This window comes from Erithacus rubecula, assembly GCF_903797595.1.
Source record: "Erithacus rubecula genome assembly, chromosome: 26".
NCBI classification, from domain to species: Eukaryota; Metazoa; Chordata; class Aves; order Passeriformes; family Muscicapidae; genus Erithacus; species Erithacus rubecula.
In genome coordinates, this window is record NC_136678.1 from 6,205,997 (window position 1) to 6,344,175 (window position 138,179).

Consider the following 138,179-nt stretch of genomic DNA (forward strand, 5'->3'; position numbering starts at 1 on the left):
TACATGATGGGTATTGGGACATCACATCCAATACATGATGGGTATCAGGGACATCACATCCAACACATGATGGGTATTGGGACATCACATCCAACACATGATGGGTATCAGGGGCATCCCATCCAATACATGATGGGTATTGGGACATCACATCCAACACATGATGGGTATCAGGGGCATCACATCCAATACATGATGGGTATTGGGACATCACATCCAATACATGATGGGTATCAGGGGCATGGTTGCAGGAAAGTTCTCATGCTCCTGCTGCCAGCCTCAGCCAGAGGGAGCATTTGGGACCCTTTAGCTGGGAGTACACAAAACCCAGCTCAGGATTAGTCATCAGCTCCTCGTGCTCCTTCCAGTGTTGGGGGACTCTCACAGCCGTGTCTGACAACTGCCTGTGCTTCTGTCAGCTCCATTAAACAATCCTGTTTAATGCCACGAGGAGAGAGGGCGCTTCACACTCCATCCAAAAATCACGAAGTTCCAGCATGATCTCCTCTCCAGCTCCACAGCCCGTGTCCCCAGCAGCTTGCCAAGCAGCCCTGCCTTGGGGTCAGAGGGCCAGGATGAGCCAGCCCCAGTAAAGCTCTGTCCCCTGCCCCAGCGCCCACCCACACCCTCCTGCTGCACAGCCCTGCCTGCTCCTGCTCGCTGCACCACGCCATTAACATTCTCACAGTGACATCTCCAAAATACTTTGGGGATAAATTGGTTGCTGGCTGATTTGCAAAGCATTTAGGCAAAATTATTAGGAAGAAAGTTGGTGGGGAGCCAGGAGCTGGACCCCCAGGGAAGCTGCATGCTTGTGGGTCGCTGGGATGCTCATGCCATGGCCCTGGGGAGCTCAGGCTGGGCCCCACAGGCTGCCAGCCAGTAAACACCATATAACTCACCCTCATAAAGGGCTTAAGTGCCCTGGCGCTGTTGGATAAACAGGGCTGTGCTGAATGCACTCTGCAGCCTGGCACAGCCCTGAGGCACCTCAGCATCTCCACAGCACCCTGTGACTGCCAGGGCACCAAAGGGACCCAGAGCCATCCCACGCCTGCCCACTGCCCTGGGTCATGGATGGGGCTGCTGGGCAGGATTCCAACACCCAAGGGGAAACTGGTCAGAAAAAAAAACGGGCAAGAAAGCAAAAAGCCCTCACCAGGTTTTGTACAGCCACAACTCCACACAGCCCTGCCCTGCCCACAGACCAGCACCCATCAATCTCCTCCTGCCCACCCTGGCTGGAGGAGATGTGGAGTTCCAGACTGTCAGAGGGCTGGAAAGCTGTTGCTGAAAAACCTGAGATGGGAAGAGAAATGTCGCCCCAAATTTATTGTATTTACTTTCCCCAGTGTTTTCAGAATTTTTTAGTCTTCAATAGTTTATATTATACACATTTATCAGCTTTCCTTCAGGCTTTTAACCCCAGATTCACTGTCTCAGGTTATAGTGGAAAGTGATGAAATGGGCATTCCTGGAGCATCTGCTCAAGGGAAGGGTTGTGGCCAAATTCAATCAAATGGCCAAAACGAGCCCAGTGCAAGGCTGCAGCACAGTGAAACCTTCAGTGTCCCTGGCACTGTGGGCTTCCCGTGGACCTCCACAGCCCCACAGTTGCCAGAAGCACCCACCCATTTTATTACCAGCTCTATCCACATATTTCTTGTTCATCAGCGCTGGATTTTTAAAATTTTTTCAGTGGAGAAATAGGCAAACCCACGTTATCAAAAATATTTGGAACTAACATGGCCTTTTCTGCAGCAATCTTATTTTAAGAGCATTTTCAGCCCTCCAAGCGACACCAACCCCACCAGACCATGCCCTGCCCAAGTCCCAGCCGGCTGTGACCTGTTGAACACACAGCCCAGAAGTGACAATGGGGTCAGGGGGAATTTCCCCGCGTTGGGCGGGGGGCCCTGGGAGCTCAGGGGAAGGTGTCCCTGCCCTCAGCAGGGCCGGGAAGCAGGGGAGCTTTCAGTTCCCTTCCAAGGCAAATCGTGTGAAGATTTGGATGGTTTGGGCTCCTCTGTGTTCAGGCTGACCCCAGCACTCCAGGAGCAGGAGGCTGCAGCATGCAGCACCCTGTGTCACCAGCACCGTGTCACCAACACCTGTGTCACCAGCACCTGTGTCACCCTGTACCCTGAGGCACCCTGTACCCCGTGTCCCCATCCCTCCGTGTCCCCATCCCCCCGTGTCCCCAGCCCCGTGTCCCCATCCCCCCGTGTCCCCAGCCCCGTGTCCACAGCTCCCTGTGTCCCCAGCCCCGTGTCCCCAGCCCCCCGTGTCCCCAGCCCCGTGTCCCCAGCCCCTGTGTCCCCAGCCCCCTGTATCACCCTGTACCCCGTGTCCCCAGCCCCTGTGTCCCCATCCCCCTGTGTCCCCAGCCCCTGTGTCCCCAGCCCCCTGTATCACCCTGTACCCTGTGTCCCCAGCCCCCGTGTCCCCAGCCCCTGTGTCCCCACACCCCGTGTCCCCAGCCCCGTGTCCCCAGCCCCTGTGTCCCCATCCCCCCGTGTCCCCAGCCCCTGTGTCCCCATCCCCCCGTGTCCCCAGCCCCGTGTCCCCAGCCCCGTGTCCCCAGCCCCCCGTGTCCCCATCCCCCCGTGTCCCCAGCCCCCCGTGTCCCCAGCCCCGTGTCCCCAGCCCCGTGTCCCCAGCCCCTTGTGTCCCCAGCCCCCCGTGTCCCCAGCCCCTGTGTCCCCAGCCCTGTGTCCCCATCCCCCCGTGTCCCCATCCCCCCGTGTCCCCAGCCCCTGTGTCCCCAGCCCCGTGTCCCCAGCCCCGTGTCCCCAGCCCCCTCAGTCTCCCTGCAGCACGCTGCCATCACCTCCGCCCCACAGCCAGACCCGCCTGCACCCGGGTGCTGTCCCAGGTCCCCTGGCAGCAGAGACAGCCCGGGGCAGTGCAGGTGAGCTGGGTCCAGCCAGGGATGCTGCAGCCCCTGGGGGCCCAGAGCTGCCCCTCGGAGCACTGGCACAGGCACTGGGCAGGGGTCCCAGGACAGCCCCCACAGCACGGGCAGACAGCAGCTGGAGTTTGCACTGCCTGGGGTTAGAGCCCTGCTACCAACGGGGCTCCTTCAATACTCGTTAGTAACTCTGGATCAAACCTTCCATTTCCATGGAAACACAAACCTGCAGGTGTCCAACCTCAGGGTCTGTGCATTCCTCCAGAGGCTGGATGCTTCTCGAGCCATGCTCCTCTCCCAGCAGGATTAGCTGAATATCCAGGTCAGAAGCAGTGCCTGAATTCAGCTCAGCAAGAGGCCGCTCTCATTACATCCCTATTTCCTTGAAAGGTGGGTTTGCACCAGACCAGATATTTGTAAGGTACAGGGAAGCACCAAGCTAAACAGAAATGAACGTTTTCCAGGTTAACAATGATTTCCACCTGCTCCAGCCTGGAATCACCACAATAGCTCTTGACAGCAGCACACAGGTTATCAGAGCAAAGGCTGAAAGCACAGCTTGCTGCCCTGACTCCTTGCTGGATTTCTGAGAGACTGGCACTGAAAAGCTGATCCAATTTATCCACAGTTCATTATCCGACATAGCATGTAACTGGGACGCTTGCAGACATAATCCAGCTTCCTCCTGCCTTGCAAGATGTATTGACCAAAGGCAAGAAAGCAGAGCATTAATAGCTCTCTGCTGTGCAGCTGAATCTGGGCAGCAGCAATGAGATTCTTTGGGCTATTTCTATCCAATCTCACACAAGAGTAAATCAGAAGCTTCTACAGACTTTCATTAAATTTTTCCCCATTAATACCAGCATAGCAGAGATCAGAATTTGTCCTTTTTAATGTTTTTCTGGTATTTTAAAAAATGCTAAAACTCTTCAGCTTCTAGCTGAGCTTAAGATAAAAGTTAACCTCTGAACCAGAGCAGTATCTTTCATGTAAGGCACAATACAGAGAGGGTTTTTACAGCAGGTTTGGAGCAGTAATGGTGTTTCAGACTGCATGTTCCCCCATCCTCACCCAACTCTGGGAGCCTGGCTACAAGGAATCACTAAACTTCCAAGAAATTTCTGAAGGTGGCAAGAGGGACCAGGAGTGCCCATGGAATGAGGCTGGCCAGGACTGAGTACGAACCTTGCTCCATCCCTGGAATTCTTCTAAGCCAGCCTGGACATGCCATGGAGCACCCTGCTCTGGTGGGAAGGGTCCCTGCCCAGGGCACGGGGTCAGAACAGAATGATCTTTACTGTCCCTTCCAACCCAAACCACCCTGTGATTCCATGATCAATAAGAGGAGAAAGAGGCCCTGTTCTCTGCCCCCTGACCACCTGGACCACACTGGAGAGACACATTTTATGGCTCCCCAGGCTGAGCAGCCCTGGCTGCTGGCCTGGCAGGTGCCCCACGGCAGCCCGAGGGCTTTGTAATAAGCTGTTATCTGATCTGAGCTCTCTGGCCTTTCCTCTCCGGCAGACAGTCCTTCAGACCCATTCAGGGATGATGAGTCACTGAAGAAGCACTTAAAATCCATCCTGGATGATAAGGTTAGAGCTGTGTGTGGTGCATTTCCTGCCCTAGTTTGGAGTTATGCTTGGGCTCTCTGCACTTCCCCACTTATTCCACCTTCTTTCTCCTTCCAAATTCCCTGCCATGCTAAGCTGCAAAACCTCAAGCAGTTCAGTGGAGATTCATCAGGACTCAGTGACCACACTGGACTTCAACAGGGAGCAGGCAGCAAGGATGGGTCAGATTTGGGGAGGCACAGCAATACCTGTAGGAGCTTTGCCCAGGAAAGCTGCAATGATGCACCAGCCCAGGAGCAGCTCCTCAGCTGAACAAAGCGAATCATCCCAACCACACCTTATATTGCTCCCTTGGACCTTTCTCCACGCTCATGTCCCTCATTTGGACACCCTCTAACAGCTCTGTAACTTCCTCATGCTGAGCTGCTCAAAGGTGCAGCCAGGATTTGAGGTGAGGCTGGGTGAGCACCGCGGGTCACCTGTGCCCAGGTGGGTCAGCTGCACCCAGGAGAAGGTGACCCCTGTGTCCAGGAGCTGAGCTCAGGGCAGCAGCAGGAAATCCTCGTCCCTGCCAGCCCCATCTGCCCCACTGCAGAGGTTTGGGTCTCAGGAAACCTTTACAAACCCCCACACAACATCCGTGGCTCTCAGCGTGCCCCTCGCTATCAGCAGCACAGGATAAGAAATTTGCCTTACATTAGTGAAATGATTACTCTCAATACTCAGACACTGAGTATTCCTGAGGAAAAGGAAACATAAATCCCTCCCTGCACTGACAGCAGCAGCCCTGGTCCCAGATAGGAGAGGCTAATTAAACCTGGCCATTCCAGCCAAGGCCCAGCGTGTTTGGACAAGCTTTGTGGTCAGAGCATGTGCAGGATTTGGCCCTATTTCCAAATTTTCATTAATCACAGGGAAAATTCTCCACTTAGAAACAATGCTAGAGATAAAACTGATAGGGATTTTTTTTCTCCCTTGGCCACTTCCCACTTGGCAACAGGGATGAAGTTCTGCCTTTGCAAAACATTTTGAAACCTGTTTCTGTTCCAATCCAGAATCACCCACCCCAAAGCTTTCCAGGTTATCTGTAAAATAAAACCTAGAGAAATGGATGGCTTGAAATGCTTCAAAATGATAAACTCAAAATACATTATTTCAACTGCAATTTTGGTTTGGGCTATAAAGCAGAATGAAAATGTTAAAATCCACAAAACAAATAACCATTGGAACTGGGTAATGTTTTGAAATTGAAGAAATAAAATGTTTTTGCCCTGGGGACCACCTTCCCTTTCCCCCAAAGCTTGACAGAGTTTCACGAAGAACTTCGAGTTTGATGTTCTGTGTTCTGGGGGGAGCTGGGCTGTTTCTGCTGGGGAGGGTGAGGAGAAACTCCAGGAGCAAAGAAAACCTCTGGAATCCAGACAAGGTGCACAGTGCCACAGCGGGAGCTGGGCTGCAGTGCTGGTTTAGGCTTGGCTTTGGTGGGCCTGAGCCCCGTTCCAGCTGCTCCAGAGCAGGCAGGGATGAGCAGCAGGCAGCCCCACTCCTGTAAAAACCCACCTGAAACCCTTCCCTGGTTATAAATAAAGCAGCCCTGGCCTGGGAGAGCAGTCAGTGTCTCTGTGGATGTCACCCCTGTTTGGCACAGCCTGGCCAGCGTGGGCTCTGCGCTGCAGCCGCAGCATTTGGGGTGGGGGATTTATGGGGCTCCTCCCGCTCACACAGAGCCTAGAGGCCTCTGCAGGACGATGGGAACTGGAGCTGCTGGGTGCACTCGGGGTGTTTTTGGTGTTATTGCACCATTCCTGGCCTTCAGTCACTTCTGTGACTAGCAGAGCTGGATTTGCAGCCTTCCCTCTGAACCTGGGCATGTTGAGCTGCTCCAAGAGAAGCCCGTGGGTCTGGTGGGCAAGAGAGGGAGGGATGGAGCCAGGTCCAAGCTGAGGCCATGGCATGGGATGGATCTCGTGATGGGAAACCAGCTCAGGAAGGCACAAAACCCAGGTCTGACATCAGGGTTTTAATTTCACTACTTGACCTTTACTCCTGCTTGCAGTGGAACCTGCAGCCTGATCCCCTTCCCACGTTTACCAGTCTCAGCTCCAGCTGGGAGGGGAGGATGTCCCCACAATGTCTGTACCAGGTAGCAAAGGGTTACACACACCACAGCGAGGCTCTGCATGTCTGCACAGCAACTCATCAATTAATCTGAGAAGGAACAAAGCAATTAACACTGGAAGCAGGGGACAGACTAACTAAGCACATGCTGTCACTCTGCTAACACGGCTGCCTTGTGCCTGTTTGTTTGGCTTCTGTTTCTATGGAGGTGGGGGCCATACTGGAGGGTCAATTCATTGCTCTGGTTATTTGCATCTATCCAAAATGCATTCTTAACCTCTCAGAGCCTGGGGAGATGGCCAGGGGCTAACTGGGGACTGCTCAGCTTTGGGAGCTGTGTTCTTCTGAGAGAAAAATAACTTTTGGGGGATAAAAGACCTTCCCTCTGCCTGTCCCTATGCCAGGCACAGCCCCAGTGCCTGTGCTGCACAATCAAAGGTGAAATCCCAAATCCAGTGTTCCAGGCACAGCCCCAGTGCCTGTGCTGCACAATCAAAGGTGAAATCCCAAATCCAGTGCTGCAGCAGGACAGACAGCTGCAGAGGGCAGGGCAGGTGAGATCACACTGCCTTCCTCTCCAGGCAGAGATGGGGAGATTTCTGCAGGGCAGAGCTGGATCTGGTGCCCACCCACAGCTTTCAAACCCTGTCTGAGGGTGCCTGGAGCACACTGCAGGTGGGTGCAGGCTGGATGCCACCCACAGAGCAGCTCTTTGGGGCAGGAAATGCCACAGACCAGTCTTGCCCATGCATTTACTCACCCTGTTCTCCTCCTTAGCTGTTGCACTGACCATGCACTGCCCCTCACCACCGCTCTGTGTGTGACACAGGGCCCTGCCCCTGCTCCCCAGCGTGGCCAGTCACCACCTTCAGCATCCAGAGCAAGTCTGTGGAATGACCGACCTGCTAAGAAAACAGCGAGCCTGTTCCTTTGAAGTTAATGAATTGTGAAAGCCTTTGAAAGCAGAGCCTTGTTTATTTACTCACCACTCATGTGGATGGAGCACCCAGACACCCTGAGCACTGCTAATCTGAATGGAGGATCAAACATGAGACTGTGCCCAGATGGAGGAATGAGACCTGCCCTGGCCTCTTCACTGCCCAGCTCAGGGAGAGCCTGGAGCAAGCCCAGGGCTGTCCGTGGGCTCTCAGCTGGGTTTTATGGGCAGGAGCATCAAATAAGACACCAGGCTGAGAGAGAAGTTCAGTATCCTGGATGCAAAGCTCTGACACCCAGCCTGAGCATTTCACTGCAGCACCAAAATCCAGCTGTGATCCCTCCTGCAGACACCATCCCCTGGCAGGGCTGGCACTGCTGCCTGAGCTGCTGCCCCTCACTCTCATCCTGAGCTTCATCCTGAGTCACAGGTCTCCTGCCCAACCCCACACCACATCCACATGAACATCGTGCTTGTCACCTCTTCCCTTCCCCTCCCCGTAAGAGCAGGATTCAGAGTGCTCAGGCTCCTGTCTTTGTGTAAAAACAACTCAGTCACAGAGAAAAGCCCACAAAATGGCCACAGCAGAGCCACCAGCATTCTGCCCACTGTGATGGGTCTTCTAAACAAATTCACAGCCTTCCACAGTCTATAAATATCAGCCTTTGCAGTGCCACCGCTTTGGGGATAAGCTGTAATGCAATATTCTGTGTGGGCTCCTGGACAAAAGGACAGCACCCCACCAGCACCAGCTTTCTGTCACTGCAGTTTTCTGAAGTATAATTGGATTATAACCATGTGTGAGCTTCTAGTCCCTGTTTCTGCCAGGCTGGGGAAGTTGCTCTCTGATCTGCACACCAGGAATAGGAAGGAAAGAGCAGAATGAGCTGAGCTGGCTGGAGGAGAGGGGGTGGCTGGGGGCTCTGGCTATGTGGAAAGGACTGTGGTGGATAATGGGGTTTACAATCCCAGTAATTAATCAGGTATATCATGAAAGTGCTGACAATGAGAGGTTAACAAGATGCCTGCTCACCTCCATGACGTAGAAGGACCAGCCAGGGACCGCATGGGGAAGAGGGAACTGCCAGGCAAGGCTGATCTTCGCCCGCTGTCAGTCACCGGTTTTAGGGATGAAGGAAGGAGAGCTGAGAGCCCAGGGCAGCTCATGCACCAGCTCCCCCTGTCCCAGAGCCACAGAGAGAAGGGAGAGCCCTCGCCAAGTGAGTGCGAAGGGCTGTGTCTGAGCTTGGGCACTGGTATCCCGTGGTGGCCATCGCCATCCCAGGGAGTGTGCTCCCATTTCGTCTCTGTCCCCCGGACCGCTGTCTGCAGGTCCCCGAGCCCCTGTGGGGTCTGCACCGCTTCTGCCCCATGGCCGGGACCCTCCCGGCCGGCCGATCCCGGCTCGCTGCCCGCTCCTGCCCGCACCGGGCGAGCGCAGCCGCCGGCGGGCGCCCGGAGCCCCCGGAGACCCCGAGCCCCCGGAGTCCCGGATCCCCGGAGTCCCCGGAGCCCCCGGAGCCCCCGAGCCCCCGGAGCCCCGGATCCCCGGAGTCCCCGGAGCCCCCGGAGCCCCCGGAGCCCCCGGAGCCCCCGAGCCCCCGGATCCCCGGAGCCCCCGGAACCCCCGGAGCCCCCGGAGCGCGGCTCGCCCTGCGCTTCTCACCCAGCACTGACACCTGGCGGGGACGAGCGCGGGCGGAGCCGGACCCAGTCCCTGCATCCCGCATCTGCACCCCGAAACCCAAATCCCGCATCCACATCCCGCATCCGCACCCTGCATCCCGCATCCGCATCCCGCATTCGCATCCCGCATTCTGAACCCCGCAACCCGCTGAGCCTCTGCTCCGGGCCGGGCCCGACGGGGCGGCCGCGAGCGGCAGCTCCACATCCCCGCGGGTGCGAGCGCGGCGGTGGGAGCGGCCCCGGTGCGGGGCGGCGGCGGGGACAGGAGCCCCGAGGGGGCAGCAGCGAGGAGGGGGCAGGAGTCCGCAGGGGGCAGGAGCTCGGAAGGGGCAGGAGCCCGAAGGAGGCAGGAGCCCGGAGGGGGCAGGAGCCCGGAGGGGGCAGGAACCCCGAAGGGACAAGAGCTCGGAGGGGGCAGCAGCCCGGGGGATCCAGGAGCCCGGAGGGGGCAGCAGCCCGCAGGGGGCTGTCCGACGTGCCCTCGGGGAGGCGGGGGTCGGTCCGGCCGGAGCGGCGGCTCCGCGTCTCTGACTCTGCCCAATGAGAGCCCGCAGCTCGCCGGGCGCCGGCAATATTTGGCCGCGGCCCCCGCGCTCCCATCCCCAGAGCGCGCTCGCCCTCCGCGCACGGACCTCGGTGGCCCGGCCCGGCCCCGCGCCGCTCGGGGGGTGCGGGTCCCGCTGAGCGCCCCGCAGCCCCCGGGGACCCCCTGCAGCAGCAGCAGCATGAGCCCGGGCGCGGGGGCCCAGGCGGGGCTCGCTCGGCAGCGCGGAGCCGGCGGACGCGCCGCGGGGCCGTGACGGGCAGTGCCCCGAGGGGAGCGCGGGCAGGACCCCCTTCCCCGGTCATTTCTCCGTCTGGACCCCGCCCCGGAGAGATATGCTCAGCCCAAACCGCCTGGAAGCGTCTCCTGGGATTGCCGTGGCCCCCGGGCGTGCGGAGTGCGGAGCCTTCCCTCGGACGGCGGGCGCGGCCCCCCGGCTTTGCCTTCCCCTCGTCCTCCTGCTGCTCGCCCTGACGCCCCGCGCCGACTCCTCGTGGTGGTGAGTGAGGGAGGGAGGGAGGGAGTGAGTGGTGGCGAGACTCCGGCCGGAGCTGCGCGGGGCGCGGTCCCGGGACGGGGAGATGGAGATGGGCACGGAGATAGAGATGAGAACGGGGACGGGTGGGGATGCGGATGGGGATGCGGACGGGAGAGGCCGAGTAGGGGTCGGGGCAGCGGCGGCAGGAGCGCAGCGAGCCCCGCAGTGCCGCAGCCGGCGCCCAGCGCCCGACGGGGAGCGGCCGGGACCGCACCGGCTCCACCTGCGCGGCTCCGGCGCCGTCCCGGGCTCCCAGGGCAGAGCGGCGGAGAGGACGCGCCCCGGGGCCGCTGCCGAGGCTTCCCTCGGTCACCGCGGCGGTCACCGGCACCCCGCGTCCCGAAAATCCGCCGCTCCTTCCCTGGGGATGGGACTTGCCGCGGGGAGCTCCGGCTCTGCCGGGGAGCAGAACCCCGTGCGCTGCGACACCTCCGACGGCAGCGCTCCCCGGGCACGGCGGGGATGAGCAGGATGAGCCCCTCGGTCCGGCTCGGACCGGGGGCTGCCTGCACTGTTACATTACTTTGCTCCTGGGAAGCGAAAAGATAATGTCCCCCTTCCTTTAGATAAGATGAGGCTTTGTAACAGACAGAAATTACTGTAACAAAAACCTCCTGGAAATTAGTGTCCTCCTGCCCCTGTTCGTGTAACAATGAAAATTCATCTAAGCAGAATGACAGTAAACAAGGATTGAGAAGTTTTCCAAGCGACCCTGTGCGGTATCAGTAGTTCAGCAACACTGGAGGAAAAAAAAATAGTTGGCTGCAGAAAAGTTCTCAGTGTCCCCCACCCTGTAAAAGTCTTCTCTAATCTTGTGGAAAACAGTGTTTTCCATGCCAATCTCATCATCATTAACAGACCGCGGCGGATGAGGCAAAACTCAATCAAGTTCAACCCATCTGCCACTGAAAGAAAACGGCAGTTTCTGGAAATTCTCAGCTACCGTGGAGCGCTCTGTAAGGACCCGGGAGCGCTTAAGAGTCGTGGCGATAGCACAAGTATTGGCGGAGTTTGAGAGCACGTCTGGGCTGGCATCCCCAGAAGGGCGAGCGCAGGGCGAGAAGGGCGGCTGGGAAACTGCGGGCGGGAGGAGCGGGGCCAGGGCACAGGCTGCGAGGGCAGCTGCTGGCAACCAAGAGCAAAAGCAGCTTCTTCAACAGACCACAAAATGCTCTGGGGGGCAAAAAGCAGAAAGAGCAACGCTGTTCACAGCCGTGCCCAGAGGAGCTTTCTCGAAGTCTGGTCAGCTGAGGGGAGCTGGAATCACTGGGAGAGAAATGAGTCAGTGCTCAGTGCTGGGGAGTCTCAGGTTGGTACAAGCACCGACCTGGCTTCCAGAGCCGGCTCTGCCCCAACCCTGCAGGGCAGGTGAAGGCAGGACGGCTTCTGAGGGCAAGGTGAGGTTGCTAAAATGCAAAAAGCTGAGGAAGGAAGGAAGGGACAGTGGAGGAGTAGGATTATTTCCATTATCGCGGAGGCTGGAGAAAGAGAGAATGGTTAGAGCTGAGGAGTGGGTTCATGGGATAACACGGCTGGGAAAAAGGAGGAATGGAACAGTCACAGCATCATCTGCTCAGAGGTGGGCAGTTCTGGTAACACACGTCGATGCTGCCTGAAGGGTGAAAATTCCTTCTTTAGGAGGAGTGCTAAAACCGCCTGTTTCCCCGCGGTCTGCCCTATTCCGAGTGCGTGTCGCTTCCCAGCAAGCGGGAGGAAAACCAGCCACGTTTTAAGCTTCGGTAGCTGTGGCTTGTTGGGAGGAAGCTGGATTTAGCTCCCACAGCAGTTTGTGCTCTCGGCTCGCAGGCCGGTCCCCGCTGGCAGCTCGAGGGAGAGGAGAGCAGGGCAGGGCAGCCCCACGGCCCCGGGGCAGCCGGCACCAAGCCTTGGGACATGTCTGCCGAGCAGCACTGGTCCCAACGACCTTAAATATGTTACTTTTAAAAAAACAAACAAACAAAAAATAGGAATGGAATGTATTAGACTCTTAAGATTCACACTTTCAATTGAACTTTCTCTTCTGGAAAGCAGAACATTCCTAAGGAAAGCCTAAATTGAACAGAGTGCTGTTGTGCTGGACGTGTCAGTCCTGATAAAATAGCGTGTTTAGATGAAATTGTGTTTTACTGAAAATGGTTTCAGCCAGCTGCGGTTTGGGAAAAAAGTCGTTCAGTGATTTGCATAGGTTTCCAAGCACATCTTTAGCACCACTGATATTACAGTAAATACATTTGGTGGTGCATCATCGTTCCTTATTTTAATTATTATTGCCAAATTCTTCTAGGGATTCACACACAATAAACTTGTGGAACTAGAGGAAATGCTTCTCATTTTCAGAGTCAACTTTTTAAGTAGTTTAATAGGAAAAACCGGGTCCCCTCTGATCACAGTACATGGAAAGGAAATATCAACCAAATGTTTCTTCTAAACAACTGCAAATTATTAATTTTCAGTGACGTCAGGCATGGCCCAACCGCCTCGCATAAAGGCCAGGAATTGGTGAACTTTGGCATCCGAAAGAGCGGCTCGGGTGGGAGTGTGTGCTCGGAGCAGGGGCAGGGGACAGGTTGGGGACGCTGGGCCGGGCTCCGCAGGGACCAACAGGGACAGCGGGGTGGCTGTGGGGAGCAGCACCCTCGCAGAAAGGCTTCCAGACTCCAAAGTGCTCCTTAGCAACAAAATACCAGCTGAAACACAGACAGAAATTAAGAAGGAATGCAACGGGAAAATCCCTAAATCCCGTTTACACTTGCGTGCGCTCGGCAGCGAGAGCAGCATCGCCGGGGGACGGCGGCTGGCAGGGCTGTGCCCCGCCCGGCCCCGAAAGCGGCCTCCGAAATTCCTCTGCAAAGATTCGGGAGATTAGACAAATGTTGCTTATAAACATAAACTGTGCAATAAACAAACTTGCTGTAAATAACTAAGTAGGGTTTAGCCGCTATTGAGAGCCCGGCGAGCTGTTCTGGTGTGGAAAGCCATTCTGAAATTAAAGGTTTGGCTAAGGGAAAACGCACACAAAGCCCTGTGTGCCCCCCTGCATCCCACCCTCACACACCCCACACTCCTGCGACCTACGCAGATGCCCCCCAGGTCCCCAGCTCACCAAATCCTTGTTAGCTAACTTATTTATTGCTAACCACAGCCCTTGGAAACTATAAATATTTTATTTCATCTGGCATTGGAACAGATGGGAGGCATCAGGCTCCCAAAGAGATAAAACAAATCTGTGGAAGAGAATCTCAAGTTTGGGTGTGGGTTGGAGAGGGTGTAGGAGCCTGGCAGCCACATGGGGCAGCCCGTGGTGCTGCCAGGATATGGGGGCTCCAGGAGAGCTGCTGTGTGTGATGCCCATGAGGGGATTTTGAGGGATGACCAGTCCAGAGCCAGGCAGACATCATGGTCCATCTCCCTGCTCGGCCAAGGAAGGAGGAGAGTGTTTATGGGCGTGGAAACCATACCCAGGGCAAATCATGAAGCAGGAGTGCCCACGGCTCCCTGTGTGCCAGAGCAACCCCTGGACACGGCGCCAGGCTCTGGCCAAGGGCTTGGCAAGGACACCCCCACTCAGATGGAGAAGGGCACATTCCCACCACCATGGGCTCCTGGCTGTGCTCCCACCAGTGCTCCTCTCCAGGATTTGCCATGTGTTTCCACTGTGACACCACGGAGGCCCAGGTACAGTGGATGGGCACAAGGAGTGATGGAAAAATGGAGCCACACGTGTGTGGATCTAGGGTATAGGATACAGGAGAGAGGGGCTCATTTAGGCAGGCATCATGCTAAGGTGTGTGGGAGGGGAAATAGCATAAATAGGAATGTTTGACATGAAGCCAAGGGTAGGAGAGCTGCACGGAGGAACTCCAGAGTAACCCTGGGGTGGGGGGCGCCGCTCCTCCCCTCCGTGCCAGTCTCAGCTGGGCAGACCCGCAGCAGCCCCCCCAGAGGAGGCCTTTGCCAGCAGAGGGTCTCTTAGGCTGCCTGGGGGCTCTGGGGTTGTGTCCCCATGGCTGTGATCCCATCCTGTGCCGTGGATGAGCCATGGCCTCTGCCACCAGCAGCATCACCCTTTGTGTCTCGGCACTGCTGCAGATACAGAACCACAGAACCACAGAACCACAGAACCACAGAACCACAGAACCACAGAACCACAGAGCCACAGAGCTACAGAGCCACAGAGCCACAGAACCACAGAACCACAGAACCACAGAGCCACAGAACCACAGAGCCACAGAACCACAGAACCACAGAAACACAGAACCACAGAGCCACAGAACCACAGAGCCACAGAGCCACAGAACCACAGAGCCACAAAGCCACAGAGCCACAGAACCACAGAGCCACAGAGCCACAGAGCCACAGTACCACAGAGCCACAGAACCACAGAGCCACAGAACCACAGAGCCACAGAGCCACAGAACCACAGAACCACAGAGCCACAGAGCCACAGAACCACAGAGCCACAGAGCCACAGAGCCACAGAACCACAGAACGGGTTGGGAGAGACCCTAAAGCAGCCAGTTGCAGCCCCCTGCCATGGGCAGGGCACAGAGCTCCAGGAGCAGAGTTGCCGTGTCCGAGGGGAGAGGACGTGCAGCGCTCGGGACACGGCGATCCCGCTGCTGTCAGAGCTGTGCAGAGCTGTGCAGAGCTGTGCAGAGCACTTTGCATGGCAATAAAAGCACGAGGTCAGTGACCAGGAAGTCTTTATCCCGAGGCGCCCCGCAGCTCTGGCTGTCCAGGCAGCCATGCTGTGAAAAATAAGTTTTAAAGTAACGTCAGGCTGATGGAGAATGAACCCCATGGCCTTTGCAGCAGCCCTGGTGTTCTTGGTTAGGGTGGATGGAACAGATGGGTTCTCTCAGTCACTCTGCGCCATTATAATAATCCTAACTGTGCTGCTCAGTCCATTTTTCATTAGGGTCACTTTCACCTATGGGAAATCTTTCTTAGAAAGAAATGCAGAAGCAAAAAATCTTTCTGTCCTTCCAAACTCATTAGCTTTTAGTATTACCAAAAGTGATTTCAGCAGTGCCATGAGGAGATCTGTGCTGGGCCAGAGTGGAAACACAGCTTTTTCTTGGACAGCTCACACCCAACACACAGGATGTGCCACAGAAAAGAGAATTGTACATCCAGCTTTATTACTAGAGGCTGTCTTACCTCCCACATTTGAGCAAAGGACTTTGAAATCTGGGGAGAAAAGAAATTGATTCCTGAGGGTAAAGCTATTGTCAAAATGGCGTATTTTTAATGAACCATTATTTTGTATTTATGCACCACCAACAATGCCCCTGAGGAACAGCTTTCACCCACTGCAGACCAAAGTTTTCAGACCTCAGTTTTCAGACTGCTGTTACAAAAAGCCTCCCACATCTGCCTGTGGGACAGCACATTACAGCACCCATCTGCTGCATCTGCCCAGACCACAGAGTTTGAGTCCTCCTCACAGAAACTCCACCCCAGTGACTGCACAGAGTGCAGGAAAACCAGAGAGGCGGCTCTGACCAGGATCTGAAGGCAGACAGCTTTAAAAGAGGGATGCACAAGAAAGAGAAAGATACCAGTGCAGAAAATGAAAAACATGTCCCTTGTGTGACACTGGTAGTGGCTCAGCATTATGATATTAAAAATTATTGAAGTGAGTCTAAGACTCTCAACAGACAGAGTAGTGGCTCTGAGTGAGGAAATTAGGACTATTAATCACTCAAAGGTGTTAACAATTCCAGCAGGCCAGGATGGCCCTGTTCCCAGTGGGGCTTAATAAAATACCCAGGGCTTGTAATACTAAAATAATATCTCAGATGTTTATAGCACCTTGCAACCCAAAGCGCTTGGCAGTTGGCTGTAAATCGTCTGCCACAGCAGGGAGAGCAGAGGAAGGAAGGTGCAGCATCCTTGGGAAGTATGCAAAGAACTCGAGGAGGTGAAGTGCTGCCAGGCATGATGGAATTTGCTCTTTAGCAGGCAAAGAGGCAGGGATGTTGGATTTGATCCGATCTGCACTAGCTGCCTCTGACAGCTGCCTGTGGCTTCCTAGCCAGATGGGCCCCAGGAGATGCAGTCCCGGGGCTCCGTGGGGATCAGGATGGGATCAGAGATGCAGTCTGGGGCTGTGGGGATCAGGATGGGATCAGGATGGGATCAGAGATGCAGTCCGGGGCTCCGTGGGCAGGATGGGATCAGGATGGGATCAGGAGATGCAGTCCGGGGCTCCGTGGGGATCAGGATGGGATCAAGATGGGATCAGGAGATGCAGTCCGGGGCTCCGTGGGCAGGATGAGCCCCAGGAGATGCAGTCCGGGGCTCCGTGGGGATCAGGATGGGATCAGGATGGGATCAGGATGGGATCAGAGATGCAGTCCGGGGCTGTGGGGATCAGGATGGGATCAGGAGATGCAGTCCCGGGGCTCTGTGGAGATCAGGATGGGATCAGGATGGGATCAGAGATGCAGTCCGGGGCTCCGTGGGCAGCACGGGAGCAGGACCCGTCCAGCACAGAGCCGAGCGGGGCGGCGAGCACAGCCTGCACGCTGCCAAGTCAATAGATGCGTCTGCCTCTGGTTTGCATGTTTATCTTAGAAGCAATTTAGGTTTCTCCTTGTTTACAAGAGCCAAAGTCAGCAGGCTCTCCACAAGAACAACAGCTTGGAAGGCAACGCGTGACGAGCGTCTCCTGCTCCCTCGAGCCTCCCTCCGGCTGCACCCTGCGGCTCCCAGGGATGGACAGGGCAGGGCTCGGCCCTCAGCTCCAGAACACCTGCCCGTGGAGCAGGCTCCGTGCTCTGCTCGGCTGCTGCCCGGAGCGGGCAGGGAGGGCGGGCGGGGGTCAGCCCCGCAGCCCCGCAGGGAACCCCCGCACACCCGCCGCTGGCAGCCGGCTCGGGGAAATGGGAAATGGGAAATGGGAAATGGGAAATGGGAAATGGGAAATGCCCCCGGCCTGGGACTGCACGCGGATCTGCAAGAGGCGACCCTGCAGGGCTCAGAGGGATGGTGCCAGCCCCTCACCCGAGCTGCACAAACAGCTCTGCCCTCGGCAAAGGGCGATGCCGGGGCTTTCTGCACCCTCGGCAGGCAGCAGCAGATGGAATCCCGCCGGACGGGGTGGGGGATTGCTATCCCCACATGCACTTAATTATCCACTCCCTTCTCCCTGCCTCCCAGCTCCTCCTCACTGCAGGCTCCCGCTGCTGCCTCTCTCCTCCCAGCCCTGAAGTCCGGGCCTGAGCAGCCTCCAGCATCAGAAGTTTTGTCTCACAGACTTTTCTGAACTCAGGGCTTGGGTTTTGTGGGGTTTTTTTTAAGCTGGAAAAATGCAGATTCCCCCAGAGCACAGCACTGCAGAAGTGTGCCACTTCCAGCATAACTTCATTTGTTTGAAACCTAAGTTCTGATAAGGCAGCTGGGGACTTCTCAGAACATCCATTGTCCTTCCCATTGCAATGTTTTTAAAATGTCACAGAATTTGGGAAATAAAATTAGAAGGGATGCTTTAATCTATCCAAAACAAATGTTTGGATTTTTTCCTTCCCAAAACTCAGTTTGGCAGAATTTTCTGATGTTTCTCGTCCTGCTCCATTTCAGAGTAACTGAACCCAACAGGAGCATTTCTCACCAAGTGGAAGCTTTAGTCTTTGCCGAGATCACCACAGCCTTTCCAGGACAGGGGGGGAATTTTCCCTTCAGTTGTGTTAGGTTTCAGTACATAAACTCTGACGGAATGCTGCAGGCACTGCTGTAAATCCGCTGCCCCAGGCAGAGGGAGATGCAGGCACTGACCCTGGCAGTTCTGGGTGCACATGGCGAGGTGCTGCTGCAGCACTTGGTGCCCTTCACTCCTTCCACTTTCTCCTGCTGATAATGTTTACTCTGATCTGGGTATTTGGCAGAAGAATTAAGGAGAAGTAATTAGCTTCCAGTGTGAAAAAGGGAGTGCCTAGTGTTTATCTTGTCTGGAGGGTTTCCCTTGATCTCGGTCTCCCAGGGGATGTGTTAGTGCTTTATCCATCACTCTCCAGCCCGGGAGGCAGCTCTGCTGCCAGCTGCTGTCCCAGCCTGCTGCACTGCACTGGACACCAGTGCCCCAGCCCCACAAGCTCCCTGCTGACGTGGCCCATCAGAGAGCATTTTCCATTTCCAGCTTCCCCAGCATCCCTTTTCTCCAGCAAAGAGGAGCTTTGGCTACTTCTGAAATCTCCATGCTGCAGCCTGCTGCCTCCCAGCATCTCGCCACTGCTCTTGCCTGCACAGGCAGGGATAACCCAGCCATCCCCATTCTTGCTGGGCAGAATGAATTTAGGGCTGGGGAGCTGACCGTGCTTCCCCACAGGAGCTGTGCAGTCTCACTGTGCCATCATCCAGCTGTGGGTGCCCTTCTGCCCTGCCCTGGCCCCGAGCCCCTCACAGCCTGGGGCAGCTCTCACAGCCTGGGACAGCTCTCACAGCCTGGGGCAGCTCTCTCTCACAGCCTGGGGCAGCTCTCACAGCCTGGGGCAGCTCTCTCTCACAGCCTGGGGCAGCTCTCACAGCCTGGGGCAGCTCTCTCTCACAGCCTGGGGCAGCTCTCACAGCCTGGGACAGCTCTCACAGCCTGGGGCAGCTCTCTCTCACAGCCTGGGGCAGCTCTCACAGCCTGGGGCAGCTCTCTCTCACAGCCTGGGGCAGCTCTCACAGCTTGGGGCAGCTCTCACAGCCTGGGGCAGCTCTCTCTCACAGCCTGGGGCAGCTCTCACAGCTTGGGGCAGCTCTCACAGCCTGGGGCAGCTCTCTCTCACAGCCTGGGGCAGCTCTCACAACCTGGGACAGCTCTCACAGCCTGGGGCAGCTCTCTCTCACAGCCTGGGGCAGCTCTCACAGCCTGGGGCAGCTCTCTCTCACAGCCTGGGGCAGCTCTCTCTCACAGCTTGGGGCAGTTCTCACAGCCTGGGGCAGCTCTCACAGCCTGGCACGAGAAAGGCAGTGAAACTTCCATGGTCAGCAGTGCTCCAGGAACTCCAGTTGGCTTTTCTTTCCCAAACAGCTTCTGCCACTTCTGTGCTTCTCTGCTTCAGGATGAAAGGCTGTGGAGCGTGCCTGTGACAATAATGCTCACTGTCCCTTGGTGTCTGGGCTTGCAAAGCCATGGGGAGCTGGGTTTATTATCCTCAGCTCCAGCCCCAGATGAACTTGTGTTTCTGCCAGCATTTAAACAAAATATTTTAAATGAGGGAACAGATCCCATTGCTTTCTGTGCTCGCAGGGCTTTCCTCAGCCTGGGAGCTCTCTCTGGGGTAGATAGAAGTGAGAGAACATGTCCAGAGAGAGAGAATGAAATATTGTCCAAGCCTATTGCTTTTTATTATTATTGAAGGAAGGTTTTTGCTTCCAGTTTGGAGGTTAGAAAAAAATCTGAATATCACCCAAACCTCATCCCTTCCAGCCAGAATCCCAGCTCCGCGCTCTGCAGCAATAGTCATGCTCGAGCACAAGCAGCCAGAGGGGTGAGCGGGTGGTGCAGGCGGGAGCTGACTGGGATGGAAAATTCCATGTTGCTGCCATTGTCCGGGATGGTGTGAGAGTGCGGGGCAGAGCTCGGGGCCCTCCCTCCCCCGAGGCTGTGGAACGCTGCCCATGGGCTCAGCCAGGCTCTGCTGAGCTGCTGCTGCCTTTCTGCTCCGAGTTCCAGCTCTCTCCCCGCTGCTGCAGGGAGGGGACCAGGATCCAGGCAGGATCCAGGCAAGAGAGGAGCCACAGCACGGTTCTATCGGTTATGGAGCTTCAGGGCGTGAGAATAAATGTTCAGGAGATGCACAGAGAGGAATGGACAGTGTGAGTGAGGAGCACAGCACCAAGAGGTGAAGCCTGCTCCTCTTCCTCCCTCACCAGCATGGCACAGGTGCCTGTGCCGGGGCGTTCCTGAGGAATGCAGGCAGGAGACAGGGCAGAGGCTGCCCGAGCCAGCCTGGCTCAGCTGGGCTCCATCCTGCTGCGCTCAGCAGCGCCGGGCGGCAGCGCGGGGCTGGGACTCGGGAAGAGGCTGCGAGGGAGGTTTTGCACATCAGCAAGTTTCTCTCTGCTGCCCCGGGAGTTGACACAGCCCAGGCTTATGGGAGGCATCCCGTGACTCACAGCACCCCGAGCTGGCTGTCTGCTGGGGGAGACAGGCTCCACAGACTGCCTGCTCCTTCTGCAGCCACGCACACACTGAGAACAGCTCTGCTTGCTCCTGGCTGCTGCACCTCGGGGTTATTACACCGAACAAAACCAGTGATGGCTCAGCTGTGCCCTGACCCTGCGCCCTGCCTGTGTGACCCACAGCCCCAGGCAGCCCCATGCCAAGGGGATGCTGCAGGGGGGCACATTGCTGTGTAGAGACACTGAGCAGAGCCTGCAGCAGCTCTGACACAGCTAGAAAGGAAAGAGGGAAAGCTAGACTTTAATAGAAGACCCACTAAGCAGGGTGAGGACCTAGAGTCACTTGGTTTGTTCAGCTGGAGAGGAGGGGACTGAAGTCAGACCTCCCTGGGGTCTGCAGCTTCCTCCTGAGGGGCAGTGGGGGGGCAGCTCTGACCTCTGCTCTCTGTGACCAGGGACAGGACCCAAGAGTGACCAAGACAGGACCCTGGAGTGCCGTCAGAGGAGGTTTAGGCTGGATGTTGGGAAAAGGTTCTCCTCACAGAAGGTGGTTGGGGCTCCCCAGTGCAGTGGTCACGGCCCCAAGGCTGCCAGAGTTCAAGAAGTGTTTAGACAATCCTGTGAGTCACAGGGTGGTATTTTGGGGAGTCTGTGCAGGGCCAGGGGTGGGAGTGGGTGATGCTGGTGTGTCCCGTGGCTCCGAGGGGGCTCGGGCAGTGACGGCGCCGCTCTCTCCGCAGGTACATCGGGGCCCTGGGCGCCAGGGTGATCTGCGACAACATCCCCGGGCTGGTGAACAAGCAGCGCCAGCTGTGCCAGCGCTACCCTGACATCATGCAGTCGGTCGGGGAGGGAGCCAAGGAGTGGATCCGCGAGTGCCAGCACCAGTTCCGGCACCACCGCTGGAACTGCAGCACCCTGGACCGCGACCACACCGTCTTCGGCCGGGTCATGCTGCGAAGTAGGTTCTGCCTGTCCCCCTCCCACCACGGGCCTTGTCCTCCTGGGACAGTCTCTCCTCCCTCTGGGCTGCCATGCCCAGGGGCTTGGATTACTCCCTGAGGGGAGCTTTGCCTTTCCTTGCAAATTAATCAAGTAATAATGGGAGAAGAGCGCTGCGTTTGGAATAGCTGCACCAGATGAGATGGAGCAGGGGGAGCACTGGGAGACAAGGGGGAAGGAGGAGACACCTCCAGAGAACAGGCTCATATGTAAACAGTAATGGGATATATAAATATTTGGAGAGCAGGGTTGGCCAGGACTCAGCAATTCACGTGGGAACTGGCTGTTCCCTCGCATGGCAAGGGAGGCAAGGCACAGATGCAGCCCCAGTCCTTGCTTCAGGCTCCCAGGTGGAGCAGGACTGTGGCTCTGGGGCAGGTGCCAGCCCTGCACAAAGAACTGCCCGGGAGAGCAGGTGAGGGACAGATACAGCACAAGCTGGGATGCACCCAAGAAATGCACCCAAGGGACAGAAGAAAGGCAGGAGGGCACAGGGATGGGGTGGCCCCAGAGCAGGAGCAGCATCGTGGGCTGCAGCAGCCCTGGCAGTGCTCTGGGAGCAAACAGGCCCTAGGAGCCTCAGCACAGGCAGCAGCACTGCAGGACAGATGCTGCTGCATCCCATGACGTGCGGGAGCATCCAGCATGTGGCCTCCAAATCAGAAGCGGCTGGGAGACTCTTCCCACCCGCAGCTTGTATGGAGGACACGTGAGCACACAGCAGGAGCTGAGTGGGGCTTGCTCCCAGCTGCCAGGGCAAGGGGCAGCTGCCCGTGGGTGGACAAGCAGCAGAGCCAGAGGCCAGAAGCCTGATCTGACTGGAGGAAGGGGACTGGAGGGGTGGGCAGCACCCACCCTGCCATGCTGCAGCCTGCCTGCTCAGCCTCCCTGTTCCCAGCACCTTTTCTCCCGCTCACATCCTCTCCTGGCAAAGGATGGGGAATGATGAAAGCTCCTTGCCACAGCCCCATCCTGCGAGGCCCAAAGAGAGCTCTGCAGCCTTTGAAGTTGCTTTCAAAGGCTCTCGAAATGAAGACTAACATGGTTTTGATTTGCAGCTTCTTTTACAACATTATAAAAACAGCTGCGAACTTGAACCAGAGACATAAAATAGCAGGCAGCAAGCTGTGCTGTGCTGTGCGGGGCGAGCCCGGGGGGCTGGGGCTGTCCCTGCACCCTGCACGGCGCTGGCAGGGGGACAGTGGCTGGGGCAGAGGGAGCTGGCTGCTCTCTGCACCCCGGCCATGTACCCTGGGCATTGCAACGAGCAGGAAGGGCTCCAGGGAAGCCGAGGCTGGATGCTGTGGGCACCAGAGGTGGCTGGGCTTGGCTTGCCCGCTGGCAGGATGGTCTCGCTGCCCATGCCTGGTACTCAGCACAGCCTGGCTCACTCACTCCCCATGCCTGTCCCTGTCCCTGTCCCATCCCTGTCCTATCCCTGTCCCTGTCCCTGCCCCGTCCCTGTCCCTGTCCCATCCCTGTCCCTGTCCCATCCCTGTCCCTGTCCCTGTCCCTGTCCCATCCCTGTCCCTGTCCCTGTCCCTGTCCCTGTCCCATCCCTGTCCCTGTCCCTGTCCCATCCCTGTCCCTGTCCCTGTCCCATCCCTGTGCCATCCCTGTCCCTGGCAGGCAGCAGGGAGGCCGCCTTTGTCTACGCCATCTCCTCGGCCGGGGTGGTCTATGCCATCACTCGTGCCTGCAGCCAGGGCGAGCTCAAGGTGTGCAGCTGTGACCCGCTCAAGAGGGGCCGCGCCAGGGACGAGCGCGGGGAGTTCGACTGGGGCGGCTGCAGCGACAACATCAACTACGGCGTCCGCTTTGCCAAAGCCTTCGTGGATGCCAAGGAGAAAAAAGTGAAGGATGCCCGGGCGCTGATGAACCTGCACAACAACCGCTGCGGGAGGATGGTGAGTGCAGCAGAGCCCAGCTCGCCCACCCTGGGGCCTTCAGCAGGGGCTGGGCAGAAACAGCACGGCCGGAGGAGTGGGGCCTGGGGCAGCTGGCAGGGCAGTTCCTGCTGTGGGCAAGGCTGGCTGCTGCCCTGCCCTCCCAGCGCTCCCCTGCCCTAGGGAACGGCCCCACGGGGATGGCAGCACCTCCTCACCTCTGCCTCCTGTGTCCTCGCTGATGCTGGCACACAGCCCCCAGCTCCCATCAGCAGCCCCATCCCACACAGCCAAGGGCTGATGAGCTGCGCCAGGAATGAGTAGACTGGTGCAGGATCTGATGCCCACTGGTCCTTACCCATCCTTCTTCCCACAGGCTGTGAAGCGCTTCCTGAAGCTGGAGTGCAAATGCCACGGGGTCAGCGGCTCCTGCACACTAAGGACTTGTTGGCTGGCAATGTCAGATTTTCGAAAAACAGGGGATTACCTAAGGAAGAAATACAATGGGGCCATCCAGGTGACAATGAATCAGGATGGCACTGGCTTCACAGTGGCCAACAAGAACTTCAGGAAGCCCACAAAAACAGATCTGGTGTATTTTGAGAACTCACCTGATTACTGCGTGATGGACAAGTCAGCAGGTAAAACCCAGAGCTCCAGTCATTACCCAAAAGCATCTCTTCCTCTCTGCCCGACAGGGCAGCAGCTCCCAGCTAGCCCAGCCTGGGGGCTCAGCTCCACACTCAATCCCAGTCTTTGGAGAGGGGGTAACCCAGACCCAGAGTCCCTACAGCACCCCAACACCTGCACAGGCAGGGCTGCAATTGTCCAAAATCCCCAGGCTTTACACTGAGGCCCAAACCCATCAGGTTTCTGTCATCACAGAGTGGGTGTGATGAGAGCCTGTTCCATGCACAGAGGGGCTGCAGAGAGCCCATCCCTGTCTCCTGCAGCTCTTATGCTCTGGCAGCAGCCAACACAGGCTCTAGCAGTGAGTGTGGGAAGGGGCCATGCAGATTCCCATAGAAACCCAGAATGAGGGACATGAGAGACACCAAAGCTGCATCCCTGGGTGGGCTTTTGGCATCCCATGTCCGTAAAGCACAGCAAGTGCAGGCTTCAGATGATGTCTTTGGGGACCCCAGTGCAGCACTGTGACAGGAACAGTGACAGAAACAGTGACAGTGCAGTGATAGGAACATGCAGTTTCCCCACTAACGAATTGCACCAAGGCACCCCTGCAGACGGAGGTTCCGTGCCAGCAGCAGCCCTGGGTGGGTGGGTGGGTAGGGCACGCTGGCACAACGTCCCCTGACCCGCGGGCAGGGCATTCTGCACACTGCCCCGCTGTCCCTGACCCGCGGGCAGGACATGCTGCCCCTACCCCTGCCCTTGCCCCTACCCCTGACCGTATCCCTGCCCCTGCCCCGCTGCCCCTGCCCTGCCCGTGCCCTCCCCTGCCCTGCCCTGCCCCTGCCCTGCCCTGTCCCTGCCCCTGCCCGTGGCCTGTCCCTGCCCTGCCCCTGCCCTGTCCCCGCTGCCCCCGCCCTGCCCCTGCCCCTGTCCCGACCTGCCCCTGTCCCTGCCCCTGTCCCCGCCCTGCCCTGTCCCCGCTGTCCCTGTCCCCGCTGCCCCTGCCCTGCCCCGCCCTGCCCTGTCCCCGCTGTCCCTGCCCCTGTCCCTGCCCTGCCCTGTCCCTGTCCCTGCCCCGCCCTGCCCTGTCCCTGCCCTGTCCCTGCCCTGTCCCCCCTGCCCCTGTCCCTGCCCTGCCCTGTCCCCGCTGTTCCTGCCCCTGTCCCTGCCCTGTCCCCGCCCTGTCCCTGCCCCTGCTCCTGCCCTGTCCATGCCCTGTCCCTGCCCTGTCCCCGCCCTGCCCTGTCCCTGCCCCGCCCTGCCCTGTCCCTGTTCCTGCCCTGTCCCTGTCCCTGCCCCTGTCCCTGCCCCTGCCCTGTCCCTGCCCCTGTTCCTGCCCCTGTCCCTGCCCCTGTCCCTGCCCTGTCCCCGCTGTCCCTGCCCCTGTCCCCGCTGTCCCTGTCCCTGTCCCCGCTGTCCCTGCCCCTGTCCCTGCCCTGCCCTGTCCCTGCCCTGTCCCTGCCCTGCCCTGTCCCTGCCCTGTCCCCGCTGCCCCTGCCCTGTCCCTGCCCTGTCCCTGCCCTGTCCCCGCAGGCTCCCTGGGCACAGCTGGCCGCATCTGCAGCAAGGCGTCGCGCGGCACCGACGGCTGCGAGGTGATGTGCTGCGGGCGCGGCTACGACACCACGCGCGTCACGCGCGTCACCAAGTGCGAGTGCAAGTTCCACTGGTGCTGCGCCGTGCGCTGCAAGGAGTGCCAGGACACTGTGGACGTGCACACCTGCAAAGCGCCCAAGCGCGCCGAGTGGCTGGACCAGACCTGAGGGGGCGGCGGCGCCCAGAAGGAGCCGCTGCCGCCCCTCGCAGTGGTTTAAACCCCCGTGCCCTGAGGGCCGCGATGTTCCGGGAGCTGGAGTTCAACTGCATGGCTTTTATTTAATGAATTCTGCAAAGCACTAAGGAAAGGACCGCAGTTCCCAGGAGGTGCTGTGCGCCCTTCGGTGTGCTCGGCAAAATCCCCGACCCGGCAGGAGGCTGCGACCCTCGGGACGGTGCCGGCGGGTCGGGCTCGAGGACTGACGGTCGGGAGTGATGGCTGAGGAATCCTGCACCTGCCCGGAGAACCCACCTTCCAGTAAAGCTTCACCGGTGAAAAACACTAGTTCAGAATAATCCGCTCTTGCAAAAGCATTCCTGCTTTTTCTTTCTTGCAAGGCAGAGGAAGGGTGCTGTGAATCCGTGACACAGCTCCATGGTGCCCGTGCTTCCCTCGAGCAGACCTGGCACATCTCACTAACCCCTCTGAGCAAGAGTCACCTCTGCACGAGGCTTGTCCCTGTGTCCCCAGCACAGGGAGCTGTGGCTTGGAACTGAACCCTGCAGGAGATGAACGCCACCTCTAGATGCTGGTGGACACAAGGGGCTGGAGAGAGCAGTGAAACCTGAGAACTTCCTGGTAGGTTCTGAAGTCAATGATACAGCAGCATCTCTGTACAACTCACTTGTATGTTGTGTATACTGCTTATTATTTTAAGTCAAAATTCATTATAAACCTATATCAGAAAATGATGTCCTTTGCTTTTTGAATTCCTACACACTCAGCTGGGCATGTCCCCAGAGCAGGAACCAGCCTGCAGCGTTTCTGTTCCTCACTGTCTGCAGCTCCTACAGCTTCCTACAGAGCTGAGCATCCAAAGCCCCAGGGGAATCCATGCCCCGTCCCCAAAGGTGCTCAAGGCCAGGTTGGACAGGGCTTGGACCAACCTGGTCGAGTGGAAGGTATCCCTGCCCATGGCAGGAGGTGGAACAAGGTAAGTTTTAAAGTCCTGTACCACCCAAACCATTCCATGGTAGCACTGAGTCAAGCAGGAGATGCTAGACAAACTTCCAAATCTTTCCCACTGTAAAACCCCAAACACTCGAAACAATCAACTAAAATTGAAGCTGATGAGAGGAGGGGAAGGCAGCTGCAGAGCAGCTGGTAGGTAAGTTACAGGGATCCACCCCTCAGCTCTACAAATCTCCTTTTTTCCTCCAGCAATTCAAGCAGACATTACAAAAATGCTTTATTTAGTGTACAGATATTTTATAGGGTCTGGTCAAAAGGTCCCAATCCACACAAACAAATGCAATGTATAACAGTTGAACCTGGAAACTAAACTGATCCAGGTAAGAAAGAAAAATTGTCTTAATCACTGCAATTCCTGAGGCTGAGGGTACTCCTGCAGCTCCTCCACCAGAGCTGCACATTGCCCCAGGCAGGCTGTGCCTCCTCCCTGAGCCAGGAAAAATGGGGTTCATTTTCCTAACACTGCTCAGCATTGTGCTGAAGGAAGTTTTCATGGAAGTTCCAAACTTAGAAGATTAAGAAAGGCCAAGTCAACAGGGACTTTCACCTGCAAATCCTTTTGCTGGGGTCTGCTTTTCTGCTGCCAGAGGGCATCTCAGAGGTCTCTGAGGAGCTGGGGCTCTCTCCTGGAAGCAGTGAGATGTGTGAGCAAGAGCGAGCTGAGCAGGCTACAGCAGCAGAGGCTGGAGGAAGGTCAAAGGAGCAGGATGGGATTAAGGCAAAGAAGATTATTGTGGTCCTAAGCCACCCGTGGGCTGTGGCACCAAGAGCATCTCCAAAGGGATTTACTCCATGGCCTAGGAAACAAGAGTTTAAGTGGGGAGAGAAATCCACTATGAAACCAGCTTTGATGGGGGAACTGCTCAAAGAATTCAGAGGCTGCCACGGGCTGGATTAAGCACCTTCCTCCATGCCAAACAGAGCTCATGCAGAAAAAGCACCTTCAGCAGAGCTGCTGCAAAGCCACAGCCAAGCCAAAAGGAGACATCTTAAAAGAGCTCTTGAGAGAATGACAGGAATGCCACTTCCTCCCTGCCTAACCTGTTTCTTACAGAATTAAACCAAGTCACCGACAGCACAGGAGAGTTGTTCCCTGCTCCTGCATTGGAGCTGGTGTTTACTGAGGAGACTTCTTCCTCCAGACCTTTCCAAGACACTCTGAACTTTGGGGAGAGACAATTCTCCATTCTGGCTGCACTCAGGAAGGCTGGCAGGTGAGCAGGGGGCCTGAGGCAGCCCAAGGCAGAGCAGCATCTGCCAGCCAGGCTGATCACCCGGGAAGAGCCTCTCAATTACCTCCACTGCTGCTCCCCCTACTCACCATTTACCACAGACTTGGAAAGAGTGCTGCCCCCTCAGCAATGAACCCCAGGCTCCCTCCCAGAGCTGGACACACTCCCTGGGCTGGAGGGACCCAGGGCCTGGGAACCTGGGGTCAGCTGCCAACAAACACTTCTTCCACACAGGACCCTGGGGGTGTCTGCAGCAGATCTGTGGTTCCACCTGATGGATGACACCTCAATCAATGGCTGCTGCCCAAATATATCCTCCCCTTGAATGCAGATGTTCATATTTTTCAACTGAGAGGGAAACTCCTGAGGACAGGTTGTCTTGGGTTTATTGGCTTTCCCCCTTTCTGGTTTCATCACTGAGATGCTGAAATTGGATCCTGCAGTGCCTGCAGAATAACCAGAGCTGAGACAGGAACCCTCCCTAGTCCTGCCAGGCCCACCTGTGCAGCTGCATTCCTCTGTCACAGCAGTAAATAAGAGTAAAAATACCCAGAATCAAGAGCAAGTGCTCCAGAAGTACCTGGAGAAGCAGTCATGGAGACAGCCTCGAGCTCAAGCCATCTGCCAGAAGTGACAGTTCTGCAAAGGACTGTGCAAGGTTACACCCATTCATTAACAGGCAATTAGCAGAAAACCACACAGCTGACGAGAAACACACCAGTCAGCCAGAGCAAACTCTCAGTGCTTGAACAAGACCAGGTCCCACTGTGAGCTGAAGGATTTCAGACTGGTCAGTGCCCTGCTGCAGGTGAGCCCATGGAACTCCCCTCAGCACACTCTTCCTTGGCAAGCAGCTGTTTTCCATCTCAAAACATTCCTGAAGGCTCCAGTCTCATCAGGGAACACTCAGTCCCTCTCACAAGCCCCTCTGAAGTAATCTGCCTAAAATGTGGAGCAAGTTCATCTTCTAATTATCTTCCAGTCAAAAGCATGTCTGCATTCAAGGACAAGGTGCAGAATTAATTGCTTAACGAGCTTCTGAACATATTATCTTCTCTGAAGCAGCTGGACAGGACACACAGGAGGAGTCAGAAGGTTTTGGAAACACGGAATCATGTGCAGGGCCAGGCACTGGACTTGACATCCAAATGCTCCTTGTGGGTCTCTTCCACAGCCCAGGAGATTCTATGATTCTGCTCTTCTCTGTGTGGGTGAGAACAGGCCTTAGCTCAGGTGTCACCACCACTGTTTGGGATGGAGGTAATGGCAAGATCCTTGAGTTCTTGAGCTCAGCAATGCAGGTGAGTACATTGCCAAGTGACACCCACCCCAGCACTGCCCTGCCACCCCACGGGCCTTTTCTGCTCTTCACTGGGCTCACCAAGGCACAGAAGCTTTGCCCAGGTACCTGAACTGTGCAATCCATGGGGGAGCACTGCTGGAACGGGCCCAGCCCACAGGGGCAGATGCTGGAGTGACATTCACCCAGCCTGTCAAGATGTGAGCGCAGCCCTCACACCCCATATCCCAGGCAGAGCAGCAGGGGGTCACTGCTGGAACCACAGCCATGAGTCAAGGCAGGAGAATGCAATAGTCACACACTGGGTCACTGGTTTACAACTGAGGAAAGCCCACAGCCAAATTAGCAAAGAAATCAAGAGGCTGTTAAAGAAGGGTCCAGCCGAGGAGGCCGTGCTGTGATTTCACAACTCAAGGCACCCAGAGCAAAAGGAAAATGTTCTGGCCAGAAAGAGCCCAAGGGGAGATGCCAGGGCAGGAGCACGCTCATCCTGGTGGAGCACCCTCACTGATGTGCAACAGGGCTGTGTTACCTCGCCCTCCCCAGGGAGCACACTCACTGAAGGTCCCACCAAACAGCACACAACAGCAGTGGAGGCTGGAAAGGAGGAAAATTCCAAGCACATGAGCAGCATTGCTGATCATGGCCTCGTCCCTCAGTGAGGGCTGGGGCGTGCAGAGCACACCCTGCCAGGAGGCTCCAGACAGGGAGGAGGCAGAGCTGCACACTGCAGCTGCCTTTCTCTTCAGCCACCTGCATTGTCAGAGGGGTGAATTCACAGCACAGGACACCGAACACAGAAACCCACTGTGAGTGCTGCTGTCATCCTGACGGATCTGCAGAGATCTGTGACCCAAACACCTCACACACCACCTCTGCAGCCATCCTAACTGAGTGAAGACAAGGAGTCTGTCCCTTTGAACAGCAAAACAGGGCAAGCTGGGCACTGCTCAGAGCTGGCAGGGTACCCGTGCTGGAGCTTTGGGGTGGGTATCAGGAAAAGGTTCTTTCCCCAGAGCATGCAGGGCACCAAACAGGCTCACCAGGGAATGCTCATGGTCCCTTGGCTGCCAGAGCTCCAGCAGTGCTTGGACAAGGCTCTCAGGCACAGGTGGGATCACAGGGCACTCCTGTGCACAGCCAGGAGCTGCACTTGATCTCTGCAGGTCCCTTCTGGATGCTGAGTGACTGCAGGAACCCCCCTGCCCTGTGCACAGAGCACACACAGCCAGGTGAGCTCCTGCCCTGCACAGCTGGACTCACACACCCCAGCAGGGCCCAGGTGAGCTCCTGCCCTGCACAGCTGGACTCACACACCCCAGCAGGGCCCAGGTGAGCTCCTGCCCTGCACAGCTGGACCTGAACCCCAGCAGGGCCCAGGTGAGCTCCTGCCCTGCACAGCTGGACTCACACACCCCAGCACAGCTCAGGTGAGCTCCTGCCCTGCACAGCTGGACCTGAACCCCAGCAGGGCCCAGGTGAGCTCCTGCCCTGCACAGCTGGACTCACACACCCCAGCAGGGCCCAGGTGAGCTCCTGCCCTGCACAGCTGGACTCACACACCCCAGCAGGGCCCAGGTGAGCTCCTGCCCTGCACAGCTGGACTCACACACCCCAGCACAGCCCAGGTGAGCTCCTGCCCTGCACAGCTGGACTCACACACCCCAGCAGGGCCCAGGTGAGCTCCTGCCCTGCACAGCTGGACTCACACACCCCAGCACAGCTCAGGTGAGCTCCTGCCCTGCACAGCTGGACTCACACACCCCAGCACAGCCCAGGTGAGCTCCTGCCCTGCACAGCTGGACTCACACACCCCAGCAGGGCCCAGGTGAGCTCCTGCCCTGCACAGCTGGACTCACACACCCCAGCACAGCCCAGGTGAGCTCCTGCCCTGCACAGCTGGACTCACACACCCCAGCACAGCCCAGGTGAGCTCCTGCCCTGCACAGCTGGACTCACACACCCCAGCACAGCCCCCCTGCCTCCCCAGCTTCCCCCATCCACTGGTGTTTGGGAGCTGCTGCTCCCCTCACTGCCTCACCCCTGAGAGGGGGAAGGGCAATATTCATTTATGTCTGGCTGAGCCCCATCCATACATCTCCTTCCCTCAGGGAATCTGCTCTCATATTTAACCTCTCCATTCTGCTGGCACTGGAGGTGGATGATGCAGCTTGTGGAGAGGTGCAGGCACTTCCCTCTCCCCCTCCTCCTGGAATCTTCCCCTCACTTGTGGTCCTTGGGATTCACCCAACGTTTCTCAGGAAAAAAAAAAAGAAAAAAAAAAAAAGAGGACTCTAGACAAGTATGTATTTAATAAGCAGTGAGACAAATAAGCTCCAGTTATCCCAGCAGAATTACAACACCAGAGAACAATTTTCTGCATTCCTCTGAAGGCCTGAAGGAACCCAATTGCCTGCTCTCAGGCTAAATAGGTACCAGACACCAAGTGCTCCATAAGCAAACAGAGCCCCCAAAGTGCAAAAATGAAATAAGTAAAAAGCTTCACATTACACATAAACCAGCCGTTTGCACCTTGTTATTAATGGACTCAACTATGACCTTTACACCCTGCCTTGCTCAGAGCCATGGATCTGTGGGGCTTGGCACCCTCACAATCCCAGGACAAGGAGCAGGGAATGAACAGCCTGGCCAGCACTGGAGACACAGGAAGGGAACTGGCCTGTGACAAACCTGGATGGGGAACCACCCCAGGGCCACCCCCACATCAATCTGTCCCACAGCCTCAGTGACCAGCATGCCTGACAGCATCAAAAGTCCTTTTGCCACATACATGCATGCATAAAAACTACTAACAGGCATCTATCCCAAATTTCAAACATGAAGGGCTCTCAGCATGGGAAATCTTTGCCAGAGATTATTCCCCAGGATTCTGATGTGATTTACAGCCCACATGAACTAAGGCTGCAATGAACAGACCTCGTTAGCCTGGAATATTTATTAGTCTAAACTGCCCCACCTCTGCTGTTAGAGTTTTATTATTCTACCAGTGCCAGCAGCCAGGGGCAAGTTTTGCTCTAGCACCCACTGTACCATCATGGCACGTGACACTGAAATGTACTGCAGTAGCTAGATGAAATCCAAGAGCCAACAGCATGGAAGCACCAACTTCCAACACTGCCAGTCAGACAACATCAGGAAGCTGTTTCAGTAATGTGCTAAATCACATTTGTGTCATCTCTCCACATGCACATGCAATAAACTCCTGAATTAAAGATCTTCAGACACTCTTCATTCAGTCTGTGTAACAGAGAGCAAATTCACTCAAGAATTCAGTTGCTTAATTGCTTCACAAACAACAGTTTCACTGTGGTAACACTTTCCTACCCTTCCTGTCCTTTTTGGAAAATAATCCTGGAGAAGTCAGAGGTTGGCAGGAAAAAGTGCAGCCACATTCTCTTCCTGGACATGCTGCTCCAGAACCAGCCTGTTGTGACACAGTGAGACACCCAAAACTAACAACAAACCAAACTCACCCCAAACTCAAACTCTGCCTGCATGACCAGAGTCTATAACCACCCTGGTTTACAAACACACACATCCAGGTACAGAAATACATGCTGACCTTTGACTTCACTGGCTCCTCTGAATGAACTGAAAATGAGAGGAGCCTGTCAATGGCTCATGAAGAAAGCTTTGTGGAAAAGCTACTGCCCAGCGGCTGTAAGGGCACCACAGCTCTTGTGCCAAGGAAGTTGCATCAATATTCATCTTGTCCTGAGTCATAACTAATTTTTTATGTATATATACATATAAATATATATGTGTATACACACACACACACACACAAGGCAAGGGGCAGGTGTGAGCCCCTGCTCCTCAGGGGCAAGCAGCCCTTCCCAAAAGCATGGACAGCCCTGCTGGAACACCAGAGCACTCCTCCCTCAAGAACTGTAGGGACAGGAAGATGTTGATGGCACAGCCTGCTGCCAGCTCTGCTCTCATAACAAGCCCAGCCCCTCTCTGTTACTGCTATGTCAGGGGAGGACAGTGAGAGAAAGCAGCTCTTGGGATGATACATGGGAGGCAGAGCTTCATTTATAACCCCACACACTGCTGGAAAAGGTTCAACTTTAAAAAGCATTAGGCTGGTTACCTTATGGGCCCCTGCAGAGCACAGAGTGAAATCACACCAACACAACAGGCCCATTAATCACCTCAGTGATTCCAGTGAGAAACAGCCCCAGTGACCAACTGCAAACTGAGTTCAGAAAATTACAGTCTGGTAGTTGGGTAACTCTAAAACACTGGTAGTACCTTTCTGTAGGGCTTCCCTTTTGATTCCTAGATGAATTCAAGTAGTTAATGTGGATTTAAGTCCAGTCAACAGAAATACACAGTGGAGAGCAAACAAAAGCATTTCTACCTAAACAAAAGAGTTACAAATAACCTACACTTAGATGATACAGAAGTGACTTTCTGCTTCACAGAACTTGGTTCACAAGGGAAAGAAGGATTTGAAAATTAGGAAAAAGAAAAAATAATTAACTCTTGATCTTCTGTATATGGAGGTATTTTAAATCAATTCAAATTACTTGTAATTGACTGATGTAGGGATTGTTTCAGAAAATATAGCAGGCTACAGCAAGCTTCTTCCATCCAGGATTCAGAAACTGGATTAATTTACACTACCTTTGGAAGAAGCCATCAGTGTCACAAATATTCACCAGGAGAGTGGAGATCAAACATGTAAAATCCCCCCAGTTCTTAGGGGTAAGTACATGTGCTCATCTGCAAAAAGCAATGATGGGTTTCCATGTGCTCAGAATTTTGTTTATCCACAAGCCTGTGCTATTTTCATCACTTCCCCTTCTAAGCCTGGGCTGACAAGACTCTGCTCCCCCACGCCAAGCAGCAGACCTGGGTGGGAAAATGACTTTTGCCCTAATGGGAGAGTGGGAATGGGAGTCACAGCAATTCCCTCAAACCATGTGGCTGCCACAGGCACCTTTTCACCTCTGCAGAAACCAAACCCTCAGGGCTGCTCTGGATGGGAACCAAATCCTTAAGAATTTTCCACACCTCCCTTCTCTTCAAGTCTTCACACCAAGTGACCCCACCTTGGACTCACCCTTGGAAGTTCAGGTCCCCAACACTCCCATGCAGATATCACAACACTTGGGGCAGTTTCTGAAGCCATCTTGTCTTTCAAAACGCTTTGTTTTGAAGAATAAAAGATGCACATCTAAATCTAAAGTAACATCCAACAGAGGAGTTGATCATCTCCTTGATAATGCAAGCTTGTAAGGTAGAGAAGAAACAAATCCTTGTTTGCACATTATAATCTATATTAAACAGACACTTAAGAAGTCAACAAATTCAATGTGTTAAGTAGCAACATTTTAATAAAGAAAGCAGAACCATACTTTGCTGTTAACAAATATTTTGAAAAAGGCTTATAAAATTAAACCTAAGCCAAGTATCTGGTGCATCTGCAGCTGAGAAGGAAACATCAGTACTCCAAACACCTGCTCAGTTTGTGTATTCTGCTTTCTTACAGAGGAAGTATGAGCTTCCAGTTGTCCAAGTGATTTAGAGAGCAATAAGCTATTGCTCAACAAGAACTGCTTTCTTAGATGCTTACAGACTAAGGCCAAAGAAGAAATTCACATGTTAAGCACCATCAACATGGAAGCCTGTCAAGGATATCAGTTTGAAGAGCCCAGATTTGTCCTTGGCTCCCACAGCTGGGGGTCAGCCAAGCACCAAGTGGGGCTCATGACAATGAAAACCAAACGACGGTGGAAAACACAGCCCAGTGGCAGCAGAGTGAGCTGAAGGCAGGGGCTGGGCAGCAGCAGGCCCTCAGTGTGCTCCATAGGGACGATGAAGGGTCAGAGTCCCAAAGCACTGCAAGAAACACAACACAATCAATCAGCTCACTTTCCAAACCAGCTTCCTTCTGCAGACTCTCGCATGGACAAAAGCCAGCCCGTGTCTGTCCCTCGGGGCAATCCCAACCCCTGACTGCAGGAGCCACCAGACAGGCTGGACAGCAGGGAGACCCCCAGAGGAAGGGCCCAGGGCAGCCCTGCCCACCCACCCACCCAGGGCAGCCCCTCAGCTGCAGGCCAGAACGCTAGGAGCACTGACTGGGGGCACAGGGGGCACTGGGGGGCACTGACAAGGGGCACAGGGGGCACTGGGGGGCACTGACTGGGGGCACAGGGGGGCACAGGGGGGCACTGACTGGGGGCACAGGGGGGCACTGACTGGGGGCACAGGGGGGCACAGGGGGGCACTGACTGGGGGCACAGGGCACAGGGGGGCACTGACTGGGGGCACGGGGGGCACAGGTGAGCACAGGGGGGCACAGGGAAGCACAGGGGGCACAGGTGAGCACAGGGGGCACAGGTGAGCACAGTTGAGCGCAGGGGGGCACAGGGGGGCACAGGTGAGCACAGGGGTCACAGGGGGAACAGGTGAGCACAGGGGGGCACAGGTGAGCACAGGGGGGCACAGGTGAGCATAGGGGGCACAGGGAAGCACAGGGGGCACAGGTGAGCACAGGGGGGCACAGGTGAGCACAGGGGGCACAGGTGAGCACAGGGGGCACAGGGAAGCACAGGGGGCACAGGTGAGCACAGGGGGCACAGGTGAGCACAGGGGGGCACAGGTGAGCACAGGGGGCACAGGTGAGCACAGGGGGGCACAGGTGAGCACAGGGGGCACAGGGAAGCACAGGGGGCACAGGTGAGCACAGGGGGCACAGGTGAGCACAGGGGGGCACAGGTGAGCACAGGGGGCACAGGTGAGCACAGTTGAGCGCAGGGGGGCACAGGTGAGCACAGGGGGGCACAGGTGAGCACAGGGGTCACAGGGGGAACAGGTGAGCACAGGGGGGCACAGGTGAGCACAGGGGGGCACAGGTGAGCATAGGGGGCACAGGGGGGCACAGGTGAGCACAGGGGGGCACAGGGGGCACAGGTGAGCACAGGGGGGCACAGGTGAGCACAGGGGGGCACAGGTGAGCACAGGGACAGCATTACCAGGGCACTCCTCCATCCCACAGCTCCTCCAGCTCAGATAGGGCCCCAGGGCTCAGCACACTGGGAGGGAGGGGAGGGGATTTCAGAGTCACAGAACTGCTCAGGTTGGAAAGGACCTTAAAGATCTCCTTGTTTTGTCAATATTCAGGCATAGATTATTTACAGGTCACTGACTCAAAGTGAACAGCCCATCCACCAGGGCCAGCCTGTGCTTCCAGACAGGATCCATACTCTAGATGCCATCTAAACAGTTCCAGAAGGAAGATTAGGCTAAAACAAATCGTGCAAACTCCCCTGCACCTTCTCAACCCATCCCCCAGATATTCTGCTGGCACTCAGGTTATCCTTGTGCAAACCCTCATTTCATGAGTTAGCAACAACGGGACTCATTTACTTTGAAAGTTTTACTTTGGCCCTCCTGGCTTCTATCATAACCTCAATATTACATTAAAAAGGCTTTTAAAACATAACATTCACAGCAGTGCAGGAGCTTTTCCTTGCAGTGGGCTCCTTCCCTGCCTGTCTGCGTGTGGCACCTTCACATTAAGTGCATGAGTTAAGATGTAGATTAGCAAGGCAAGGAACCTTTGCCCTTGGCATCCACACTCAGCTCTGACAGGAAACTTCAGGCTTTTTTTTCCCCCTACCAAGTGCAGAACCACTCATTACACATTGGCAGGGAAGTGCACATCTCCAAACTATACACATTTTCTCTTAGATAAGCAAAGGACTCAAGTGTTTATAAATATGAAAAGTTCAGCAGCTGGCTAAAAAGTTAATTCTCCAGTCTCACTTAATGAGCTTTGGGGAAAGTGGTAGGGGGATTTGTTCTAAAGTAAAGCAGAATGTCACACAAAACAGGACTTGCCAGACATGGCTCTGCTTTGCCCTATTTTCTGCCCCTAGATGGCTGCCACGGACAAAATGGCCAGGAATCCTCCAACAGGGAGCTAGGGAACAGCCACAATGAAAAATGTTTTCTCCTAATCTTGCAATCATAAAAATTAGCCAATTTTTAATTTAAGTCCCATGACTCCCCTCTTTGTTGTGAAAGTATAAAACCACTTTGGAACAGGGACTGTCTTAGGATTTTGTCCAATTCCCTGAAAAAGCAAGCTGTTTTGAGTAGGATACAGCATGAACATGCTGCACTATTTTTTCAGTACTTTAACAATAATTGACACTGGTCTATTGCAGTAACATAAGGTTCCAATGTCAAAAATGGGATTGATCTGCTTGGACTTGCCCAGAGCAGCAGTGCCAAGGCCAGGCTGGACAGGGCAGGGGAGGGGTCCCTGCCCATGGCAGGGTGGGACAGGATGAGCCTGGGGGTCCCTTCCCACCCAAACCACTCCATGATTGTGTGAAGGTGTGTTCAGTGTCTGCAGTGATCTGTTCACAGTCCTGCTGTCACTCTGCATCACTGCTAATCTTGCAGACTTCTTGGTGTCTTTGTATCACAGAAGGAATTGTGCAACCTCACTTCTGCAAGATGATATATCCAAGTCCTCCATCTATGTAATTATTAAATAAGAATTCATACTGAATGAAAAAGCAATCAGAGCCTTTTGTCTGCAATTCTGACAGAAGCTGTTTTATCTAGCAGTGTCTTTCAGTTTGTTCAGAGAGCTGCTCAGATTATCATCATCTGCATCCCTTCCTCCCTTCTGCCACTTACTGTGAGGAATCTGAGCAGCAGCTACTTCAGAAACAGAGCTGTTCTGATGGTCAAGAACAGTGTGGCTCTCCAAGAGATCAGAAATCTGAATGAAACAAACAGTGAGGCCCAGGGAGCACCTGCACTGGTACTGCAGCTCCTGAGGATCCTCTGCCACTGCCTGTGCACTGTCCTCAGCAGCACAGCTCACAGCTTGGAACCTGCAATGGTGCATGGAACCCTGCAATGGTGCATGGAACCTTAGAATGGTTACCATGGAACCCTGCAATGGTGCATGGAACCCTGGAGTGGTGCATGGAACCCTAAAATGGTGCATAGAACCCTGCAATGGTGCATGGAACCCTGGAGTGATGCATGGAACCCTGCAATGGTGCATGGAACCCTGGAGTGGTGCATGGAACCCTGGAGTGGTGCATGGAACCCTGCAATGGTGCTTGGAACCCTGGAACGGTGCTTGGAACCCTGCAATGGTGCTTGGAACCCTGGAATGATTTGGGTTGGAAGGGACCTTAGATTCACCTAATTGCAACACCCTGTCAAGGCTGGGACACCTTGCAGTGCCTCAAGGTGCTCCAAGCCACATCCAGCCTGGCCCTGGACACAGCAGGGGTTCAGCAGCCCCAGCACCTGCAGCCCCCAGGACACGGCCAGGCTGTGCCTGCAGCCCCCAGGACATGGCCAGGCTGTGCCAGCAGCAGCCCCCTGGGCTCCAAGCCCCCCAGGACATGGCCAGGCTGTGCCAGCAGCCCCCAGGACATGGCCAGGTTCTGCTGCAGCCCCCAGGACACGGCCAGGTTCTGCTGCAGCCCCCAGCACCTGCAGCCCCCAGACCCCGAGGCGGCGCCGGCGCTGCTGCTGCTGCTGGGTCACACTGTGTACATTGGAACCACTGAACTTCCTTGTGATTTTTGGCCACTTGGAATACTTTTAGCAATTTGCCAAGGTTTACCCTGTGATTTATTATGGAGGAAACAAACTCAAGCACTAACAAATGAAAATATGTAAACTCAGACTTTTCAAGTCCATAGAAAGGTATTCAACTCCTTAAACCCCTTCTGAGGCATTCAGCTCACTGTGGATTCAACTGCTGGGAAAAAAAGTTTGATTAAGAAGTAACTGAACTGTAATCTAAGGAGTCGCTGCTTGGCAATTAACATCTCCATATACAATACTTCTGAATTGCCATTCCTAAAACTGTGTTCCAGGTTTCTTGGAAATTCAAGAGTTGGAATTACACTTTGCATTGCTTTTATCTATGGCCAAAGCACTCCAGATAGACCAACTAGAACTTTATTATCTCAAATTACTCTATTTAATAAGTTAAAGAACAGTAAGATGAAAAATAGTTGAACTAACAAAATACATAGGAAAAATAATTTTAAAAGCTTAAAGCACAGGAATTAGTTGAAGATATAATGCTGAATGTAGCAAATAGTGATTGCTTTGTTACAATATGCTTGAGTGGAAAGGCTGGTATCACTAAATAGAAGATAATCTTCCATTTTTGGTATGAAAATTCAAGTAGATGTTACTACTACAAGAGAGTATGTATAAATTGCCATCAGCCATCACAGCATTATCTGTAGTTAACTATAGAAGCAATCTATTAACTAAAGCACAGAATCATAGAATGGTTTGGGTTGGAAGGGACCTCTGGCTGCAACACAACACGCCTGTTGTGAGCAATAAAACCAAAAATGTTACTTTGAGGCTGAGCATCATTTCTTCAAGTTTTTGAATCCCTCTGAAAACATCAGGAATGGAATCATAAGTACAATCATCTAGTAAGTAAAATATAGAAGAATTTTTATCATTAGAGTATGACTGAGAGTCAGTGTTAATTCTAGCTCAAATAGCAGAATACTGGAGGTTGCTATTTCCTTCTCAGCTGCCAATCTCAAGGGAGCAGTACAGAATTCCCTTTGTGCCTGATGATCTCAGCACACAATTCCCACTTCTGCTGATAACAAACTGCCACAGACTGTCAAGACCCCCTTTGTCTGTGCCTGCTACCACTGAGCTGGTTGAGGGGATGCTGTGGCAATGTGCATTCTTCTTGATCATCTCTTTTCACACTTCCAAACAACTAAACCCTGGGAAGTTTCCCCCCACACTTGGACATGTCACTGGACATCCCAACTGCAAAGCCAACTCAATTGTCCAGTCTTTTCTCTTTTTTCAAGAAACCCAGCAGAGGGAACTTCAGCAAGCAATTCTTTGTTAGCATAACTTTGACCTTGTATCTCTCTGGAAATCATACAACTCTGCTAATGCAGCCCTGAAAGAATCAATCAAGCAGACAGTAACTAGGGGCTAACTATGAACCCAGCCAATTACGAGCAGAACTGAAATCTGTCACCAGCATGCCCAACTACATTTTCCAGCATGAAGATCACCAGCACTGTGTGGAAATGAGGCCCCACTCCCAGACCTGTGTGACTCATAAAGCCAACACTGAGAGGAACAAAGTATTCCTGAAGAAGAAGGGCTTTCCTCCTGGCTCTCCATTACCTGTGGCATCAAACCTCCCAGCACACAAATGCCTTTTACCCTCTATTTTGACTAGCAAAGCCAGAATAAATGACTCCTTAAGAGTTCAGAGCTCTTTATTTGCTACTCTGCTCTGCTGCACAAGATCCACAGCTCAATAAAAGCCAAACTTACTGCTAGGAGTAGTTTGAGAAGCTGCCTATGCATTTGTTCCTCAGAATCCAGGGGAAGATGCCAAAGCTGCAGACAGCAGTTGCTAACAAATAAGTAAGGGAAAGAAACCCTAAAAAGAGCAGGGCAGAGAGGGAGAAGAGAGGCAGGCACAGAAGGTCTCAAAATTCCCAAAAACCCAAGAGATACCTCAGGAAGCCCCAGACAGAGCAAACACTTACTGCTTTTGCAAAAACAACCATCAGCTCAGGGAACTGGTGGGTGAGGAGAGCCAGCATGGCTGAAAAGGAGCACAGGCCTGCTGTGAAGTGGATGAAAAAGGGAAGCTCCTTCTGGGGGTACACAGAGACTTCGTGAAATGCTGAAAGGAAAAATGAACAACGTTGACATTTGATAATCAAAGACTGCTTTCTGAATTATTTATGGACCTGTAACTCATTTCTGGAGTTTAAAAAGGAAATATTCCTGCAGTACATCATAGTTCCAGTACTTTAACTTCTTAAAAATTTGTCCCGATATCACATGCTTGTTTTCATTATTAATAGTCTTTACATATTTGTTTTCATCATTAATATTCTCTTCCCAATCTTCTTTTTCACTTCCATGGGCTTTATTTTTGAAGCATTTCATCAGGCTCAGTTTTTGGTACCTACTTTTCTAACAGGACAGAGGCAACACCTGTAAGTTCACAAGTTGTCCAAATTACCCAAACCAACTAGAACATTCCAGGTGCTCTGAACTCTCTGGAGCTCTAACCCTGCTCCCTGGCAAGAAGGTCACATCTCTGCACCCTGTAAGGAGCTGAGCAAGTACAAAACAAGCAGCATGTTGTACACACATCTTTCTTAGCCCTTCTTGAAGACTTCTGGTTGCAGGCTACAGTAAATCAGCTCAGAGCAGCTGACAGAGCAGCCCTTAAAGAAAACAGTGCCAGGACTGGGTTATAAATTCTGTACATAGCAGCTCCTTGCAGTTTCCAATCTCTGGTAACAAAACCCCAAGCAGGTGATCAGCCAGGCTAGGGGTGCCATGGGGAGCTTTCAGCACTCACAACACTACCACTGGTCACTCCTGAGGACCTGCTGGGTGAATGTGCAATTACTTACTGGCTCTGGGTACCTGCAGCTCTGATTTCTATCCAATGATTTGAAAAGATTTTTAAATGAAGAAAAGATTAGTTCCTATAGACATAGGGAATTATAAAAGGACTGTCCTTCCTGACAAGCTCTTTTAAAAATCTAACAAAACCCTGAAATTATAAATGAGGGGTTTTTTTGTAAAATGAGAAAATACAATTGTATTCTTCCTTAAAATGAAGTCTGTGGAGGAAGAAGACACTTCACCCTCCCAGTTACTGTTTCTGAATGGTAGCACATTCAGGCACCATTAGAAGAGTAAACCCAGCAAGTTTCTCGTGCTCTTGCAACTAATTAATGGCAAAATGCTCAGGGCTTGTTTTTGCTTTAATGACATCATTCTGGAGCACCATTAAGAAGAATATTTGGAGATCCATGTGTAGCATCTATCAAGAGATGTTAATGGTACCCAGAGATTCATACTATATAAAAATTCACCTCATTTCTAAAACATGAAGCAATATAATTTAGGAAAGTGTTTAAAAAATAGGAACTAATTCTTTTTTGCAGTAGCTTTTCCTAGACTGGGAAATTAAAACCAAATTCAAAGTAGGTAAAGACAACTAGAGCTAATTCTGTACAGTTCACAGACATTTGAAAAATGCTACTCATCAGACCAATCCAGGTTTCTTGAATCATTGATTTGGTCAACATTATTTAAATAGCCACTTTTTTTAAATTAAGCATCAAGATTTCTCGAGGAAGTACTGCAATAAAAGTGTTAAGATGATTTTATTTATAGGTAGTTTTATATTTAAAACATAACAGGAATGCGTGAGTGATCCTGTTGAAATATCTGCATGTGTTGGTGTTTAATTATGCTGGGAAGTCTACAATTTAGGGTTAGTTGCTAACCAAGGAATTCCTTGTGCAATATCCTGCATAAGTGAGAAATGAGTAATTTAAAGCAGTCTGGGGGCAAATTTAAATTACACATTTTAAATATAACTTGAGGCTTTTAATAGAAACACGTCTGTGCAGTTTTCCTTTCCCCAGCTGTGGTCTCTGCTGGTGCTTTTGCAGTAGCCCTTTCCAGTCCCAGGGGAACTGTGCTTCTTCAAGATGCAGAACTTCAACCCCAAAGGAATTCAATTAAGATGTATAATTAACAGCTCAATTCCAATCTAAAGTAATGGTATTTTCCTAAATCTCATGAGTACAGGCAGTAATGACACAGTTTATTTGTCTTGCCCAAAGGAAAAAACATGTAGGCTCATCACTGCATAAAGTACCCTTGAAGCAAAGAGCAGCTGGATAAGACTTAACTTTTCAGTATCAAAAATTAGTATAAATCCATAGAAATACATGTATAAAAAGTTGCAGGAGGCAGCCAGCAGATAAATACAGACCACTGAACTAATGACAGAAGGCAATGCATGTTCTGTGGAGAACAACCAAAGTTTCTGTGTAAGATCACAGACAGGTTTTACAGGACTGGAACCATGGACTGATTCCTTGCTACAACAGCAGTCAAATCCATGAATTCTTTTAAAAGCAACTTCTAACAAACAGTCAGCTTTGTTGTTCTCAAGGTTGGCCAGACTCAGCCTGAATGTACCACACACAGATTTTGTCTCTGAAGGACTGAGGTATTACAGCATCAAGCTGACATTTACCACACACACATCAAGTGCTTCAGGATCTGCTGGGAGGGACATCAACAAATAGCTGAATCCCCTTCACAGGAAGCTCAAACTAAAAAAATCACAGTAAGGTAAATACAGAATACCACATACTGAATATGTCCTTAGCCTGTGTTTTATTATCATTACTGCTTAGAAACCACTCACTTGGCAACAGTTCTCTGTCTGCTGTCTCTGTGCAGCTCGGGTAGGGATAGAAAAGATGTCCTTTCTCTAATGGGTATGGGATCATCCTAAATGCTGCAAAAAGGATGAGCAACATTAGATCTGCATCTAATCAGGCCACCAGCTTCTCACAAAGAGAACCAATCATGTTTGAGGGGGTAAAGGCAGAGAGACTACTCTACTGTACAGAAAAAAAACAGAGAGATGCTTACTGCCTTCCCATGTGCAGTGCAGCAGGTTTAGAGCCCCTTCTATCCTCTTCCAGTGCTGGAGGTGGAAAAAAGCATAGGCCACTGCCTCACTGTCCCCTCGCTTCAGGATGTGCTCTGGAGGCAGCACGAGGCTCTTCATCTCTAGCAGGTACTGCAGGGAAAATAGAAAGCACACCTGGTGACACTGAGTGCTCCAAAAGCTCTGACTGTGAAACGTGAATGATCCTCTCAGGTGTAACTGGGCACAGAAGGGACCAGCTTCCACCACACAGCAGCCAGGCTGCACTGAGTGGGGAATGAAAAGGAACAAAACACACTCCTGTGGATATGACTCTTAATTAGGCTTTCACACACACATATGAAAAAAGAAAGCAAGAAAAAACATACAGCTTCAGTGAGACAAAGTAAAAATACATTCTTGTGGAATGCATTCAGTATAATGTTGCAGGTGCAACACCAATGAGGGACAAATTTAGGCTGATAAAAACCCCAAACCAACAGTATTTTTGCTCATTATTTCATCACTGACAGTTTCAATGCAGGCAGTTGAGGACTTGTTAGCTCTGAAGTATGAGCAGCAAACCTGAAAGTGTCAGAGTGCTAACCAAAAGAATAATAAACCAAACCCAGGAAAATCTTCCTTTAATGTGGTCTTACTGGGCTACCACAGAGTATTTTTGATTTCAGATTGTTTCAATTTCCACCCTCTCCTTCCATCAGCAGAAAATCAGATGCTCAGAGGGGTCAAAGAACACAAGGATTAATCATTTCCTATTCCTTTGCAACACAAAACATGCCATTTTCTACATGGCATGGTACATTAAAAAAGTCAGGTATTCATCTGAACTTTTTAAAACAGATGACTAGTTTTTAGGAGAATGAAATGACAGTTCCAACTCTACCTGAGAGCTGTCCTGTCCTACCATGCAGTGTCTCCTTCAATAACAGCCAAAGCTAATCTGTGCCTTTGATCACCATAGCTGGCAATTCCTCCCAGTGTCCCCCAAGTGGAAGAATGCAGCTAACTCACCCATTTATTTCAGCAGATGCCACAAACTATGAGATTATTTACTAATCCAGTTTGAGGACTTAACTTTTCCCATTCAGACTCTTCAAGGAATGTAGATGGGGTTGTGCCCCAGCCAAATAAAGCACATTTGCTGCCTGGCTAGGTTCTTCTCTCAGTGCCTTGGGCCTGCACTCTGCAGGGTAATATTCTTGCTAATCCCCTCTAATCCTCTTCAATTTTTTTTTTTTTTTAACACAGTAAAGGATCATTCACACAGCAGTGCTGTGGGAAAATGGTCTCAAATATCTGACCCCTGACCTGGCTCCTCATGCTCTCCACAGTGCCCACTTTTCCATGATGCTCACTGGGAATACAAACCCAGCAGTGGTGGCAAAGCCCCACTGCAAGTATTGCCACAACACACCAATGCTCAGCTCCAGCCTTTGCCTCTCTCTGAGCCCATGTTACCACACAAACAGAAAAATTCCTGTCTGGCAGGTTTTCACACTCATGTTTAAGCATAAAACAGGCGAGGTGTCAGTACTGAAGGGATCTCAGTACTGAACAGGTTTGGAAGTCTTTATACACAATATATAAAATCTCTAAGACATTCAGAACACGACTGCAAAAGATTGTTTCATAAAGTACCAAAATGGAGTTACAGATTTCTAACTTGAAATGCCTTAAGAGGACCACTTTTCTAGTTGGTCCTAACTTTCCAAATAAATCTCAGCCTTACAAAAGCAGAACAAAGAGAAACAAACCATATTTTGTTTTCCTTATGCAAAATGCTACGTACAAAAACAATCACTTTCATCAGATGTGCCAACAGAGGGACTTCCTGCTTTACATACACACTTTTAGTCTATGGGACTAAAACAGAAGAACAGAACAGAGTGGAAATTCAAAGATCAGATTTTCTTCCCCCTCTGTGATCCACAGGGCAAGCTGCTTCACTTCTCTGCCCTTATTCACTTGTTTGCTTTGACCATGGACATTTCAGGGCTCCAAACAGCCTGCACCAGTAAATTCTGCTGTCATCTAACCAAATGGTGTGCATCAAGGCAATATTGTAATGAAAAACCCACGAAGAATGGACAGATGTACAATTAGAAGAGAAAAGCAAGTTACTGAAAGCTGAGAACAGTTTCTGCATTTGTCTGCAGAACTACAAACCACATTTTAACAACAGCCTGCTTGAAACTATCTCTGACTTCTTTAAAAAGGTGTATGAGGCTCCAGAAACAACTGGAGGATACCCAAAACAAAAGAACTTTATCTAAAAGTTAAATGATAATGCATTATAAGCTTCTGCCCCTAAAGGCAGAGGCTAAAGAAAAACCTGTCTGAGACTGTCTGAAATGAAGTTGCTGGGCTCTTGATCAGTCATGCAAGCAGGCAGCAATTTCTCCCAGCAATTAGCTTCCCCAGTGCACATTCTATTGGACTGGACAGGCAGACAGGATCATCCCAGCCTCCCCAGCCCAGCCACTGGGGCTCCACATCATCTGCAGAGGATTAGAGGCTGCACTGAGCCAGCTCCTGCTCCAGCCTGCACACAGAGCACCACCAGCACAGCAAAAAGCCAAGCAGGATTCCATTTTCACCCAACACTCTGTGGAATCTGGGTTCTGATGCCAGACATTAAATACAGCCTGTGCTGATGGGCTCCTTATCTTGTTTACACGTGGATGCAGAAAATAAGAGCCTGCAGATCTTCCAATAACCATGGAGCCATGGTTGAAAGCCCAGCAGAATAAAGGGGTTTGGAATACTAGAGTGATTATTGTTTGGGGAACTTAACTTGGCTTCAGGAGCTTGGAAGCAGGGTGCTGGAATGAGATATCTTTAAGGTCCCTTCCAACACAAACCATTCTGTGATTACTTTATTACTTTAAGTATCTACATTTATATTTATTAATGTCCATCCTTATTGAGAGTAAAGGGCTTTCAGTAATACATTACTGGATTTTCCAATGAGTTAGGAAATTCCAAGTTTAAATTTTTGTGCAAAAACCCCTGTTTGAACAGCAGCTATCATTTTAAAAAAATCTGGCCAAAGAACATTTATGATATAAATACAAATGTTTTTTACCAACTCCATGGCTGGAGTTATAACCAAGTTCAAGAAAACATGGGCGTGGAAAGGCTCCAATAATAAAATTACATTATAATATGGTATTTTTCAGAATGCATTGGTCCACAACACAAGTGGTCCAATAGGAAATGAAATACTCTTACCTTTGGAACATGAGGGTTAAATTCCACAGCTCTGTGAATTGCTTCCACAGCATTAATTTCTGCTGTACTAAGCCCTCTTTTGGAGGCAGTTTCTGGGGAGAACCTGAGGAGATAAACCCACCTTGAACAGAAGTAATAAATAATAAATGCTAACCAGGTGATTTTTTGCACTACAAGCTTGGAGTTCATTGAAACTGGCTAATTTATCAAGAAAGATAATCAAACTCTTCTAGGAGAAAAACGTTCATGTTAAGACAGGTACCTTGACTGTCACCTTGCCCATGGGACATGAAAATTCCTGTCAGTCATGTCAGGTGAGTGCCCTGACCTTCACTCCCTGTTGCAGCATCCCCTGCATGGGCCCAGCCCACAGTGAAATGTCAGCACCAACCACCACAAACACCCTGCACCACCCCAAAACAAACCCCAAAAAGCAAAACACTGGAAACAGAATTTATACAAATGCACTTGGGCTTATGAAAACATCCTCACCTGTACTAACCTCATGGATGTTTAAGAGTAGTTTTAAATTGTGTTTTATTACAAATACATGTGTATGCATGAATACACTCAACTTGCTCTCAGAAATGTTACCATAATGTATTTAGGGATGTAAAAAAGACTAAAAAAATTAAAATAATCCTCTCATCAAAACAAAGACTTCTTTACAGATTAGAAATAATTTTAAAATCCAGAAGATTTAGAACTTTTTCCTTCATATTTTATATCAAAACCCAAGATTAGCAACAAACCATTGTTTTCACATGTCCTTGCTTACCTTTCTGAAACAGCTCTGGCTTTTAGCAGAGCTGCTGTGTAACATATTGCTGCTGACTTGGGAAGACTGATATCTGTGATAAAATAAAATAATTAAGCTATAAGATTCTATGACAATACAGACATTTTAAACCCACATCCTTTGAGTTAAATATTTTTCCTAGGGTATGGGAGACAATGAATGTAACATCTGGAACATTTCAACTGTGATTAGAAACTCTGAATTTCTTTGCACAGTCACCAGTCAGTCCCAGATTGAAAACTCCAAGTTGCATTTAGGTGATATGAGTTATTTTTTGTTTCTAAATGCACCAACACACAGAAAATGAAGCCAAAGAGAAATGCATGTATAAATACATTTAAGAACAGAATGGATTTCCTGTATTAACCCACAGTTTTAAAGTAATCCTCTAATCTTTACTTAATTTTGCAACTGTGCATTAACACAGTTTTATACAGTACTGAGACTGAGCAGAAGCTGATGGCAAAAAATGACATTACAGACAGGAAGATGAATTGTAACAAAAACGCAATTTCCGCTCTTCTGCAGTTCCACAGGGAAAATTCTGTTAGTTGTGCTGTGTAGAATATCTGAAGCCAAGTCTGAGCTGACAATTACAGATTAGAAGGTTAGCACTCCACAGTGCAAGTTTACTTTAAAAGCAGACAAAGTCTGGGGTCTAATTCCCAAGCACCACGTTGTGTATAGTCAGATGGCTCTTGCTGTTTTTGTAAATCCCATCCTGGCCTGTCCATCACTTACTGCAAGTCTGGCTGTTGTGTCAAGCAAAACACAGGGGTGCTGCAGGCTTTCTGAAGCTCATACTCATTTTTCCAGATGCTTAGAAAAAAACAGCAATGCTTTCTTAAGAAAGTGTCACAATTCCTGGTGTTAACAGAAAGAAGCACTGGGCAAAGTGCAAATGGTTTTCAGCAATTGAAAAGAATCCACACAGAAGAGCATCAAGGAACAGGAGCTGGGTGCTAGGCTGGCCGTGTACAAGTGCCACAGGATTTTGGGCAAAAATATCACACCTTTGATTCCCTGAGGCAATGAAGAACTGACATAAGAGAGAACTCAACAACTTCTGAGAATAACTGTCATAAATCCTGGTATGTCCCTCCATTCCCAAGGTGAGCTAAGGCCCTGCTCTGACAGCAGCCATGTACACTCATGGAGTGGGCACACCTGTGTGGCAAAACTGAGGCATCATAAAATAAGAATGTATTCTATTAGCCTTTATTTAGACTCACACAATCTGAAAACTACTAAATGAGATGGAAAGTGAAAGCAAACTGCACCATTGGATGCACACCACTGATCTGGGGCAGCAGCATGTTTGCACACTGCTCATCTCTGACAAACCTCAGCATTGCAGAAGCACAAGATCAAGCCTGGAGGATGACAAAAAGGAAAATGACCTTTTCCAGCTTATTTCCATCAATTACTTACAGGGCTGTATGATGGCTGAAAAAGCCTGATGAATTTAGGCATATGCAGGGATGTAGAAGAGATTAATTACAATAATCCTTGAATTGAAGCATGGATTTCTTTACAGATTAGAAGTAACTTAAAAAAATAGGAAGTAATTCCTATGCAATTTAGCTTGCCTAAATTTGACCTCAGCAGACAACAGGACAATTTACCTGCACCCCACAAGCAGCCATTTGTCACTGATGAGGGGAATCTGCTCACCCTGCTGAGGCCATGGGCAGACACCCCCTGCCCACCCCACTCACACCCTTCCTCAAAACACCCACATTTCCCAGCATCACTTACCATCATACTTGGCTAAAACTGCCTGGACATCTGCATAAGCCTGTAACTCCAGAAGGGCCTCCAGAAGGTTCTCATGGATGTTCAGCATACTGAGAAGTGGAAACTCTTTCATCAACTGCAAATCAGGAAAGAGAAATAATTGACATATAGAATTGCAGTTGAATCACTGAAATAATTAACAGAAATCAGTACAATAATCCAGGAATTTTTGTTTCTGTTGTCTCAGAGTGTTAGAAACTGGAGAGGAAGCAGCATGAACAGGACTGCATTCCAGAAAAATCACAGAATGGTCTGGGCTGGAAGCAATCAAAGCACATCTCACTCTAACCCCCTGGACACCTCCTGCTAGACCAAGTTACTCAAAACTCCATCCAACCATGATGTGAAAATCTGATGAAAAATAATTCAATTACATTCATTATGATGCCTAGAAGTTAACTTAAAAGCATGAGTTAGGACAATGTGACTGAAAACAATGGCTAGCTCAGTTTTTTTTAACTTTTACTTACATCTCTCATCATTTTTACTGCTTCTCGTATTCTTCCAAGTTTCCTGGCACACATAGCTAATCTCCTTTTCACATATACCAATACATTGGTGTCTCTTCCTGATTGCAAAGAGAAAAAAAAATCAGTCTATCCCTTTCAATCCTTCCCTGTCCTAATTATAACTTCAGTTTTACACTTCTGCTCACACAAACCCAGGAGTTCATGTGACTCCAAGCCCTTACTCAGCTGTGCTTCGTGCTGGGGGCTCTGGGAATGGCAGTTCTGAGATTTTCTGTAAATCATTTCTCCTGCTTTCAGAGCCTGCTTGAAATATTTCTCAGCATCCACAATAGTTGTTGCTTCTTCCTCAGCCAGCAGGACATATGCAGTGGCACAACTAAAAAAAGAGAAAAACCTGCTAGTTATTTTGAGGGAGAAAGTTTATTATTTTTAGTAGGTGTTAGAAGTATTAGAAATGGGCAAGATTCACTTATGTTTAAGATGTAAGCATTGACAATATTAAAATTCCAAAATACTGACTTGAGTTCAAGGGGGGAGTGACAGGAAAAAAAACCAAAAACTTTTCCATTTTACAGAAAAACACACACCCCCCTCCCATGTGGAAAAAAAGCAAAGGAAAAAAATGTTAAAGCAAGTTAAATTATTTTTCTTGAAACTGTAAAAATTATCTGTAATTGTCTGGAAAGGTTTTTCTTTGTTTGGTTTGCTTTTTCAAAACCAGGAGGTTCTAGAACATCTTACACAAAAATAACAAGACAACATAACAAAGTGGATCAGAGTTGTGGGTGAAATTCTTTGGTTTATACTAGAGAGTATTTTTTAATCCTTTACAGGAGTGGCATCTGTGAATTCCAAATGCAGTTGTACCACAATGCCACCTCTGACATACATGCTCTCATATTCAGTTAAGGCCACTCCAGACCTGACTAACATTTCTCATTTGTTACTGCCACTAACACGAGATTTAAAGCAGCACAAGAGGTTTTCAGTAGGCCAGTTCAACACCTCAGGGCAATTTACAGCCCCACGTGCAACTCCCAGCCCGAAGAGTCCCCTTTAAGCACTCAGAACTTTGCTAAAGGTGAATGAGTAGGTAAGAAAGTGGAAGTGTGCTCAGTGTGCTTCCCCTCAGCCCTTCCCAGGGGAAATGCAGCAGCTGAAGGTGCCAACTCACTCGTGGTTGAGCTCCAGAGCCTGCCGTGCTGCTCGGATGCGGGCCTGGGGGCTCCTCTCGCGCCAGGCTTTCTGCATCACTGCAGGGAAGCACAGCAGGGCTGTCAGGGACTGCACACACCTGGGGCCACCCAGGCACCACCTCTCATTAGCACCCCCTCCCAGCTGCAAACTCCTCTTTGCTCTACCACTGAGATAAAGGAAGAACAGACAAGTGTTTCAATTGCAGCCTGCTCCTACCACAAGCATCAAATTCTTGCAACAGCTCCTTACAGCACAAGTTTAGTTCAAGAAAGCAACACCAGCAGGAAGATTCCTCAGTGACCGTTTCAGAACTCCCACACAGAGCACAGACACAGCTTACACAACCAGGCAGATGTACAATTTCTAAATTGCTACAGATTTTTGGAAACATTTCCCAAGATTTGTTGAAAGCTTGGCAGGAGCAATTGTTAAACACAGGTTCTTGCATAGACCTGCACAGAACTTTAATATCAGCTTTCAAACAGAACTTCAAAGAAAACAGTGATGGAGTAAGCGGTGTCCTGCACAGGTAGGGTTTTGTATTTAAATATTGCAGCTGTGGCTGCCCCTGGATCCCTGGCAGTGCCCAAGGCCAGGCTGGACACTGGGGCTGGGGGCAGCCTGGGACAGTGGGAGGGTCCCTGCCATGGCAGGGGTATGGGACTGGATGAGCTTTAAGTTCCTTCCAACCCAAACCATCCTAGGATTCTGTTCCAGGATTATTTTCATACAACTGTCAGATCATAAGGGGTTAACAATTTATTTTTAAATTTATAAAGCACATTTGTGTGGCATCACATGGCAAAGCCAATTCAAGATGTACATTCATCAGCGTATTAAAAAGCCCTCTAGGGAACAAGTAAAAAGGGTGAGATCTATTCAGAACTGTACTTTGAACTACAACTTGAATTCAAAATTATTTCAATGCAATGACACTAAATCCCTCCCCACCATGCTTCCATTTGGTAGAACTGGAAAACACAAGGTGAAAACCAATTTCTAGGAAAACAACACTCTCAGAGCTCCCATTTTCTATGCAGGATTACTAACTTTCACACCAAAAACCAGTCCTGAAAGAACTCCAAAACCTTACATTCATGGAGTTCTATATCTGGCCTATCTCAAGGACGATAAGAAAACTGAAGAATCCATACATGTTTCTTTTGGAACAAAACCTCCTGCTGTCCAACAAGAATAACGTGGAAAAATATTTGAGTTTTCTTTCGGAAACAAAATATTAGTCTTGGCTCAGCAAGCGAGACAATTCACTCCCTTTTGTGAAATAAAAACACATCTTTCATATCAAACATGTCACATTCAGCTGACAAGGAACACCTCCGGAATGTGACAAATTGACAATAATTCACACCCACACTGACAATAACCAGGTAAAGAACATTTTCTGCACCAAACATGTGGAACACAAAGAAAAAAATCTGGAGACTGCACTATTCATTACTAAGGGTTTCAATGAGACCACATTTTGGCTGTTGAGAACATAATCCAGGTTTTCAGCATTGTGTTAATTATTTGAAATGTATGAGATCTTAAAAAATGTCAGGATCCTGACAGCACTAAAGCTGTAGGGAAGGCACAACATAAACCAGTATCTTTCCACTAAATTTCAAGGCCAGGCTGGAGGGGCTTGCAGCAGCCTGGGACAGTGGAAGGAGTCCTTGCCCATGGCAGGGATGGAACTGGTTTTGTGCAGCCCAAACCACTCTATGATGCTCCACATCTATCAGACCCCTTCAGCAGCTGAGAAAGGGCAGTTTCAGAGTGTCTGACACAATAACCTGCCCTCACTGGAGTTCACTGGAAGCACAGCTGGCACAGACAGCAGTACCTGTGTCTGAAGGGCGAAGCGCGTCCGTGTCACACGTGAAAAACGTCTGATGATCTTGAGCAGACAAATTCATGTCATAGTAAGTAAGAGGCTCCTTCCCAGTCACCCACATGTACCTAAAACAGCAGAAATGTCACGAGGAGGCATTCCTAGAAATCAGCAGTGCTGATACCAAGGGGATAGCTGATGTGCCTAGTGCACAAAATCTCTAATAGAACACTACAGTAATCAAATATTAAAGCTACCAACACAAAGTTTCAAGCACTGCTGTTCAATAATCTGTAAAGTTCTGAACTGCTTGAGAACTGGCTTCCTAGAAAGCAGCTTTTCCCATGAAGTAGCACCAAGAGACTTACAATATAGTTTAATAAAACAGAATTTAGATTGAGAATCACTGTCTCAACCTCTGAATAAAGTTTTTTTTTCCTACTTTATTCTCAAAAAGCCCAGATGTTACAGTAATATTTTTGTTCTTGACACTGAAACCAAAGGTTGGTTTGGTGCCTTTTGAACACAGGATTCGTATCAAATACCCCTATGATCTTACAGGTCTGCAGCTGTCTCCTGACATTACCAGTGCAAGCTCTGGGAAGAAGTCATGTGCATGCCCCCAATTCAATTTAAAAATATGCAGTGGAAAGCAAGATAATTAATACCTGCTATACTCTGCCCCTCTGAAAAGATTGAGAGGATTTCGCCACACTTTGCACTCTGAGGAATAAAAAAAAAAAAACAACTTTTAAAATTAAAAGCACAGCAAGTATTGCTTGAAGTTAAAATGCAGTAATCCAAAACCAGTTGTGCTTTCAAAAACTGGTTTAATTTTATTATTATGCAACCCTCATCTTCATAAACTTCTGCTATTCCTTAAATATTTTTGCTCTTCAACATTTCTGGGGTACAAAAGCACAGGGTGGGAAAATGAAGCAATGCACGTACACTCCTGCAATATTTACCTTGCACACATTTAGAACATTAGTAAATAACTAGTATTACTGAAACATTTTTAGCTAAATGTTTAACATTTGCTAAACTATATTTTTAACAATGAATGGTTTAGAGTGAAAAATGTCATAATTTATTTTGTTTTCACTACTGCTAGCACAACAGAGATGCAGGTGTGTCCCTTGGTCCGTGCAGAGCCCAGGGCACTGGCAGGCTCCTGGAGCCATGGAGTGTCACCTGCCAGGCTCCTGGAGCTCCTGATGGGAGCCATGGAGTGTCACCTGCCAGGCTCCTGGAGCCATGGAGTCACCTGCCAGGCTCCTGGAGCTCCTGATGGGAGCCATGGAGTCACCTGCCAGGCTCCTGGAGCCATGGAGTCACCTGCCAGGCTCCTGGAGCTCCTGATGGGAGCCATGGAGTGTCACCTGCCAGGCTCCTGGAGCTCCTGATGGGAGCCATGGAGTGTCACCTGCCAGGCTCCTGGAGCTCCTGATGGGAGCCATGGAGTGTCAACCTGCCAGGCTCCTGGAGCTCCTGATGGGAGCCATGGAGTGTCACCTGCCAGGCTCCTGGAGCTCCTGATGGGAGCCATGGAGTGTCACCTGCCAGGCTCCTGGAGCTCCTGATGGGAGCCATGGAGTGTCACCTGCCAGGCTCCTGGAGCTCCTGATGGGAGCCATGGAGTGTCACCTGCCAGGCTCCTGGAGCCATGGAGTGTCACCTGCCAGGCTCCTGGAGCTCCTGATGGGAGCCATGGAGTGTCACCTGCCAGGCTCCTGGAGCTCCTGATGGGAGCCATGGAGTGTCACCTGCCAGGCTCCTGGAGCCATGGAGTGTCACCTGCCAGGCTCCTGGAGCCATGGAGTGTCACCTGCCAGGCTCCTGGAGCTCCTGATGGGAGCCATGGAGTCACCTGCCAGGCCGTGGGCGCCGTCCCCCGGCGAGAAGCGCGCCGGCGCCGGGGGGCTGCTCTCTGCCCCCCCGAGGAGGGGCCGCAGGTGGCTCGCTGACACCTGCTCAATGAACGACGTGCCGTACTTCCTGAAGTGCCACCACTCAAACACCTGCCACAGAGAAAAGCACCAGGCTCAGGAGGCAGCAGGGATGCAGAGCCAGCCCTCACACAGGAACACTGGTGGCCTGTCCTGCCGTGCAGCAGCACTCACAGAACAGCAGACTGGAAAAACAGAAACATTTTAGGCAAATGCTATGTTCCTCCCTGCCCAGGTCATTAGGGTAACTCACAAACCCTTTCACAAGTGCCTCTATAGAGGAACTGGGAACAGAGGCAAAAAACTATTATATCCTCTTTTTGTGGTGAGGATTATTCAAACTGCAGGCCCACACATAGTACTAAATTTGTAGTATTCAACAGAGGTGTAGTTCTATCATTTCACAAAAATAATCTAAAAGAATAAAGGCTAAAACTGCCCATTAAACTGAGATGTTCTGCTAACCAGAAAGAGAGAGGCTAACAGAGTTAACAGCAGTGACAGACACTGCTGTATTTTTGGGCCAAAAATATTACCATCTCTTTTTACAGCCATTAAAAATACCTGCACATCACACCCTCAAGGACTACAGCAAACTGTCAGATCCAGACCCCCTGGATCCTGTGCCTGGACCAGGTCCTGGTCCCTCCTCTCTGGTGACCAGTGACAGCACCCAAGGGAGCAGCTGGAGCTGAGTCAGGGGCAGTAAACCATTCTGGCACTCATACAGCCCCAACATACAACACAGCAAAAGAATTGCAAAGATACATCAGAGAAACTCCTTCCCAGCACAAAGGCACCCTCTAGAGTCAGATATTCATTCCCTTTACCCCTCAAAGTCATCTGAGAGGTGCTAAAGCTGTTTAAAAAAAAAAAAAAGAAGTGGACTACTTACAAATATCAGTCCAGATATAAAAGATGAAGTTACTGTAAGGGCAAAGTAGAATTTTGGAGTCAAAGTGCTTAAGAACACAGTCACTGTTAAGAGAAACAAAAACAAAGACTTAATAAGTAGAACTGAAAAACAAAATGACTTGTCTATTAAAGAATGCCAAATAGCATGGAAATATACAGCACACTATAGGCCAAGCAGCTCTATACACTGTTAGCTTGTTTGTATCTACCTGTGACAGCCAAATTTTATATCCAACCAAAACAAACAAAAAAACACTGTGCATTTCTAGCCAAAGCATCTTATGGTTTCACCCATACAGTGGCTGGAGGACACAACAAGCCAATATAATGTATTATTTCACTTTAAGAGAAAATCATCCTGTTTAGATGCAAATTTCTATTCAGTGCTAAGACAGATGTTCCCACAGAGCTCTCCCTCCTGCTATGGAGAGCACAGTGCAGGGAATGCACACATGTACTGGTGCTCTGCCCATGGTTTGGACTCAAACTGCACATCAGCCTCAGCAGCTGCCCCCAGTGCAGGGCGGACAGGGACAGTGGGGACAGGACAGGCTCCAGAGGACAGACTGACAGAGCCCGGGGGGACAGGACAGGGCACCAGAGGACAGACTGACAGAGCCCAGGAGGGACAGGGCTCTAGAGGACAGACTGACAGAGCCCGGGGGGCACAGGGCACGAGAGGACAGACTGACAGAGCCCGGGGGGCACGGGCAGTGCCAGGCCCCAGCTGTGCCCCCAGCCCGGGGGTTGGGTGACAGCTCAGAGCGCCAGAGTGAAGGGAGGATGCACAACCAGCCCAGCTCCCTCAGCCCTCCGGCGCCCCAGCCCTTCCTCCCCGCTGGACACGCTCCAGCCCCGCAGCGCTCCTGCGGAGCGGAGGGTGCCAGAGCTGGGCCCGGCACCGGGCACACGGGGCGATCCCGGCCCCGCTCCCGCTCGACACATCTCCCGACACAGCCCAGCACGCTGCTCCCCAGGCAGGGGCCGCCTCCCCCCGGCGCCATCCGCCCTCACCGGCCGCCAGGCCGTCCCGGAGCCGCACCGGCACCCGCAGCACCGCATACACGAGCCCGAGCCCGGCGGCCAGGGCCAGGAGCCCGCGGGCCCAGGGCGCCGCAGCCCGGCGCCGCAGCTGCTCCCAGCGCCGGAACGCCGCGGGCGGCCCCCGGCCACCGCCGCCACTGCCGCTGCCGCTGCCGCTGCCCTCCGCCATCACCGCCGGCGGGGCACGCCGGGACAGGGGCGGGACAGGCACGGGGCGGGGCTCCGCCAGCGCGGGCCGCCCGCTCACACACCGCATGGCCGCTGCTCCAGGGCGAAGCGCGGAGCGATCGCCCACCGCACCACAGCCGGGATCCCCGGAGGCTGCGGGACGCGGCAGGTTCGCCGCCGCCGTGTTCCCGGGAGCGAAAAACCTGCCCGTTCCTATGATGGTGGCAGCACGGCGTCTGCCCGCAGCTAAGATGGCGACGGCCGCGCTTCCGGTCCACGGCTCCCGGCCGTCTCCGCCCACGGGGCACGCAGAAACAGGGCGGGGCTCCTCCAGCGTGGGCAGCCTGCTCGCCGAGTCCATCACCGCTGCTCCGTCCGGGCATATCCCACACAATGGCCGGGAGCCCCGACGGCTCCGGGAGGCGTCGGCTCTGTCAGCCCGTCCCGCGAGAACGCTCCCGTTCCTATGATGGCGGCGGCGCGATGTCTGCCCGCAGTTAAGATGGCGCCGCCAGCGCTCGGGGGACGCCGCCCGGCGCTCCCGGCATGTAGTGCGCGGGCCGGGCACACAGCTGCCAAGATGGCGGACCTGGAGGAGCGGGTGTCGGATGAGGAGAAGGTAAAGGAGCGGGTGGGCGCCCCTTGGCTGTGGGTCGGTGCCGCTGCCCCCGGACAGACAGCGGGTGGGGGCATGCGGGCGAGCTCGCCTGGTGCCGCTGTGCGAGTGCCTGGGGGGGCGGGCCCGCGAGACACCGGGCCGCCGCCGCGCGGCTGGAGGAGCGGAGCGGAGCAGCGTTTCCTTGAGCACGTTCCTCAGCAGAGCAGCGTTTTGCCTTCCGATTTGCTCATTGCCTTCCGATTTGCTCGTTGCCTCAGCGCGGCTCGGCCGGTCATTGTGCTTGGAAATGGACACAGTCTCAGTCTGAACCAGGGGAGGTTTAGGTTTAGGTTCAGGAGGAGTTTGTTAAGAGAAAGGGCGATTAGACGTTGCGTTGGTGCAGTCCCCATCCCGGGCAGGGTCAGGGAAGGGCTGGACGTGCTCTGGGCTTGCTGGCAAGGTGGGAGTCAGTCGCAGGTGGATCACTTGGTGGCCTTGAAGGTCTTTCCCAACCCAAATGATTTTGCGAAAATGTATTTTCAGCGCTGCTTTTCCCAAATCAGCAAAGTAACCAGCGTGTCTCGAGGGTGCTCTGCGACCCTTCACTTCCCAAACCCTCCGAGCGTGTCGTTTGCTGCTCGCCCCAGCTGCTGACAGGAACTTCCATGTGGATCCTGCAAATTATACTGGATGGAAAGGACTAAGTAGGAGAAATAGAGCCGTAATTATTTTAGGAAAGGGGGAAATGAGCAGCTTGTTCCTCTTTTGTAGGAATGTGGGAAAGTTACAGACTGCAAGTTCTCTGTCAGGTAATACGCTGCTGTCTACACATGGTAGTTTAAAAATACACTGTTACTCTTTCTTACCTCTTAGAAGTGTTACACTTAGTGCTTGCTTTGTTTCTTACTCTGGAGAAGTTGTTCAGGCTCATGGATCTTCAAGGATCCTACAAGTCCAGGAATTGCTTTCGTTTTTTGCTTAAACTGCAATTTCAGCTTAATTGCAGTGACATCATTTGTGAAACAAGCAGAGCTTTAGAGGTGCAGTTCATCCATTAGTCCGTATTTTTGGTGATGTTGTTTGAAATAAATCTTGCAGAGCAGAATTGATATGGCCTTTAGAACATTCCATTTCAACTAACTCCATGCCTCACACAGGCAGGGAAGGATAAACTTAAGGGAGGATCTGAAAGAGAAACGTGCAGCAAAGATTTTTTTGTAGTATGTGACTATCCAGATGAATCTAGAACGTTATGTGTGTTAAATTTTAAAGTCTGAACTTACCAGAACTTTAAAGCAAAAAACCCAAGAAACATCAATTGAGCAACAAAATGAGTTCATTGCATCCTCCAAGCTTCACTCCTTTATGCTCTGAGGGTGTATTGTATTATAGGTAAGAGATTCATTTCTCAGACAGGCTGGGAGGGCTGGGGGTGTCCAGTCCAGAGAAGAGAAGGTCCAGGGAGACCTTAGATCCCCTTCCAGCACCTAAAGAGGCTCCAAGAGAGCTGGAGAGGGACTGGGGACAATGGCCTGGAGTGACAGGACACGGGGGAATGGCTTCCCACTGCCAGAGGGCAGGGCTGGATGGGATTTTGGGGAGGCATTCCTGGCTGAGAGGGTGTGAGGCTCTGGCACAGGTGCCCAGAACAGCTGTGGCTCCTCTGGATCCTGCAGTGCCCAGTTGGGACTGGGGCTGGAGCAGCCTGGAGAGTGCAAGGAGTGTGGGACTGCACGGCATTCAAGGGCCCTTCCAACCCAACCAGTCTCTAATTCTGTGATTTTCAGTTCTGCAGCTCTTTTACCAGTTTAAACTAACTCTCTAATTCTGTGATTTTCTTTTAAGTTCTGCAGCTCTTTTACCAGTTTGAACTAACGGCTGAGCAGCTTCCCTTCCCCTCAGACACTTTCCCCATTTTAGAAGCAGGAAGTTGATGCTGCAGAGCTGAACTGACACCTGAAATGGCCCCGTGGGCCAGGAAATGGGGCACGCTGCAGAAAGTCCTATTTTGGTGTTTCTGCAGAGAAGCATCCTGATACTGCCCTCCGAGAAACCAGCTCTGAAAACCAGCAACTGCTCAAGGGCTTGATATTTCAAATTCATCACTCCCCAGCCTATTTCCTGCACTTCTGATTTCAATATTAAATGTTTTGTATTTTATTGATCTGTGAGAGGCAGGGCAAGGGATGATTAGCCAGATGAGCACTTTGGAGCTTTTGCTTTGTTCACAACTGGGTTTGTAACTACATTTGATTCAAGTTTGGAGGCCTTTCTGTGTTGATTTAATTTTGTTCATCCTTCCGAGTGAGAGAATTTATGGAAGACTGTAAAAATCTCCCACGTAACACTTGGGGTGTTTTTCTGTTTGCTGTTTGTTTTTTCCATAAGGGTTTCCTTATGGGAATCCACTGATCCAAAGTTCAGCCTGCTAAAACAGTGACCCCTTAAACAAGGGTTTAATGATCTGCAGCCTCAACATCACTGCATAAATGTATAAGATACTCAATTTTATAGCCCTTTAGAGGCCTTTGTTTTGCCATATGTTGAGGCACCTTGTGAAAGGGAGTGTGTTGATGTGGAGAGTTGATTTGCAGGGTGTGTCCAGTGCTGTGCTCCCACTGAGAGGGATCCCAGCACTGGTGGAGGTGCCTGGGGAGCTCCAGCAGGGCTGTGCCAGCAGCTGTCAGTGCCTCCTTGCTCAGCAAAGCCTGGCCTGTCCCAAATCTTGCAGCCCTTTGGGGCAGACTGAGCCAACTCCACTGAGGATATTGAGCTGCAGGGTCTCTCCAAACTGCCAGGCTGTCTTCATCACCACCCAAGTCTGACTGTGAAATTTGACAATTCTGTGGCACCAGTCCATCCTAATTACAGCTCTTTCAATAGTGAAAGCTTTCAAACAGTTTAAGAGCTCCATTTTTAGAATTGCTGTGGACTTACCAACCTAAAACCAGAAGATTAAGAGAAAATGATTTTATGTCCTGCATCATATCAATTACTCAAGATACTGTCTTTTTAATGTTTTCTTCATATTGCTGAATTACTTCAGGCATACAGAATGTATATCTTTGTTTTGAAATCATTGCTCGTTTGGAACACAATCTATTTTTATCTGAAGCTCAATCCAGTTAAGGCAGAATTGTTACTTGATCCTGTTGGAATAAGGCAATTGCCTCTTGTTTGAAAAAGTGCTTATTTCTTTTCATGGCTTGCTTTAAATAATAACATGACAAACAATTTCTAATTAAAGCAGGGAAGACTGTTGAGAGGAACAAGTTATTTCCAGCTCTGATGGTAACACAGGTGAAGCAGCTGGATATATATACAATTTATTTGTTTTGCTGCCCAAAATGAGAAGTAGAAAGCAGAGTTGTAATGAGCAATTCTGCAGTCACTTTCAATAAATGTCTTGTCAGAGCAGAGAGGCTCATTGGTCAGCTTTGTTAGCTGGGCTTATCAGAGGAAATGAGACGTTTTTATTATTGTAAGGAAGAGGTTTAATTTTGTGGCATTTCCTCTTGCATTTCTTCCAAGATCTTTCTATTCCCTTTGGTCCTGTAAAAGTCATAAAAGATTTGATAATGAAAACCATAAACTCTTACTAACTCAAACAGAATCAATAGCTGGACCACCTGAATTCTAACAGTGCAAGACACATATATTGGATTTCAGAGCACGTGTCAGTTGTATTGCACTTTTAGAAGAGACAGGGTTTTTCTTTTCCAATTCAGAGTTTCTGCACAGTGAGAGTTGGCCTTTTCAGTTATTGATGCTTTCATCTCCACAGTCCCAAAAGCTTCAGAGGATCCAGGATGGTTTGGGTTGAAAGGACCTTGAGGGTCACCCAGTTGCAGCCCCTGCCAGGGGCAAGGACAGCTGCACTGGAGCAGGCTGCTCCTGCAAGCCCTGTCCAGCCCTGCTTGGAGCACTCTTACAAGGCTCCTCCTGTCTTTGCAATGCATGCCTGCATTTCTCCCTAAACCTGCCCCTTTCTGTCACTTCAGAGTTGGTTTTGTTGATGAATTGCTTCAATATGTATGAACTCAGTAAATTACCCTTTGTCTTTAATTACTTTTCTGCTTTCTTGTAGGTGCGTATAGCTGCAAAATTCATCACTCATGCACCCCCTGGAGAGTTCAATGAAGTGTTCAATGGTAAGAAGTTGAGGAAAAAATGATCTGTGGTGTTTCTTCTCATTTTATCTGTTATAAAAATCTAGGGCTGTGTCACACCATCCTGCTTTTAAGGTTAATTGGCTAGGGAAAGCAAGCAGTCCCTTTGAACTACTTCTGCTTAATGAAACTATTTAATCATTTTAATGTTTGTGTTTGTACAGTGGAAAATAAAGTGCATAAAGGGAAACATTAGATCAAAACTGCAGTAACACACCTGAACCCTTTCTTCTGCAGATGTCCGGTTATTGCTTAACAATGACAATCTTCTCAGGGAAGGAGCAGCACAGTGAGTACTGAGATTTCAAATACAAGTCAAATTACATCAGAGATATTTCTGTTTTCTTATAGCCATCATTCTGTGACAGAGAAAACCATTTGCTGTATTCAGAGCAATCTTCTGTAATTTCTTACCTCACCTAACAAAATATATAATGAAAGGTGTGGATGATTCTTATTACAAGCTCTAAATTGGAATTTGTACTCTATAAAACTGACAGGAAGGCACTCTGCCAAACAGTTTAACTCTGCAGCAGCAGGAATGTCTGATCATGTTGAATTATCTGATTTATAAAGTAAGCGAAGCCTGAAATATTGATTAATCCATAGCCTAAGTCTACAGAAAGAATTGCCCTCAATAAAAAGTTTTCAAAATTTGTTGTTTTCACAGCTTGATCAGAAGGTGCTTAAAGATTACACATAGAAGCTTTTTAATGCTAAGATCTATTTCAAGCTAGGTGATGTGTCAATCAGCAAGACTTCATACAAGAAAACTGTTGTAAATTTTTGTCTGTTCACTTGTTTGACTTGCTGCTGTCTAAATTGTAGCTGGGGTGTTACTGTTTTGTCTTGGCTTGCTCACATTTCCCCAGGCTACCTGCTGTTCTACTTTTGAACTCTGTATTTTTCTGGTCATCACTAAACAAACTTGCCTTTAGACCTGGTGTTTATAACTGTCTACAGTAAAAAGTGTTGGAAAGCCTTTAACGGTGGTTGTGTGCATTATTTGCCTGACTAAGTTGATGTTTGCTGTAATTTAATCACACAGCAGACTGAAGTGAAAATAAATGTGCATGTGCAGCTAAAGTTGGTGTTGTTGTGATCCCCACAGTGCATTTGCACAGTACAACATGGATCAGTTCACTCCGGTGAAGATTGAAGGCTACGAGGATCAGGTGAGAGCAAACCTGGTACACCTGAGGCTGCTATCCCTGCACTGTCAAGCACAGTAAAGATGTGGCTGTGTCAGGATGTGGCTCACAGTCCATCACCAGCAGCTGACTCACTCATTCTGCTCACAAGGTGCCACCCCTGCTCCTTCCCACATCATCACCATGACAAACGGCCTGCTCTAAGAACAAAGCATGAGCAAGATATTCTCTTCTTAATAAATCCCAGTTCATTGCTCCTTAAAGCTCCATGCTGAACTCACTGCAATTTTACTTAAGAGTGTGAATGATTAAAGATTACTGTCTATTTAAAGCTCACTTATAAATCCTTATGTTGCTACTCGCTTACAATTCCTACTGACCATAGTTAGTAGATTCTTAATTATTTGTTTGGTTTATTTTTCTGCAATTTTAATCCATTGCCAGCTACCCTAAACAACAAACTTATCTTTGTTGATACAGAATCATTGGTTTGAGGTAGTGATTATACCTAATACTATCCAGTCTATGCCAGCAAAACAAGCCTTTTCAGGATTTTTTTTTTTTTACTTTTTTTTAGACCAAACAGCAAGTTGTAGAGAAGCCAGAAAGCTGCCTGGCCATCTGCTCTGCTCTCTGATCCAAGCTCTGACCCAGCTTTTCTGGTGTCCCAGATATGTTTGTGGGAGGCTTGTATTAGGAGAGGTGTTCACAGAAATAGCTTTGATGAGAAAGTTACAGTACAATCTGCAAAATAACAAAACCCACCCCAATAAAGTCAATGTTTGGGAAGCCAAAGAATTAAGGTGAAAAAGAAAAAAATATGGGAATGTGTAGTGCTGCTTTGCTGTCTACTTTAGTTGATGCACTTTAGAAGTAGTTCACATCTATGTACCATTCTTGCCCGGAGGTAGAGCTCATGGAACATGGCAATAAATAGTAAATTCCAGAGTAAAAATCTCTGTTTCCTTTAGAAACAAAGAAGGAAAACAGCTAAAGTTTAAAGGCAAAGCAGCCTGCTCCTATTGTAAGGATTTTAAGCCAAATTTATAGCCAAATATATACAATATATTTTATAAAAATATATAAATTATAAAAACCATATAAATTATTATATATATAATAATAATAATAATAATAATAATAATATATAAATTTTAAGCCAAATATATACATTATTGGAGTTCAGCCTTTTCTGGGGCAGAAGTGTAAGTGCACTATTAATGTGGAGAGCAGAGTTACCTTCAGCCTCACAACAGCTACCAATTTAAATTATTACTGAAAATAGTTGGTTTTCTTTATGTGGTCTTACAGCTCAGTGAAAGAACCTACTGTAGCAGTGATATGCAAGGAGGGAAAAATGCAAAATAACCCATCTATGGCGGTCTGACTGTATCATAATTGAACTTGTTTTTCAGGTGTTAATCACAGAGCATGGTGATCTGGGCAATGGCAGGTTCTTGGACCCGAGGAACAAGGTGTCCTTCAGGTTTGATCACCTGAGGAAGGAGGCGAGTGAGGCGCAGCCCGAGGAGGCCGAGGGGGCTCTGAAGGCCTGGAGGGACGCCTGTGACAGTGCCCTGAGAGCCTATGTCAAGGAGCACTACCCCAATGGCTGCTGCACTGTGAGTGCCCTGCAGGGGCTGCCTGAGCCCCCCAGCCCGAGCACAGGGCTGCTCCTGCTCCCTTGGGGGCACAGGCTCTTTGGGGTGCCCTGGAGACAAAGGGGGATTAGACCTTGTTCAATGTCTGACTGCCAAGCTCCTCCACACCTTCCAGCAGTGAGATAGCTGCCAGGGGAGGTGTTGGACAATGGAGCTCGTGCTGCATGCTCCCACTCAGGTGCCACCACAGCAGCCTGCACCCTGCTGCCAAGAATAGACATCAAGAATGGCTTTCCTTAGCTCTTGGGCCTTTTTAACTCTTTTTCTAAATGCAGGTTTATGGTAAATCTATAGATGGACAGCAGACAATTATTGCCTGTATTGAGAGCCACCAGTTTCAGCCCAAAAACTTCTGGTAAGACTATTTCAACACAGTGTGTTTTCTTCCTTTGCCTGACTTCTCAAACCAGCCCATCCTCTAGTCTGACATGGTCTGAAGGACAGGGAGTTTGGGGCATTCTTTTCCTTCTGTAGTCTATTGTCCTTGCAGCCCCCTTGGCACTTTCCAAAGCTCTTCCTGTGACCTCTGCAGGGGAAAAGGCATTAGCTGAGCTGGGCAGATACTCCTTTACACCTCTGGGGCTCCTTTGTACTGGAGCTGCATTATGATCAGCTGGGCTGCAGAAATTGAACTCCATGCCATCTAAATCATTAAATCCCATGTGGTATTTATTGGTGATAAAACAAAATCAGAAACAACTTACTTGTTAATTTGGTTCTTTTTCCTGTTAGAACTTCTTGGCAATAGTTTTTCATGCTTTGATTGCTTTTAGGAACGGGCGTTGGAGATCAGAATGGAAGTTTACAATCACACCACCCACAGCTCAAGTGGCTGCAGTGCTCAAAATCCAAGTGAGTTATTTTTCCTGGCAGTAATCAGAGAAGCTGCATTGTGCTTCTCTTACACAAATGCATTTGGCTCAGAATGAGATACTGAAATGCAGCAGAGATGTCCTTCTCAAGTCAGGATGTTATTAAGCTAAACAATTCAAGAAATCAATTCTTAAATCTAGTATTTCAGGAATAGTCTCAGATCTGGCCTGTGGTTTATTATGTAGCATTACCCTATAGGCCTCCACTTTGCTTCATTTTGTAAGGCTAAAACCTCTACCTTGAGTCTTTTATAATTTCTCTTAGCTCTAGGCATTTACTGATTAACATAATCTTCAACAGTCTTGACAAAGAATGAAACCTTTTAGAAAATCCATCCTGCTTTTAGTCTCCATGTAAGCAGAGAAGATGCTCTGTTGAGCCATTTGGGGGCTCAGGAATTCTGGAGTGAGTGGTTGTGATAAAACCTGCATTCTGTCTTCTTGTCCAGGTCCATTACTATGAAGATGGCAACGTCCAGCTGGTTAGTCACAAAGACATTCAGGATTCTGTACAGGTGTCAGTAAGTATGCTAAAAGATCTGTATGATAAGCAACTGTTTTATTCCTTAAGCAGCTCATGAAGCATGCACTGCTATGGCTGCATTCTCTTGACTTTGAGGTGATTTTAGGGTTAGCAGTCAGTGTGGTGTTTAGAGTCACGTAGGAGTCCCAGATTCCCAATTGCTTAAAATTCAATCTTATAGAAAGTCTCTATTGGAAAGCTTCTCTTGGAAGTTGGGGTTAAAGAGGACAGAATATGTTTTTCTATTTCTGTGCAAGGGAAAGAACACTTAGAGACATGCACCAAGGGAAGTAAAGAAACCCTCAGTATGGTAGAGGGAGCAACAGCTGCAGTGACTCATTTCACCATGAAGGTTCCTTTTTGCTCACTAGGGTGCAGCCCTGTTCCAGTTTGGAGCACAAGCTCTACCCAGTATTTAGTAAGTGAAAGGAGGGAGCCCAGCTACAGCCACAAGGCACAAGCTGATGATGTTGCCTACTTTATCTGTACTCAGCCTATCATTTGAGAAGAAATCTATGGGGTAGCTCATGTAAGTTACTCTTAAACGTACAAACATTTTTTTTCTGCTTTGCAGAGTGATGTCCAAACTGCTAAGGAGTTTATTAAGATCATAGAAAATGCAGAAAATGAGTACCAGGTAAGATCAGTGGTAGTTAAATAAACCATAGAATCATATCAGTCTCCATTTGCAGTTAGTAGAAACATGGAAAACTGACCTGTTCTGTACCTGGCTGAATGTGGTATTTACTGTAAGAATTACTTAGAAGAGGACAGTAGTATTTAAACAATATAGTTACAAAGCTGTGTTGGAATTAACTATCAGGTTTGCTGTATGGTTTTTTTGAAGGATTACAAATGATTCCTGGAACAAGCATGGGAGTGGAGTAGGGTAGGTCAATGTATTTTCCTCTAACAGTTAAAAATACTGAGGAGGAATTTTGTGCAACAGTTTTTTACATTGTCCCAGTCTGTGTGCAAGGAGACTGGAAAGAGATAAATCAGTGCAAGACCTAAGGAGAAGCTGCTGCTTTACAGGGGAGGTGAATAAAAGGCCTTTGACTTGCACACACTGGTGACTGCATTATTCAGTTAGTTAACAGTGTGCCTTACACCTTACAGAAAGAAGTTTGAGCTGTAGCAGTAAGTTGGGCTTTCTCAGAGTGTTTTATGAGTGCCCTAACCCAACGTGCTTGCCCCTGCAGACAGCAATCAGTGAGAACTACCAGACCATGTCAGACACCACTTTCAAAGCCCTGCGCCGGCAGCTGCCCGTCACCCGCACCAAGATTGACTGGAACAAAATCCTCAGCTACAAGATTGGCAAAGAAATGCAGAATGCTTAATGCAGAAACAAGGAGCTGTATCAAACATTCGTGTCCAAAAAAACAAATGTGGTCTTATGCCAAGTAGATGGTATCTAAACCAGAGCAGCATTTGTTAGGGCTTTCAAAGTTAACAGGTTTTCTAGCCTGAGAGGGAACCGTGGAACAAATAGTTGTCTTTGTGTTTTGTGTTTCCTGCCACATAAACTTCTTGTTGTAGCTGCATTTAATAGGTCATTTAAATTCAGCCATTGATGGCTCAGAAGTATAACTGTTTTCAGTCTCTGGCTGGAAAACTTCCTAGCTGGAAAAGCCCTAATAGTACCCCAGGAGAGGGTGCAGAGCGTTCCCTTCACCTGTGTCTAGCACTCCAGGTACCCAGTACATTTGTCAAACCTGCCAAGAGCTCACAGCACTGCAAGACTCAGTAAGTGCAAGACAGTGAGTCCTGGTGTCTCCTCGTTCCCAGCCTCCACAAAGCAGATGCCTGCAGGTTTAGATTTTACTGTAGAAAAAGAGTTTACAGGATCCTTTACAGAATTCCCTACTGACCCAGCTCTTCCAGGGACATAACTTTTTTTTTAATCTGAAGATTTGAGCCGTGTTCCTGAAAAGTGAACATCTTTGTTCTCCCCTCCCTCGTGTACGTACGGTTACCAGACATTCTGCATTTTTACAGAACTACAAGATGAGTCACTGCTGATCCACAAGGGCTGGATGGTGATTAAAAATGCAAATGTCTGCAGAATAATAGGTATGTTGTGCTTTAATGCTTTGTGGCAGGTTCATAGATTTGTATCACAGGTGTATGGATGGATAGTGTACAAAATAAACTTGCACCAAAGTGGAAGAAAAAGTCCTTTCTATTTGTCTCAGTTGTGGACAGTTTCTTGTCATGCTTAGAGGGGATTTTGGAATAAATCTCTTCTGCGTGCTTGCTGTGCATTACTATTTTCCCCCTCATACATCAAAATTAGCAGTCATAACAGTTTCTCTGAAGGTCAGGATGAAGAGATACACATTCTCCTTTCTCAGATCTGGGAACACGGATTCACTACAAAGAACCTCCTTCGCACTCCCCTTGCTTTGTTTGCACTTGGTTATCACTGGGCGCCTTGCAGGTTCTGGTTTTTAAACTGGCTCACGTCTTGTTAATAAATACACAAAGTTAAAAAGGGCCCCGCTCAGGGCGGGCAATCGCGGCCGCCCCCCTCCCGCGCAGGGCGGGCGGCACGGCCAGCGAGTCCAGAGCCCCGGCGGGACCCCGGAGCGTCCCGGGCCCCGAGCCCCGCGCTCCGCCCGCCGAGGGAGCGGCGGCACCGCCCGGCCCGGGATCCCCGGCCGGCACCGACAGCACCCGAGCGGAACCCCGGTGCCGTGGGGAGCCCACCTCAGCGGCCCGGGCTCCGCCCACCGCATGCGTCACAGGCACGGCCCCGCCCCCCGCGTCGCGGGCTCGGCCCCGCCCCCGCTGCGATCGCCGCCCCGGCCACACGTGCGGTTGGCAGGACAGCGGTGGGGTCACCTGTCATCACACTTCGGGTTCTGCACAGCAACACCACTAAATAACTGTTTATCCTTTGCGAGTTTTATCTAAATAAAATATATTTGCATTTGCTGCCGAGACTGACAATTCATCCGTCAGGCATCGTCTGTATCAACTAGTCCAGTGCAAATACATCAGACTTTGTTCAAAGCCATCTGTGTCTGCTGTTTCATGGTCTCGCTCCTGTTCACTCCTCTAGGAAGTGTTCGAGTCACCACCCCTGAAAGTGTTCAAAAACATGAATGTGAACACCGTGCCGGGTTGGACTTTAATGATCTCAAAGGTCTTCTCCAGCCTTAACAGCTCCGTGATTAGGCAAGGGTGGCATAACTCCAAACCCATGGGTGATGCTTCCACCTGGTACACAGGAGCATCAGTCAGGGCAACTCCAAATTAAAGTAAATAAACCCGCAGAGCTTTAATGCAGCTCCTTACCCTGGGAAAAAAAAGCAGCAAGGAGATAATTGCAGTCATCCTGGGTGTCTTACTGCAAGCTGCGGGAGACACGGCGGGTTCCCCGGCCGGGGCAGGGCAGGGGTCGGGCGTGCGGAGAGGGGGGCGGTGAGAGCTGCGCGCCGCAGGTGCTGCGGGCTGCGGATCCAGCAAATCGCCGCAGCCATTCCAAGAATGTGAAGCTGCAGCAGGGCCCGAGATAAGGCTGCACACAACACAGCTTTTATCTGCCTCAAGGCTGGTCTGCTCCTGGGTTACACTGCGAGCGCTTCACCGCTGCTCCAGCCTCAAGAGCGCTTCTATCTCTCTGTCCTTCTCCAAATCTTTAGCTAATCATCCTTCAGAGCGGCTCGCTCGCTGCCTCCCGGCCCTGCTCCCCCTCCATCCTTCGCAGCCCCGTTATCTCCCCCGGGCCGGGCTGCCCCGGGCCGCTCCCCTTTCGCTTTCGTTTCTCCGTGCGCGACCAGCCCGGCTCAGCCCAGCCCAGCCCAGCCCAGCCTGGCCCAGCCCAGCCCGGGCAGGCTTAATCTGGCACTGCTCGACGCGGCACCATCTCGGCTCGGCTCGGTTCGGCTCGGCTCGGCTCGGCTCAACCATGCCGAAGTTCACCGTGGCGGAGGCCAGTTTTTGGGGGTGTCAGTTCTTGCAGTTCCTGCGAGACACGGACCGGGAGCAGGAGAGCCTCCGGGAAACGCTGCGGACCATCTACAACCAGGAGTTCCGGGGCAGGTGAGAGCCAGGCAACATCACCTGGGACAGGCCCGGGCCAGCCCCTCTCCGTCCCGGGCCAGCATCCCCGGTGCCTGGCCAGCATCACTGCACCCTAGAAGCACCACTGGGGTTCCCAGGCTTGTCTGTCTCACCTTGCTGGGACGATCCCCAGCTCCGTGGGCACCCAGTAGCTCCTGGGGATGCCCTCGGACACCCACTGCCCACCACACTCCCCCACCTCACTCTGCTGACCCCAATCTCACCGGCCTTTGTGCAATATGACCACTGTTAATCATTGGCAAAGCTGGGCTCAGTGCATTGGTGGGGCTGGGAGGAGGTACCTGGAGAGTCATCCCTGCTGGGAGCACAGTGGCTGTGCCTTAGCAGAGCCAGCACCTGTGCCAGCTCAGCTCCTGAGCACATGGCTGTCAGGGCTGTGAGGCTGGAATGGCTGTGCCATAGCTGGGACAACAGTGGCACAGCACAGAATTGCTGGAGCAGCCAGCAGGGATGTAAGATTTGCACAGGTCAGTCCTTCTTCCTCTCCTGGGGCAGAGGGGACCTGCTGAGACCCCCCTCACTGCAGCCTCAGTGCTTCATGTTCTGCTTGCCTCACCTCTGCCCATGGCAGCTAAACCACACTGTTCCACACAAACCCTCTCCCCTGGCTCTGCAGGACTGATGCCAGGACACCCAGTTTTTCCAGCATCCTGTACGCGCTGAGGACAAACCACCAGGCTCAGGTGCGCGGAGAGGTGGTGAAATTCAAGGTGAGTCCCCCACTGGGACTGGCTCCTCAGGACCCCCTGCAGCATCCCGGGGCCACGCTGACTCTGGCTGCTCCTCGCAGGTGGAGAGGCGAGTGGTGGTGGCAGACCAGTACCCGAGACCCAGAAGGAATGCACAGACATCCGTGTCCACGTCTGCCTCAGGACAGCAGCTCAGCTCTGCTCCGCAGACGCCCCAGATCTATGCCAGGCACTGGTATGGCCGGCAGCACCTGCCTTGGCAAGGCCCCTGGAGCCCCCACCCTGGCTGGGAAACCTGACCCTCCCTCCCCACAGGGCTGAGCTCATTCGTGGGAAGCACGGGGTGGAGATCGTCTCGGACTATGACCAGGGCAATGGCAGCATCCGCTTCCCAGTGGTGCCGGGGGAGCCCTGCACCGTCACTGTCCAGGTGCACAACTCTGGCACCCAGGTGGTGACGCTGCAGCGCTTCCAGCCACGCCAGCAGTCACCAGAGCTCTCCTTCACTGATGAGCAGGGGGTAGTGCAGGGCCAGTCCCTGCTGCTACACCCAGGTAGGGTCCCATCCCATTATCCCATTATCCCACCCCACCCCTGCCCTGCCCTGCCTAGACGATGCAGGACCCAATCTCACACTTCACCACACAGGTGGCCTGTACCCCATCCAGGTGTGCTGCCTCACCACCTGCAATGGGCACTTCAGTGCTGTGCTGCTGTTCGAGTTCACCAAGGAGCCGGGCGAGCCCTTCAGCATCTCACGCTCTGTGGCTGCCGTTGCCGAGAGCCAGCTGGCCAAGGACCTGGGGCCCTCGGCCCTTTTCCAGCCCTACACGGCCAGCCTCCCACGCCTTGTCACTGTCATCACCGAGGATGGCATCCCCCCTGACAGGTACGTGGTGAAGCCACCTGCTGCCATCCTGAGCTGAGGGGCCCAGCCTCTTCTCCAGCCAGGACAAGGCTCAGCTCCGTGACTGAGCACCACAGGACACTGCTTCAGCCCTGTGTGATGGCTGTGACATCAGGGCTGGGGACACTGTGTATGCACTGCATCACTGCTGTCCCCTCCACCCAGCTCCCTGAAAAATGAACTGGAGAGGGAAATCCCTCTGGGCACCTACCACTACCCAAAGAGCCTCAAGGACACAATCCTGCTTGGACCCAAGAGCGCCAGCTCCAGCTGGGCTGCCATGCGGTGAGTGCCAAGGGCTGAGAGCAATGCTGACATGTTTCTTGAGTGCCAAACTGTCCCTGGGACATGCTGACGTTGCTGCTGCCCTCAGCTCGCTGCTGGAAGCACCTCTGCAGGCTGAGAACTACTACCAGAAGTTCCAGCTGCTGCTGCACCTGGAGGAGATCCAGATGGAGGTGGACATCCGGCGCTACGACATGCAGGACGTGACCATGGTGCAGGACAGGGCGCTGCTGGTTCTCCACGTGCGTAGGCCGAGGGCTGGGAGGGCTGCTGGCACTCCCAGGGTGCCTGGCATCACTCTGGCCCCTTGGCACAGGTGCCTGGCGTGGCCGAGAACCGCCCATCCGTGCTGAGGGGGGATCACCTGTTCGCCCACCTGAGCAGCGAGCGGGAGCGCTCCCCTCTCGTGCGCTACAAGGGCTACGTGCACAGCGTGGAGCTGGACAGGGTCAGGCTGGGCTTCTCCTCCAAGTGAGTGATGTCTGCTCCCAGACGTGCCAAAGGCCAGCAGCGTTAGAAAGGGCCAGGAGGGATGGCAGAGCGTCCCCTGCGCCGCTCACACCGTTCCTTCCCAGGCTACAGAGGAAGTTTGTGAAAAACCTGAAGTTCGACGTGACCTTCACCTTCAGCCGGCTGCCGCTGCAGGTGCAGCACCGGGCGGCGTTCCTGGCCCTGCGCCACGGGCTGGCCAGCCTCCTCTTCCCCTCTGCCTCCTGCCAGCAGTCCCTCTGCCCCGGCCCCTTCCAGCCCCGGTGAGTGCAGCTCTGCAGGTGGGAGACGGGGCTCGGGGGGTGGGGGCTGTGGGGCTCTGGCAGCGCAGCCTCTGCTCCCACAGGTGGATTAACCGTGAGCTAGAGACCAACGAGGAGCAGTGCAAGGCCGTGGCTCACATCGTGACAGGGGTGTCCCGGCCAGCCCCATACCTCATCTTTGGCCCCCCTGGCACCGGCAAGACGGTCACTGTGGTGGAGGCCATCAAGCAGGTGAGTGGCCAGTGCCCAAACCCAGCCCCGAGCATTGCTGCCCGCTCTCGCCCACGGGGCTCGATGGTCTCCCCTCCTCCTCCTCCCTCCCAGGTGTGGACACGCTTCAAGGATGCCCGTATCTTGGTCTGTGCCCCCTCCAACAGTGCCACAGACCTGCTGTGCCAGTGCCTCATCAAGGACATTGCCCCTGAGAACGTCTACAGGCTCATCGCCAGCTCCCGGAACTTCAGGGAGGTGCCCACTGATATCGTGGTAGGTCCCTGCCCCTCCACCCTGAAATGCTGGCAGCACATCTGGGCTCGTGTCCCCCAGGAGAGTGGGACCTCACCCAGTGCCTGTGCTCCAGCCCTGCTGCAACTGGGATGAGGAGCAGAGCAGCTACGTGTACCCAAGCAAGGAGAGCCTGAAGCAGTACCGGATCATCATCACCACACTGGTGACAGCAGGAAGGTCAGAGGAGCTGGGATTGTCCAGCATCCATGGCAGGTGGACCCAGGGCTGCCCTGCAGCCAGGCTGTGAAATCCCTCTGGGACTGAGCAAGGAGAGGTTGGAGGGGGGCAGGCAGCAGCGGGGAAATCCCTCGTCTGTGGTAGGATGAGGATGAAGGGTAGGAGAGGAAGGATGGCCAGAATGGGGCAGGATGCTGAGACAGCCTCATTCCATCTCTCCTCCAGGCTGGTGTCAGCCAATTTCCCCCCTGGGTTTTTCTCCCACGTCTTCATTGACGAGTGTGGCCGTGCAGTGGAGCCGGAGAGCGTGGTGGCCATTGCAGGTGAGTGCTGCCCAGCTCCTGGCCCAAGCACCAGCACCTCTGCATGGCCTGGGCTCCTTCCCAGTCCCCACTGAGCTCTCCCTGTTCCCAGGGCTCCTGGCTCCCATGGATCAGCAGACCAACCCCAAAGGGGGGCAGCTGGTGCTGGCAGGAGACCCCAAGCAGCTGGGCCCTGTCCTCACCTCACCACTGGCCATCCAGCACGGTCTGGGTGAGTAGGGACAGGGCTGGGAGTGCTGCAGGCACCCCACAGGGGTGAGTGGCCTTGTGGGGAGCCACAGGATATCACTGGGCACAGGCACCTCGCTGCTGGAGAGGCTGATGCTGCACAACCCCCTGTACAAGAAGTCAGGTGGAGGATACAACCCACAGTTCATCACCAAGCTGCTCTGGAACTACAGGTGGGGCAGGGATGGCGCAGGGATTGAGCCAGGCAGGGATGGGTGAGCCTGGCTCTCCAGGATCTGGGATTCCCCAGAGCCTCACAATGCCCCAGCTGGTGTGGGAGGAGGGAGTGCATCTCTGTCCTGGGTGTCCAAGAGGGCTCTGGACCGCCTTGGCACCATCCTGGGCACTGTCCTGCCTCTGCCAGGTCCCACGAGGCCATTCTCAGGATTCCCAACGAGCTCTTCTACGACAACGAGCTGAAAGTGTGCAGGAGCAACGGGCCTGACATCCGGAATGTGTATTGCACCTGGGAGGAGCTTCCCAAAAAAGTGAGGGGCGCAGGAGGGACCGACCCAGGGGGATCCCCGAGGCAGAGCAGAGCCAAATGTTCTCCATCCCCAGGGCTTCCCCATCATCTTCCATGGGGTTTGTGGGGAAGATCAGAGGGAGGCCAGGAGCCCCTCGTTCTTCAACACGGCCGAAATTGAGGTCCTGGTCCACTACCTCAAGAAGCTGCTGCTGAGCCGGGGCTTGGGGAGCTGCCCCACTGTGTCCCCCAAGGAGATTGGCATCATTTCTCCCTACAGGAAACAGGTGAGGGACTGAGCTGTGCAGGCAGGGTGTGGGCAGAGAGCTCCCCGAGGGACAGGGAAGGATGGGCAGCCCCAGGGCTGGCACAAGGGCGGCCCTGTGCTGGCTGTGCTGGCTGTGCTGGCTGGGTGGCCCTGTGCTGGCTCTGCTGGCTGGGTGGCTGTGCTGGCTGTTGGTGGCCCTGTGCTGGCTCTGCTGGCTGGGTGACTGTGCCAGCTCTGGTGGCTCTGGTGGCTCTGCCAGCTCTGCTGGCTCTGCTGGCTGGGTGGCTGTGCTGGCTCTGCCAGCTCTGCTGGCCGTGCTGGCTGATCCTGCCCCTGCCTCCCCCCAGGTAGAGAAGATCCGCAGAGCCGTCACCTGCCTGGAGCCCGATCTGCAGCGGCTGCCGGACATTGGCCAGCTGAAGGTACGTCCTGGGCACGGGGGAGAGGAGCACACCCTGCCAGGGAGGAGGGAGCCCTCCAGCCCAGCCCGGGGTGCTCCTGGCCCCTCAGCTGTATCCCTGCCCCAGGTGGGCTCTGTGGAGGAGTTCCAGGGCCAGGAGCGGCTGGTGATCCTCATCTCCACCGTGCGCAGCTGCAGCACCTACCTGCAGCTGGACCAGACCTTCAGGCTGGGCTTCCTCAAGAACCCCAAGGTACTGCCTTGCCCCAGCAGCCCCTTGTTCCTTGGCATTCCCTTCTTCCCTCTGCTGCTCCCAGTCTGTGGAGCTGCTCTGGGTGCTCGGTGCCCCAGCAGAGCTGCCTGCCCCAGGAGGGGCTGAGAGGTGCTGCAGCCAGATAAACCCTGCTGCTTGTCCTCCTCAGAGGTTTAACGTGGCCATCACCAGGGCCAAGGCTCTGCTGATTGTGGTGGGCAACCCGACCGTGCTCAGCAAGGACCAGCACTGGCACAGGTGAGCTGCTGCTGGCCCTGCCCCAGGCACTGCTCACCAGCCCCTGCCCCCTCCTGCTGCCAGCACCTGGAGCCCCATCACACCCCTGCCTCTGCACCTGCAGGTTCCTCAGGTACTGCCAGCAGCAGGGGGGCTACACAGGATACCCCTTTGAGGATGGGAGCGCAGCTGAGGACAGGATCAGTGACGAGCTGTGCTCGCTGCAGCTCGGTGTTTAGCACCCAGGTGGGCAGAGCTGGCTGCTGGCCGTGCCAGGTGCAGGGCCAGGGTTACAGCTGGGCACTGGGAAGCTTCTCCTGCCCAAATGAACAGGGCTCACGACAGGGTTTTGCTTAGGGCTTGCATGTCTCCATCTCAAGGTCAGGGGCCAGCGCTGCCATGAGGTTTCTCTGCAGGAAATGCACCTGGGAACTGGAGGAGAAGCCCCATGAAGCTGCATCCCTCAGCCTGTCCCTGGCCTGCAGCAGCTCCTGCTCGTTCTCTCTCAGTCCTGGGGTGCTCCACGCATCCCTCTGGAGACGGGGCTGAACCCACCAGACCAGAAGTTTTTGCCAGCCTTTGCTGCCAGCCATGAAGCCCACACCAGCTCCAGACTGGGACAACTCTCCATTTTAATCATTTTTTGACATGGCTGTGGCAAAGCAATTCTCTGTGACCGGCCTGACCATTCAGTGAAAAGCTTAAGCCTGGAGGCTCTGGCCTGTACAGAGCTGGCCTGGGTGCTCAGGGGAGCTCACTGCTGCTGAGCTGGGTGACTGGAACAGCAGAGACCTGGCCTGGGACAGGCTGGCTCAGCTCCCCACTGGGCAGCTGCCTCGCCTGAGAGCTGGCATGGCTGTGCAGGCCATTTCTATTTCCCTGGAATAAATGTTTAGAGAAAAGCAGTGTACTGTTGAGTGCTAGGTGGGCCTTGTTTACACGGACAGGGCTTTGGAGCAGCACCAGGCTCACTGCAGCCCTGCCCTGACCTGCTGCAGAGACAGGAGCTCCAGCAGTGATGGCAGTGCCCATCACCCAGGAGCTGGCTACAGCTAGGAAGCTCCTGCTGGCCCTTCCCACGGGAACTGCACCCTGGCTCTTTGGCAAGCACAGGGTCCTGAGCCCTGAGCCTCCAACAGCTGAGGAAGAGGGGCTGGGGGCCAGGCAAGTGCCCACCCTGCAGCACAAAGACCCAGGCAGGAGCCTGGAGCACCAAGGGGAATGAAGGAGAGCCAGAAGAACACCACACCAGCAAAATTACAATTACCAAAATACCGGTTTGCATTTATTCTCCCAATTATGCAGCTGGGTTCAGTGCTGCCGAGTCCGCGGCCGAGGCAGACTCGGGGGCGCAGAGCTGGGCAGGGTCCTGGGAGGAGGGAGAGCTGCTGGCAGCAGCTGAGCCCAGCTCTGCTCACAGGCAGGGCTAAGGCTGTGACACTGTGTGTGCCACCTGCACGGCCAGGAGAGAGGCAGAGCCACCAAGGGCCTGGCAGAGCCACACATGAGCTGTGACTGGCACCTCCTGCTCCTGTGGCACCTGCCCTGAGCTGGGGAAGGAGAGCAAACAGCACAGCAATGCCCAGGGGAAGGCAGAACCAGGGAGCTCAATGCACAACAGGGCAGCGACAGCAACGCCCGGTGCAGGGAGAGCAGCGGGCTCTGAACGGAGCAGGGACAGAGCAGGGACAGCTCTGTGCAAGGGCTCGGGCTGGCAGTGCCCCACAAGCTCCTGGGGCTGTACCTGCACTGCCTGCAGGGCACGGCAGGGAGGGCAGGGAGGGAGGCAGAGGGCAGCATAAGGCACAAGGCAGGGAGGGCACAGGGCAGCACAAGGCACAAGGCAGGGAGGGCACAGGGCAGCACAGGACACAGAGCAGGGCAGCACAGGGCACAGGGCTCACAGGGCACAGGGCTCACAGGGCACAGGGCTCACAGGGCTCACAGGGCACAGGGCTCACAGCAGCGGGCAGCCCCGGCGCCTCCTGCTCTTGCGCACCTGCAGGCCGGCCCGCGTGGCCATCTCAAACACCTCCCGCACCCCCTCCTTGGTCTTGGCTGAGCACTCCAGGTAGCCAAAGGCATTGATCCTGTTGGCCATGTCCCTCCCCTCCTCTGGCTTCACCGGCTCCTGGGAAGCAGCAGAAACAGTGTTTGGGAACATTGCAGGAACACACAGCACTGCCTTGGGGCACGCAGCCCTCCCAGCCAGGATCTGGGCTGGGCAGGGGCACTACTGCCTGGGGCACCCAGGGCTGCCCCACCTGCTTCATCCCAGCCAGGGCTGCCCCACCTGCTTCATCTTGGCCAGCTCCCGCCGCGTGTGCTCGTCGTGCCGCAGGTCCTTCTTGTTCCCCACCAGGATGATGGGCACGCTGGGGCAGAAGTGCTTCACCTCCGGCGTCCACTTCTCAGGGATGTTCTCTAGGAGCACACAGGGGATCCTGTGAGTGAGAGGCTGCTGCCCCACAGCCTCCTCCTCTCCCACCACCTCCCAGCGTCTCCCTGCAGCACACACAGCCAGGGGTGAAGGGATGGCTCTGGCACCCTCCAGGGGCAGCATGGGGGCTCCCCAGACCCCGGGGGGCTCAGCAGCAGCACCCAGGCCCATGGAACCCCTGTCCTACCAAGACTGTCCGGGCTGTCGATGGAAAAGCACATGAGGATCACGTCAGTGTCGGGGTAGGAGAGCGGCCGCAGCCTGTCATAGTCCTCCTGCCCCGCTGTGTCCCACAGGGCCAGCTCCACCTGGCAGGCACAAGGACGTGGCTCAGTGCCTCTGCAGGCCACGAGTGACACATTTATCTTCCTCGGGTATGGCTGTCTCTTCCTCAAACCGGAGCAGGCAGAGGGTGACCCAGAAATGCCGGAGCCGTGGGGCACCCGGGCACACAGAGCAGTCCTGGCAGCAGCCCTGGCACTGCCAGCCTGGCACCCCGGGGTGGCAATGGCCACGGCCCTCACCTGCTTCCCATCCACCTCTATGTCAGCAATGTAGTTCTCGAACACAGTGGGCACGTACACCTCGGGGAACTGGTCCTTGCTGAACACGATCAGCAGGCACGTCTTCCCACAGGCACCATCTCCCACGATCACCAGCTTCTTCCTGATGGCTGCCATCGCTGTGGGGACACGAGCAGGTGAGCAGGACACAGCAGCACAGGCAGCTCACGCTCCTGGCCCCAAACTGCTGTGCACAACGGCCTGGGAGATGCCAGACGCAGCTGGGCACATCCCACTGTGAGCAGCCAGACACAGACAGGACAGAGGCTCCCCCAGCCCTCTGCCAGATTCCCCTCCAGCTCCCACACACATCAGCTCATGGGCACCACAGACCTGACCTGACTGGGGCCATTTACACCCAGCACTGCTGCTGTGGCTGGGAGAACCATCCCAGCTGTGGCCAGCACTGGTGGCTGCAGGCAGGGACCTCGAGGGAGGTGACAAACCCCTCTGCCATCCCCAGACATCCAACTCTCCCTGGCTTTGCTGTGCTACCTGGTTGCCACCCAGGTAACCAGGATTTTAGACAACCTCAGAGTTGCATGCACTTGCTGGGTTTATTTTAAACCATAGATTCTTCAGGGCAGAAACTGTGCCCTGGGTTTCACCCCAGCACGCTCACCAGACCCCAAATAATCTGACCAGCAGCTGGAACACGCCAAGCCAAGCTCCTGGAGGTCTGGGCAAGCAGGATGAGTGCCTGGCAGCCGGCACTGGGCTGGCCCCATCCCAGCCTGTCTGGAAAAGGAGCCTTTGCCATGGAACGCAGGGAGCCACTGGCACTGGCAGCGGGAGAAGTGCCAGGCATCACTCAGCAAGCAGGAGGCTTTCTGCCTCGAGGGAAAACGATGCAGCTCTGCAAGGAAAACTGTGCCTTTGCATCCCTCACTTTCAAAAGGGGTTTGCAGCTGAGCCAGCCAGGACAATGCCACAGAATGCCTGGCACAGCCTCTGAATGAGCCATGAGAAAATCAGCCATGGTGAGATCACATCCCTCCCCAACCTTGTGACCAAAATCTCTTTTCCAGCCCCAGATTCCAAGTCTAAAGAGCCTGACCCACTCCTTGCCTTCAGCACATCACCAGCTCCTTGCTCCTGCAGAGATCCCAGGAATGATGCAGGGCTTAACCCCTGAAAATTCACACTGCTCTGGGGGAAACTACAGGTGAACAAGAAACCTCTCCTGAAGGCAGGGATGGTCGAGTCCAACCCTTGCTGCAAACCATCCTTCCTGTCTGCCCCAAGGCTCATCCTGTCTCCAGCAGCGTGTCCACAGCACAGAAAAAGGAGAGCTCAGGGAGAAAAAAGTCTGTTTATTTGACACAAGGCTTCTCTGCCCACAGCAAAACACAACAGCCTGCTCTGTCACCCCACATCTCCAAGAGGAAAGGGGGTTTGGGCTGTGTCAGTATCTAACCCACAGCACCACGAGATGCCACCACCTGCAGCCAAGCAGCAGCAGAAGCCCAAGGACAAAAACCAAAACCAAAGCGAGGGTCACTGCCCCTGCTGGACAGTGCCCTGCCCACCCTGCTGAGCCCCAGCTGGGCTCAGCCCCTGTGCTCCCTGAGCTCCTTCCCACGGCTCCCGGGCTGCGCGCCCGGCGTGATGCCCAGCGGTGACTCAGAGGGCAGAGGCACTGTCCCCACCCTAAATCTCAGCACAATCCATTCCATTCCTCAGGAGAGCCATCCAGAAATAGCCCATTACTAATGCAGAGCTGCTGTGCTCTGTGAGCAGGGCGAGGAGGCTGCAAGGGCTGCGAGCCCCAGGGGTCTGTGGCTGCCCCCGTGCCCTGGCCCCAGCAGCTGGCACAGCACCAGTACCAGATGCCAGCAGCTCCCTGCTCCAGGAGAGATGAGCCTGCTTGCCAGGGGATGCTCTGCTGCTCAGCAGGGTGAGGCCAGTCCCCAGGACAAGGATTCTTTGCACTGCCGCCAGATCATGAGCAGATAAAAAGAGTGGAAACATGAAGACAGTTTCATGAAGACAAGCAGGGCAATCCCAAGTACAAAGACAGAATGAAGTGAGAGCAGCGCTGAGAGGAAGGACCTGGGGGTGCTGGTGGATGAGAAGCTCAACATGACACAGCAGCCCAGAATCCCTGTGCTGGGCTGATCCCCCAGCCTGGGCAGCAGGGCAGGGGGGCTCTGCCCCTGAGCCCTACTCAGGTGAGACCCCACCTGCAGAGCTGCCCCCACCCTGGGGAACAGCCCAGGGAGAACACAGAGCTGCTGCAGCCCCTCTGCTCTGGGAGAGCTGGGGGTGCTTATCCTGGAGAAGAGAAGGCTCCAGGGAGACCTCAGAGCCCTTTCCAGAAGAAATTATTCCCTGAGAGGGTGGTGAGGCCCTGGCACACGCTGCCCAGAAAAGCTGTGGCTGCCCCATCTTTGGAAGTGTCAAGGCCAGGCTGGACAGGACTTGGAGCAACCTGGGACAAATGAAAAGGTTCCTGTCCAGGGCAGGGGGTGGAACAAAATCATCTTTAAGGCCCCTTGCAACCCAAAACATTTAGGGATTCTATGATGATATGAGTTTAGCTTTACTACAACTGCCATCAGGCCAGATTATTAAAAGCACACAGTCATCCACAACAGACATGGAAACTGAGATTTTAAACCCTGCCAAGTGCCAACCACCCCAAATTACAGCCAGTGCTGCCCAGCCCACACTGGCAATGCAAGCTGGCAGCTTTGGGTGTCAGCAGCACTCGCAGGGCCCCGCTGGAGATGCCTCCTGCTCATCCATGGAGATAACAAAAGGGAGCAAGGACTGTGTGCCAGCATGTCCCACTGCCAAACCCACAGGGCTGCTGTGCCCATCCCAGCTGCTGCTGCTGCTGCAGGGGATGGCTGTGGGTTTAATCTGTGCCACCACTGCCAGCATCAGCCAAACCCTGAGCAGGCACCTCTTTCAGCTCACCAAAAAGCTGCAACATGACCCCAAATTGCTCTGTTCTACTTTCCAAGCAACTATTCTAAAGCCATCGCCATAAAATCAGCCAGGCTCCAGGGCAGCCCTTGTGCTGCTGTCTCTCCCAGCTTTGTGCCTCAAATTGTGAAGTTCCTGCTGAGCAGGATATGGGGAATTCCTCTGGCAGCAGGATGTGTCCATCATCCAGCGTCTGCTACAGGGACTCAGGAATAGCAGAGAAAGATGTTAATGCTTTGAAGGACTCCAACCAGGGACAGAAATCTTTCAATGAACCTCCTTGGCCAGACTCGACTTCCTAGAGCAACAGAGGGGTTTTGTTCTGCAGCAGAAATTCCCCAGCACTGCTGAGGGCCCCACCCCGGTCAGACCGGTCACACCAGGGACCAGCCCTGCCCAGAGGCACAGCTCTGAAATCTGGGAACGAGCTGTGCTTGGGACACCCCCCCAGGGACACCCCCCAGGGACACCCCAGTGCTCTGGGGCCTGGTGTGACCGCACAGAAATGGATTCAGCAGTTTGGACTCACTGATACAACGGCAAAGAAAATAAACTTCCAAATTAAAGCCCCACAGGAATGCTCACTGAGGGGATTTGCTGAGACACGGAAGCCATGGCCAAGGCAGGACAGGACAAGAGTCTGAGCCACTGCTGCAAGCACCAGAGGGACTCTTACTGCAGAATCACAGAATCATTGAGGTTGAAAGGAGAAAAAATTTCCAAAAAGGTCTGGAAGCAAACAGCGATTCTACGGGGAAATGCAATGGGCAGGGCAGAGCTTGGCTCCTGGGCAGACCACAGCTCCAGACCATCCAATGCTGGCTCCGGCAAAGCAGAATCTGTAATTTCCTGCCTGTGCAGCCCCCAGGCTGGCTGAGCTGTGCAGTCTGTGCAACACACACCAGCCCTCAGCCCTGACACAGGGCTGACCCTCACCACCACTGCCCACTGCCCCCAGCCTCCTGCTCGCTACCTCTGCTGCCAGACCCACCCAGCACCAAGGAAAACGGCTGTGCCACACTGAGGGAGCCCTGAAACCTTCCTGAGACCTCCAGACCTGCTACATCCAAACAACAAGTGAGCCTCAAAACAGGAGCTCAACCCAATGCTCCAGTTTGGACCTCACCCATGTTTTTGAAGATATTCTTTGAGCACAACCAGGCACAGTGGGCTTAACACACACTCCAGAGGCAAAGGGCAACTGTCCAGACCCAGACCCGGAGCAGAGTGTCCAGGCTGGCCCATTTTCATTGCTAAATCCCACAAAAAACATCCACAAGCAAAACAGAAAGGAACTTGGAACAGAAGAATTTGAAAGCTTAAACAAAGCTCAGACCACAAGTGTCTGAGCATTGTGGGAAAAACTGCCTGCCCTTACCTCCTTTTCCAAAGGACATCATGCCATGTTCTTATTTTACCTCCTGCAGCAGTGACAGCCTTCCCAGCCTCACGGCAGTGCAAGGGTGGTGCTGGAAGCTCCAAACACCACGCCACAATCCCAGCAGATGCCTGGACTCTGCAATGCCTGCCTGCCCCAGCGCCGAACAGTGCTGCTAATGCAGCTCCTCACTTCTCATGTCAGTGCCTCTCCAGGGCAAACGGCAAGGTGGGAGGCGAGCCTGGTTCAGCGCTCCTGACAACCTGTTGGAAGACAGGGACTTGGCTTATTTTCCACTTATGTTTTCCCCAGAGAAGCTGTAGCTGTCAGGAGCCTGGATGCAAGAGAAAATCCACAAAATCTCACGCAGAGTCTCTACCTGAGCTGAGGAGGAGGAGCTGGACATAACTGAAACTGTCTGGACACAAGAGCACCCGGCAAAATAGAAACAAAATGCAACCAGTCCCCATGAGACACGGCCAGGAGATCCACCACTGCCAGCCTCCAGGAACTGGACCACTTTCCGGGGATGCCAGCCCGGGGGGCTCAGGCAGGCCCTGCCCCAGCCCAGGGACACACTCCTGAGAGCCTGGGCTGGCTGTAGGGAGGCTGGCGGCCACTGAGCCTCGGCTGCCAGACTGCTCGTGCTGGAAAAGGCCACGCAGTCATGCTTTTGGAATGCTCCCCTGCTCCTAAGACATTACACAATTATTTCCCCTCCCCGCAAGCCCCCCTAATATAAATGTTTAAGAATGAGCTCAGCAGTAAGGAAAGGGAACATTTTTTTTCCCTTTTTTTGAAGAAAACAGCGGTCACTCCATGAGCAAGGCTGTACGTGGGGACACTGCTGGAGTGGGGGCTGTGGGGAGGGATGTGGGATGGGGCAGCAGCCCCCAGGCTCATCCCTGCTCAGGCACTGCCCGGCAGGACAGCCGGGACTTGGGACCCTCAGGGGTGACAACCCCAGTAAGTGAGGGCAGCAGACCCACCCCTCACCACACCCAGGTTCCCCCCACCCATCCCGGCACACCCACCCCACCCCAGCAGCCGGCGGCGCCCCTTCCCCACCCTGCACTGACCCCACAGCCCAGGAACCCCACCTGGGAGCCCACACCTTACCAGAACCAGTGACCCCACGCCCCACGAGTAATCCCAGATCTCAGTCCCTCCAAACCCCACGAGTAAACCCCGATCCCAGTTCCCCCAAGCACCCCCAATAACCACCAAGTCCTGTTTCTCCAGACTTCGCCACTAACTTAGACCCAAACACAACCAGCAATCGAGACCTCAGTTCCCCCCGATCCCAGCTCTGGCCCCACTCCCCACCAGTGTCCCCCGCCCCACCAGTGTCCCCCTCCGCAGCCGCCCCCTCCAGCCCGGACCCCAATCCCCCGCCCGGCTCGGCTCCCGCAGATCCCGCACCTCTCTCCGCCGCCGCCCCGTCCTGCTCCTGCTTCGGCCCCGCTCCACAGCCCGATCCCGATCCCGATCCAGAGCCAGAGCCAGAGCCAGAGCCAGAGCCAGAGCCAGAGCCAGAGCCAGAGCCAGAGCCGGATCCCGATCCCCGATGCCCGATCCCCGATCCCGATCCCGATCCCGATCCAGAGCCCGTTCCTGCTCCACAGCCCGATCCCCTCCCGGCTCCGGGCGCCGCCCCGTGCGGGGCCGAGCCGAGGGCGGAGCGGGAGCGCGGGGCTGTGCCGGGCTGTGCCGAGCCGTGATGGGCTGTGCCGGGCTGTGCCGGGCTGTGCCGAGCCGTGCTGGGCTGTGCCGGGCTGTGATGGGCTGTGTCGAGCTGTGCCGGGCTGTGCCGAGCCGTGCCGGGCTGTGCCGGGCTGTGCCGGGCTGTGCCGAGCCGTGATGGGCTGTGCCGGGCTGTGCTGGGCTGTGTCGAGCTGTGCCGGGCTGTGCCGGGCCGTGCCGGGCTGTGCCGGGCTGTGCCGGGCTGTGATGGGCTGTGCCGAGCCGTGCTGGGCTGTGCCGGGCTGTGCCGAGCCGTGCTGGGCTGTGTCGGCCTGTGCCGGGCTGTGCCGAGCCGTGCCGGGCCGTGCCGGGCTGTGCCGGGCTGTGCCGAGCCGTGCTGGGCTGTGCCGGGCTGTGCCGGGCTGTGCCGGGCCGTGCCGGGCTGTGCCGGGCTGTGATGGGCTGTGTCGAGCCGTGCCGGGCTGTGCCGGGCTGTGCCGGGCTGTGATGGCTGTGCCGAGCCGTGCCGGGCTGTGCCGGGCTGTGCCGGGCTGTGATGGGTGTGATGGGCTGTGTCGAGCCGTGCTGGGCTGTGCCGGGCTGTGCCGGGCTGTGATGGGCTGTGCCGAGCCGTGCTGGGCTGTGCCGGACTGTGCCGGGCTGTGCCGAGCCGTGCGGGCTGTGCCGGGTTGTGATGGGCTGTGTCGAGCCGTGCCGGGCTGTGCCGGGCTGTGCGGGCTGTGATGGGCTGTGCCGAGCCGTGCCGGGCTGTGCCGGGCTGTGATGGGCTGTGCCGAGCCGTGCCGGGCTGTGTCGGGCTGTGATGGTCTGTGATGGGCTGTGCAGGGCTGTGACGAGGCCGTGCCAGGGCTGTGATGGGCTGTGCCGGGCTGTGCCGAGCCGTGCTGGGCTGTGCCGGGCTGTGCCGAGCAGTGATGGGCTGTGTCGAGCCGTGCCGGACTGTGCCGGACTGTGCCGGACTGTGCCGGGCTGTGCCGGGCTGTGCTGAGCCGTGCTGGGCTGTGCCGAGCCGTGCCGGGTTGTGCCGGGCTGTGCCGAGCAGTGATGGGCTGTGTCGAGCAGTGATGGGCTGTGTAGAGCAGTGATGGGCTGTGCCGAGCTGTGCCGGGCTGTGATGGGCTGTGCCGGGCTGTGCCGGGCTGTGCCGAGCCGTGCTGGGCTGTGTCGAGCCGTGCCGGGCTGTGTCGAGCCGTGCCGGGCTGTGCCGTGCCAAGCCGAGCCGTGCCAAGCCCTTCCAGCGCTGCCCCCCGCCCGGCTCCGGGGTCCGCGGGATCGTCCCGGTGTTTCCCGGAGCCCCCGGACGCCCCCAGGGCGTTCTGCCGGCTCAGGTTCCCCATGCCAGGTGGGGAGGGGGCGGCCCGGGCTGCCGGGAGGGGTTGCGGTGCCCCAAACCCCTGTGCTGGGTCAGAGCAGAGCCCCCTCCCACCGTGCTGGGCTCAGGGGGCTCAGGGGCATTCCGTGTCCCCAGGGTCCCCTGGCCGGGGGCCGTGCCGTGCTGTGCTCCGCACTGAGGTGGACCCCAGGGGCACGGAGGGCTCCGGCTGCCGAGCCCACCACGGGCACCGTGGGCTCCCCCCGCACATCCAGCTGCAGGCAGAGCTCCTGTCCCTCCGCCAGGGAAAGGCAGCCCGGGAGCCTGGCCCAGACCCAGCTCATAAACCGCTGCTATTTTAAGGGCTTACAGACAATTTTTCTTAATTTATCAAGCCCCAGGCCAGGAGTTTGTTCCAAAGGAAATGTTTCCTTAGTAAACAAAGGGAACCCACGAGGAAGCTTTAAATGCAGCAGCCACTGCCTCCTTGCCTTACCCAACAGCGGGCAGTGACCTGGAAAAGCAGAGCTGGTTCTCAGCCACCAGCACGAAAGGAATGTGCTGGGGCAACAGGGCTGGCAAACAAGGGCGAGGAGAGCATCGGGGTATCGGGGGTACCAGGTGGCCCCCAGAGGGACGCGGGACAGTGGGATGCCTGCAGCAGGCAGCCCACCCTCGGGGCAGAGGGAGCTGCTGCCTGGTGCCTGGATCGCACATTCCTCGGAGCCACAGCCTCCCCACTCCTGCCGCAGACAGCAAACCACTTTCTCCCTCCATTCTGTGAGTAATTCTCCTGTGCCCACCAGAGGCCGTTGCTGACCAGAGCCAGGGGTCCAAGGACTCCCACGCCGAGGCTGGCCAGCACACCAGTGGCTCCCAGTGCCCATGGATGGACACTCCATGGGCCTCTCAAGAGCCAAGGGCAGATGGACAGCAGCTCACGGGCTCTGCTCTGGCCTGTTTGCCTGCCTACATAAATTAATCAGAACTAATTGGCTTTTCAGTAAGTCCTCTTTGCAGGAGCTCTGCAAAGGAAGACTGAAGTCGGACTACAGTGGCAAAATCTTTATTTAAACACACAGTGCAAGCACAAGGACAAGCTCCCAGCCCCAGCACCACTCCCTGCTCCCTTCAGCATGGATACCAACAGGTTCAAATCTCCTTCATAACTTTCACTTTCCGTTATGTGTACCCAGTTTATTTACATCTCACTGGTTACAGGAGACAAACAACCTTCACCAGAGGTGACACTTGACAAGAGCTGGCTGCACCCAGTGACAGGACACAAACTACTGGTGTCACAGAGCCTGTCCCAAACAAGGGACCGTGGCCCAGCTCTCCCCATCCACCCCCAGGAGGGACAATCCCTCACAATTTACGAGGATGCAACACTCAGGTCATGGATGCTCCAGGTCAGAGATGTGTGTGATGCAAAAATCCTGTGCAGAGATCAACTGCTCCAGGTGCCCTCTGCAGCAGCTCTGAGATCACTGAGGAGAACATGGGCTCTGTCTTTCCCTGCCCTGGTCACACCAAGCTGGTTTTGCTGTGAGTTCCCAGCCCTGTGCTAAGCAGATCCAGGGCAGCTAAGCTGTTAAGCTCACCTGAATAGGGCTGCTCTGTGTGAGGCTGCAAACTCAGAACCACTCCAAAATACAGACATACATTCATAGACTCCACACCAAGAAAGGATTTAGACATCTTCCAGCTCAGCTCTCAGTTAATAAATAATTGGCTCCAGAAGCACTGCAGTGATCCAAGGCATGAAAGGAAGGGGGTAGAACCTGTGGCACAGCCAGGGCCAGTGCAGTGGTTTATCCCTCCCCAGGGTCACTGCTCCAGCCTGGAGACTGAGACAAGGTCCACGACAGAGTGAAGGTGTGAGGGGCTGAAAACTGGGAGCACAAGGCCCAATGTGGGATGGCCATTGCAGGGCCACAACAGGACTTGTGCCAAGCTGAGCATTGCCCAGCTGCCCATGGGACTTCACTCCCAGTCACATCCCATGCGAGCCCAGCTCCCAGCTCCAGCAGCAGCTTCAGTGTCAGTGGCCAAAGCATCACAGGGCAGGAGATGGGGGTGACTGCAGCAGCTATGAGCACCCCAGCAGCCCCAGGGTGTCAGCACAGCCGTGGCAAGAAGCAAAGGATGTGCTGAGGAGCCAGGGAGCCCTCAGGCTTCTCACAGCATCGAGAAAGTAGCAGCATAAAAACACCCCTCAAGCCCAGTGTTCACTCTGTCCAGGCCTCTCCATCTCACCTGGGACTGGGATGAGAGCAGGTGGAAGGGATGCTCTGGACAGACTGAGGCTCAGGTTTCTTTCTCTTGGCTCAGAAAACAAGTGCCTGGAGGAGGGGTGGCCCGAGGCAGCACCAGTGTCCCCGTTGTCTCCAGGCAGGCCAGGCGAGCCCCGCTGCCACAGGCTCATCCAGCATCACGTGTAGTTGCCAGGGCCGCCCAGGGGGATCACAAAAACAGGAGATGTCATCTCCAGAGCCCAGCTTGTCGTTGGGCAGCCGCCCAGCCCCGCTCCTTCAGCACCCCCCGCGACCGCCAGCACCAGTCCTGGGCCACCATGGTGTACCTGGGGGCACAGCAGGGACCAGCAGTGACCCCAGAGCCCCTGCTGCAGCAGCCTGGCAAGGAGGGGCGAGCTAGAGCAGCCAGGAGTGCAGGAAGAGGCCCTTGGAGAGCTCCAGGCTCAGACGGGCACATCCAGGGGAGCAGTGCACGCCGTGGAGCCCAGAGGGATGAGTGGCCACGGCACTGCTCTGAGGAGCCAGGCCCAGGGGAGCCCGGCCCCCTGCCCACCTGAGGGTCAGCTCACCTGCAGGGGTCGTTGGGCTCGTAGCTCGTCAGCACTCCATCACCACAGCAGCCACCTCCTGGTCATTGGTGACATCCCAGAGCCGTCGGTGCCCAGCACCAGGACGTCGTCAGGGCAGTGCTCGTACTGCGTGAGGTCATAAACCCTGACCTGGCAGGGGACAGGGCAAGGGCAAGGTGAGGGGCAGAGGAGCCTCCTGTGCACTGGGCACATCGTGGGGCTGCTCCTGCCAGGTGCCTCTGGCCACTCAGGAACCTCTGGGGTGAAGCAGCTGGAAGCCAGGCTCACCTCTGGGAAACAGGACAGGAAAGGCTTGATGTAGATGTTGGAGCTGAACACTTTGAGGTCGTGGTCTCCCAGGCCTCTCGTGACCCCAATTGTGGCCATCATCCGAGCCTGGAGAATGGTGGAATCAAAAGAGAACTTTTAGCAGCTTTATCTCCAGCTCCATCCCAGCTGAGAACTGGTGATGACAACACTACAAAAAATGGGCTGAAATCCCCCAAAACAGTGAGAGCAGGCAGGAAACAACCCCTGCCAAACTTCTATCACAGTACTTTACCTTTTTGCCTTCCCCAAAGATAAGTGGAAACTTCAGGTCATCCTCTTCTATCTTTTTGTAAGCCCTGGTTAAAATAAGCCAGAGACAAGGTGTCAGCAGGCGAAGGCTTCCAGCACCTCTGCTGACCACCTGGGGCCTGGGTACGGTGTCCCAGAGCCCCTGCCTGTGGGATGGGGTGCCAGAGATGAGCAGCCAGCACAGCAGGACCCCAGTGCCCCGGTGGGTTGGCGTTTACCAGCCATTCATGCTCTGGTCCCTGTAGAGCATTCTTGCCCAGCTCCTTGGGCTGGATCCTGCGGGGGAACTCCAGGGGGGGTGAATCCTTCCCCAGCAGCTCGGGCCTCAGCAGTGCCTGCAGGAAGAAGGGTCAGCTCAGGATGGGGCTGGGAGAGCGAGATCTGGGGATCCAGCCCTGCCAGACCAGGACCCACAATCCGCCGGGGCTGTAGCTACAGCATTCCATGGTGGGATGGCATTGGCTGCTCTGGAGCCACTGGAACAGGTGCTGGTAAAGCAGCTTCAAACCACTCCCCTGTGCAAGCCAGAGGGGAAACTGGAGCTGAGGACAGCCATGCCAGCACTCAGCAAGAAGGTGAAGCTTTTGCAAAGAGGGTTTTGAGAAGTAAAGATCTCCAAAAGGGGTCAAACAATCAAACCCCAGCAAATTCCAGAAGCAGCTGGAATTTACCCAGAAGGAGTCCTAGCTGCACACCCCCAGGACCCCAGGCCCAGAGCACTTACAGCACTCACCCAAGGGAAAGAGTGATGGGTTTTTTCTGAAAGAGGGTCCAGCTGTGAGCGTGCCAAGGATGAGCAGCAGCACAGAGCCCTGCCCAGGGCAGCCCCAGCCCCATGGAGCACAGCGTGGGGGGGACCGGTAGCAGGGAGTGCTGCAGAGTGCTGAAGGGGAAAGAAAAGCAGGAGAAAAGGAGATCCTTTGGGAGGATGGGGTTGGTGCAGAGGCATGGAGACCCCCAGCCCTCTCTGGGGGAGCCCTGAGCACAGCCTCAGCACTGTGGCAGAGCAGCATGTGCCTGTCCCAGCCTGAGCCCTGCCCCTCACAGCCAGCTGAAGAGGATTCTGATCACAGCATTTCCTCCTCTCGGGCATTCAAAAATAGATTCAAGGAAAAATGCCTCAGTGTTTTTCCAAGTACATTGAAGCCAGGAAATTTCATCCAGCAAGACCTTCTCCAAAACAAGCTCCTCCTCCCCTGTGTTGCCCTTGGAGAGGTCTTTATAACCTGCAAGAGTCTCCCTGGGTGGCACCAGGGGTCTCATTCAGGAGAGGCACAGGAGCTTTCAGGGTGAAAGACAGAAACTCTTTGGCACACATCAGCTCTGACTCTCCAGGGAGCAGCCAGGGAGGAAACCAGGACTCAGCAGGGGCACTGCAGTGACTCTGGCAGTGAAAGGGAACACAGTGAATGGAGACCCACACTTGTCCAGGTCACAGCAGCCCGGGCAGGGGATGCTCCCTGTTCCCTGAACAGCAGGACGAGATGGACCACTCTGGCTCCATGCAAAGTGTCAGTCCAGCCCCATGCCAGCAGCCTGGGCTCTCCATGTCCTGTCTGTGCCGGGCTCACAGTCACAGACCCTCACACTGAGCCAACCAGGGCTCTGCCAGACACAAGATGCCCCCGTGCCAGCTCTCTGCATCTCAGTGCCTCTTTGCATCCCAGGCAGTCTGGAATGGACAAGTGCCAGCAGCAGGTCCCAGCCATGGGGCTCCCTCGGGCCCAGAGCCCCAGCAGGCAGGACAGGGCATTGGGAAGAGGCCAGGAGGTGTTTCAGCAGGAATGAGGTTAGAAGAAAGGTCTTTCTTACTAAAAACTGCAGCCTCTGCCTCTCTGTCTCTGGAGTAAACTCCCTGGACATTGGAATGATTTCCCCATTACGGATGATAATGGCCCTGCAATGAAACATGGAAGGATGAGATTAGAGAGAAGGAGACTTGGCAGTGGAGCTGAACCTGGACCTCCAGGGCTGATTCCCAGGAGTGGTGCAAACCCTTTCCCCTCTGCTGCCCCCTTTTCCCAGCCTGAGGTGGGGGCTGCCCCCTGGATTCACTGCCCCTGGGCAGGGCAAGGCATGCCTCCCCCCTGGACAGGAGAGGGGCAGGAAGGAAGGAGAAATGGGAGAGGGTGGGGCAGAGGGAAGGGAGCAGACCAAACCAAAGGACAGGGTATGATCAGAAAAGGAGCAGCACAAAGGTGGGACACCCTCCTTTAGAGGGGACCTGCACAGGAGGGCAGAAATTGCCTGCAGCAGGACACAGGTACATGTGCCCATCCCACACCAGCTGTCACTTGCTGCTGGGGCTGCTCTTAGAGTTTAATGTCTCAAAAAACATAAAGGTGTGATGATGAGATGTTCCTGGATGTCATGGGATGCCCAAGGATCTCAACACTGGTGGCTCCAACGATGTAAGGCCAGGCTGAGCTCAGCTCTGGCAGTGTCTGATGCCTGAGAGGCAGCACAGATTGTTACCCAAGGCACAGTCACAGCCCCAGGACCCTCCCTGTCTGCTGACACCCTGCACAGCCTCTGCTGCCATGGGGGGACCTGCACCCAAAAGCAGAGGTATGAGGAATCTCCTCCTTCTCTGTCCCAAAGCTGGGAGCACATCCAGCCTCAGAAAATTGGCCACAACCTGCATTTGCTGGTCTGACATTGCTGAGGACAAGGTAACCTGCAGTAAATACCCAGAGCAGCTGCAGCTGCCCCATTCTTGGAAATGTTCAAGGCCAGGTCGGACAGGGCTTGGAACAACCTGGTCTAGTGGAATGTGTCTGCAAATGGCAGGGAGGGAACAAGATGAGCTTTAAGGTCCTTTCCTATCCAAACCATTCAATGATAAATACAGGGCAGCTCAAAGCAGCTTCCCCTGCAGTGTCTCCTTTAGTGAAAGGTGGACCTGCCCTTCTGCCATTTCTTGGGGGTGCGGGCAGACACACGTGCAGTTACCTTAGCCTAGCCCTGGAAACACACATGGCAATTTAAATTCTTGGGCTTCAAGCTCCCACTGCACTTGTCTGCACGTAGATTTGTGTCCTTCTCATGACACAGGTTACTGGTATGCAGCATACTCTAAAACGACTTCTTGCACTTTTTTGAAAGCTCTGCTGAGTGCAATTTTCACTCTCTAACCTGCAGCCCGGGCCAGCGCCAGCTGCAGTGGCCAGGATGTAATCCAGATACATCTGGGTAGCAGAGGGAATGCTGTTAGGAAGGAAGGGAGCACATCCCAGATTTTGGGAGGCAATTCTACAGCCCCATCTGTGCACCTGGCAAACACAGAGATCACAGCAGGGAACATTGTCCCCAGGGCATGGAGCAGGCAGGGGATGACTCTGCCCAGTTCTGCCACCTTCACCGTGGGTGCCCCCCCCCAGCCATCCCCCTGACACCACCCCACCCTGCTGGGGTGTCCCAGGCACTGAGCAAAAGGCGAGGCTGCCCTGTGGGGCTGTACCTGCTGTCCCCAGCGTTGGCCACGTAGAACTTGCCCATGAGGTAGATGGCAGCCAGGGCACAGCACCCCCCGGCCAGGTGCTGGCTCCCCCGCTCCTGCTCAATCTGCTCGTCCTGGGGAGACAGAGAGGCTGCAGGGTAGGAGGGCAGCCCCAAACAGCACCTGGCTGCTCCAGCGGCACCTCAGCTCCAGGTGGGCAGCAGGGAGCAGCCAGGACACCTTTCCCCACACAGCCCTGGAGTGGCTGGAGGGCTTGGGGGCCAGGGCTCTTATGGGGCAGCCAGGGATGTGGCTTCAATGGGGCAGTGGGACAAGCAGGAAAGGGCAAGGAGGAGAGGAGCAGGTCCTGCAGGGAGCAGGGTTCTCCTGGAACAAAGTGTAACGAAGCTTTCTGCCCCCACACAGGCCTGGAGCCCAAAGGCTCTGTAGTCTGAAAGCTCAAAATGCAGAGCATCACAGAGCCCTGTCTGAGATCATCGCGCTCAGAGCCCTCCCTGCAGCCCACTCCTTGCTGCAGAGTTGCCTTTTGCCGCAGGGGTCAAGCTGGTGCAGACACAGAGAGCAAAGAGGTGTCCCCGGGGATGGCCCAGGCGATCCCCCGGGCAGAGCATCCTCACCATGTGCTTGAAGGCGTTCTCAATGGCTCCGATCACCAGGCTCTCGTGGGACACCGCCTTCTCCAGGTGGAAGCGGGGCGCGGCGTGCTCCGGGAGCCCCCCGCGCTCCTCCGCGCTGGGGTCCGCAGGGCCGGGCGGGAGGCAGACGGGGGGCGGGGAGGGGTCCTGCAGGATCTGCACCAGCTCCCGCAGCTGCTCGCAGATGTGCAGGTGGAGCCGCTCGGATGCCATGACAGCGGCACCGCTGCCCGCGGTGGCCATCGAACAACGCCCAGTAGTGGAAATAAAAACCTTCTTGCCCTGCAGGGAGGAGAGGGGAGGTTACATGAGCCTGCAGGGAAGCAGATGGGATGGGGAATTCAGAGCAGCTGAGGACAGTGACACGGGTGTCACAGGTCTCAGTGAGGCAGGAGCAAGGTGGGAGCTGACCAAGGGCATCTGGACACAGCCCGTCCCTGGCTGGAGCCCAGCCCTGGGTCAGACACCTCGTGCCTCCAGCAGCCTCCGAAGGGGAGGCACCACGGCACAGCACAGCCACCTCTGCAGCCCCCCGGGCACAGGGACCACTGGTCCTGCTGGGCCAGCCAGCCCTGGGCTGTCACAGGGGATGGAGGGTGGGAGGAGCAGGCAGAGAGGAGGGCCACGAACCGAGGGAATCCCCAGTGGGCACTCATTGCCACGTTGTCCCATCCCATGCCCTGCTGCTGGGCAGCTCCTCTGCCGTGTCCCGTTTGTGACCCACCACAGCTCTCACCCCATCCAGTTCCCCGCTGCCCCTCGGGCTGGGCCTCTGCTCCACAAACACCACCTCACAGCATGCCTGGTCCTCGTTGTGCTGGCTCTTCCCTGCATTAATCACCCTGCCAGGAGGAAAAAAGGTCTAAGGCCCTTTCTTTCATACAATGTCCAACAAATGCCCATCTCACAGCACCTCTTTCCCCCCACCCCACCCTCCACTCATGTCCCCCTGTCCCCAGGGATGCCCTGCACAGGTGCTCCTGTCCTGTCCAGCTCTCCCAGACGAGCTGTGTGGGTTGATCTGGGGCCAGGAGCAGCACTGAGTCCCACCCACAGCTGGGTCCCGGGGGAGCAGTTGTCCACACACCTACCAAGGGAGGTGACCAGAAATAAATTGGGTTTGCCAAGGTCCCTAGCACTGCCCCGGGATGGATAATTGTCCCAAATCCTGCATCAGCCTCAAATAGACACACCTAGGGGCACAGAGAGAATCATAAGCCTCACCCCTGTCCATCACCTCTGGGGGGAGCAGGGGCTCAGGGAAGGAGGGAGGTGGTGATGATGATGAGACCGGCAGAACTTTTGCAAAAAGATTCCACTGACTTTTCCCAGCCTGTGCTGACACAGCGGATTCAGATCTATTTTGCAGAACCTGCTCACAGGAAGAAGCTGTAAACACAGCAGGGTGATTTTTCTTTGGGCAGACTTTCCAAGTGGTTTGCAGTAAGAACTCTTAGGGCACCGAAAAGGGGATTTTTCACTCTGCGTACTCCTACCCCACTATCTCCAGGAGCAAATCAACATCTTATAAAGCTCTCTGGGATATCGGGAAGACCAGCTCGAGGAAGGGATGCAGCAATGGGCTGACGGCATTAAGCAGCAAAAGCCTTCAAAGCAAAACCCTTCCTGCCCACTATCAGTTAGGGCTGAAACTCGCAGCTAGTGAAAGAAGAAGACAATCAGGTCCTTGAAGGGGAAGGCGCAAGCAGTTTCAACTGCCAAGAAAGCCCTAGCTCCCTGCTTCCCGCGAGTCCTGCCAGAGGTGCCGCAAATCCTTCGCCCTCGGAACCATCGGGTGTTGTGCAGGAAACAAAACGTACAGAAGAACCTAAACCCCTCGGGGATCGGTAAGAGCACAGCCTCTCGCTGATGCTCCCCCATCACGGGCATCCGCCGCGCCCGCTACTCACTGCTGCTGTTGGAAAAGGGACAGACGCAGCTCACCGCCCGACGCGACCCACTTTCGGTCCCCAAGGTGCCCGCTCCAGCGCCGAGCGGTGCCATCCTGTCCTCACCGGGCTGCAAACCTCTGCCCTGCTCCATCCCGCCTCCCTGCCGCGCTCCATCCCCGCTCCGGCCCCCGCTCCCTGCCCGGCTCCATCCCCGCTCCATCCCCGCTCCGGCCCCGCTCCATCCCCGCTCCGGCTCTCTCACTCTGCGTAGCCCGTGCTCCAGGGCAGGCGGCCGCGGCTGTCGCCGGGGGCTCTGCACCGCCCGCCCGGTGTGGTCATCGGCGCGGCGCAGCCTCCTCGGGGGTCAGCTGCAGGAAGCCGGCCGGCAGAAGGCGGCTGGCGGCGGCGGATCCCGGTCCGGCGCCGCACCCCGGGCCCGCTGGCCCGCGGTTCTGCGGGGGACTGTGCGCCCAGCCCCGCCGCCAGCTGCGCCACGGCAGCGCGCACCCGCAGCAGCATCCCGAGACCGGCCGAACCGAGCGGGGCCAAACCGAGCCGAGCCGAGCCGAGCCCGCCCCCGCCTCCCGCCCCGCCGCGGGTGCGGTGCGGGCTGGGGGGGAAAACAGGCGCGGCAGCTGAGCGCCGCAGCGCGTCCGCGCATCGCCCGCCGCTATCCCGCACCCGGGCAGAACGATCCCTGCCGGCTCATGAACCCCCGCCGTATCCCGCAGCGGGCGGAGAACGATCCCTGCCGGCTCATGAACCCTGCCCGCTGTCCCGCACCCGGGGCAGAACGATCCCTGCCGGGTCAGGAACCCCCGCCCGTTATCCCGCCACCGGGGCAGAACGATCCCTGCCGGGTCAGAAAACCCCCGCCGTTATCCCACAGCCGGGTGGAGCCATCCCGGCGCAGGAAAATGCTCTGGGAAATTCTTCCCGACAGGTGAGTTTTCCCAGCTGGATCGTCCCAAGGCTGCAGCAGAGCCACCGACCCTGGGACAGCATCCGCGTCCAGCGCCAGGCGCTTTGTCACCCCCTCCGCCCCCCCGCTCTAATAAGCCCACGCGCGGCCGTCCGCGCTATTAATAACCAGCAAGGACGCACCGTGAGAGGGCTGAAAGCCGAACCTCTCCCTCCCTCTCACCCAGGATGCCGCGCTCCAGCATGAGCAGGATGCGGATTTAGCTGATCACAGCAGCACATCCTCCCTGGCTGGGAGGAGAAAGTTGCCGTAAACATCATCACTTGCACGGCCTGACCTCAGCGCCTCCCTGCCCCTGGGCTCCTGTGACAAAAAAAAAAAAAAAAAAAAAAAAAAAAAAAAAAAAAAAAAAAAGAAAAAACACGGTACTTGCCTACGTAAAGGAAATTGAGGCTGTTTCTTAAAATTTCTGTTCCACAGTGCCTCAGTTTCACAGAGGAACCAGTGATTCCTGTCAACACGGGCCTTTTTGCATTGAAGTTTCAAGCAGAGTAGCACTGAGAAGTCCTCCAGGCTTTAGCCGTCTTCAGCCAGAGGCCTTCAAATTGTACCAGATTATTAGAATACAGTATAGAAGTGACTCAGTGGTACCTGATTGCCACCTTCTAAGCTCAAGATTTAAGGTCTTCATTGCACTTTAAAGCTCATTCAGTGCCTTTCAGGACCTGATCTACTGGGCAGCATCCCTGCCCACGATGGAAGGTTGGAACGAGGTTGTCTTTAAGGTCCCTTCCTGAGGGTTGGAAATAGGTGACCTCTAAGGTCCCTTCCAGCCTGAGGCCAGCACCTCTCTGGCTCCTCTCCAGCATGCACAGCTCCTCTTTCCCCTCACAGCGTTCCTGTCCAGCCGCTGGTCACACATGGGTGCTTTCGGATGTTCTGAGTGCAATATCATCGTGTTATTAAGGCTGAAAATTCTCCAGCAGATGTGTTTCCCTGCTGTGGGACTGCCAGTCTGCCCCGTACTGCTGAGTCACCAGGATGCTCTCCTTGGAAAGAAGGAAATGGCAGTTTCCAGACTGACTTCTCTGACCCTGCTTGACATTTGTTATTTCCGTTGTGCTGAGCACGGAGTGGAAAGAATGGCCTAACAAATACCACGTTCCTGCAGGAATGCTCCCTGAAACAATGTGGTGGGAGCGGGGGAAGGCAGTGGGGAAAGGTGGTGTGTGTGTAAGTAATTTTTCCGGTAAATTCTCTCTGCCCGTTCCTCCTCCCCGAACGCCTTGACGGGCACCGGGGCTCACCGGGGCGGGGCAGCGCCCGCGCGGGCGGGGGCTCGGTGCGCAGCCGGTGCCGGTGCCGGTGCCAGGCTGGGATCGCGGTGCCGGTGCCAGCCCGGATCGCGGGCCGGTCCCCGGGCGGTGGCAGCAGCTGGTGCCGGTGCCAGCCCGGATCGCGGGCCGGTCCCCGGGCCGTGGCAGCAGCTGGTGCCGGTGCCAGCCCGGATCGCGGGCCGGTCCCCGGGCGGTGGCAGCAGCTGGTGCCGGTGCCAGCCCGGATCGCGGGCCGGTCCCCGGGCCGTGGCAGCAGCAGCAGGCGGCGCTGCGCCCCTTCGTGCCTCCCCCGCTCCGCGGGCTCCGCTCGCCCCGCGCTGCCGCCCCCGCCCAGCCCCGCGCCCGGCGCTGCCGCGACCCCGGCGTTGCTGAGCGCAGCGCAGCGGAGCGGCCCCGGCCATGGGCAGCGGCGGCCCCCGGCCGCACCGAGCCCTCCGGCAGGTACGTGCGGAAAGTTCGGCGGGGGGAAGGAGTCGGCGCCCCCGGGGCGAGTCCCGCGGCGGCTCCGAGGGGACGCTGAGTTCCGGCGAGGGCAGGGCAGCCGGGATAGGGACCGTCGGGATCGGGACCGCCGGGATCGGGACCGCCGGGATCGGGCGCAGCGAGCACCGGCGGCACCGGGATGCCGGTACAGGGCTCTCCCGCGGGGTCCAGCGCTCCCGGCTCTGCCGGCCGTCTCACGCCGCTGCCCGGTCCCCCGCGTGTCCCGGTCCCCCGCCGCCCTCCGGGGCTCCCCGGTGCCGGTGCAATGATTTTCTCGAGGCCGGCTCTGCCCTGCGCCCGTTACCGGCGAGTCTGACAGCAGCGGCGGTCGGTCCCTGCCCGGCCCGGGCTGTGTAGGCATTCGGACCCTCTGGGGCTCTGTCCGGCCAGCGGCCCCGGGGCTGGGCTCGTCACGGATGCTTTTTGCGGGCACGGCGAAGCTACTGGAGACATCCCAGGTTTGCAGCCGAGGGTGCTCCTTTACTCTGGAAGGGGCCATGGGTCCCAACTGCTGCTGCCTTCAGCATCAGCTGTCCCTGCGGCCAAAGCCTTGAGCAGGACAGGGTGGGATGGGGGCTTTAATCTTCCTCTGCTTCCTCCCTCTCTGCTGTAGCTCCTGCAGCCAGGATGGAGGAGGGCAGTGGCACCGGGAGCCACTCGAGGGGCACAGGTTGAGCAGGGATCAGATGCCCCCATCACCACGAGCAGAGGTGGCCCAGAGGAGAGCTAAGCTGTACCAGTCCCATTCTGGAGTCAGGAGTTTGTCCATGCTGGGTGCCCAGGCAGGGAAGCAGGAGGCTCCTGCTGCTCACCAGCCACCCCTCTTGCTGCAGGGAGAGACCTGGGGTGCCCTTTACCTGAAAGAGCTCACCTGTGCTGGGACACCCACACCCCAGCAAAGAGCCTGCATTGGTGAGATGCTGTATCCCTTGGGAAACAATCCTGCACAAACAATCCTCCTGGATGAGGTTTGGACTGCTGGCAGAGTTGACCTTCAAAATGCCAATGGCAGTGGGATCCACCTGTGAGTGAGCAGGAACAGGGTCATGCTTGGGTGGAATTAAAAACTCTCCTGCTTATCTTGGCTGGGAAGGAAATGTTGCAGATGCTGGAGGAACGAGCAAGAAGCCAGAAATAAATCGGTGTAGAGAAGAGGATGAAGGAGCACGCTTGGGGAAGGAGTCCTTTGTGTTTCTCTGTATCCCCAGGCCAGCTCTTTGCCTCTTTGCTTCATGCTGCCCTCATGAGCACTGTGATTGTCTCAATTAAGAGCTAAAATGAAGTGTGCAAAAGGACACCTGTTGCAACTGAGATTGGTAGTCTGAGAGATTGGGGAATTTGACAGTTCCTTCAGGTCCCGGCTCAAACCCAAAAGGCAGAAGCAGCTAAAAAATGATAGTGAAAAAATCTGCAAAATTCCAATCGGCACATAACAGAATGGAGAATACTGAGATTTTCAATCAAAATTAAGTGTTTTTGACATGCCAGAATACCACTCTTCATTTCACTGACATTCCAGGCTGAAAAATCTCAAGTCAGACCAAACATTTGTAGTCGTAATCTCACGACACTGGAGGTTGGTAACTGTCAAAACAGCAATTTCTGCAGAGCTGTTTTTTCTGATGGGAGTTTGGGCATGAGTGGGAGCTGTGAGTGCCTCTGCCAGCGTGGAGCACTGGAGGCACCTGGTCCTCATGCTGCCCTGAACCACATGTGCTCTCCTGGCCACCAGCATGGCTCCTGCTCAGCTCAAGGGTTTCCCTTTGGAGTGTGGCATGGACAGTGTGGATTGCATTATTGATAACACGGTAATTTATTTATGCTTCCCTGGCTGTGGCAAGCAGCTCAGCCTTTCTGAGCTAAAGATGCTCTGCACTGGGAGCGTGTTGCTGCTCTCTGTGGATGGAGCAGCCAGTGGAGTGCTGGCTTTTGGTCCTGCTGAGAGGTTTAGGGATGTGTCCTGGAAACTCACATGGCCTGGAGGGTCCTGTGGGGATGGGCTGCTCCAGAGTGACTCTGGTGTGTGCTCTGGGGCCTGGGATGGAGCAGCAGCCAGGAAAAACCAGGGTGTCCTGGTGGGGACCTGGCTGCTCTGCTGGAAGGCATGTGGGAGGTTGGTTGGCACTGGGGATTCCCTGTTGCAAAAAATTGCACTGGCACAGGTGCTGTCCTCACACCTGGCTGCTGGGTGTGCCCCATCCTGGGGCAGGACAGCTGTGTGCCTGTCACAGCTCCTGTGGGGTGCAGCGTGGTGGGGCAGGGGTGACCCAGCAGCAGGGCATGGCTGGAGCACTGTGAGCCTCTGGGCTGGGGTGAAGGACTGATCAGCTGAGAGAGCTGTTTGCTTTGGCATTGAGCAAACAGTGCGTGCTTTGAACTGACATTAGTGTTTACACAGTGGGCTGTCACCTGCCCAAAGGGAGCCCAACAGTTCTGGCTGTTGGATGGTCCTCCTCATGCAGAGCATATTCTGTGGGTTTGCAGGACAGTCTCAGTCTCATTCCATCACCTCGAGGAGCAGGGGTTTTCTTGCACATTGAGCCATACTGGATTCTTTCTGGCAATGGAGGGGCTGGAGCAGGAGCAGCCCCTCCTCGCCCAGTGGGCTGGGATGGAGTCAGGACAGCAAGTGGGATGATCCAGCCACTCTTCAGTCTGCTCCTGGCCAAGCTGACCATCCCACAGCAGTAATTAGAAGCATTTCCTTACTCTAAATTATTTTTTATAAAATAATATATTATATTATTATATTATATTATATTATATATTATATTATAATTATATTATTATTATATTATAAAATATGCGGGTTTGTCAATACACCTTATTTTTTTTCCTGGGCAAATGTCAACACTTTTGGTGACATTTTCTGATTTTGTTTTCCAGATGGGAGAATCAAAGTGTAAAATATCACTTTAAATCACCACTTTGGAATGAAGCACTTTTCATTTTGAAATGTCAGTTAAAACAGGAAAATTCATTTTTACATGCTTCAAAACAAGAAATGTCCTTTTTACCACTTCAAATCACTTTGTTTAGATTAAAAATTTCAGCATGTTGTGTCCTGGATCTTCATTAGAGGAGTCAGTGGTTTCACTATCTTGTGGTCCAGAGCAGACCGAAATTTCAAACACGGTTGAAAAGTGAAGATTCTTCTGTGGGAGGTGTGGGTTTGTCCAGTGCACTGCTGGAACTTTGCACTGCCCTGGAGGAGACTGTGGGGGCAAGGTTGGCACAGGGCAGGGGTACCCTGGCAGCTGCTGCTGGTCCTGGCAGCGCTCCCCAACCTCAGCGTCATCACCACTCATCTTTGTGGCAGCTTGTTAGTAAACTATGGTCTAGCACTAAGGCTTTATGGGTGAAGTGACTGTTTGCTGGAGCTGTTAGACCCCAGAGGGATGTGGAGGCTGGGAGGTCTCCATGTCCTGGCAGGAGCTGAGCAGGGACGTTGCTGTTGGTGCTGCTGCCTGCGGAGCTGCTCCCACCTGGAGGGCTGTGCCTGTAAATAGTGAAGAGAGCACATCTAAAGAACACAGCAGTAAAATACAAAACCTTTTGGGATTTACATTTTTCCTTAGGGGCTCTACATGATGTAAAACTTGGCTTCTTCCCTGCACGTACTGCCGGGAGCGGGAGTGGTGCCAACAGAGGTTTTGGGTGTGTCCAGGGGTAGCCGATGCGCTTTTGGGCGTGTGGCTGCACCCATTTGGCTTCTGTGCTGGAAGGAGGAGCAGCCCCAGAAGGCGATACACTGGGAGAGTGGACTGCAGGTCCTGGCGGGTCCTGGCGGGTCCTGGCGGGTCCTGGGGGGGGTCCTGGCAGGTCCTGGGGAGTCCTGGCGGGTCCTGGCAGTGCCATGGGCTCTGTGTGTCCCACTGGCAATCAGCTGCCCCGTTCCTGTGGGGTGCTGGCTCCAGGACACCCAGCGGGACCAGCCCATCCTTCTGTCTGTCAGCGAGTGGTTTGCAAATGCCAAACCCTGCAAGGAACTCAGTGACACAAGGACAGTAACAGCAGGTAACCATGCACAGGAAAGGCAGAACCTGAAAGCACTCGCTGCTGATCAGCTCTGGCTCTTCCCACACACTCTGAGTGTGCATTCAGTGTTTGTCATCTGCTTTAATAGCCTGCTATAAAGGACCCAGTTTTGTGCTCTCAGCAGTTAGAGTGAGGAGCAGCTCTGCAGGTGCTGCTGTTCAGAGGGTGAGCAGGGTTATGGGCCGAGCTCCTGCAGAAGTTCCAGTGCTGGGATGGGCACATGCTCATGCGTGAGTGTGTCGTGAATTGGGGCTGGTGTGATTCCCAGGTGTCCCCAGCCACTCCCAGGGACACAGTGGTGGCAGGTATCCCTGCCCACGCCCTTTTTCTCCTTTCAGATGTGCTGATGTTTGCTCCTTGCAAAGCCCTGACCCGCCCGAGGCTGGCAGATGCACAGATGTGAGCGTGAATCCCCAGTGAAAGGTAACCCTCACTCACCTGTACCACTGCTGGTGGTATCTCTTTCTGTCCTGCTGAGATGGCCTGTGCTGCTGCTGAAGTCTGAGGTCATCTGAGGGTGGTGGGTGAATCACTTCATCTCCCAGGGCCGTGTCCCCCAGCCAGGACACCCCAGTGCTCGCAACCTTCAGGAGTCATTCCACTGCCTGCAGGAGCATTGGTGAGTGGATCTGCACCTCCCAGCCCTCTTCAGTCCCTCTTCCTCCACATATCTCTTCTTCTTTTTGGTAGAATGAGTGAGAGAGATGCACAGAGCCTGAGCAGATGGGTTTTGGTGCTCAGTCTCTGCCTGACCACGCTGTGGGGACGACTGACGCTGGCCACGCAGCAGCACAGGAGCCAGGCAGGTAGGGGAGCAGGATCCCGTTCTGCTTTGTCACATGCTTGTGCAATTGTCTGCGTCCCCATGAGAATGGCAGCACTTCGGGGTCTTCTCGGGTGCCTGAGGTGGGGATGAGATGCTTGGTGAAGTTCTGTCTGGATTTCTTGGGGGGGGAGGAGGAGTTTGGAGGCTGTGGTGCACACCAGGAGCAAGCAGGCGTCTCTCTGGGGACCAAATGCTGAGCCTCAGGGAGCTCAGTGTGCCCCCCTGGCTCTGGGCAGCAAGGATGAGTGTTCCAGATGTGTGGGGCAGCATCCAGCAAACAGACACCCAGGGGCACCAACACTGTGCCAGCTGTGCCAGCTGTTGGACTGGGGTCTGCAGTGTCCCTGTGTGCAGGGAACTCCCAGGACTGCTGATTTGAGATGGGCAGGAACAGGCAGACAGAGGGCTGTAAAGCTGCTCCTTGGAGTTAGGAGTTGGGAATACTCATTATGGGGAATTTAAAACCAGTGGCTTGGTGAGTTGGGGTGGTCTGAGGAGTTAAAGAAGGAATTTCTTCATGTCTGTAGCAAAATCTGAGACACATATCATGATCCATATATACATCTGATATATCTGTTAATCTGTTATTGCAGTAATTCTTGCTCTGTGAGCAGTGGATGTAAATCTTTCCCCCCAAGTTGCTGTGAGTATCACAAACCCCACTTGTTATGTGGTGGACACCCTCCAGGTTTTCATTAGAAATAAAAATTATCATCCTCCTGGTTGCAAAAATCATCTAGAAAGATGGAACAAATGTGAAGTGGTGTAGAACTGAAAATCTTGCTGAAAAACACCACTGTGGCTCTGAGATGTTAATTTGTTATTACCAGCTGTGAATTTGAGATTTCCTCTCTGAGCACTGGGATTCTGCTTTGTGGCATGGATGTGATTTTTTGGAGGGGTTATGTGAACCCGTGGTTGAAGATTGTGTCTGAACTAGAGGAGCATCTGAGTTGTGCTCAGCCCTTTGTGCCCATCCTCCCTGGCACAGGAGCTGACACAGACAAACACCCATCCTGGGGCACCTGCTGTCTGCTCCACGTTCTTCTGCTTGGAAAGGGCATTTATGGGTTAATATGAAACCATTCATGCTCCTGATTGACCCCACACCTGACCCTGTCCTATTTCTGTCATTTTTGCCTGGCAGCCAAAGCAGTTCTAATCCTGTAATCCCCACCAGCACTGCTCAAAACCAAACCACATCTCCTGGAGCGGCTCCCTCGCCCAGCAGCCAGCAGCCAGCAGCCTTTGCCCTGCCCTAACCCTGAGAGCCCAGCCCTGCAAGTGTCCCAGGCCAGCTGGACAGGGCCTGAGCAGCCTGCTCTAGTGGAGGGGGGCCCTGGCAATGGCAGGGGCTGCAGCAGGGTGAGCTCTGAGCTTGCTGAGTTCCTGGGCTTCACTCTCCTGCTGTTGCTGCATTTGGGACAGTTTCCAGTGCAGGTTATGTTTGAAACATCATGCTGCATGATAATGCTGCTTTCATAAAGCTGCATTCTAGTGACATTTGTGTCCAAGGAAGCTGCAGTTATGTTTGTGTGTGGAGTTGAACAGGGAAAACTGTGTCACTGATGCCTGAGAGCCCCAGAACCAGAGATGCTGAGGGACAGATGCATCCAGAGCTTTCATCCCATTAAAGAACTGTGTTTATTCACAGGTGAAACCACCTAAAAATTATCAATAGCAGAGGAAGATCTTTAATTGTGACCTCAAACTTACAAATTTCTAGAAGAGAGAGTCCACATGTAAACCCTCTGTTGTTGTCCAGGGACACATCTGACTGTGGCAACCAGATCTGATAATAGAATTACAGAATATCTTGAGTTGGAGAAGACCCACAAGGGTCACTGAATCCAACTCCTGGCCCTGCTCACAAATCATACCCTGTGCTGAGATCCCTTGTGCCCACCCAGCTCATGGAGCTGCTGCTCTGTCCAAGGAAAGCTCTGCTTCCTGCAGAATGTGTTGGATTTAAAGAGCCCCATGAATCAAGCACAGTCCTTTGGAAACAGAATAGGAAACTCCTTGGTGAGGAATGGTTCACCAGCAGTTTAATCCCCTGTGTAACGTGGTGAGGTCTCCATGGTGAACAAGACCTGGAATCTCTGGATCCAGCTCCCACCAAGGTGGCCCCAGCACCTTCCAATGCTGATAATCAAAGGGCTGACTTTGCCTTTATTTATGTTCATCACTCAACCTGAAGCAGAAGAGATTTAAGTCAGCTGGGATTTTTTTCTTTTGGGAAATGAGTTTCCCTGGGCATTGCCTGGCACTTACATGCATCCAACTTCTCTTTATTTTGTAGCTCTCCACCGCAAGCAGTATTTTACACTGAACATGTGGAGTTGTGCCCACGCTCCCTGAGACACTCAAAATGTGTCATTTCAGGTCATGCCATAAAAACCCATGTTCTGCTGCTCATTTAAAGGTCAACCAGAGTAGGACAGCATTTTTATTTTATTTTTGCATGCAGGATTCAAAATCCTTTTGCTCTAAAAATTCTTTTATGACTCCACGAGATAAGCTGTGTCTTTTTAGAAAGGGTTCCAGTGGGGGAATACCAGTTAAATGGGAGGGAGAAGCATGCCAGAAGCTCTGGAACTTATCCCAGGCTCCCGGGAGGTTTCCTGCTGTCGCTGTTAAACACACCATCCATCTGATACGCATTTTGTTCCAAGTTTCCTGCTGCTCAGCCAGAGGAGAGGCAGCTGCAGGGAGCTCTGAGCTGTTTTCTCGCAGTGCTCAGGGCTCAGCCTCCCTGCTCACATTTCCCAGGTGTGGCACAGGAGAGCTCTGGGCACTGCTCTCCTGCTGGATCCCTCCTGGGGATGCTCAGCTCCTCTGGCGTGCTGGGAATGGCTGTACCTGAGGCAGAGGGATTTCTGTGCTCTCAGTCTCAGCCCCCACACTCCTGTGACTGCTGGGGTCTGGCACGGCTCACATTGCCTGTGGGGAGACAAGAGACCTGGCGTGCTGGAGCTGAGGTGCTTTGTGCCAGATTTTTTGGGATGGCCTTTACCCCGTGGGCATGTCCCCTCTGCCCCAGTGGCATGGGCAGGGAATGCTCTGTGCCCTGCTCCAGGGCTGGGCTGGCACTGGAGGGGCAAATCTCCAGTGGCACCATGTCCTAGGGCAGGGTGCCAGATGGTGACAAGGCAATGCCACGGGGAACGGTGTTAAACTGGCAGGAGACAGGTTTTGATCAGATGTTCAGAAGAAATTCTTCACTGTGGGGGTGGGGAGCCCTGGCATGGGGTGCCCTTGAACACATCCCTGGAAAAGTCCAGGGCCAGGCTGGGTGGGGCTTGGAGTAACCTGGGCTAGTGGAAGGTGTCCCTGCCCTGGCAGGGCACGGAACAAGGTGATCTTTAAGGCACTTTCCAACCCAAACCAGTCTCTGATTCCACAGTTCTATGACCTTTAGGCAAATGGAAGCATTTTGTGAGAGCGGGATGGGTTCTGGGGCTGCGTGCTGCTCCTTTGGCTGTGCCATCAGAAGGGCAGAGCTGTGGGGCTGTGCCAGGGGCTGTGCCAGGGGCTGTGCCATGGCTGGGTGGCTGTGCCAGGGCTCTGGGGCTGTGCCAGGGGCTGTGCCATGGCTCTGGGGTACCTGCCCCACACAGGCAGCTCTCCCTCTAGGGCTCTGAGGCTGCAGGTCCAGCACCGCAGTGCCCACACTCAGCTGCTGCAGTAAGGCAGAGGGAGTCAAATTTCTCTTTATCTCTGAGCTGCACCTTTCTGAGCAAATTAAAAGGGCTTTGACACGTTAGCAAACTGCTATTGCATGGTTGTAATGAGCGATTTCTCAGTTCTGCCTGGCTCTCCCCCGGCTGAACCTTTTAAAATTAGCTGAAAATGAGCAGGAATGCAAGCGAGCGAGGGGCTGCCTGGGCAGCCCTCCTGGGAAGAGCTCTGCTAATGAAGCTTTTCTGAAAATGAGTCAAAACCATAACTACGTGTGAACACTGAGGCTCTGAGGGTGTGAAATTCCCTGGTGAGAGGCACGGGGTGGATGAGTGACTCCTTGTGTCCTGGACCACAGTGGGACAGGAGTGTGGGCTCATAGGCAGACAAAACTAAGGATCCCTACTTCTTCCTCAGGTTATCTGAAAGATCCCATGAAGCATAAAGAAAGGGCAAAACATGTTTGTTCTGCTAAGAGTTGCTTTCCTTTTGACTTTTACTGAAGTTTACCATTTCTTTATACAAAAAAAAAAAAAAAAAAAAGGAATTCATTATTAAAGCTGAATTACTATGGCATTTCAAATGGAAGATAAAATTTGTGGCCATATAATAATTGTGTCATTATTATGGACAGAAATGAAAGTAAGGTTTCATTAAGAGAAAATTACCATGAAAGAGCAATAAATAAAGTAAGTTAAAGACATGGTGATTGTGCAGCCCATTGTGCATTGTGTGGTGGGTGCAGGGCGCAGGGCTCTGTCCTGGCAGCTCCTCACACCCTGCTCTGTCTCTGGCTGGAGCTTTCCTGCAGCTTTCCTGCCCTCTGCCCAGCTTGGTTCCTGCTGGCTAGGGAATAAAAGCCTGTTCCTGGTGACCCACGGGCCCCAGGCATGCCCAGGTGTGGCTGTGCCCTGCTCCTGAGGCACAGCCCGGGCTCTCCTGTGCCTTGGCCACAGCTCACAGCAGAGCGTGGCCAAGGGAGTGCCAGCAGTGCTCTGGGGTCTCAGGGCATTGGGGTCTCTCTCAGGGCATTGGGGTCTCTCTTTCAGTGCTCTGGGGTCTCTCTCAGGGCATTGGGGTCTCTCTCAGGACTCTGGGGTTTCTCTCAGTGCTCTGGGGTTTCTCTCAGTGCTCTGGGGTCTCTCTCAGGGCATTGGGGTCTCAGTGCTCTGGGGTCTCTCTCAGTGCTCTGGGGTCTCTCTCAGGACTCTGGGGTCTCTCTCAGGGCATTGGGGTCTCAGTGCTCTGGGGTCTCTCTCAGTGCTCTGGGGTCTCTCTCAGGACATTGGGGTCTCTCTCTCAGTGCTCTGGGGTCTCTCTCAGTGCTCTGGGTCTCTGAGCTCTGCTGGAGGCTGTTTCTCCCCCCGCAGCTCAGGTGGAGCCCGGCAGGTGTGAAGTCATCGCCGCTCACCGCTGCTGCAACAGGCACAGGATGGAGGAGCGCTCGCAGACGGTGCAGTGCTCGTGTCTGCCGGGACAGGTGGCGGGGACGACACGGGCGGCTCCCTCCTGCGTGGACGGTGAGTGCCCCGTGTGCAGCCCGTCCTGTGCACCCCGACCTCACCTGTACCTCTGGTAGAGCTGCTGAGGGGTGTCCGTGCCCCTGGCACTGACAGGAGACCTGCCCGGGGCCGCTGCAGCAGGGCGGGGGGAAGGGGCACGTTTTGGGGACACCTCGCTGGGCGCTCGCAGGATGTCACAGCCTGGCTGATCCCTGCCCGCCTCTCCCCAGCCTCCATCGTGCTGCACAAGTGGTGGTGCCAGATGGAGCCGTGTCTCCTCGGGGAGGAGTGCAAAGTGCTGCCCGACCTCTCGGGGTGGAGCTGCAGCAGCGGCAGCAGAGTCAAGACAACCAAGGTGCGGTGATGGGGAGCGCAGCTGTGCCTCCCACCGGGGCCAGCGGAGCCCGGAGAGCACACGCAGCTCTGGGGGCAAGCACAGAGCTCCAGCTCCTTCAGCAGCAGCTCACCACAGTCTGAAAGGCAGACTGTGCAGGAAAAGCAGAGCAGAGGCTCTGGGCTGTGCGCTTGGCGCTGGAGGGGCTGGCAGTGGAACACCACCCTGAGTGGGTGCCACAGCTTTTCCAGTTGATGATTCCTTTGGGTGGATTGCTGTTGGATGGCTCAGCCCTGAGCAGACACCCCAGGTGTGTCTCTGGAGCACCCCAGGGCTCCCAGGGTGTCCAGGCTGCCTCCCAGGGCCAGCAGTCGCCCTTCCCAGCCCAGGGCACAGCCCGGAGTGTGTCCCTGTCCCCTGCCTGAGGCAATCATTTGTGACAGAGCACTACACGATTATTATTTTCATGGCTTGCTGAATGCCCCAAAGAACAAGGTGTAATTAAAATTTTATCAAACTCATTAGTAATTACATATATGCCATGGTTAATCAGTTGCATAATTTTGTAATCATTGTTCATACTGTTGAGTATAATTATTCCTTATGCTTTCATTTTCCTCGCCCCACATCCCCACCACAGAATTATTGTATTAAGCAATGTCAGGATTTTTTTCATTGCTGCTATTATTTTTGTGCACAGAAGGCACTTTCATGCTGAAGTGTTTGTGTGGACATCCAAAAAGGTTCCTCCTCTCCTGAGCATCCATCACTGGCCAGTAGCTGCAGCATCACATTGAGCTGGTTGTCTTTTCCCTTTTAGTATTGTTTGATTGTTTTCCCCCAGTGAACTTAGCCCAAACCCTCTGCTCTGGTTTTGCTGCCTTGAATTCTCCTGGGGCCATTCCCACCTGGATGGGAGTGGGACTCTGGAGCTTCTGCCCATCCAGAGCCCTCCATGGCCAATCTCCTTCTGGGTGCCGTGGCCTCCTTGGGGAGGTGGCAGTCTGGAAACACTGACCTGTGTTTTCAGAGGGACTTCTGGTAACTCCGGGTGACTTTAGTGACTTTGGGATGGTGCTAAAGGGCTGGATTTGATCTCAGTCCCCTGAGCAGACAGAGGTCAGTGGGAGCTGCAGCCAGAGCACAGAAATCACAAACCATTTGGAATGGTCACTCCATTAAATGGAAGTAAAGAGCAAATCTTATTGGCACCTCTGGAGGCTGTTGGCTGCTAATCCATGGATGGGAATCAGTGGGCGCATTGATAGCTTCTGCTCTCCCCTGCAGGTCACTCGATAGCCTCTGTGTGAGCAGCCCTGGCGTGTGCTGGGGCTCCCCTGAGCGCAGGATGCAGTGCCTGCAGAGCTGGGGGCTCCAGGGCTGCAGGATTGACACAGCTGCTGCAGACCAGCATCTGCTGAGCCCCTTCCCTGGGGCTGCAGGCGGGACCCCAGTGCAGCTGCCAGAACCCCTCCCTCCACGGCTCCCTCCTTCTCTGTGGACACCTTCTCCAGCCAAGAAATGGGCTCGTTCTCCATCCTCCCGCATCAAATACTCCCACCGTGTAAGAGCTGTTGACAATAGAGACAGAGAGGCAGCAGCCCCCAGAAGGGGCTTTATGTGCATGGCTGAAATCATTGCTGTGAGTCGCCTTTCCCTGTCTGCCGAGGTGCTGAACCCAAGCTGCAGCCAGCAATCAGAAGTCAGCGGTTCTGTGAAATCCTTCCCCATGTGGCTGCTGGCCCTGGGGTTCCCCGGAGCAGCTGCTGAGCTCCAGCCTGACCCTGAGCCCCTGGGACTGCTCTGGGAGCCTGCGGGGCTGTGCTGGTGCAGGAGGGGCTGCAGATGATGGGGGGCTGTGGCACTGGGGGGCACGGGTGTTTGCTGCCTCCTGCCCTGGCTCCACCACAGGTCTTGTTATTGAGATGATTTTGTAATGGGGTATGAAATACTCTCTCCAGACGTGATGTAAATACCAGACTGTGAAATAATAAAGTAATTTTAATCTCTGCAAAAGACTTTTTCACTCAGCAGCCAAGGGAGGCTCTGGGAGTGTTTCTCATGCTGGTGAATCCAGGGTGAAGGGGCTGGGGACTGCCCTGGCCATCCCAGTCCCAACCAGCTTGTTCAGTGGTGGCTCTGGACGAGAGCTGAAAGCCTGTTGTGACCAGCAAAGGCTGATTAGCTCATAGGGATCCTAAAGAAAAGTGCATTAATTTCTACAGTGCTTTGCTGAGAGTGTCTCTTGCCCTGTCCCTCCACCTTTGTGTGCCATGTCCCCATGATGCTGCAGATGCAGCCTCTACTCACCCAGACTCTGGTTGCTTGGTCCTCACCCAGGGTCCTGCCCCCTCTGGGAACCCAGGCTGCCCAATGCAGAGTGGGAATCTCTTATCTCTTATTTCCAGTGGCAAACACCAGGCTGTAAATGATACCATCCCTGCTTGGCTGAGCATTTTCATAGTTGGCTCATAATGTGAAGGATCTACTCTGTGGAAGTGTTGGGGTTGACACCTACATTGGTATAAAAACATTTTGTTGTCTGCATAATAGGCACCCTTGAAGCTTATTTTTCATTTACCGCACAGTTTAGTGAGGAAATAGCCCCTTGGTGTCTCTGTTGAGTGCTGACCTCACTGCTCTCACACCACCAGAGTACACAAATACTGCAAATTGCTGCTCCTCTCCTGGCAGGTGAAAGTGTTTCCCAGGAAAACACTGCAGCCTGCAGAACTGCTGGTGTGATTTCTGACTCTTCAGTAGCCAGGGAAGGATGCTCCTGCCACAACTTCTGGCCCTTTGCCCTTCTTCCTCTCACTGCATTTTCAATGCTTCCCTTTGGCCAAGCAGACAAACAGTCCTGGCAGGAGCAAGGAAGCAAGGAGGAGGGTGATGATGATGGGAACATCTCTGGGCTGAGGCAAAGACTTTGCTGTCCTGTCTCTTGGCTGCCTCAGTGGGACAGTGCTGCCTGCATGGTCCCCAGACACCTCAGACACCCCAATTCCCTCTCTGTTGGTCCCTGGAGGACAAATCAGCCCCTGCAGCTTGGACAGCCCAGGGTCTCACACAGGACCCCAGACCCACCTGCCCAAGTCCCCATCTCGGTGGGGAAGTCCTGTGCCCAGTTCTGCCTTGGCACATCTGTGCAGCAGCTGGCTGGGAACTGGCACAGACAGGATTTGAAGTTGCCTGAGGGGTGATTAGTTGGAGGAAACTGTCACAGTTAACGTACTTTCAATATCTCCCTGGGTATTATAATTACATCCCATTCAATTAGTCTTCAGGGAAAAAAGAGTCTTTTGTATTAAGATTTGGTGGAGAATTATTAGAGAGAGAATCAAAAGACAAGGATTCCATTTTACCTACTAATACTAAAAGCATAATGCATAAAATACCCCCAAATTATAAGCTGACTAAATTTAGAGCTGTGCTAGGAGGTGAAATGAAAGGTAAAATGAAACCCTTTGAGCAGTACAAGGTGCAGTATTATCAGAGAAATAAGATGGAAACATAATTAACCACCCAGCATTATGCTGAAAGATGGCAAGTTGAAATGGGAGATGAAATTGGGTGAAATTGCAGAGCAGGCTCATTTATTTCCACTTTATAAATCAGTGTTACCTGCCAGCAGTGATGCCAAGCCATCCCAGAACAGTGTTCCAAGGACTGCTGCTCACAAGGATCTCACCTTGTCCTGCGTGGGGCTGCTGTGCTCAACTCTGTCCCTGCAGGAGCAGGTGATGCCTCCAAGGGTCACATCTCTGGTGGCCTGTCCTTCACCCAGCTGTGGTGCATTCAGGCCACATCTGGCCTGTCCTCTTCCCCAACAGCTGGCCCTCTCTGCTGGTGCTTTGCTGCTCTAACTGCTCCAACTTCTGACTTTTGCTCCTATGGCATCTCACAGGGAACCTCCTGTCTGTGGCCTCTTGCACTGATGACCTGAGGCCCAGTTTAGGGCTGGAGGAGCATTTTCTTTAACTGTGCTAAATTTCCTGTTCTCAGGCTTAATTGGCTCCCATTCCCTACAGCCTCTGCCCCCTGCATCCTCCTGCCATTGCCCTGGTGCTGCTCTCTGTCCATTTGCTTTATTGCTGATTTTCAGTGATTTCAAACAGGAAAAGAACTGTCTTTTCCAGAAGTGGAAAGATTTTTGTTAGAATCACCTCAGCTATGCAAAAACATCCCTGTGCATCTCCCGTGCAGTGCTCGGGAATGAAGAAACCTGGAACTGGTGTAAATGATGGGAAGCAGAATCTGTCTCGTGCAGCTTACAGGATTCACAGCATGTGGCTGTTCTGGAACTCAGTCAACTTTGCCAATACCTTTCACTAAGAAACTATTTTTTTCACTTTTTTTTTTTTTTTTTTTTTTTTTTTTTTCCTTCTTTCCCCTTTCTGTCTGGTTTGGAAGTAGATATATCCCTGTTTTAGGGATGTGAAGCAAATGGCTTCAGCACCAAAAAGTGCTGTCCCATCCCTCCAGCACTCAGGGCAGAAGCCAACAGCAGCCACAGCCCCAGTGCCAGACTTGGCCTCATGTGGCCATAGGGCACCTTCCCCATTGCCCTGTGTGCCATGGGACCCCATTAGAATCACCAAGATAAAAATACAACAGCACAGTTTTTTCTCTGGTTAATACACTGTGATGGGGCTGTTTGAAGCATTAGATGGCTCTTCCAAAACTGCATCCTCATGTTTTATTCAAAAGTGCATTTGTGGAGATGTTCTGAAGGGAATGAATAAAATATTGATTCAGATGCTGATGTGCAGTGAAGGCAGTGAGGGCAGAAATGGTGCTGCAGGGTCAGGGCAGAGCTGGCCCTCCTGCAGGCAGCCTGGCTCCTGACAGCCCAGGAGCATCCCTGGGGATCCCTGGGGATCACAGAATGACAGAATGCCCTCAGCTGGAGGGGACCCAGGAGGATCCCTGAGGACAGGACATCTCCAAGAGCCCCACCAATTCCCTGCTGTGCAGGAGGGATGCTGCCCTTGCCTGCCTGGGACAGCCCAGCCCTCCATGCACAGCTCCTGGATCCACCTGGCCTGGAGCAGCCTCTGCTTGACGGGATGGGAGACACTGGCACAGGCTGCCAGAGAATTCCCCCACCCCTGGAATTGTTCTAGGCCACGTTGCACTGCCCTTGAAGCAATCTGGTCTAGTAGAAGGTGTCCCTGTCTTTAAGGTTTCTCACAATCCAAATCATTCCAGGGTTCCACGATTCTGCTGCTGCCTATTTTCTTCTGTCCAGGATCAGTGTGTCTGTGCCACACTGAGGCAGGTGACATGGGACAGCCTGGGAACAGCTGCAGAGGTGGCACTGCCCCATGGAGCAGTGCCCATGGCCCCTCTTGCTGCAGCCAAAACCCTGACTCCCATCCAGGAAAGGTCAGGAGTCCCAAACACCATCTGTCTTTCCTGTCCTCCTCCACATCTGGATCCCTGCATGCTTGGCAAAGCCAGATCATAGAATCATAGAATAGTGGAACCATGGAATCATAGATTCATGGAATCACAGAATCATGGAATCACAGAATCAATCACAGAATCACAGAATCATGGAATCACAGAATCACAGAATGATGCTCTCCCCTCCCCAGGAGAAGGGCATATGGACATGAGGGGCTGCACAGACCTGGGTTTGTCCTGGGCAGACTTTGCTTTCTACCTGGATCAGGGATTAAATAGAGGCTCATTTTTATAAAGGGATTTCTAGCCCTGCTTTCCTGCTGGGGCAGCTGCAATGGCCACAGCAGAAAAAGAGCCATTGGCTGGGGCAGAGCAGAGAGGAAGGATGCAATTTAATTTGTGCATTTCCCAGTTTGTTAATCTCCTGATTTACTGCTGGTATTTGATTCCCATAACATTGCTTCATAATAAAGGGATTAGCCTAGACCTTAGGTCTGCCCTGATGCTCATCTGCTAGGGATTACTGAGAAATTTTGCAGTTAGCTATTGGGTCAAATAGGTAGAAATGAAAACGTGTATGGTTTTGTTGACATTTGCAGGAGCATTCGGTCTGTGATCTAGCACTGGCTTTCCTGACCCATTCAGCATCCCCTGCTCCTGTGTCACGGGGCTCCTGATCCCCCAAAACCCTGGTCCCTATCTCAGAGGGGTCCCAGTCTTCTATCTATTAGTCTATCTCCATCACAGGATAGTTTCCATCCCCTCTTGTCTGTCTCATGAGCATCTCAGCCCCTGTTCCCAGTCGCTCAGGGGCCCGGAGCCCCAGAGTCAGGAGCCTCAGCATCTTCATTGTCAGGGTGATGGGTGCTGTGGTGGCAACCCGTGGTGCCTGCAGCTGAGAGGGGCCTTGGGCAGTGTGTAAAATCCCTGTGAATTGGTTTGAATTTTTCCTGTGCACGTCAGTGGCACTGGAGGTTAATGTATTAGCAGGCTGACCTGGATATGAGCAAGCCAGACATTCCTAATAAATGCCTGCTAACTGAAAATACAGACAAATTAGCACACGCTCCATTTCCTTCCAATAATGTGCTTTACTCTGGCCTCAGCTTCCCCATGGGTGTCAGGAGCCAGCTGTGCCTGGAGTCCTGTGGAGCAGGACTGGCCAGTCCCTTGTGTCACCTCCTTTGCCGTGCTCCCAGCCCAGCCTGGTCCTCTGAGCCACCAGCAGTGAGACCCCATAGGCAGAGAGATGCATAATTGATTTATTGGTAATGTGATACAGTGCACGGAGGCAGGATTAAGTAATGATCCTATTAAACACTCCTGGATGCATTCATATTAGTGAGCTCTAAGTCAATCAATTATTTAAATACAATAATACTTAAATACACTGGGAATCCTGTGATTATTACAGGGAACTGAGACCACGTTCATTAACAGAAATAATAAATATTGTGGATATTCAGTTCTGTAAGGACTTCATCCTATGAGTTGTGAAAACTGTGCAGGAACCGCAAGGCTGGGAGGACATGAATATGGATCAGCAGGATTATTACATACACCAGCACCAAAGGACAAAATTAATGTTTAAAATTCCCTGCAAAGATAAAATGTAAAATATGAAAACTTGTGCAATCAGTCATAATAATGAAATTTTGATTAGAAAGCCATTAGAAAGGATCATGCATAAGTTACTGAATCCACCCTCCGGGCCAGTGTGTTGAATCCATGAATCTGGTTGAGAATATTTTAGCTTTGAAGAGAATTTTGGCTTTGCAGTGGACACAGAGGTGCCTGAGCCATCCAGGATGCAGATGGATCACGGGCCTGAGTGCAGGGCTCTGGACACACAGAATTCACTGAGCTGACCTGGAGGAAGACAAAGAGGACGAGGAGGAAGAGGAGGAGGATGACATAGTGACTGCCTGGTGTGAGGTGTTTTTCTGAAACATCCTCCTTGTGTACGTGCATGGCAATGCTGAGGATAGCAATCTTCCTTCAGCTTTTCTGCCCTTATATAACAGGGAAATAAGAATGTAAATCATTTAAGCAGGCAGAAGGTAATTAACTCTAAATAATCTGGACTCTGCCCAGGTTATAGCTCTGCAACAGCATTAATCTCACTAGTTACTTAATATTACTAACACAATTTTCACTGAGTTCAACAACATGTTCAGTAAATCCAGCATTGAGCAGTAGATGCAAAGCGATTGATTTCAAGTTGGAAAGCCTTGTGGAACTGCAAATCTGATCATTTTATTAATCAAGTTATTTTTTTATTGGGATGATGGGTTATTCTGGGGTTGCATTAGAGGGAGTTCCTTCAGAAACATTAAGAAAGAATAAATTAGACTAGCAGGATCTCTGGTAAACAGTTATTTGAATTATGGGGTGAGCACTGAGGTTAAAAGCCTGGTTTTGGTTGAGGAACTGCAGCTTGTGTCTGGCTCTGAGCTGACCCATCCCACCTGAGGGTTTGCAGAGGATTCCATTCCGTTCCATTCCATTCCATTCCATTCCATTCCATTCCATTCCATTCCATTCCATTCCATTCCATTCCATTCCATTCCATTCCATTCCATTCCTTTCCATTCCATTCCAGGAACACAAGCACTGGGCAAGGCTTTCCATCCCTCTGCTCGTCCTCAGCCTGTGTTTGGTGGTGTGTGGGCTGGCAGGGGCTCCTGTGCCTCAGCACCATCCCTGTGGGGTGCAGCTCCCCTGGCACTGGGCTGGAGCTGTGCCCCACAGGAGGGAGGTGGGACTCAATCCATTCCCTGTAAACACCAATAACGTTTCTGAAGCCACCAGATCAGCCCAGCTCGTTACTTTGAAGTCATTCTGCTGTGCAAATCACAGGAACCTACGCAAATGAAAAGGTGAGAACACGTTATTGATTAATTACTTAGTCATCTCCAAGAGGTTATTGAGCCCAGATGCGACTTTGACAAATTACTCCTTAATTTTTGTGACTGATTCACAATTTGATTAATGCAGTTTTACCCTGCTCCTGTCAGAGTGTGACACAGAGTCTGATTCCAGTGCTGGGCAAACGGCAATGGTGTCGTGTTCTCCATATCTGAAGGTACAGAGCCCACGCAGGGGTTTTCCTGCTGCTTGTGCTCCTTGCAGGGCTCTGATGAGCTGCTGGGTCAGCCACTCACTCCAGTGTGAGCCCTTTCTGCACCTTCATCTCTCCAATTCCATTTGAGACCTCATCTAGAAAGCTGATGCCTGGAGCGAAGAATCCAGGACTCTTAAAGGCAGCAAGGCTATTAATTAATATTTTAACTGCTTTGCTGGAATAAATTCAGCTTTAATGAAATAAAATTAAACCAGTGGCCTGGTGCAAAAATGAGCACAAGGATGGAGCTCATGTCATGTTGTAGTGTCCCAGTGGTGGGTTTTCAAAGAGAAGCTGCATTTCAAGCAGAGCTCTGGCTGTCAAACGGTTTTCCCTGTATCACTCCCAAATGCAGTTCAGCTGCCTTGGAGCCAGGAGCTGGAGATATGCCACCAGATGTTAAGAATTAAAGAAAACAAGCAAATCTGTGTCCTGAAAAAGAAGCCACAGTTATTTGGGATAGGGCCCAAATGGGAGTTGACATCAGGTTCCCTCTTCTATTAATCAGTATTTGTGTTTGGTTTAATTAGTTTTGATTGCAGTTTACAGATGCAAATGTGTCTTTCATGGCATGTCTCTCACCTCCTGGGAATATGGAATGAGTTTAACAGCATCAGGGCGATGCACAGGAAGGAAAACAAACAGGAGAGCTCCATGTGCATCCTCAGAGCTTCTGCTGGCCTCCACCTCGGTCTGTGGTGCAAACAGAAAATGGAGAAGATCCTCCAAAGGAGAAGGGCAAGGAGAAAGGAGCCCCATCCTGCTGCTCCTGTGCCTGCAAGCAGTGTCTGATGCTCTGAGGAAAGCTCAAGGACTGTCCCTGTGCCCCAGGCTGTGCTCCACAGCAGGAGTCGCAGCTGGGCAGGAGGAATGTCCCACCAACAGCCCAGCAGGGACTCTTGCAGCGAGCTCCCTCACATCTGTCAGAATTCCTCAGCAGGAGGTTAATGTGCTTGATTCACCCCTCACAGGAGTATGATCTTTCTTATTAGTGTTTGCCATTTCATAGTTTAATTAAGGTCACCCAGGGAGCCTGTAAATGACATCTGAATAACCTACAGTATCTGGCAGTGCCAGTCAGGCTTTCTGTGGACTGGGGCCTCAGGAGAGCGAGAAGGGGGTGAGGGGCAGAGCTCCAGGTGTGCTGGGCTCCCAGGTGGGACAGTCCTGCCCTGCCTGAGGGTGCTGCCTGTCCCCAAGGAAGGTGTGACACCGCCGTCCCAGATTTACACTTTGGCATTCACTCCAAACCATGAGGCAGAGGCCACCTCAGCAGCCCATAAATCGGGATGTGTGTGATCTACCCTGCCTGTGACTCAGCGATGTGCTCACATCCATCTCTTGTGATTTATAACTCAGCTTGGTGACTTATTTTGAGTCAGTCAAGTTCAGAGTCAGCCTATAACTCAGACCCATCACATATTCATCAGTGACACAGGACTTGGATAACTTGAGGATAACTTCAGAATTAATTGTGTTACTTACGAAGTTGCTGACATGACTAATCAATTGCCACATGGCAAATAAATCAGCGAGACACCTGAGAAATTTATCATCTCTTTTTTTTTTCAGTTAGAATGATGCCTTCACATGCCTTACAAATCAGGCTTTGGAATGGTTTGTTTTGCATCAAATCCACACTTCCGGGGAGAACATATATTACAGGATATCTGTCCTGAACTGATTAAAGGAGTTAAAGAAAATGCAAGGGCAGTGGGTTGAAGGTTTTATTTTACAATTGTCTGTGTGCAAGCAATGAACAAAGAACTTGCCACAGCCAGGGCTCAGTGGCTGGGGTCAGTGCAGGGCACGGGGCTGTGTCCAGAGCAGAGCTGTGAGCCATCCCCACAGTCTCCACCACCCATCCCAGCCCCGAGCTCTGCCTCCCCCTGGGCTCTCACCCAGCTGTGCCTGAGCTGAGCTCAGAGCAGACCAGGCTGGGCTTGGAGCAGCTGCCCCAGTGCAAGGTGTCCCTGCCCAGGACAGGGGGTGGAACCTGGTGATTTTTACAGCCCCTCCCAACCCAAACCATTCTGGGATTCTGTGGCACTTCCCAGGCTGCACACAGAACATCCTTTCTCTGGAGCTCAGCAGTGCTGCTGCCGTTCTGTCAGCCCCTGCTCGCCAAGAGGAGCAGATCTGCTCTTAATGAGAATAGTCAATGCTTTCAATGAAGAATCAGTTTTTATTTAATGTGCAATTCACTTAGAGTCTGACACCTCTAGATTTATTAAAGCAATTCTTGTACATTGACTTGGTACAGATTGATTCCTTGAAATGTATTTCAGGGAGATTTAAAACCCCAACAAGATAGACATTTTCTATAACCTGCATTTAAACTGTTACAAATGCACCACGTTGTTGGAAAACAAAATTAGATGCAAAGCTGAAAGATAAAGTCTGTTGTAAGCACTTGTAAGAAAGAATTTAAGAACAGGATTAAAAGGGATTAGTTGAGCCTCTGAGACAGAGAAGCTCCATCAGTAAATCTGATTATCAGCACTCAGTGATTTACACACCAAAAGGCTGATGCTGGAAATAAAGTGGATTTGGAGAGGTGGGCTCCCATCCCTGCCACAGTGCCCACGTGTGGCCAGCACTGAATGGGGTGATGGTCCCAAAATTCTCTCCCTGGAACCAGGACATGGCGCTCCCCTCCTGCCCCCAGGAGGATGTGACAAGGCAAGGACCCAGCCCTGTCATCAAACCATGTCAGGGTTTGGAGCAGGAGGGCCCTTGGAGCTCTCCCCCTCCTGGAGCAGTTTTCCCCAGCCCTGGCCTGGATCTCTCCAGGGAGGCAGAGTCAGCTCAGGCAGATGAGGCTTTCATCCTCACCTAATGAACGGTGCTCCATGCAAATCAGGAGATGTTACTCCTGTGTCAGTGGCTATTGAATTATTCAGTGGTGAGAAAACCACCAGGGATCAGGCAGAGGGAAGCAAAACAAGCAGTTACCCGCCCTCATTGCTGCCCTTCTTGCTAGCCCACTGCCACGGAGTCAGGAATTTTTCTAAGAGCTGCAATTTGCCCCGGGAGGGAGCACAGTGCACAAGCCATGGGCACCTTCTGCTGGTGATTTCCAGAGACTGCAGGAAGGTTTTTGCTTGCCCCATCTGCCTTTCTTCGGTTCTTTGGTTTGGTTTTTTGGCGGTGATGGCAGAGGCTCATCCCTTTGTCGTTCCCAGTCTCTGCTTGGATTTTTTGTTGTTTTTTTTTTTAATTTTCACAAAGATAAAACCTTCTAATGAGCTGGTTTAAACATTGAAAACAGTTTCATTAAATATACATACAAAAAACTTGGTTGCAATTACAAGAACGAGCTAGCCATGGAAATTGTGTGCGTGGAGAGGGTAAAAATGTTCCTGCAAGAAACAGATAGAAAATTCACATTCACACTTACGGAAATAATCTTTAATTTGTCACTTTGACTTCAGTCCCATATTTTAATGTGTTCTTTACACCCCAAGGCTTTAGCTCACTTGTTGAATGATGCCACATATGCATATACTTGTAGGATAAAAAATAATTGGTGTTTCAGGAATTGTCTTAAGTCCCTGTTTTTGACTGTTGTGTTTCTGACCCTTTAACCTTCTGCTTCACCCTTGCTGAGGAGTACCGGTGCTTGTTGGATAATTGAGACATCTTGGAGAGCTGAAATACTCCTGGGCATTTAATTATGAGAAAACAGAATAGTTCTTTTTTATTTAGGATCTGGAAAGAAAGGGAAAATGAAACAGAGCTCTTGTGATTTTTAACATAAAACACTTTTGCATTCTTGAGGAGCACAGCTGATGTCCCAAACCAGATCAGTTTTGACAGTGACATTTCGTGGAGAAAAAGCAATCTCTGGCATCAGCATGTGGCCCACCCTCAGCATCCCTGCTCAGACCAGCCCATCCGAGCTCTGCAGCCTCCTGCTCTCACTCTCTGCCCTCAGGGCAGTCACACAGCACTTAGGGGTTACATTTCGTTCACAACAACTGTAGCCTGGACAAAATTACTCTCACAAAATGCAAATGAGCTGCAGCTCCTTTTCACTTTCCATCTTTAACAGCATTTACTCTGTCACTGGTGGATTTATGGCATTTGGCTGAAGGCTTTAATTGCTGTTTGCATGCACAGCAGTGCCACAGCCAAGCACTAAATGTGCATTTCCATTTTACATCCAAATGTGAGCCACTGCAGAAAAATTATCAGTGTGTGTGTTGTCATATCAGCTGCATCATAATTTAGATTTACCTTAGAGCTGCTGAGGAGAAGGGATGATGAATATTTGGTTTATTTTGAGCTCTTTGTAAAACACCCAATGAAGCAGAAAGGAAACCAATCCCACAGCAGAGGCCACACAGGGTCTCTGTGTGACTTTGGCACGGAAGGAAATGTAATAAATCCTGTGTTCCTCCAGTGGGATGGGGTGAAGAGCTGGAGGGGTGCAGGGATGTGTCCCTGCTTTGGCTGCTGCCACCAAGCCTTGGGCACAGTGTGGTGGCCCTGGAAACCCTCTGACCCCTCTGTTGTGTCACCCACCCCGGGCAGAGGTGATTTCATTTCCAGGTCAGACAGCATCCAGGTACCTTTCTTCCCTTCTTTCTTCTTTCTTTTTTCTCCCTCTTCTTATTCCCCAGTTGATCAATTATTTAATACATTTCATCCTGGTGCAGAGCTCCCTGAAGTGAGTTGTTTTAAATTAAATACATTTCTCTTCAAGTCAACTGGAGTCCCTGAGAAATTTTTAGCTCTGCAAATGAGCTCATTAAAATTTTGGAAGTGTACCTGAATCTCTCTTCTGTGTTTTTTCTTTATTTTTATTATTTCAAATCTCGTTCTGCTTTGTTCCAGGTTCAATCTTTTCCCTACAGCAGTGCCCTATGCACTCACTGAACAGAATAACTTCAAAAGGAGCCCAACATGAAATTTCCTTAGAGAATTGATGTGGGTTAACTGTCTGTATCTTATTGTTCTGCCTTGTTTGGAAAGCTTCTAGCAACCATCCATTACAGTTATAAGGCTGAGTGATGACTACAGCTACACTGGAAAAAAAAAAAAGGGATAGAAAAAAATAAAATAAAAGCATTTCCTATTCATAATAGCACCATGGTATTTAAAGCACTTGGCTGCACACTTTTCAGGCAGCAGGTGCTGAAAAATGCAATTCTCCCTTAATAACCTTTAAATCCCTTGTATGATGTGGGTTTTCTCTAATCCTCTAAATATGTTCGGAGGAGACAACGAAAATATGCCCACGACAGATTGTGATTCCCAGGCTGAAAAACACTTCTGCATCTCCCCAGGCACAGAGCTCTCACTCCAGCTGTGGTAGCACAGAACTCTCTCTCACTCCAACTGTGGTAGCACAGAGCTCTCTCTCACTCCAGCTGTGGCAGCACAGAGCTCTCTCTCACTCCAGCTGTGGTAGCACAGAGCTCTCTCTCACTCCAGCTGTGGTAGCACAGAGCTCTCTCACTCCAGCTGTGGGGAAGCACAGAGCTCTCTCTCACTCCAGCTGTGGTAGCACAGAGCTCTCTCTCACTCCAGCTGTGGGGAAGCACAGAGCTCTCTCACTCCAGCTGTGGTAGCACAGAGCTCTCTCTCACTCCAGCTGTGGTAGCACAGAGCTCTCTCACTCCAGCTGTGGTGAAGCACAGAGCTCTCTCTCACTCCAGCTGTGGTAGCACAGAGCTCTATCTCACTCCAGCTGTGGTGAAGGACAGAGCTCTCTCTCACTCCAGCTGTGGTAGCACAGAGCCCTCTCACTCCAGCTGTGGTAGCACAGAGCTCTCTCTCACTCCAGCTGTGGGGTAGCACAGAGCTCTCTCTCACTCCAGCTGTGGTGAAGCACAGAGCTCTCTCTCACTCCAGCTGTGGTAGCACAGAGCTCTCTCTCACTCCAGCTGTGGGGTAGCACAGAGCTCTCTCTCACTCCAGCTGTGGGGTAGCACAGAGCTCTCTCTCACTCCAGCTGTGGTAGCACAGAGCTCTCTCACTCCAGCTGTGGTAGCACAGAGCTCTCTCTCACTCCAGCTGTGGGGTAGCACAGAGCTCTCTCACTCCAGCTGTGGTAGCACAGAGCTCTCTCTCACTCCAGCTGTGGTAGCACAGAGCTCTCTCCCACTCCAGCTGTGGGGAAGCACAGAACTCTCTCTCACTCCAGCTGTGGTAGCACAGAGCTCTCTCACTCCAGCTGTGGTGAAGCACAGAGCTCTCTCACTCCAGCTGTGGGGAAGCACAGAACTCTCTCTCACTCCAGCTGTGGTAGCACAGAGCTCTCTCTCACTCCAGCTGTGGGGTAGCACAGAGCTCTCTCTCACTCCAGCTGTGGTAGCACAGAGCTCTATCTCACTCCAGCTGTGGTGAAGCACAGAGCTCTCTCTCACTCCAGCTATGGGGTAGCACAGAGCTCTCTCACTCCAGCTGTGGTGAAGCACAGAGCTCTCTCTCACTCCAGCTGTGGTAGCACAGAGCTCTATCTCACTCCAGCTGTGGTGAAGCACAGAGCTCTCTCTCACTCCAGCTGTGGTAGCACAGAGCCCTCTCACTCCAGCTGTGGTAGCACAGAGCCCTCTCACTCCAGCTGTGGTAGCACAGAGCTCTCTCACTCCAGCTGTGGTGAAGCACAGAGCTCTCTCTCACTCCAGCTGTGGTAGCACAGAGCTCTCTCACTCCAGCTATGGGTAGCACAGAGCTCTCTCTCACTCCAGCTGTGGTGAAGCACAGAGCTCTCTCTCACTCCAGCTGTGGTAGCACAGAGCTCTCTCTCACTTCCAGCTGTGTAGCACAGAGCTCTCTCACTCCAGCTGTGGGGTAGCACAGAGCTCTCTCTCACTCCAGCTGTGGGGTAGCACAGAGCTCTCTCACTCCAGCTGTGGTGAAGCACAGAGCTCTCTCTCACTCCAGCTGTGGTAGCACAGAGCTCTCTCTCACTCCAGCTGTGGTAGCACAGAGCTCTCTCACTCCAGCTGTGGGGTAGCACAGAGCTCTCTCTCACTCCAGCTGTGGGGTAGCACAGAGCTCTCTCACTCCAGCTATGGGGTAGCACAGAACTCTCTCTCACTCCAGCTGTGGGGAAGCACAGAACTCTCTCTCACTCCAGCTGTGGTAGCACAGAGCTCTCTCTCACTCCAGCTATGTGGTAGCAGAGCAGCTCTCAGCTCCCCAGGCATATATATATATATATATATATATATATATAATTTACACCTGAATCTGATACTTTATAATGCAAATGTGCAGAACTTCAAAGACCTGCTGGCTGCCGCTCTGCAGGGCTGAACACCCTAACCTTGTTCTGGGAATGACATGTTTACTCATAAGGATAACTCTTTTCACTCCATCGGGATACTTTTAACCATCAGTGCATTATGACCATTCCTATTTCCCTCCTGTGCTGGTTGCAACAGGGATGCTGCCCCCTTTCCTTGGAGGAAGTGTTCATTCTAGACCTTTTCTGATGAATGTCACCTTCTAAGGCTTTAACTGCCTCGCCCTCCCAGGTTGTTCACCTTTGCTGTTTCGTGTTTGTCAGGGGAGGCAGCTGCACTGCCAAGCCATAAAGGATGTGAAACAACTGAGGTGACAATACACATTCCTAAGCTATAATCAGCAGCGAAATAAATTGGTACAAAAGTCCATTGCTGGGATTTTCTGAGGAGCCTTCAGGCAAGCCTCAGGTCAGACAGCAGAACAGCCAGGGAAGAGCAGCTCCATCCAGCCTGGCCTCAAGCACTTCAAGGTTGGGGCATAAATGCTGAAAATGCAAATATGCTCCAAACACATGGCAGAATTCAGGAGAAAATTAACAAAGAGGAAAAAACTCAGGAAAATAATGCTCAGTGTTGTAGTGAGAGCAAGAACTCGTAGGGCAGGAGACTCCAACGGAACCTGAATGGAGCTGAAGGGAGCACTGACCTGCAGGGTGGGGCCCCAAGCCCTGCCAGGATGGGAAATCACCCAGGGCAGGGCAGCCTGAGCCCTGTGCCACCAGAGGTGCTGAGTTAGAGCTGTGAGCCCGTGAGCTGAGCAGGAGCCTGTTTGTTCCACCGTTTGCTTTTGTGCCACATCGCAAGGGAAATTTTTTCCAGGCATTTACTCCTGGTTTTTACAGGACACCAGAAGCCACATAGTCTACCTGAAGCTCTGCTGCTCCCTTTCCCCCAGCCAAAGAAATCCAAGGGCTAGGAAAAGCCAAGCCGGGTACATTTTCACTGATTTCCCCCTGCAGACTCCAAACAAAAGCTGCAAAAATGCCATGAATAAATTTCCTCCTGTTTGGCTTCAGTTCCAGCGTTAAATGGAGCATTCTGTGCCCTGGTGGCCCAGCAGGGAGAGGCTGCAGGTCTGCCTGGCAGAGGCAGCTCAGCCTGTCTCTGTTGTGCTGCAATTCCATTTTCACCATGACTAAAGACCAAATAATCACAGATAAGCCTGAGTGAACTCTCATTAAAGCCACCAGGCTTTAACCAGCCCAGCCCAGGGACCCCACTGAGGCTGGGAATTGCTTCTGCCACTCCACTGCCTGCAGCCACCAAGGACAAGCAGCTTCTGATCCACCAGCACTCAAAACCAAACTGTCCAATTGGAAATTTCCAACGGGGTCATCTCTTTTAAACAGAATAATTTGCAGTCTGCTCAGAGTTTTTAAGCCAAGCTGTTTCCCTGCTTATTTTCTGAATTTTCTGTTTAGATGAAAGACTTTCCTCCTCTCCTCAGCAGCAGCTCTGGGCTTACTGCTTCCTTGACAGGAAGAATGTCCAAAAATCAGGACAATATCCCAAATGCCTCCAAAGAGAGTCACACCCCTGGATCTAGTGGATGTGTGACTGCCCCATGAGAGCAGAGGAGAACAAAGCTATTGGAATAAAAAGGAAACTGTTTGGGCTGTCTCATCTGTGCCTCACATGCTACAGAACAAGAAGGGGATGAGCAGGAGCCCTTTCTCAGCCGTGCTGATCGTTGGGTTCATTTTGAGGCCCCGACAGGCTCTGTGTGCTGGGAGGGTTCATCCGCTGCCAAGGCAGATGTGAGCCCTGGTCTCCAACACTGATGGGTGATCCCAGGATGCTGCTGCACCCCTGGGACTTTTCTCCCTGGAACTTGGGATTGTTATTTCGGAAGCAGCCACAGGTTCATGGTGCAGGATCAGTCATTTGGAAAAGGGATCACAAGGTCTGTGTCCTCCCAAATGGCAAAACCCCCATTTCCCAAAGAACGAAACCTATGGTGCCTTCTCAAAATACCTAGAAAATGGAGCTTAACTCATGAATGGCATGAAATTCCCTGATGTGCCATTTTCTGAACATACCTTGGGAAAAGGAAAGAGGTTGCTTGCAAATTATGAGTTTTGTATGTTGGCAGCAGAGGCTGTTAATGAGCTCTTGGTGCCACTGCTGGCAGACAGAGGTAACAGGAGTGTGAAAACCTGCACTTCTTGAAGTCTTTTAATAGTGCCTTTAATCTGACACTTGAGAGGACAGTTTGTCCAAGGAGTCACAGCAGTCTCAAAGAGAATCAGTTAAAGCCACAGGCAGCAGGGAAAGAGGGCAGGACATGCCAAGGTTGGGCAAGAGGGAATGCTCTGCCACAAGGTGATGGCCATCACCTTCCCTCTGGGCCTGAGACCCCTGGACCATGCGAGGGAAATGAGTGTACAGTGAAGGCAAAACCTCGGATGGCGTTTCCCATCAAGTATTTACCCATTTCTAGGTTATTTAGGAAGAATTTCTTCCCTCTGAGAGGGGCAAGGCCCTGGCACAGGGTGCCCAAGCAGCTCTGGCTACCCCTGGATCCCTGGCAGTGCCCCAGGCCAGGCTGGATGGGGTTTGGAGCACCCAGGGACAGTGGAAGATCCCTGTCCAGGGCAGGATGAGATGAGCATCAGGTACATTCCAACACAAACCACTCTGGGATTCTGGGATTCTGGGATTACTGCTTTTGTGTGGAGCAGAGACAGGAAGGTGGGGAGCAAGGGACTCATCAGGCAGGGTTAGGAGCTCAGTCATGAGTGCAGAAGATTCCTCTGAAGCTCTCTTAGTTATCTGTGTGGCTGGCAGAGAAACACTGCACACCTTAGTGTTTTATTTCCTTTGACCTGGCTGCCGTGGTGTTTGCTGCCCCCACCGAGCCTCTTGCTTGGCTCTCCACCTTTGATGTGGGTTAACAATCCCTTCTGACCCCTTTGATGCCCACCTGGGATGGAGCAGCTTCTCTGGGCACCCTGTGCCAGGGCCTCAGCACCCCACAGGAAGAGTTTCCTGCTAACATCCAGTTTAATCTGCTCTCTGTCAGTTTAGTCCTTTCCCCTTTCCCAAACGGTTCCACATCCAGGCTGCTCCACCCCAGGACAGGCTGTAACCATCCCACTGGAGCCAGGTGTGCAGAGCTTCTTTCCAGCTGTGAGACTGGGTGCTGTCCCAGCAGGTCGGAGTCAGAACCTCCTGGTGCCTGCAGTGTGTGAAGGCACATGTTCCATTTATCATTTTAACCATTAAAAGTAGTGTTTTCCTTCAAATACGGTCTTAAAAACTATTAATTTTAATTTGCTCCATCCTTGAAGGTGAGTTTAATACCATTCATATATTTTCATTTATAAATTTGTCAGTAATAAGAGAGTTGGCTCATGGGAGAAAGTAACTGCATAATTGCAGCTTACACGCTTGTCTTACTGAAAAACTGCTGGCTCAGGCATCGGCCGTGCCGGGCATCATGCATGAAATTGCAAATAGAAATAGAATTTAATTTGCCCTTGTATCCTGTAGGATCACCTTAAAATGATTAATGCAGGAGAAAATGTTGTCAAGATTTAATTCATTACAATCTCCAAGGACTGCAGTGCAAAACCATCATGTATAACATGACAATGTGTAATATGCAGCTTTCTGAACTTCTTTCCTGTGGCAAACAATCACATTTCTGCTCCTTTATTCCAGTGCTGAGGTAAGCAGGATTCATCCCATGCATATTGTTGTGATCTCCCGGGCAGGTGGAAATGTAATTTGTGTAAATTTAGGACATACAGAGCTGATGTCTGGAGCAGGAGGCAGTGCAGCCTGTGGGGTCTGTTGGACCTGCAGGAGGGTGATGGGACCTGCTGCATCACCAGCAATAGATTAAGCTCTGAGATCAGGCCAAATATCTGGAGTTTAGCTGTCTCAGTCCTCTGTGAGCTCAGCTGTCTCTCAGCCTTCCCCTTCCCTCCACTGGGTGCAGAAACAGGAGCTGGCCAAGCCTGGTGCCATCACCAGGTGAAAATGCTGCAGAAGTGCAGGAAGGTGAAGCAGGAAAAGCAGTGGGAAACCCCACGGCTAAACTGAAAAGGACAGCCAGGGAAGAACTGACAGACTGGAGAAATGGCTCAGTCTTACAAAAAAGCCTCTGAAGAGACGGATGTTCTTCCCCTGAAACTTCTCTTTCCACTGCTGATGAGCAGCCAGTAAGAAAAATCCCTTCTGCTCTGTAGCCAGTGGCTAATTGGCTTAATGTCGTGAGAGAAATTATGGGATTATTCTCTTTTTAGTGGTGAGTTTGTGAGGAGGTTATGGCTTAGAAATTGTTCTCATCAGAATTCTAATTGAGGAGTGAAATACGGGTTGTGGTTATGTTATTTAAATGGATTGTCTGGTAATTATATTAATACAAGAGAATTACTGTAGATCCCATGTAAACTGCAGTTGGGAGCACTCTCGTTTCAGTCCCTCCTGCCTCCTAGTTAATCACTGCCTTGTGAGAATGAGAAATAGCTCTCCCAGTCCCCTGAGTCAGACAGCCTTTTTCCTCGGCCTGAAATCCATTTTACTTTTTATTTCTTGTTGGCTGTTGAAACAAAAGCAACGAGAGCCCTGCCCTTTCCCCTGCCAGTGTCACTGCAGGGCTGATCTCAAATCCCTCCTGATGCATAGGAATGCAGAGTTTACTCCCTGAGTGCACACTTTACTCCCTGAAGCCTCAGATGGGGAATCCTCCTGCAGCATGTTGTGCTGCTGGAATTGCAGAAGTTGTTTTGGGCATTCAGAGCACGAAGGGACCCGTCAGGCTGGGATCTGCAGCTGCTCTTTGCTGCCTGGGCTGTGCTGGGGACAGAGCAGGGCTGGGGCTGGCAGAGTCACTCAGACTTCCCCGTGTCCAGGGCAGACAGCTCACCCTAAAACCACATTTTTAGTGTAGCAGGGTGTGCATCAGGGAGCTGAAATGATGGCAGCTCATGCTGCAGGGGAAGGCAGGGTAGCTGTCAGACCGTCAGGGTCTGGGCAGACACTGATGGCTCCAGGGCACAACTCTGCTGACCTGCCTGAGCGGGGGCCAGAGCAGCTCTGACTGCTCCTGGATCCCTGGGAATGCCCAAGGACAGGGCTTGGATCAACCTGGGAAAGGGAAAGGTGCCCCTGCCCGGAACAGGGGAGCTGGAAGGAGATGAGCCTTAAGGTTGCTTCCAACCCAGACTATTCTGGGATTCTATGATGATTTGGCTGGGTGGATGTCCTTGACCAGCCTGCTCCTGCCAGTGTAAGCACATTTAAAAGGCATCTTAGCTTGATAGGTTACAGTTTTGCATTAATTTAGAAAGGTGCGACAAGTAGCACCTAAACCCCTTTGCAAATTTTATGCCAGTTTTTGTAATTAATTAATTATTAGCAAAGAGAAACATGTCAGGTTTGAAGAAGCCCACTGGGCCTCCTGTCAGGAGCACACGGACTTATTGGTTTAGCTGCCAGTTAAAATGAGACAAATCAATGCAAATTTCATTGTTTTACAACAGTATTGATTCCCTATTAAACAGCAGACAAAGCGGGTTATGGCTTTAGGAAAACTATTAGGAGTTATAGAATGGTCTTTCTTGAGAATAAATGGGAAAGTAGTGTTTGACTGGAGAATCAAAGAGGGAGGAAGGTGTGTGGGAGGTTAAAGGGAGTAAAGGCACAGCCAAGCCAAGAAATGGAATGCACAGATCTCTTAGGAGAAAGCATTGCAGTAATGGATGGGGGATGAGGGAACAGCAGGTTTGGCACAAGGAGGCTCCAGTCCCCTTCAGGGTGGGGTCACATCCCCTGCCAGAGAGGTACCACTCTCCTCCAGCCAGTCACCAGAGGAGAGCCCCTGTGCCAGCACAGCACAAAATCCCTGTGGATTTCCATCATGGAGAAAACCTCCCCCAGGAAGCCAGGCAGAGGCCTCCAGAAACAAAGGGTTAAACCAACAGCAGCTGCAGGCCTGGAATTAAGATAAATAATTTTTAACTGGATCAATACTGATAACACAGCCAGATCTGGGAGCTTATTGACTCCTGAAGTCTCTTTTAATGCTTCTTTACACAGTGGACTCCACACCATCTCTCACCTATGTGAGTGCACAGCACAGACAGAAAATTCACTGACACCACAGAAACTTCTCTGCACCAGAGGACAATAAAATGAGGAATTAGAAGCAGTAATTTACACTCTTAATTACCAATGACTAACTAAAAATCAATTCAAACTCTTGTAAAGGAGCATGCAAAAGAAAAACCTCTTGATTCCCGGGATCAAATACTTAAATCTATTTACTGTGTAGATATGCCAATAAAATAACCTTTGGGTACTGTTTACTGAGTGACACAGTGGCAGGATGAAGGCTGGGATGCTGACATAGTCCCACCAGGATTAGCCCCAGGATGGGGTTATTGTCACTGTGGAAAATGGGAGGTGAGCTGACACAGCAGAACCGAGAGCAGCTGCACTCAGAAAGGGAAGATTTGTTTTAACCTGGTGCCATTTTCTTCACAAGTAAGTTCAGAGCTGGTTTAAGAACATGGCTTGGACATGCCCCAGTTCTGCAGCCCCATGGGTGGCTCAAAACCTCGTGAATGAGGAGAGGAAGGAGGGGGATTCCTTTGGGATGAAGAGGGCAGAGCACCCCACAGAGCTTCAGCTCAATCCACTCTGCAAGGAAGTGGATGAAGATTACCTGAAACAGGGATCACAGCCAAAAATTCTGTGTGTTACACTGAGCTGCAGCCCAGCACGATGCCAGAACAGCCTGCAGCAGCCCAAAGGACCTCAGATTGAAATAATCCAGTTTGGGGAAACCAAAATTCACAAAACACCAGCTACAGCACACAGGTAGGAATGAACGGGAGCAGTGTTGGCTGGGTGATAAAACCAGCCTGGCAGCAGCTGGAACAGGAGTCTGACACAGCTGTCATCTTTATCCATTTACAGAAACGTGGTTATAAAAGCTGGGCTCCCAGGCAATGCGGGCAGTTCTTGGGGGATGTTTGAGCTGAGCCTTCTCTGAGTGCAGCTCTGAGCAGTGTCAGCACAGGGCTGCTCCTCCTCCCTTGCCCTGCACAGACTCCTGATGCTCAGCTCAGGTCTCTGTGCTAGTGATGCTTTTCAAACACCAGGGGCTTGGGCTGATTAAGCCTCTTCCTGGGGTGACAACAGAAATTTACAGGTGGACTGAAGAGGTTTGGCACTTCTGGGGGTGTCACATCCCAAACCAGCACTGCCCGCCCAGCCCAGCAAGGACTGGGGGTGAGCCAGGGGGAGAACAAAACTTGGGGCTGGGAGCTGCATCTTCCCTCAGCTGCCCTCCAGCCTCCCCTGCAGCCTTGGCAGAGCAATCCAGGCTGGTTTCCAGCACCACCTGACACTCCCCTCTGGATTTCTGGGTCAAAACCTCTGCCTGCAGTGCCCTGGAGCAGCAGGTTCGGTGCCTTCAGGATTTGTGGGATGTCACTGCCAGAAACCAGAGGTCAAGGCAGCAGTGATGTAGGTAAAAATGCCATGGCCGCTCTAGGTTAATTATTTGTCTGAAGATTACATAATGCACAAAACTCTGTGTTACTCAGAGCTTAGCAAGGGATTTAAAAAATTATCAAAAGAAAGATAAGGAGTAGACACAAAAGCTGGAAAGACTATAACAGAGCAGGGAATGAAATGGGAAGACAAAAGATCTAATTACAAATTACATTATTTGCATTCTCATCAAATGTGATTCAATTATGTTTTCTTATTGCTTTAATCTTGGAGTTTAATTCAGTGGAACACAGTGGCTGAAGGAGGCAATGAGAGCTGTGCTCAGGGCAGGGTATGAAGGTGGGTGCAGGCAGTCCCAGCTTCATTTTTCCATGGGCTGGATATGTAAGGCTATTCCTCAGGTTATATATCTCCAGATATACCTAGATGTTTCAATTCAAAACATTAAGGCAATAAAAATTCAACATTCCTCTCCATGCTTGTGTGAAATAGGATCTGAAACACCTTCAGCTTTGATTGGATACCCGGTGTGACATGACTTTTAATTGAGGATGGGAAAGCACAGGTATCTTAAAGAACAGGACAGAAATAATTCTGACATTGTGCTCTTGATGAGAAAACAGCATTTTCACATTACATTGGGCATTACACTGCATTTCAGGTACCGAGTGCAGTGCAAGTGATGCTCAGACAGAAACTCATGTGGATTCCCAGAGGGAGCTTGTGACTCTTTGAGGGTTCACATGAATTTCAAATTAAATTATTAAGCAAAAATCTGGCCCAAAGCTCAAGGACTGTATTGCATATCAGATTTTTTTAATTGTTTGAAATTGTGCCCGTAGTAAGCATGCTGTCATCAGGAAGGAGTAACTAGTTTGAAACAAATTAAGTGGTCTAAATTGTTCAAGCAACCAAATGTGGGCACAGCTGCTCATGGAAAATAATACACCCAAAAGCCAAACCAGTTCTGTGCCTCCACATCTTTGCAGCACAAGGAACAACCAGCCTGTGGGTGAGCTAAATGCCAATTCAGATGCACTGAAGTTGGTTTACCCAGCAGACACGTCCTTCCCATCAGTTCCTGAGTGTGCTGCTGTTTATGGAGTCATGGAATGGTTTGGGTGGGGAGGGGTCTTCTCCCCCAGCTCCACCCCTGCTTCGGGCAGAGACTCCTTCCACTACCCCAGGCTGCCCAGGCTCTGATTGCTGATAACAGCTTTGTGGAATTCATTGCATGACAGAAAACAGTACAAAGGTTTTTTAATGGCAATTACTAAGCTTTCTTTCCCAGGGATGAATTGTAATTATTCTTTCAGTTTCACAGGCATGTCATGCACTGCTAAAAGAGCAGAGGACACTGAAACAGGCTTCAATTTATTGTACATTACGTATTAAGTTACTTCTCACGAATATTGAGTGTATGAACAGCTATAGCTTTGAAAACAAAAGGCTCCATGATTAATTTTCCTGTTATTTTCCCTCTCTCTTGGAGCAGCAACTCTTCCCCCAGCAGAAATCTCTGGGCTTGAGGCTGTGGGTCAGGTTCTACACAGGCTCTTCCCTGCCTGTTTCTTCCCCAGTGGCCTGAAAAAAGACTTCAAAGGGAAACTTCAGACCAGGAATCTGACTCACTGTCAGAATTTTTTAACCTTGAAGACACAACCCCACTGGTGCGTGCCAGAATGCCAATGAGGGCTGAGAGGGAGAGACACTGAAATGAGGGAGTTCAGGAAATTCTCCATCAAGCTTCAGAAACAGCACTGGGGAACACAAAAACTTCATGAAGATGGCAAATGTGAATTAAACCACAGGAGAAGTTAATAGGACAGGGGTCAGGAATTCCAGCACAGCAGAGATTTCTCTTGGGTGAAGGCCACAGATGAGGGGAGAACAAACCCTGGGGCCCCATCCCAGGTTTAAGGCAGGGCTGGACCAGGGCAGGGACTGGAACAAGGTGATTTTAACATCCAACCCAAATCATTGCACGATTTAGTGACCTTGTTGCTATTTCCTAAAGTGATTTCTGTCCAACTTCAACACCAAACACCCCCAGACAGTGAAATCCTCAGAGGCCAAGTGCTACAGAGAACTGGGATTATTTTCTCTTGGGAGAACATCCTCTCATCCCAAACCACATTGGGAATGTATTGGAAGCTGTTTGCACTTGCTTAGCCTGCAGTTTCCTGCAGGAAGAGGTTATTTTTCATATTCAACATGAGCTTCTGAACAAAATACAGCAGTGCTTGGAGAGAGAGAAGTTGGAACTCAATTTAACAGGGAGCTCAATTCAGTTTTGGAGGGATCTGAGGTGACCAGTCACAAAGCTGATCCTCCTCCCAGACCAGAGCACAGGGCACGGGAACAGATTTCCAGGCAAGCCATTTACTTCTGTTCTTCCTGAAAACAAAAATAAATTCATAGTAGCCAAATGCAAATTAAATTGTCCTAATAAAAAGCAGATACAGATTTTGCACTGTCAACATTAAGTCTCTAGATAGGCCGTCCTAATAATAAAATCTATGCACTACCATTACAAAAGCTATTGCCTCTTAAAAGAGAAACATTTTTACAATCTTCTTCCCAAAGTTGCCCAACGTTTTGGTCTCCTCACCACTTTCCTGGTACAAAACACTTTGTCTGACTGGCACACCAGGGCTGTGTGTGGGCTGAGGGAGGCAGAAGTGTTGCAGCCCTGCAGTCCTGTATTCAGCCCTCACAGCCCAGTCCTGGCTGCATGGGGCTTCTCTGGGAGCTGAGCCTCAGACAAGGCCAGCTGGGTTTTCCTGATGAGCTGCCACAGGCACCTGCTCGTGCAGACCAAGGCATTGCCCAGCTCTTGGACCCGTCTCTCCTGTTTTTGTTGCACCAGTGCAAGGTGTTCCACCAAAGGTGGGAGCCTGGTGGTGACAGCAGCCCCTCGCAGCCTGTCCTCACTGGAATGAGCTTTGGTCACACTCACACACCCCCGGATTTGTGGTCCTGGGGAACTCGAGTTCACAAATAACATTTTCCCATGGTTTTACAAAGTTCTGCAGAGCTTCCTCCAGCTCCTCAGAGAGCCACCAGCTTTGGGAAGCAGTGTTGAGCTTCCCCCTTTCCATGAGATGCTCTCCACCTGGCCTTTGGCAAACCATATCCCAGGCACAGCATTTCCCACTGTTTCCATCTCCTGCTGTAATTTGTTACTGGATTCCTCCCTCAGCCTCAGCCAGTCGTTTCACACACGGTGCATGGCCCTGGGGTCTGTAAATGAACACGGTGACCCTCCCGTGTAGACAAAAGTGAAAAATTGATGTCGCATTCCTGGCTTCATTTCACTGTGGCAGAATTCGTTGGTGCCGTCTGTCTCAGTCCTTTTTAAGTGGCAGCTCTTCTTGAGTTGATTGACAAGCGAATAGATTTTCTGCCACAAAGTTTTGAGGTCAATCAATCACTCACGTGTATTAATTATGAAGATCTTGAAGCTGCAGTGGACAATTTTTTTGCTTCAATGAGCTACCATACAGAGTTGCTTAAACTTATTTTTAAACAGCTTATTTTTCACTGCTGGCCAAAACTCTGGGCTGACAGGTTAAAAAAAAAAAAAAAAAAAAAAAAAAAAAAAAAGGATTGGCAGCTCCTGAAAGTAAACTTTCTGATTTCAGTGCACACGACTGTTGGGCTGTATCAGTGATGGCACAGCAGGAGTCTGAGGACACAGAAAGTCACATCTCCCTCCAGATAAGGAAAAACCCAGTTGCTTAGGCAGTTAAAGTTTTTATATGATCCTCAAATGGTTTGGGTGGGAAGGGTCCTTAAGGCTCATCTCATTCTAGCCCCTGCCACTGGGTCAGGGTGCTCCAAGCCCCCTCCAACCTGCCTGGAACACTTCCAGGAATACTGTGGCTCGACTGACACTGCCTGCCCATCCCTCCCTCTGGGCTCGATGGCTCCTGCCTGCCACTCTATAATGATTTCCTCATTAATTAAATGCACCACCTGGATTTTGAGGTGCAGGGGAGGATGGCTGTGGAGGCAGTGTGACCATTTGCTCACCATGACCTCTGGGTCACCTTTATTGGCAAAATCAATTTACCCTGCATGTAGTTATAGAAGGAAAATCGTTTTGACCCCAGCTTCATATTCTCAGCTTAATGTGTATAATTGCTTTGCTAGCCCCTTATTACTGTCCATTTCCAGTCGGGGCAGTGGGGAGCAGCAAGGGCAGGTTGGGTGTGTGAAGTATTGAAGAGATGTTTCCAATTGCATTTTAGTCATAGGTACAGACCTGGGGTGTCCCCAAAGGCTCACAGAGATGTTGGAGTGGGAAACCCTGCTGCCTCCTATTGCTGCCCTTGCTCTGCCTGCTGCAAGCTTCTCTCCTTCCAGAGGCACTCCAAGGCAGGTGCTCCCAACGCTAATGAATTATTGATCAGCAGATAATAGGAGTAGCTTTATTTCTAATGGCTGAATTGCTTATTGATCTGCTTCACACGCAGAGAGTGGGAGGACTGAACATTCACCACGTTATTGCCACTGCATCCCTGTCTAATTAACACCCCCCTTGCATAATTAACACCCCCCTTGTGTAATTAACACTCCTCTGGGGTGTGCTGGAGAGGAGCCTCCATCACCTGGAGCTGTCTCTGTCTCTGCTCTTTCTTCTCCATCCCCATCTCGTCCTCAGCCGCCCCCGGTTCCTCCTCAGATGTGGCTGCTCCTTCTCCCTTCCCCTGGCACAGGGTCCAGGCTGCCCTGGCCCTGAGCAATCTGTTTGGGGCAGAGGGGCATTCTGCAGCCCCTGGCTGCCCTTTCCCCTGTCTGGGATCCACCAAGCACAGCCGAGGAGTTTGGAGCTGATGAAAGCAGCAACGAGGATTCACAATGACCAAGTCCCGATGGAGAAGGTTCTGGCACATTTTCAAACTGATTTTAAATGAGAACTCCCTTCAATCCTCCTCCCTTATCTCATTCCCCACCTCACTGATTCCTCATCAAACAGTTCAAATTAATTTGAGCCTACTGCTTCTCTTTGAGCCCTGTTATCTTTTCCACCCTCATTTATGAATTCTAAATCCACTTGTTAACAACCTATTTAGTTGCATAATTTCCCTATAATAATCCCTGCCCCTGGCCTATTGTGTATTAATTCTGGAGACAGCACACCGAGCAGCCGATAGCCCAGCTGTGCTCACACTGCCAATGGTGGCTGCAGTGACAGGAAAGTGAATTTATACAGACCAGCAGCCCAGTGGCCACTGGAATTTGGGTCCCAGTTCTTTGCTTCCAGCTGTGCCCAGTGCTCTCCGGTGCAGGCCGTGCACAGCACTCTGCTGCAGGCAGGAGCAGGGGCTCTGTGGTGCTGCACAGGGACACTGCCAGGCAGGCAGCCCCCTGTCCTCTGGCCCTTCCCCACCATCTCTATCCAGCCTCCCAGCCCAGAGGCTCTGGAGCTGTTTGTGATGCTGACAGGTACCATTTCCAATGGAAACTGTAGAAAAAAATCTATACATCATTTCCTAAGGGTTATAATAGTGGATTATGGATTAATAGGAAAGGGTAGAGAAAACATAGGAAGCACTGGAGGCCATAAATCCTCTCAATAAAATAACACTGTGTGTCAAATGATGCTAGCTGTGTTCTCAGGTCTTTGTGTGGCAGCAGATGTGTTTTCTGCCCTGAGAAAATTTCAATTCTCACAGTTATCAAGGCCAGGCACCTGTCCTCAGCTTCCCAGGAAAGAAAATCCTGTGGGTTTCCTCTAGGCTTCACAGGTGAAGGTCGTTTCAGTGAGATGCTCAGAGTTCCATCTATGTGAATCTTAATTTCCCTCCCACGCTTTGCTTCTATTCCTTCTTTCTTGTTTCTCTGAAGCCATTGGGAGCAGCACTTCTTTATTCAACCCTGCTGTGCATTTATCCTGTTTGTTCTACTTGCACAGAGACATTCTGAGAGTGCTGGTACTTATTTTTCCCACTCTTTGTTGTTTTGGTTAGTTTGATTTTTTAGAGTTTGAGGCCAAAGAAAGCTGCAGTAGAAGAGAAATTATAGAATCATAGAAACATCAGTGTTGGAAGAGAACTTTACGATCATCCAACCATCAACCCAGCATTGCCACTGTAACCCCTAAACCACTGAAGCACATCACCCAGTGCCAGATCCAGACACCTGGAAACACTTCCAGAGATGATGGCTCCACGCCCTCTGAGGCACTTCAATGCCTGACCACTCTTACCAGGGAAAAGAAATGTTGTGTCTAATCTGAATCTCCCCTGTCTTAGTTTAAGGCCATTTCCCCTGGAGCTGTCACTGCGGACCCCCAAGGCTCTACAGGCTCCTGTGAGGGGCAGGG

The 138,179-nt window shown here is 52.6% G+C and overlaps 7 protein-coding genes and 1 long non-coding RNA gene across 11 annotated transcripts; 5 read left to right on the top strand and 3 right to left on the bottom strand.

Moving 5' to 3' along the window:
• The first annotated feature begins 9,730 nt into the window (after positions 1-9,730).
• Positions 9,731-25,734, top strand: WNT2B (Wnt family member 2B). Its single transcript, XM_079327312.1, has 5 exons — positions 9,731-10,269; positions 21,162-21,382; positions 23,053-23,330; positions 23,686-23,950; positions 25,476-25,734. The coding sequence occupies exons 1-5, from the start codon at positions 10,106-10,108 to the stop codon at positions 25,703-25,705; spliced, it is 1,158 nt and encodes a 385-aa protein (XP_079183438.1). The 5' UTR covers positions 9,731-10,105; the 3' UTR covers positions 25,706-25,734.
• An 8,864-nt stretch (positions 25,735-34,598) lies between these two features.
• Positions 34,599-57,440, bottom strand: ST7L (suppression of tumorigenicity 7 like). 3 transcript variants are annotated; one of them, XM_079327011.1, is made up of 16 exons: positions 57,271-57,440; positions 55,956-56,038; positions 54,982-55,132; positions 53,780-53,834; positions 53,124-53,239; positions 51,255-51,333; positions 50,302-50,456; positions 50,081-50,178; positions 49,572-49,686; positions 47,793-47,865; positions 47,015-47,117; positions 43,765-43,915; positions 43,535-43,627; positions 40,826-40,969; positions 35,328-35,390; positions 34,599-35,130 (listed from the first exon to the last, which is right to left on the bottom strand). In XM_079327011.1, the coding sequence occupies exons 5-15, from the start codon at positions 53,233-53,235 to the stop codon at positions 35,341-35,343; spliced, it is 1,173 nt and encodes a 390-aa protein (XP_079183137.1). In that variant the 5' UTR covers positions 53,236-53,239; positions 53,780-53,834; positions 54,982-55,132; positions 55,956-56,038; positions 57,271-57,440; the 3' UTR covers positions 34,599-35,130; positions 35,328-35,340. The 3 variants fall into 3 exon arrangements, with proteins under 3 accessions (XP_079183137.1, XP_079183135.1, XP_079183136.1); XM_079327009.1 differs by lacking the exon at positions 57,271-57,440 and adding an exon at positions 56,990-57,232; XM_079327010.1 differs by lacking the exons at positions 35,328-35,390; positions 57,271-57,440 and adding an exon at positions 56,990-57,232 and having other exon boundaries at positions 35,065-35,130; positions 40,830-40,969.
• A 213-nt stretch (positions 57,441-57,653) lies between these two features.
• Positions 57,654-68,343, top strand: CAPZA1 (capping actin protein of muscle Z-line subunit alpha 1; the record flags this gene model as incomplete). Its single annotated transcript, XM_079327012.1, has 10 exons — positions 57,654-57,806; positions 61,873-61,936; positions 62,192-62,243; positions 63,066-63,129; positions 64,521-64,727; positions 65,042-65,121; positions 65,540-65,618; positions 66,088-66,159; positions 66,736-66,798; positions 67,364-68,343. 10 exons carry the CDS (start codon positions 57,654-57,656, stop codon positions 67,502-67,504), a joined length of 975 nt encoding a protein of 324 aa, XP_079183138.1. The 3' UTR covers positions 67,505-68,343.
• A 1,666-nt stretch (positions 68,344-70,009) lies between these two features.
• On the top strand, positions 70,010-76,031 carry MOV10 (Mov10 RNA helicase). Its single transcript, XM_079327276.1, is given in 22 exon segments — positions 70,010-70,211; positions 70,870-70,963; positions 71,044-71,177; positions 71,258-71,496; positions 71,591-71,831; positions 72,015-72,134; positions 72,223-72,376; positions 72,451-72,605; positions 72,710-72,886; positions 72,970-73,117; positions 73,211-73,372; positions 73,467-73,588; positions 73,590-73,635; positions 73,641-73,893; positions 73,985-74,104; positions 74,192-74,294; positions 74,486-74,609; positions 74,683-74,874; positions 75,203-75,277; positions 75,383-75,508; positions 75,678-75,766; positions 75,870-76,031. Coding segments are annotated over 22 exon segments (3,123 nt in total). The 5' UTR covers positions 70,010-70,077; the 3' UTR covers positions 75,985-76,031.
• A 1,607-nt stretch (positions 76,032-77,638) lies between these two features.
• RHOC (ras homolog family member C) lies at positions 77,639-84,546 on the bottom strand. Of its 2 annotated transcripts, none has more exons than XM_079327325.1 (5): positions 84,480-84,546; positions 78,710-78,867; positions 78,373-78,493; positions 78,039-78,169; positions 77,639-77,876 (listed from the first exon to the last, which is right to left on the bottom strand). In XM_079327325.1, exons 2-5 carry the CDS (start codon positions 78,863-78,865, stop codon positions 77,703-77,705), a joined length of 582 nt encoding a protein of 193 aa, XP_079183451.1. In that variant the 5' UTR covers positions 78,866-78,867; positions 84,480-84,546; the 3' UTR covers positions 77,639-77,702. The 2 variants fall into 2 exon arrangements, with proteins under 2 accessions (XP_079183451.1, XP_079183450.1); XM_079327324.1 differs by lacking the exon at positions 84,480-84,546 and adding an exon at positions 83,058-83,315 and having other exon boundaries at positions 77,640-77,876.
• A 3,961-nt stretch (positions 84,547-88,507) lies between these two features.
• PPM1J (protein phosphatase, Mg2+/Mn2+ dependent 1J) lies at positions 88,508-95,985 on the bottom strand (the record flags this gene model as incomplete). The annotated part of the gene is given in 19 exon segments (XM_079327384.1): positions 88,508-88,549; positions 88,551-88,592; positions 88,594-88,657; positions 88,901-88,934; positions 88,937-88,981; positions 88,984-89,050; positions 89,189-89,296; positions 89,463-89,526; positions 89,698-89,730; positions 89,732-89,814; positions 91,292-91,376; positions 92,940-93,052; positions 93,557-93,808; positions 93,810-93,857; positions 94,311-94,416; positions 95,729-95,769; positions 95,771-95,818; positions 95,820-95,907; positions 95,909-95,985. Coding segments are annotated over 19 exon segments (1,440 nt in total).
• Positions 95,986-98,024: 2,039 nt separating this feature from the next.
• On the top strand, positions 98,025-103,026 carry LOC306812666. The gene is made up of 4 exons (XR_013776893.1): positions 98,025-98,166; positions 102,585-102,669; positions 102,792-102,865; positions 102,937-103,026. It is a non-coding gene; the product is annotated as an uncharacterized lncRNA (long non-coding RNA).
• A 1,576-nt stretch (positions 103,027-104,602) lies between these two features.
• TAFA3 (TAFA chemokine like family member 3) lies at positions 104,603-109,901 on the top strand. The gene is made up of 4 exons (XM_079327442.1): positions 104,603-104,726; positions 108,124-108,273; positions 108,486-108,610; positions 109,877-109,901. Exons 1-4 carry the CDS (start codon positions 104,666-104,668, stop codon positions 109,886-109,888), a joined length of 348 nt encoding a protein of 115 aa, XP_079183568.1. The 5' UTR covers positions 104,603-104,665; the 3' UTR covers positions 109,889-109,901.
• The last annotated feature ends 28,278 nt before the right edge of the window (positions 109,902-138,179 follow it).

What these genes read in the sequence shown, in the direction of transcription:
- WNT2B (XM_079327312.1), top strand. Translation starts at nt 10,106, where the DNA reads ATGCTCAGCCCAAACCGCCTGGAAGCGTCTCCTGGGATTGCCGTGGCC. An exon ending in CGGCCGGGTCATGCTGCGAA is followed by an intron (nt 21,383 to 23,052) that starts GTAGGTTCTGCC and finishes TGTCCCTGGCAG; the next exon opens with GCAGCAGGGAGGCCGCCTTT. An exon ending in CGTGATGGACAAGTCAGCAG is followed by an intron (nt 23,951 to 25,475) that starts GTAAAACCCAGA and finishes CTGTCCCCGCAG; the next exon opens with GCTCCCTGGGCACAGCTGGC.
- ST7L (XM_079327009.1), bottom strand. Translation starts at nt 57,188, where the DNA reads ATGGCGGAGGGCAGCGGCAGCGGCAGCGGCAGTGGCGGCGGTGGCCGG. An exon ending in GCCAGAGCTGTTTCAGAAAG is followed by an intron (nt 47,118 to 47,792) that starts GTAAGCAAGGAC and finishes TTATCTCCTCAG; the next exon opens with GTTCTCCCCAGAAACTGCCT. An exon ending in TTAACCCTCATGTTCCAAAG is followed by an intron (nt 43,916 to 47,014) that starts GTAAGAGTATTT and finishes TTTTCCCTGCAG; the next exon opens with TACCTGCTAGAGATGAAGAG.
- RHOC (XM_079327324.1), bottom strand. Translation starts at nt 83,079, where the DNA reads ATGATGTCCTTTGGAAAAGGAG. An exon ending in CGACAGCCCGGACAGTCTTG is followed by an intron (nt 78,170 to 78,372) that starts GTAGGACAGGGG and finishes GTGTGCTCCTAG; the next exon opens with AGAACATCCCTGAGAAGTGG. An exon ending in AGCTGGCCAAGATGAAGCAG is followed by an intron (nt 77,877 to 78,038) that starts GTGGGGCAGCCC and finishes GCTGCTTCCCAG; the next exon opens with GAGCCGGTGAAGCCAGAGGA.
- TAFA3 (XM_079327442.1), top strand. Translation starts at nt 104,666, where the DNA reads ATGCTGAGGGACAGATGCATCCAGAGCTTTCATCCCATTAAAGAACTG. An exon ending in AGAACTGTGTTTATTCACAG is followed by an intron (nt 104,727 to 108,123) that starts GTGAAACCACCT and finishes CTCCCCCCGCAG; the next exon opens with CTCAGGTGGAGCCCGGCAGG. An exon ending in GGCTCCCTCCTGCGTGGACG is followed by an intron (nt 108,274 to 108,485) that starts GTGAGTGCCCCG and finishes GCCTCTCCCCAG; the next exon opens with CCTCCATCGTGCTGCACAAG.